The sequence below is a fragment of the Alnus glutinosa genome, chromosome 2, assembly GCF_958979055.1.
Source record: "Alnus glutinosa chromosome 2, dhAlnGlut1.1, whole genome shotgun sequence".
In the NCBI taxonomy this organism is placed as follows: domain Eukaryota; kingdom Viridiplantae; phylum Streptophyta; class Magnoliopsida; order Fagales; family Betulaceae; genus Alnus; species Alnus glutinosa.
In genome coordinates this window covers 31,113,974-31,257,792 of record NC_084887.1, presented here as the reverse complement: position 1 = coordinate 31,257,792, position 143,819 = coordinate 31,113,974, and the positions used below count along the sequence as shown (strand labels likewise).

At 37.0% G+C, this 143,819-nt stretch overlaps 8 protein-coding genes and 1 long non-coding RNA gene across 13 annotated transcripts in view; 5 read left to right on the top strand and 4 right to left on the bottom strand.

Annotated features, from left to right (window-relative positions):
- Nucleotides 1-44, top strand: part of LOC133861070 (probable methyltransferase At1g29790) — a 1,485-nt gene extending 1,441 nt beyond the window's left edge. The window contains exon 1 of the mRNA XM_062296771.1: nucleotides 1-44. This exon is cut by the window's left edge and continues 1,441 nt beyond it. The gene's annotated coding sequence lies outside the window, so the exon portion shown is untranslated.
- A 6,737-nt stretch (nucleotides 45-6,781) lies between these two features.
- LOC133860502 (PHD finger protein MALE MEIOCYTE DEATH 1) lies at nucleotides 6,782-9,472 on the bottom strand. Its single transcript, XM_062296091.1, has 3 exons — nucleotides 9,091-9,472; nucleotides 8,381-8,624; nucleotides 6,782-8,285 (listed from the first exon to the last, which is right to left on the bottom strand). Exons 1-3 carry the CDS (start codon nucleotides 9,383-9,385, stop codon nucleotides 6,782-6,784), a joined length of 2,043 nt encoding a protein of 680 aa, XP_062152075.1. The 5' UTR covers nucleotides 9,386-9,472.
- An 11,212-nt stretch (nucleotides 9,473-20,684) lies between these two features.
- On the top strand, nucleotides 20,685-22,736 carry LOC133861941 (uncharacterized). The gene is made up of 2 exons (XR_009899090.1): nucleotides 20,685-21,192; nucleotides 22,514-22,736. It is a non-coding gene; the product is annotated as an uncharacterized LOC133861941 (long non-coding RNA).
- Nucleotides 22,737-32,537: 9,801 nt separating this feature from the next.
- Nucleotides 32,538-50,444, bottom strand: LOC133859443 (potassium channel SKOR-like). The gene is made up of 14 exons (XM_062294851.1): nucleotides 50,150-50,444; nucleotides 49,665-49,958; nucleotides 45,576-45,800; nucleotides 45,229-45,292; nucleotides 41,834-42,173; nucleotides 40,924-41,219; nucleotides 39,839-39,919; nucleotides 38,886-38,984; nucleotides 38,226-38,447; nucleotides 37,229-37,414; nucleotides 35,820-35,895; nucleotides 35,418-35,712; nucleotides 34,352-34,473; nucleotides 32,538-32,962 (listed from the first exon to the last, which is right to left on the bottom strand). The coding sequence occupies exons 2-14, from the start codon at nucleotides 49,949-49,951 to the stop codon at nucleotides 32,721-32,723; spliced, it is 2,535 nt and encodes an 844-aa protein (XP_062150835.1). The 5' UTR covers nucleotides 49,952-49,958; nucleotides 50,150-50,444; the 3' UTR covers nucleotides 32,538-32,720.
- Nucleotides 50,445-57,134: 6,690 nt separating this feature from the next.
- LOC133859441 (protein ABA AND ROS SENSITIVE 1) lies at nucleotides 57,135-68,763 on the bottom strand. Its single transcript, XM_062294850.1, has 7 exons — nucleotides 68,079-68,763; nucleotides 67,161-67,260; nucleotides 60,489-60,705; nucleotides 58,884-59,175; nucleotides 58,088-58,163; nucleotides 57,931-57,977; nucleotides 57,135-57,830 (listed from the first exon to the last, which is right to left on the bottom strand). The coding sequence occupies exons 1-7, from the start codon at nucleotides 68,165-68,167 to the stop codon at nucleotides 57,650-57,652; spliced, it is 1,002 nt and encodes a 333-aa protein (XP_062150834.1). The 5' UTR covers nucleotides 68,168-68,763; the 3' UTR covers nucleotides 57,135-57,649.
- A 146-nt stretch (nucleotides 68,764-68,909) lies between these two features.
- Nucleotides 68,910-82,430, top strand: LOC133860943 (tRNA threonylcarbamoyladenosine dehydratase). Of its 2 annotated transcripts, none has more exons than XM_062296624.1 (11): nucleotides 68,910-69,062; nucleotides 69,677-69,720; nucleotides 70,452-70,566; nucleotides 71,859-72,006; nucleotides 73,405-73,617; nucleotides 78,080-78,214; nucleotides 78,474-78,608; nucleotides 78,788-79,003; nucleotides 79,696-79,820; nucleotides 80,577-80,634; nucleotides 80,911-81,088. In XM_062296624.1, exons 1-11 carry the CDS (start codon nucleotides 68,971-68,973, stop codon nucleotides 80,998-81,000), a joined length of 1,371 nt encoding a protein of 456 aa, XP_062152608.1. In that variant the 5' UTR covers nucleotides 68,910-68,970; the 3' UTR covers nucleotides 81,001-81,088. The 2 variants fall into 2 exon arrangements, with proteins under 2 accessions (XP_062152608.1, XP_062152607.1); XM_062296623.1 differs by lacking the exon at nucleotides 80,911-81,088 and adding an exon at nucleotides 82,132-82,430 and having other exon boundaries at nucleotides 68,911-69,062.
- Nucleotides 82,431-85,020: 2,590 nt separating this feature from the next.
- On the top strand, nucleotides 85,021-124,122 carry LOC133859440 (nicastrin). Of its 2 annotated transcripts, XM_062294849.1 has the most exons (16): nucleotides 85,022-85,205; nucleotides 87,170-87,283; nucleotides 87,372-87,486; nucleotides 89,612-89,694; nucleotides 89,785-89,861; nucleotides 90,345-90,422; nucleotides 100,404-100,475; nucleotides 100,594-100,667; nucleotides 102,564-102,696; nucleotides 102,804-102,875; nucleotides 114,429-114,548; nucleotides 117,062-117,133; nucleotides 119,296-119,436; nucleotides 121,418-121,502; nucleotides 121,617-122,076; nucleotides 123,518-124,122. In XM_062294849.1, the coding sequence occupies exons 1-16, from the start codon at nucleotides 85,142-85,144 to the stop codon at nucleotides 123,780-123,782; spliced, it is 2,025 nt and encodes a 674-aa protein (XP_062150833.1). In that variant the 5' UTR covers nucleotides 85,022-85,141; the 3' UTR covers nucleotides 123,783-124,122. The 2 variants fall into 2 exon arrangements, with proteins under 2 accessions (XP_062150831.1, XP_062150833.1); XM_062294847.1 differs by having other exon boundaries at nucleotides 85,021-85,205; nucleotides 121,418-122,076.
- Nucleotides 124,123-125,459: 1,337 nt separating this feature from the next.
- Nucleotides 125,460-134,850, top strand: LOC133859436 (NADH dehydrogenase [ubiquinone] iron-sulfur protein 1, mitochondrial). The gene is made up of 5 exons (XM_062294843.1): nucleotides 125,460-126,004; nucleotides 126,684-126,930; nucleotides 128,794-129,088; nucleotides 132,869-133,243; nucleotides 133,653-134,850. The coding sequence occupies exons 1-5, from the start codon at nucleotides 125,596-125,598 to the stop codon at nucleotides 134,550-134,552; spliced, it is 2,226 nt and encodes a 741-aa protein (XP_062150827.1). The 5' UTR covers nucleotides 125,460-125,595; the 3' UTR covers nucleotides 134,553-134,850.
- A 905-nt stretch (nucleotides 134,851-135,755) lies between these two features.
- Nucleotides 135,756-138,540, bottom strand: LOC133859565 (uncharacterized). 3 transcript variants are annotated; one of them, XM_062294999.1, is made up of 3 exons: nucleotides 138,392-138,490; nucleotides 137,748-137,960; nucleotides 135,756-136,533 (listed from the first exon to the last, which is right to left on the bottom strand). In XM_062294999.1, exon 3 carries the CDS (start codon nucleotides 136,478-136,480, stop codon nucleotides 136,058-136,060), a length of 423 nt encoding a protein of 140 aa, XP_062150983.1. In that variant the 5' UTR covers nucleotides 136,481-136,533; nucleotides 137,748-137,960; nucleotides 138,392-138,490; the 3' UTR covers nucleotides 135,756-136,057. The 3 variants fall into 3 exon arrangements, with proteins under 3 accessions (XP_062150983.1, XP_062150982.1, XP_062150981.1); XM_062294998.1 differs by lacking the exon at nucleotides 137,748-137,960 and having other exon boundaries at nucleotides 135,756-136,637; nucleotides 138,392-138,540; XM_062294997.1 differs by lacking the exon at nucleotides 137,748-137,960 and having other exon boundaries at nucleotides 138,392-138,537.
- Nucleotides 138,541-143,819: the final 5,279 nt, after the last annotated feature.

The window sequence follows — 143,819 nt, the reverse complement described above, 5'->3', positions numbered from 1 at the left end:
GTTTACATTGAAGAATTTATTAATATTCGTTACTCTTGGGCAAAGTGTAGTCCATCTTTGAGAATCTGAGATATATAGGGACTAGGGTGAGAATTAATACATTGAAATTGCGATGGATTCCCTGAATATTGGAAGTTAAAATAATGAAGATAATTTAAGATAATGATTTAATAAAATAATTCAAACACATGAACATAATATAAAGGAGAATTATTTAGTGAAGATAGAAATGAAGTAATAAACATTCTTACTTGATATTATTGATAGAAAGCTAAAATAATTATAAGTTTTAAAGCCTTAATGCAGAGGCTGGAAGATACAAGGAAAAGAAAGGAAATATAGGAAATTTTACAAGATTGAAAGGCTAAGGATGATAGGCACTCAAGTTTTCTCTGAGTTGCGTTTCAAATGACCTCTGCCTTTTAACATAACATACATGCCTTTTATAGGCTAAAAGAAAAGGAAAATTACAAATATGAACAGTAGTAAATATTCCGCATATTTTTTTAAACAGTAAAAATAGCAATAATTCAATATTCCGCATGTTTTCTGAACAGTAAAAGCAGCAATAATTCTTGAGTCTTCTGAGCAGCAATTAATTATTTTGTCTTTTGCGTCGGCGGATGCAAAACAGTAATAATTCTTGAACATTGATTATTTTGTCTTTTGTGTCGGCGGATGTGAAACTGATAAAGATTCCATAATTTTTGTATAAAGTCTTCATATCATAAATGCTTCTTTAAAAGTCTGTCATCACCTTTTTCATAAAGCCTTCATGTCATAATGCTTTTCATATAATGCCCCTTAGTGCATTTTCTCATATTCTTCCTGTTAATCGTCACTATAATAACCATCATATAGATTATAATCATGATCAGTGAAAGTAGGTCGCCATTCATCTTCTGGATAATTACATATAAATGTATCATGTCCTCGTTCATTATAGTATGTGCAATATTCTAACCGTTTTGTACCATTTGAGTCTAATGTAATGTTTTTATCTATAATATCTATAGGACTCATGTCTGTCTGATTCCCCACTTCTCATTCTGGTATATATATTTGCTTTTACGAAGAAGTTTTTCCCAGATTCCTAAATCAGAAATATCTTCTCCAAAAATGATAATTCTATCGTTTTTAGCTAAGACTTTTCTTACTGGAGATAATTCTTGCACATCATTTATCATAGCTTTTTTCTTAAAAATTCGCCATAAGTTCATAATTCCTAATGTATCATGCAATTTAAGAGGAATCCTTCCCATTCTTAGTTCAGCAATTTGATCACTACTAGAAGGGTTGATTAAGATGCAATGTTGAGTTGGTTTGACTTCCATATAATTCTCTGGATCAAATTCTGGAACTATACTCTAAATTCTCAGGACAGTAGTTTGGTTAACATTCATACCTAGATGTTGTTTCTGTAAATTCTATCGTATATTTTTTACAATATTACGGACTATGGGAGGAAAGTCACGTAATTCTTCATTATGCTTTACAGGATAATATGATAAAAATCCTTTTTCAAAAAGCTGTGCTCCTAATTCAGGACTTCCTATTTCATAATGTTCCCAATCTTCATTCATTCTTTGCTTGGATATACCATAATCTTTTTCAGGAACATAAATTAATCCAGGAAAGCTACAATGAGGTTCAAAGACCCTAAGAGTCTTTTTACCATAATTTTTTTTTATATTCTATACCTTCTCCATTGGCAATTATCATCATACTCTGAATCCATCTATCAAAATATTCAGTATATGAAGGATTATGGAAAATAAGATTTTGGATCTCGCCAGGAAGGTCAAGAACTTTTTGTCGGGCTTTCCCCATTTCTTTAGAACTGATTCTTTGGATCTGGTAGATCTCAGTGGGAGATCTGGCCCGATTAATAATCTTTGTCGCTGGCGGATTATTATGAGAAGCAATGGATTGTAACAAAATCTCATTGCAGATTAAATGATACTCGAGGGCTTTTATGAATTTTTCATGACGATTTATGTGTTTTTTAATGAAAGTTCGAGTTAGATTATCCAATAGTATCTAAATATGAAAAGGGTAATTATTGGAATTATCCCCTAAAAATTTGGCAGAAGTTTGAAGAACTTCTTCCATGATGATACTATTAGAGTTATCCGGATTAAGGAACTCAATCTATTGAGGAATTTTCTGTTGAATTTCCGCTGGAAATTCTTCATACTCATTCACCTTAGCCTTTCCTTTCTCCACTAGAGTAAGGCGCTTAGGATTTTGAATTCTTCTAGGTGCCATTATTTCTGATATAAAGAACATATAAATCTACAAGGTTAAATAATTGCCATTGAAAGTGTTAGTTATAGAATTCAGACTTTGTAAAAATTTGCAGAATAACTTTATTCCAATAAATGAGACTGTTATTTAAATAAATTTTGAGAGGAATAAAACATCATTTATAGATAAACTAGTATTTAATTCATGATTTTCTCTATTTCTTATTTGTTTGGAAATAATATTAATTTCTTGGAATATGGAAATATTTTTTAACATGTTAATATCTTTAGTTATAGGAGGTAGAATAAATTTGAATAAAATTTTCTTTCCCATAATATCAGTGCTAATTCCTTCTTCTGTTTTCATAAAAGGGTCAAGTAATGCTAAAAATGGATTCCTTAATATTATCTTAGATGTAATATTTTTTACTAAAATGAATGTAGTTTTAAAGCATATTCCATTATTACAAACATGGGCATTAGATATTTTATATTTTATATTTAATCTTGCTCCACTAGCTTGATGCAATTTTTCAGTTTTCTTTTCATAAAGTATAATTCCTTCTTGGATATAATTCATATCAGCGTCTGAATCTATCAAAGTTACAGTTGTAATTTGGAATTCAGCATTAATTATTAATGTTACTTCAACATACCACTTTTGAAAGATTATTCTATCTATAAGATTAATGAATAAATTATTATCTTCAGAATTTTGTTTAGCTTTATTATTACCTTGAATTTTTTCAATTTTAATTTCACTATCATTCTACAAGATTTTATTTGTTTGTTGTGTTTCTGTTTTTAGTGTTATAATTTCTTGTACTAATTGTTCATTAGAAATATTAAAATTAAGTTTTAATTTTTTTTATTTCTTGTTTTATATTATTTATTTCTAATTGTAATTCTTGAATTGTAGTAGGACGTTTTTCTTTTTTAAATCTATTAGAAACATCGGTAAAATTATAATTTATACTATTAGTAATAATTTTCTCATTTTGACTAATTTGTGATAAATATTTTATTTTTGTTTCTGGATCTTCAATTTGATCTATTAGTTCTAATATTATTCTTTCTTCTCTTGTTAAAGTATTTATTTCTTTTTTACAGGTACACATATTCTTATCTTTGTAGAAACAAAATCCTATTTCATTTTCTTCACTTGAATCAGAATATTTATCTTGGGATGTGGTATTTTTATCATCAATTTGTAATAATTCTTCAGATTCTGTATCAGATTCAGATAATATATTTAAGAGTTGAAATTTTAATTTATCATCAATATTAAGTTCTTTAATTTTATATTTTACTTTGCAATTATTTTTATAATGACCAGTTTGTCCAAATTTATAACAAACAGGTTGTTTTTTATTATTCTTAAATTTAGAGTTTTTTGATTCATAATATTTCTTATAAGGTTTATATGATTTCATTTTCTTGTTACTATATTTTTTGTCTTTATTTTGTCTTTTGCATCCGCCGACGCAAAAGACAAAATAATTAATTGCTGCTCAAAAGACTCAAGAATTATTGCTGTTTTTACTGTTCAGAAGATATGCGGAATATTGAATTAAAAAGATATGAACAGTAGTAAATATTCCGCATATCTTTTTAAACAGTAAAAGTAATAATTCAATATTTCGCATGTCTTTTGAACAGTAAAAGCAGCAATAATTCTTGAGTCTTCTGAGCAGCAATTAATTATTTTGTCTTTTGCGTCGGCAGATGTGAAACTGATAAAGATTCTATTCGTATAAAGTCTTCATGTCATAAATGCTTCTTCAAAAAGTCTTCATGTCATCAGGAACAGAGCCAAACATTTTAATGGGAGGGGGCCAAATAAATTTTTTTCTTAAGTAGGAGTTAAAGTATGAATATATATTAAGGCAAATTTTAAGTAAATTAAACATAACCCAGTTTTAATATTTTTATTATTCCCTTTAAATTAAAAATTAATAAGCAAAATTGAAAAGAGTTTTTTGAAAAAATAAAAAAAAATAAAAAAAAATCTTAGTTTCTGTACTAAAATTGAAAAATTTGAGTTAGATGAATTGTGTGTTTCTCAACGTTCTCGCAAGACTTTGCTTGAATGACATGTCTCTTAAAACTAACATTTTATTACTCATTTTGTTAGAACAACCCACTTTAACTAACACAATAGCCCACTAACTGTTATACAAAACACACTATATTCTACACAAAACAAATTATGCTAAACGCAACACAACAAATGAAATATATATATTCTAGACTTTTCTAATGCCATCTAGCTATATTGAAATGAATCTCCATTTCATGTTATCTTTGGCCACACATCCTTAAGAAATTGAACTTTGTCAAGCGTGCGACTCCTCAAATCCACATCTGTTTTCTTCCAATACACTGATTTACTAAACCATTTTTCATTTACTTTGAACAAAATCTCTACAACTTTGTAAAACTCCTTCCATTGTTAGTATTCTCAGACATGCATGTCCGTTGCTACCCGTGAAATATTAAAAGAAAATTTTTTGAGAATAAAGCTATCGTTCCAAATGAGATGAAACTAGTTAAAGAGATGATAAAAGGGAATAAACCAAGGATTGAGCCACAAATTTTTTTTACTATGGGCCAATAGGCCAAAAAAACCTTAATTTTTTTTATTTTTTTATTTTACCTTAATTTTTTTTTCTCAAGAGTTGGGGGTGGGGGGGGGGGGGGGGGGGGGGGGGGGGCATGTCATAATTCTTCTTCATAAAGTCTGTGATAATGCTTTTTCATAAAGTCTTCATGTCATAATGCTTCATAATTCTAAATATGCATAAGGATCCTGAAAATCTACATAAGGATTTTGAGAATATCTTGGTAGCTAGTACTGATTCATCTTCGTCTTTATCATCTGATAATTGAGATATAGTTTCTAGCAGATGTTTTTTGAACTCATGTTTTGAACTGGAGGAGGCTAATTTGTCCTGATTGATGCTTTTCTTTACAAGAAACTGATTTTGAGGCTAGAAATTGTTCCGTACATAATTTAGTAATTTTTGTAATGATATCATCATAGCTATATCTATCCCACCATTTGACTGCAGTAATGCGAACAATATATCTAATATTATCATTAAGAGACTGGGGATTATACACATTATCTTATGGGGAGAAGAAATTATAATCCCAAGACATTATCCAAAGAATATTAAAATGAAGGAAGAAATAAAGTTCTAAGGAAAATCTATTGAAAGGAGACGGAGAAGGATGAGTCTTTGAATAATCTAAGAATTTGTTGCAAAGAGGAGGTGGTAAAATACCAGTTTCTGCTCTAAAGAGCTTCCACCATTGTTCAAACCATAATGGTAATGATTGGACTGGATGAATTTTATCAAAGGTAAAAAACCAGGAATGTTGATAACGATTATTTTAGAGATAGAATGTATTATACCAAGCTTTTTGATAATCAAAATAATTATAAGTTTGGGGATCAAAAGGCTGAGAAAATTTTCTGCCTTGCCAAGGGCTATAATTCCACTGGGCTGGTGAAAGAACATTTTTAATTGTACATTTAGAAAAAATAATTCTTTTATGTTCTGGATCGAATTTGCAAGGGGTATGAGATAAAATAACTGATCCGGAATCCACAATGATGAATTCATAAAATTTTTGAGATTTATTTTACTCTTCCGGCATAAAATCCCTTGCTGGTGGGAACACTTTTGTTACTAATCCTCTGGCATTCTTCATATGCTGATACTCAAGTTCTATAAGGAACAATTTTGGTTGGACTGGTTTGTATTTATGCAATACTTGGGATGGTTGGGCAAAAGTGGGTATTATTGGTGCGGGACAAGGAGAGCTTATACTGTCTGATTTTGAGGAAGAATGATCATTTGAGGAAGATGATGTTGTTTGAGCAAAAGTAGCTAATTTAGATGGTAATGGAGGAAAATTTACTAGGACAGTGAATTTATTTTGGGTTGGAACAATATTCATGGAGAGAGAAGTAAAGGAAGGATTAGTCGAAGATGATTGTTTATTTATGGCATACTCACCAGGGTTTTGAATTTTTGATCTATCTGGTTTATTCATTTTCCTTGTAAAAATTCACGGGTTCTCCTTTTATATATTCAATTTTGAAATCAAAAGAACTTAAAATTGCTTTCCATCTGGCAAATATTTGCTTGGAAGCAATATTTTTAACATCTTTTTGTAAAATATCTTTTGCACTTTTACAATCAACACGAACAAGAAATTCTTGATTTAAAAGATCATCTTGAAATTTATGAATGCATAATACAATAGCTAAAATTTTTTTTTTTTTTTTTTTTTTCGATTTTCAATTAAATCATTCTTTGTTTTCTTTTTTTTTTTTGTCCAATTAAGTGACCCACGTTAAGCCCACGTCAACATTTTTGTTGCATCATATTAAAATAATAATTGTTTATTTTATTAAAAACATAAATTCTAAATATTAAGATTTATGAAAAGGATGAAAAGAAAGAGAGAGAGAAGAATTGTACAAAAAAAAAAAAAAATAGCCAAAAGTTGAAAGAATTTTCGATCTATTGACAAAAATTTTGTGGTAGAAAAGAATTGTACACGAGTGTTGGAGAACACTGGAAAGCACAACAAGAGTCATTTTTTGGTGGCACAAGCGAGACGCAGCATCCTGAGCACACAAAAAGCGGAGGAACAGTCTGAGTGTCGTCGATGCCACAGCAGCGAGTGTGCTGCCAGACCTCGCAAATGTCACACTCCACCATCCTCTCCCCGTCATCATCTTGTGCCCCACATTCGCATCTCACAACCCAACTCTCAGCCCCGCCCTGGTACCTCAACCGATTCTCCATGCCTATCCCGCTCCCTCTCACGCACAGCTCGACACCCGACTCGACTGCTCCGAAGAGCAATTCCTCATCCCCCAAGTCCTCCAGCTCTGAAATCTCCATCACCACAAATTCTTCGGTGATGAAGTAAGTGTCCCTCAGCGCGCTCTCCACCGACCGCTTTAACTCTCCAACTGTTGCATGAAGTGGAACTACAATAATTTCACCCGGCGGTAGCTCTCTTTTCGATTGATCACCTTCTACATCGCACAGCCTTGGCGTCAACCGGCAAATAAATCTCAGAAACTGATCCTCTTCATCTATAAACGGCCACTCCTTCACAAAATGCCTACTATCCAGAATTGCCCGAGTCGCCAATTCCACCAAATCCGATCCTTTGTAATCCAACAGAACATTTTTATACAGATCAACCAAATCACTGTAAACGTCAGCACCCGGCACTTGAGCTGATACCGGGAGGGGCCTTGGACGTATTATTTCTACATTGCCCTGCTCATGAATTGAGTATTCCAAAATCCGAGTTGTTGGGTTCACTGTTCGACGCACAATGTGATTTCCTACAATTATATTGTTCATTGATTTTAGCACATAATCCAGCAGACCTGTATCACCAATGTGAAGCCGAGCAGCATCTCGCAAATCTTGTCGGGTCATCCCACCATGGCAGAGATTGCCTGCTTTCTTCTCTTTCAATGCATTTACAACAACTTCTGCCGCATATTCTAGTCTTCTTGCGGGCCATCTACTATCCATATTGGCAACTACACTAGTGAACCTTCTATAGGTCAGTGATTTTTCCTTTGCCAAAGGCTTGTTCTGGAGTTGGATAGTAAATCTGGTAGCAGGTTTTGGGGTGGAAGATGAAGGAGCAGCATTAGCTTTGTCTATTTGCGTAGGAGCACGAGACTTGATAGTTAGCATAAACCTGAGAAGATCTTTGATTGTCGCCAACTGGGTTTCACTCATATCTCTGTAATGACGAATAATTTGCTTGATTTCTCTGCCTTTCTCAGTGTTGATAAGATCTTCAATGATATTTTCAAGTTCCAATGAGCTAAGAATTTCAATCGCTCTAGCATAATTGGGCTCTGCCACTCCAAAGCTTCCACGGCAGAATATGTAACCCCATCTGCCAAACCAAGAATGTCCATAAGCAACCCCATAGAGCAACCTGAGATCCATAGACCTCTTCTTCGACACATCATCAAGAGTGATTTTCCTGCAAAACAAAGAAAACCCCCATAAAATTTACACTCTTCAATTTTCATAAATCTAAAATAGAAACCAAGAACTTTGGTGCTTGCTTTTTGTTACCGGGTTCGAAGATTTGTGCAAATCCGGTCCCATAAGTCCATGATTTCTCTGCCACATAGGTACTTAGAACCACCTTCAATTCCATTGATGCAGAGCAAATGACCAAACCCGTTGCAGTGAATCAGACCATGCAACAGATGGGTCTGAATATCCATGACATCATCAACCAAAGGCTTATTCCACTCATCATCTGCCGGGATTATCAAATGATATTTTCTTTTTGATAGAAAATGATTACTCCAACCTAAAGAACAAAAAATCCAAGAAAGAAACTCAGAAACCTTAATTCCTACATCAATATGAAAAAGAACCTAATTCATATTTCAAGGTAATACCAAAAGAATCCTCCAAACTAAGGAGCAAAAGGTCCAAGATAGATACAGAGCAGTAACTCATTAACCAATCATTCGGATGAATATGCATAGTTAAAACCCCAGACCATTTTTTATGTGATACAATCTGATTAAGACAACCAAAATATAACAAAATCCCCAGAAAAGAGGCAAAGGAACTGCTAATGAGAAAACCCCCAATTACCAAAACATGCCCAATACCAAAACCCCGGGTGAAAATTACAGAAACCCGTTTCAGGAAATGAAGAAAAAATCCAAGAAATACATCAGTATTTAAAGAACATCAATCCATATTATAAAGTAATACCAAAGATAATTTCATGGATATGAAGAAAAGATCAAAACTGGGATCCTAACCGGTGCATCGGCAGTGATCGCAGTAGGGCCGCGGAGAGCACACGACTTCCTCTTCAATGGTGTACAGAGGTACAACGAAGTTTCTGGCCTCGTGCACAAGGAGGGTACACCAAGTGGGCATGCCATGGACATTGTCTTCATGAAGCTCTGCGCATTCTTGAAGAAAAACCCGGATGTTGTCGCGGAAGGCGCCCTTGGGGTCGTTGGGGCAGCCGCGGTCACCGAATGTCTGAAACCTGTAAAGCTTTGGCCTCCGCTTCCTCTTCTGGCAGGCCGCAAGAATTGGGATTGACATCGACTCAGATGTGTATCTCAAGCAAGCAAGACTTTCTTTCTTGTGAAGAAAAAGCTCAGAGAAAAGCACAGAGAGAGAGAGAGAGAGAGAGAGAGTTTAACAGAGGGTTTGAAGTTGTAACTGAGCGAGGTTAGTTGACAGGTACAGGCAGTTAATGTTTGTTACAGGGACTTTTGCCCGTTGAATTCTCATTCCAGGAATGCCTCTTAAAGGAGAGTTATTCACGAAGTTACCATGAGCCTCGCAAGCGCGCGTGAGGGTATGTTAGTCATTTGGAGTGGTCTACAGCTTTAGCAGCAAGAGGAAGTTAGAGAGAAGCGGCAAATCGAGGCTGAGAATTTTGTCCCGCACGTGAATGGGCAAGTTCAGGAACTGGCACGTGTGAGTCTCCCTTACGAGAGTTTTTTTTTTTTTTTTTTTTTTTTTTGGGAGAGATCCCTTACGAGTTACGAGAGTTGAGCAGTTAGATATGTTTCTTGTTTTTTTTTTGCTTAAGCAGTTATACAATCTTGTAGCTGTTGATAACGAGTCATTACTGAGTTAACACTTGGATCGGAATCGGACGAGTTGATCGAGAGACCATTTTCCAACTATTTTTACTTCCTTTGTTTCATAAATAATTTGGACGAGTTCATTTCTGGCTTTCTCTAGGTTATTATTCGTGCATGATTACATGTGATTCTGTGAAACAAAAACAAAAAAAATATATATATATATATTTAAAGCAAATGTAAATATTATTGTTCTATAAAATATTTAAAAAGAGGTTATACCGTTAAGTAAGGATGACAATTCGTATTTGCATTCACTCAGGGGCGGAGCCAACTTTTAGGTTTTGGAGGGGCCAAATTGAAAAAGAATAATTTGGGGAGACCAAAACTATAATTTTTTTTTAAAAAAAAAATAGGGGGTAAAATTTAAATTTTTTTAATTTTTTTTGGGAGGCCAGGCCCCCCAAGCCAAAGTGTGGCTCCGCCCCTGCATTCACTCCTTCTATGACCTTCTAGTTGCCGAATTTACCAAGCTACGTACCCTAGACAACTACGATGGAGATTTATCAAACTTAAGCTCTGATTGTTTGGCGAAAAAAAAATTCTGAAAAATATTTTTTTGATTTTTTTTTTTTTTTTTGTGTTTGGTCATATAGAAAATAGTAGTCACATCGAAAATATTTTTCGATTTGAATAAAAAAATGCCTTTAATTTTAGAAAAATAGCTTTTTTTTTTTTTTTTTAACCGTAAACCATTTTTCGAGTTTGAACTTTTCCTTCTCATATTGCCAGAGTTCGCCGTAAGCTGCCAAGTACTTAAGATTCCTTCTAGTCTTTACTTTTGCTTTCAGTCTCAGAGTTGAATTTCTTTTGAAAAAGTTTGGATGTGCGAAGGCTGGAGCACATATAAATTTGAAAAAATCTATTAGTGTTTGAACAAGTGACTCATATTCTATCGGACATAGAGAGTAGAATAGGGTTTTGTTATAAATATGTTATGTTGGAATATTAGTTCATTATTGAACAAGCTAGCGGCATTCCTGTGAACATAAAAACATTGTCAAATCAAGTAAATTTGTATTTTAATTTTCTCTTGGCTCTTTCTCTTTTTTAATTTTATATTATTCATTATTTATTGTAAACGGTAATAACATTCAAGAGTTTCAGGGTTCACTTATTGTTAAAACTCCCGTATTTCGCAGTTCTCTGTAGGATTTGAAAAGACAAGAATTACGTTGGTCTTCATTACAAGTCGACAAAAAATGCTTATCAAAAGGTGGGTACATTTGTAAAACCTAAGAAGTGTTTGGCTAAACATAAAACCACGACAACCATTTTTTTGATTTAACCCGGCCAAGTAATATTGTAATAAGCTTTGCTCTTCAAACCACTAAAGGTGGTAGTTGTGTTGGTAATACTGCAAGGAATAGAATTCAACTCCTCCTTCGTTTCTTCTTAGTGGTAACGGATTTAAACCCATTTGTGGTAGTTAGGGCCGGCCCGATATATTTGGGGGCCTTAGACGAAAAGTTTAAGTGAAACATTTTATTTAAAATTAAATATAAATGAAATATTATTTAATTTAAAATTATATTTTTATTTAAAATGCATTCTTTCTCATTTTTTGAGATGCAAAATTACTTATTAAGTTTTTATATTCAAATTTTTTTAACATTTCATTTTCAATTGATAATATGGCTTATCTATTTCCTTTTCAATAGATATATCATCAATATTTTTATTTTCTTCTAAATTTTTCTGAACTTCTTCATCAAGAGTTGTTATATTACATAATTGAACGTCACTATCATTATTTTTAATGTCACCTTTTTGTTGTATTATTTCATTATCTCCTAACTCTTTTTCATGAATTTCTTGTTCATTCATGTGCTTTTCAACTAAATTATCATTTATATTGGGGCCTTATTAAAGATTTTGGGGCATTAATTGGGCCATAGGCGAATTAGGCGGTTGCTTAAGGCCCAGCCGGCCCTGCTCCAGAGGCGAGGGTGAATTCACTTATAGATCCTGCCTCCTGTTGGTAGAACTATGGTCTTATCCATGAAGTTTTCTCCCCTGAGGAGGCAGCGAAGATTTGCAAGATGGTTCTCAGCCCGCTGAAACAGGCTGATAAACTGGTCTGGACAGGGACCAAAAATGGGTGTTTCTCTGTTTGAAGCGCATACCACCTAGAGATAAATCGTAGAGCTTCGGTTCATGGGGAGAGTTCTACTTCGGGGGAGCTCCAAACCTTCTGGAAATCAGTTTGGCAGCTCCAGTCCCCCCCAGCTAGCTCTGAAGAATTTTTTATGGAAGCTGAGTAACAACCTTTTGGCCACAAAGGAAAAGCTTTTCCATAAAGGTATTACACAAGACCCTTTCTGTCCTTTCTGTCTTGAGCATATTGAAACAGCCAGTCACCTGCTGTGGAGCTGTCCCTCGTCCGAGGCAGTGTGGCAAGAATGTTCTCGCAGGATCCAAAAGCTTGCTTTTGAGGACAGTGAAGGAATGGGCCTTATAAAGAACCTGCAGGAAAAGTTTGGTTGGAGAAGAGTTGTTGGAAGCTTTTATGGTGTTGAGGCTAATCTGGATGCGTAGAAATAGCTATGTGTTTCAAGGAGTTTTTACTCCCCCACATCAGATTATTTCCAAGGCAAAGGAGCAGCTAGCAGTTTTTTCAGAGACTACTTTTCGAGGGACAGAGGGAGTAGCAGCCACGGTTCCTTCTCTAGATATTTGGCATTCGCCTCCAGGGGGATGGGTAAAGCTGAACTGGGATGCAGCTCTCAACAAACACACAAAACTGATGGGCATATATAGGGGCAGTGGTGCGGAATGACAAAGGGGAGGTAGTTGCGGCTATGGCGAAATCAGTTCCTTTTATAGACGATCCAGCTACTGCTGAGGCCATGGCTGCATGGCGGGCGGTGTGTATGAGTGTGGATAACGGTTTCAACAGGGTGGCGCTAACGCGCAGTACCCTATAAAAAAAATTAAAATTAAAATTAAAAATTAAAATTAAAAAAAAAAAAAGAAAAAAAGAAAAAAAAAGAAAGATTGGCCACCCTATTTTGGCCGTGGGGCGAGGGTGGCTTGACAGAAGAAAAAAAAGAAGTCTTGATCGGTTTTGGCCTTTGGGAGTGACCGAACCACCCTCTTGGCCAAAATGGGGGTGGGAGCCACCTCTCCTTTTTTTTTTTTAACATTTTTTTTAATTAATTTTTTAAATTTTTAATTTTTAATTTTTTTATATAATGCCACGTTCCAACCTTTGAGGTTGACACGTGATGGACCGTTAGTTTTTGGAATAAAAACTTGACTGAGGTACCAATTCGATCTGTTCTCAAAATTCAAGTACCATCTATAGTGCGAATTGAAACTCAAATACCAAAAAATAAAATTTTCAAAACTTAAATACCAAAAAAGTATTTAACCATTTCTATTAAAATATTTGCATCCGGCTTCTGCGGTGGAATTTTTGGATGGCCCATATGCATCCAAAGGTTTTCTAACCACCAAAAAAAAAAAAAAAAAAAAAAACACACGTCGTTTTGTAAAAAGTCCATCCTAACCATCCAAAGACGCCAACTCTAACCTAAATTATATATGCTTAAGAGACCATGAATTTTCATACCTTTAGAAACTTCAATGTCTTTTCCTCTTTGAAGCCGGACAGAATAGTAATTATTTTATAGGTTAACCAACAAGTAATTTGTAAGGAAAAAAAAATTAGAAAAATTACCCTAAACACAGAGACAAACTCTGAATTCGATAAAATTATCAATAATCAACAACTGTGGAGAGACATTCACAAGCTGGAAAGACATTCACAAGCTGGGCTAATATAGTTGAAAATTTTGAATTTTACCAAAAATAGCAAAATCTCGAAAACCCTAATAAAATGAAATACAGAATAAAATAAATAGTTTGCCAAAAATCTGACCCAAATTGGACTTAGAATCACCTCCTAATTGATAAACGAAAAATTACCATAAAAGAAAAAAATATATATATAAAATTAAGGTTTTGGAAGGGAAAACAATAGATTTTGGGCTCGAAACGAGGCGCACCGAGTGTAGCTCGGTAGCCACGACGTGCGACTCAAATAGAGCTTTCTGAATTGGGGTCATATACGCGAATCGGATACTCGTAACCAAAGTTATGATTAAAATACTGTAGCACACTTAAAAATTGTCTAAATTATACTAGATCACGATTTCTTTTTAATCATATACTGATCTGCCTGTTCTAAGTAATTTAGTGCCATCAATGTATAATCTGACAACTCAGCATTATTTTATTCGGATCCCCTGCATCACCCGTCATTTCCAGAGTGGAATTGCTGTTCGAAGTCAGAATCCGGAGACGACGACGAAGAGAGATCAGAGAGAACGCATGATGATCACCTACCTGCTTGGGATCCCCGAGAATATCAAGCATAACCCCGTACCCATCTTCCATGACCGACGTTCTTCTTCCTTTCTTGCTTGCCAAAACGAATTTCTACCTGCAACCTCAAATTCCTTGTTCGCCATAAAGTTAAGTTGAAGTCACCTCCTCCTTATTGTTTAGGAAAAAGAAAAAGAAAAAGGAAAAAGTTAGTGAATTCACGTTGCAAAGACAAAAAAACAAAGAAAAAAAGTGGAGCTTGAAATGACCGTAGAAAAGTCCACAGCCACATATCGTTTTATCTTTATCTCTCACAACACAATAATGGTTTGAAATGACTATAGAAATTAGAAGGATCCAGAAAAAGAACTGCCATGGTGCCATCGTAGCACAAGGCACAAGCTCTCACCACAAAAGAAAAAGAAAAAAAAGCAGAACGGCGAGAGAGGCTAGAGCTCGCTTGTAGCTGGGTTCCTGCATCTCCTACTCTCTGGCTGCTAGAGGAAAATGTCAAAATGCGGTGCATTACCGGTAGTGATTTTAGTCGTAATTTGTTGGAAAGACACTGTTTTGTGAATTTTTTTTAATTTTTTAATTTTTTTATTTTTTATGGGGGGACTGAGGGACGAGTTATAGAGTCTCCAAAGGAATAGATAATGAATTTTAATTTTTTTTTTTGACAAAATCATTTTGTTTCTTGAAATCTAACGGATGGTTTTTCTATGGAAGTTTTAGAGTCCAAATAAAAGATAAATCAGTTTATTTCTTTTTCTTTCCCAGAGTTTTTTGGGCTTACATTGAATTTTTCATCAGATGTAGTGAGTCTCCACACGAAGAGGTAATACAATTTTTTTTTTTTTTTTTTTAACAAACCTGTCTTAATTTTTCTTTTATTTTTTTAAATCTATATTATTACGGATGTGTAATTGGGGGCCTTCTTTCTCCTGGGGCCTTAGGTGACCGCCTAAGTCGTCTAAGGGGAAGAGCCGGCCCCGGTGGTAGTGGTCCATGAATTAGATGTTACTAAGAAATGGCTTTACCAACTTATATTTTGGTGGGATCGTAGTGACGGACTTGCCTTTTAAGACAGTAATTATTAACTATGATTCAAACTAAATATTCTACGACGGGTGAAAACTTCAATGGTCACATTCAAATAAGGTAATTACACTGATCATTCATTTCACCTTTTTAATTAAAAAAAAAAAAAGAAAAAAGAAAAAGCTTTGCTGCTCAAGTACTGCTAATCAAGCCGCTAGATTAAAAAAAGAAAAAAAAATGGTGTTAATCAAGCCTTGCGTAGGGGTTACGATATAGGGAAAAAAACTGCGCATAAGTCACATGTTTGATGTTCACAAATGTTTACCCGTCAACATTTGCTGAGGCGCGTCTGTGCGCACTCGCATGTTCTCCGTGTCATGAGCTGCTTTCGCAATTAATATTTGCGTGTCGGATTTGAATTTTGTTTCAAAAGATTATTAATTTTAATTTGATCTATTTAATTAAATGGGTTAAATTTTTTAACGTTAACTCTTTAGTTTTATATTGAATTTGTGTCTGATTTACAAGTCCTGTCAAAAATTATTTGTCATTATGTTTCGTGTCGAGTTCAAATTATATCGAAATACGAATATAAGATTATTTAACTAAACATGCTAGACTCTTCAATCTTACCTTTTCAAATTCGTATTATATTTGCGTTAAAATTTGTAAATTGTATAAAAATTTGTCAACCAGCTAACATATCAGAATTTGCTCAAACACGAAATCAACACAAACAGGTAGAAAAAGGTTATTTAGCCAATAAGCTGAGAAAGGCACCTGAGCGTTTGTGGTAAGAATTTTGACACCTTTTTTTTTAGGGTTAAATACACTTTTGGTCTCTGAATTTTGAAATTTTTTTTTTTAATACTTGAGCTTCAATTCGCATCATAAATAGTTGACACATGTTGAATTGAAACCCAATAACTAAAAAATAAAATTTCTAAAACTTCATAAACTAGAAGTGTGTTTAAACTTTTTTTTTTTTTTTTTTATATATATATTTGTTTGGGATGACTAAGCATCCAAAGTAATGTATTGACGATTGCCACATCATCATCCATAGGAAGTTTCTAGGTACTCAGGGTACGTTCACAGCAGATTGTTCTCCCGGGGCATGGTGATCGATCATCTGAGCGGTAGAAGAAGTCCACTTGAGTAGGCTTGACTTGACCACCACGCAAATTGTCTGTATACATAGATTCCAATTCTCTACTATAAGTTCAACATCCTGTCATCACCATTTCACCACATTTCCAAACCTCACTGCTAACTGTTTATAATTAAGCTATGAATCTCAGATCTAAAGCCGCAATTATCTGCTCTTCTCTTCCCCTTCTGGGTTGTGTCATGGGTACCCTTTTTCACCTTCTTTCTTTGTCTCCGTCAGACTCCGGTGAAACTTCCGGGGAAAACATGTCAAAAGGGGAGGAAAATGATGTTGCTGCAAGTAATGCAGCGGCCCAGAAGCATTTTCGGCAACTCCAACACATACGCGCGGCTTAAATGGTCATGTTTCTCATCCAGCTAGACAATCTTGTAACTTGTTCTCTTACTTAAGAAGTTCATGTGTAATTTTGGGTAGCCAGCAACCTTTTTCTTCAAAAGTTCAAATCCATCTGGTGTGGCAACTTTTGAGTAAATTATCATTCTTATCAGTCAGGTGTAATGTTAATTTGTGTAAAGATCCGTTTTATTCAATATTTGAAGTTTATGATGAACTTGTGAGGTTTGGGTTGACGATTGACTGGCGACTTTGTTGAAGTTGTAGTTTTGGTAAGTATTGGCGACTCTTGTATTCTCTTCCTTGTTTGTGTGTAGTAATATAGTCCAAACATGATTTGGAACCTTGATGTAGAGTGTGTAGTTGGCGCTTCAACTGAGCGATTCTGGACTTGGATTGAGAGGCAAAACGATTTGCCAATGAATTTCAGACTTCTTGTGAAGTAGTCAATCCATAAATAGTGGAAAGAACGATCGTGGATAGTGTAGAATTAACCGAACTCAAGAGATGCTAGTCTTTCTAATTCCAGATAGAGAATTCTGAGTTAGACAGTGTTAAAGTGTTCTATATCACTCAAGACATCTTTTGAGAGTGTTAATAAATCTATAAGCTTTTCACATATAGTGGTTGTGACTTGTTCATCCTTATCAATAACAAATTTAGGAGGACAGAATTCACAGCCATCAACAAAACTCTTAAAATCATACGTACGAAAGATAGGTTTAAATTGGGAGATCGACCTACACTGTATAATTAGGCCCTTCTAATTTGTGAGGAGTAAGATGGGCAAGATTAGGAAAAGCAAATACAGAATTGTTTGATTCAGCCATGAAAGAGAAAACAGAAAAAAGGATCGAAAAGATGAGCGTGAGCTTTTTTTACAGCTCTGATACCATGAAAAGCTTAAAAACAAGAGTGCTTTTATTGGATACAATGCACTGATACATCAAGGAGACTTGTCATTTATACACTAATACAAGGAGAGGGAGAGAATTGTCATTTACACAAAATTAATTAGATCCTTTGAATGAAAGCAGACTTGCCGCTTTTTATGTAGGTAACTTTTGACTAGCCTGAGGATGTGTGGTCCTTTACGGTTCCCTAGAAATGCTTGAGATATTTACTGTTGCCATATCTTGCTTTTTATGTAGGGTGACTCTTTGACTAGCGTGAGTAGGCTTGACTTGATACCCATGCGAATAGCCTGCATACATAGATTCCACTTCTCTACTATAAAGTTCAACTTCCTGTCATCACCATTTCACCACATTTCCAAACCTTACTGTTAACTGTTAATAAGCTATGAATCTCAGATCTAAAGCCGCAATTATCTGCTCTTCTCTTCCCCTTCTGGGTTGTGTTATGGGTACCCTTTTTCACCTTCTTTCTTTGTCTCCGTCAGACTCCGGTGAAACTTCAGGGGAAAACATGTCACAAGGGGAGGAAAATGATGTTGCTGCTGCAAATAATGCGGCGGCCCAGAAGAATTTTCGGCAACTCCAACACATACGCGCGGCTTAAATGATCGAGTTTCTCATCTAGCTAGACAATCTTGTAACTTGTTCTCTTACTTGAAAAGTTCATGTGTAATTTTGTGTAGCCAGCAACCTTTTTCTTCAACAGTTTAAATCCATCTGCTTTGGCAAGTTTTGAGTAAATTATGATTCTTATCAGTCAGGTCTAATGTTAATTTGAGTAAAAGATGGTTTTATTCAATATTTGAAGTTTATGATGAACTTGTGAGGTTTGGGTTGACGATCGACTGGCGACTTTGTTGAAGTTGTAGTTTTGAAGAAGGCAATCTCTTGTATTCTCTCCCTGGTTTGTGTGAATCTGTGAATCAAAAACAAAAAAATATATTTAAAGCAAATGTAAATATTATTGTTCCATAAAATATTTAAAATGGGGAATAAGTTCAGTTCGGACTTGGCAGAAACCAAGCCTTTTATGCCCCTAATAGAAAACAGACACATCAGCATATTATACCAAATGAAATTATGCAGAACACACACGAGCAAAACCTCCAGGACAGTCCCTGCCTCGCCGAAAGTTGGTTCTAGCCACCGAAAATCGCACTTCCGGCCACTAGTCGACGACCCATAACCGGACGAGCCTCCTGCTCCTCCGGCGCTGGCCCACCGTCGATTAATGGATCCTCTCTCTCTCTCTCTCTCTCTCTCTCTCTCTCGGCATCTCTCTTTCTCTCTTCGACAGCATCTCTCTCTCTCTGTTTCACTCTCTCCCCCTCTTGAACCCATTCAGGGCATCTCCGACGTTTTCAGCTTCGATCGGCGCCAACCCCGCTCCACAGGAACTGCTGGACCATCCCTGCCTCGCCGGAAGTTGGTTCTAGCCACCGAAAATTGCACCTCCGGCCACTGGTCGATGACCCATAACCGGACGTCGCCTCCTGCTCCTCCGGCGCTGGCCCACCGTCGATAGAATCCTCTCTCTATTCATCTCTCTCTCTCTCTCGGCATCTCTCTTTCTCTCTCTTACAGCATCTCTCTCTCTGTTTCACTCTCTCCACCCGATCTCATTCTCCCGATCATCCCCTCTCGAACCCACTCTCTCTTTCTGCCTCACCGTGTCCCGGTGAAAGGAAAGAAAAAGAACAAAAGAAGAAAGAACAAAGAGAAGGGAAAAATGGGAAGATGTAAGAGGGATTCATTACATCAGCAGCATTTTAGTTTTTTTTTGTTTTTTTTGTTTTTAGCTGACGTGTCGACTGGTTATTGGTGGGCAAAAAACCCATGTTTTCTGCCATGATCGGACAGAAGGAGCTCTCTATAAAAAGAGATTATATACTGCTCAGTACGTAAAGGTGACAATTCGTGTTCGGACCCACCCCTTCGATGACCTATTGGCCAAATTTACCAAAGCTACTTACGCTAGACAACAATGATGGAGATTTATCAAACTTAAGCTCCGTTTGTTTTGGCGTAAAATAATTTTTAAAATTTGTTTTTCGAATTTTTTTGTGTTTGGTGCGATGGAAAATAATAGTCAAATCGAAAAACATTTTTTAATTTGACTAAAAAAACGCCTTTAATTTTAGTAAAATGGTTTTTTTTTTTTTAAAAAAAAAAACCTGTAAATAATTTTTCTAGTTTGAACTACCTTCTCAAACCGCCGGAGTTCGCCATAAGCTGCCAAGTACTTAAGATTTATTCTAGTCTCCACTTTTGCTTTTAGAGTTGATAAATTTTTGGAAAAGTTTGTATGTGCGGAGGCTGAAGCACATATAAATTTGAAAAAACCTATTACTTAGTGTTGAAACAAGTGACTCATATTCTTTTGGGCATAAAGAGTGTAGTAGGATTTTGTTATAAATATATTATCCTGTAATACTAAATTATTGTTGAACAAGCCGCATTCTTATAAACGTAAGCACATTATCCTACCACATAAATTTGTATTTTAATTTTTCATGCTCTCCTTTTTCAATTCTATATTATTGCACGGTAAGAACTAAGAACACTACTCAAGAGTTTCAAAGGTAAGAACACTCAGGAGTTTCAGAGTTCACTTACTGTTAAAACTCTTGTATTTCGCAGTTCTACAGGATTTGAAAAGACAAAAATTACGTTGGTCTTCATTAAAAGTAAACAAAAAATGCTTATCAAAAGGTAGGTACACTTCTAAAACCTAAGATGTGTTTGGATAAACATAAAACCACGACAACCATTTTTTGATTTAACCCAAGTAATTAAGCTTTGCTCCTCAAGTGCTGCTAATCAAGCCGCCTAGCTAGATTAAAGAAAAAAAAAAAAAAAAAAAAAAAAAAAAAAAAAAAAGAAAGAAAGAAAGAAAGAAAAGAAAAGGAAGAAATGTGTTAATCAAGCCCTGCGTAAGTGCGTAGGGGTTACGATTTAGGAAAAAAGTGCGCATAAGTCTCAACAAATGCTTCTCGGTCAACATTTGCTGAGGCGCGTCCGTGCTCAAGGAGTAATTCTACCCGGCGCTCTAGCGTCCCTCAAGCGTCCCTCTCCATCTGACGTGGCATAGTCCACGTCAGGCCCTTTTTTTTTTAAAAAAAAAAAAAAATTAAACCGTGTTTATACGAAACTACATTTCAGTTTCTTTCAAAATATTTTTGCCCCCAAAAAGCTTTCCTTCTTTCCCTCCTCCCTCCCTCCCTCCACCCCACCGACAGCCACCCACCCACCTGCTGAGCACCGTCGACCACCAGCGACCACCGCCACCGAACCCCAGTTCGTCCATTTCCGGCTTCCATCCACCGTCAAGCTCCGACGACCCAACGTATAGCTCTAATGACCCATCGACCATTCCGCCACGACGAGCCCAGCCGAGCGACCACCATCGCCGACGAGCCAAGCCGAATCACCACCACCGCAGAGGGCTTCGACGACCCATCCATCGTAAGGTCTTCTCTATTTTGTTTCGATTTTCCTTTCGATTTTTTTTTCTTCATACATATCTGGTTTTTTGAGTTGTTTTTTGATTTGGTTTTTTGAGTTGCTTGATCCGCCACCCACAAGCACCGTTTTCCACTGTAAGGTTTTCTCCATCTCTTTCCATTATTTCCCCCGTTTGGCTTTTGGATTTGTGGTTGTTTTACATGTGTGTTTGTGTAGCTGATCTGTTTGATGATTTGCTTGTATTTTTTACTTTTGGGTTTCTGGTTTTCTTCTACTGATGGTGGTTTCAAGTTGTTGGTTTTGTTTATTTTGGAGTACATATTTGTTGTTGGGAGATGTTATGGGAGTACATACTTGTTGTTGTTGTTGCCAAATAGTTTTCCTATTAGTCCCTCTCCTCTTCTTTGCTGATGTTGATTTTTCATGGGTTTTTTTTTTCTTTGTCTTTCTACAGCATCTGTGTCTCATTCTGCATGTATTGGGGTTTTTCAGTGAAATAGTTTTGTCAGCCCCTTTGTGTTTTTTTTTTTTTTTTTTTTTTGTTTCGATGATTTCACTTGAAGACCCGCAAGTCTTTAACTTACTGTTTTTTTTTTCTTCTTCTTATGAGGATTCAGAATCCATGATTCTTTGCTGATTGTTAGCAGCCACTTCTGGTAACGTACAAATTTTTTTTTTTCTTTTAACATAATCAAAGATTTGTTTTTGGTGAGTGAGTTTAAGAGAATCTGTATGGCTTTCGAATTGTGAATTTTCGAGCGTAGTTTGCTGGTTTTAGGCTTTTAGCTTATTTGGCTGTTTGATTTATTTGCCACATGTACAAAAATACAAAATTTTGTATATAGTACTTGACTATTGCAGGGCCATACATTTAAGTTATGCTTTTCTCTCGATCTTAGTCGTGAGGTGAAGCTCTGTGTCTCATCAATTTTTAAATACTCTTTGGTTATACCATTTGTGTCTGCTTGATTTGATTATAAGTTTATATGGTGAGGAAGTTTATAAGTTTATATGATAATTTTACTAGAAGCAATGTGAAAAGGAAGACTTGCTTGAAATTTATGAAAATTGTGCAATTGATTCTCGCATATATGAAAAAAAGTAGACATTCTATTAATAAAAAATAAATTCTTGCTTGTTTTGGTTGTTCCAATACTTGGTTTGGGCGAGGCAGATTTGGCTATTAGTAATCACTAATTGGGTTATTTATGCTTTCAGGTAAGCTAAAAGTTTTTGGAGCATTTACTTCACCCGTTAATAGAAACATCATCGTTGGTTAAGATACTCACCTGTTATTTATTTATTTATTTTTTTTGTACAGATTATCGTATTTGCTGCTACTAAATGAAGATGAGTGATCCATCCTACAACACATACTTAGGAGAAAGTACTGCCAGTGACGAAACTTCATTATGCTTTTACGAAATTCCATCTAGACTTTTTTGTTAAACTTTTTTGTACAGGATTTGATTATCTAAAATTGTCTATTGTATAAAAATGATCATTGTAATTTTTATATTTTTTGTACAAGATTTGACTTAGTCTTTTTTATTGTTATTTACCTTTTATGATTGGTAGTTAAACACAACCTACATCTCTATATTGGATTGAAGTTATGAGCTGCCCAAAAAAAATAAAATAAAATAAAATAAAAATTGAAAACATAATACCATTTTGGTCATGAAAAAAAAAAAGGAAACCAATCAGGTTGGTTTTGGTTGAAAATGGAGAAACAAGTTGTTTTGGTTTTGGCCACTTTCATTTTGGTCCTTAGGAGATGTATATTCTGTCATTGTGGGTTAAACTTAAGACCTAACTTTTATTAAAGGAAAAGATGTATCACTTAATCATAACGTGTCGAATGTATAGAAGAATGAGTTCTACCTGGTACCATGTGACATATATTGTTTTGGATAACCTTGAAAACAACCCCTTTCATCACAAAATCAAAGGAAAAACCTCTAATATAACTCATTCCCAAAAACCTCTAATATAAGTCAATGAAATAACAAAAACTCCTGGACATGTAGAAAAAATAAAAGTCCTTGCAATTGAATAATTGAATAGCCTCAAATAGAACTTTTAAAGAGATGTTACGTGAAAATTTACAAACTATTCTGCAAAACCTCAATACAGACTACTTTAGGAACAAAATTACATCAAAAAAAAATTCCACAGAACAGTAAAATCTGAATTAAACATACATTCGTTTATATCAATTTTCAACTTGTAATGATACAATTCTAAATCTATAGAATTCCACAGATGACAATATGTTACAATGCCATAACTTCAATTTCCACCGGTCTTCTCCTTAAAATTGCCATAACATCACAACCTTAAGCTCTCTTGGTTGCTGAAAAAATGTGGCAAACATAGACATCAAATCTCAAAAAAACATGAAGACCCCACAAAAATGAAACTCTTTCACATTCTTTTTGTTAAACTTTAAACACTGCTAGCAGTTTCATTCCATCCAAATATGTATTTAACTTAATCCAAGACATATTGTTGGCCACCAAATCAGGAGCACCTTACCTGTGTATATTTTCTCTTGCATGTGGGAATTCCTTAAATAAAAGTGCCATAGTACGTGCTGTCATTTATTTGTTTTATACAAAACCAGTCTTATTTATTTCATGCATGCATTTAAAAGCACATCCAACAATACCCACACAACAAATTATGTATATAAATCTTACATATACTCAAATTACAACAAATTCCTAAACGAATAGCGTCACCTACCATACCAAGGCTTAAAATTTTCAAAGTCTATTGAAACTATGATGAAACCCAAGACTACCAGGTACACAGAAAAAGCTTCAAAATTCCAATACAAGCCAAATCAAAACCATCCCCCAAATAACTGCATTTAGAAACACACTAGTACACACCATAAATTCAAATGCAAAGAGCAGGAGAATCAACAACACCTCATCCTTACTTTAGTCTAGTTGACTTATCAACAAATAAAGAGAAATAGATCCCACAAGAGAAATATCCACGTAGGCTGATCATCATATAGCAATAAGTAGCAAGTAGGCTGAACAAAAACTGTAACATAAAGATTAGTTTAGTTTAAAGGAGAGAAATGAAACATAAATTCCCATTCAAGAAGTTCAGGGAATAAATATTACAAAAAATACAACTCTTCCAAATGTTGGCCCCTTATAATTAGAAAAATATATTTAGAGACAGATCGAGTAACATAGATTCAAACAAGTTAGATCCCATGAAAAATCAACATCAGCAAAGAAGAGGAGAGGGACTAATAGGAAAACTATTTGGCAACAACAACAACAAGTATGTACTCCCATAACATCTCCCAACAACAAATATGTACTCCAAAATAAACAAAACCAACAACTTGAAACCACCATCAGTAGAAGAAAACCAGAAACCCAAAAGTAAAAAATACAAGCAAATCATCAAACAGATCAGCTACACAAACACACATGTAAAACAACCACAAATCCAAAAGCCAAACGGGGGAAATAATGGAAAGAGATGGAGAAAACCTTACAGTGGAAAACGGTGCTTGTGGGTGGCGGATCAAGCAACTCAAAAAACCAAATCAAAAAACAACTCAAAAAACCAGATATGTATGAAGAAAAAAAAATCGAAAGGAAAATCGAAACAAAATAGAGAAGACCTTACGGTGGATGGGTCGTCGAAGCCCTCTGCGGTGGTGGTGATTCGGCTTGGCTCGTCTGCGATGGTGGTCGCTCGGCTGGGCTCGTCATGGCGGAATGGTCGATGGGTCATTAGAGCTATACGTTGGGTCGTCGGAGCTTGACGGTGGATGGAAGCCGGAAATGGACGAACTGGGGTTCGGTGGCGGTGGTCGCTGGTGGTCGACGGTGCTCAGCAGGTGGGTGGGTGGCTGTCGGTGGGGTGGAGGGAGGGAGGGAGGAGGGAAAGAAGGAAAGCTTTTTGGGGGCAAAAATATTTTGAAAGAAACTGAAATGTAGTTTCGTATAAACACGGTTTAATTTTTTTTTTTTTTAAAAAAAAAAGGGCCTGACGTGGACTATGCCACGTCAGATGGAGAGGGACGCTTGAGGGACGCTAGAGCGCCGGGTAGAATTACTCGTGCTCAAGTGTCATAAGCTGCTTCCATATGTCGTATATTTCGTGTTGGATTTGAGTGGTGTCTCGTAAAATTATATAAGTTGATTTTAATATGATTTATTTAATTAAATAAGTTAAATTTTTCAACTCTAATTTTTTAATTTTGTATTGAATTCGTGAGTCATGTCGAAATTTTTTCGTTATTATGTATCGTGTCGGGTTCGGGTTGTGTCGAAATATGGGTATAAGACTATATAGGTCAACCCTAATTCAACTCATTTAACTATACCTCAATTTCAACCTTTTAATTTTGTATTAAATTCGTGTCAAATTGATAAATTATATAAAAAATTGTCGCCCAAGCCTATTAGCAATTGCTCAAACACGAAATCAACGCAAAAAGGTAGAAAAATGTTATTTAGCCAATAAGCTGAGAAAGGCACTCAAGCATTTGTAGAAATTTTGACTTTTTTTTATTTATTATTTTTTATGAGGAATGCTAGAGCTCTTTCTAGTATCTTTCTAGAGTATTTCTAAGTTGATATGACACATTGTATTTTTTTAATAAAAACATAAGAAATAAATTAAGCTGTAGTTTTTCTTTATTAAAAACAGGGCGTCACGTCAGCATAAAAGGACAATAAAAAGAACTTTAGCATTTCTCTATTTTTATATGTATATTTAGCTCATAACCCGCGTTATGCACGAGATTCTTCATTATAATTTAGTTTCATAATTTAAATACATTTCCATCATACTTTTTATTATATGTTAAAAAATGCTTGTAAAAAAAATAAAATTATCACACATCTTTAAATAAAAAAAAAATAAAGGTTAAGACCCTTAATTTTATTTTAATCCAAAAAAAATAAAACTTTTTAAAATATTTGTTCACGTACATGTAGTTTATAACGAAAAGAAGTATAAAAGAAAAATAACAAAAAGAAAATCTAAATTCAAAATATTACAACATAGGTGCTGTACTTTTTTCGATGGTCAAGATAGTGCTGTAATTTTTTTTAAGCACCTGAGCCAAATCCTACAAAATAAAACAAAAAAATTTCACTCAACATTTAATGTAATCAAACAAATCCTCTCGCATTACGTTCAATGCTTAATCAAATAATTTTTTGCCTTATTTTGCTTTTAAAAGCAGAAAAAACACTTCAAAAAAAATTGAGTGAATCATACCAAAACAAAAAACAAAAAAAAACCAATTCGACATTGAAATATATTAAAAAATAAAACCCTTAATTTTATTTTAATACATATAAATTAAAACATGTTAAAATCTTTGTTCTCATATCTGTAGTTTAAAATGAAAAGAAGTATAAAGAAAATAGAGAGAGAAGAAAAAAAAAAAAAAAAAAAAAAAAAGGAGAAGAAAAAAGCAAGAAGAAAACCTGTAGATGATTATGATTATCAAAGCATTAATTAATTTAAAAAAAAAAAAAAAAAAAAAAAAAAAAAAAGAAAAAAGGCAGGAGTCTCTAATATTTTTTTTTTTTTTTTAAGGAAAGATAAAATCTTTCATAGATCAAAGAAGGGTACAGAACAAACCCACCATAAAGGTGTATACAACACACCCCCAACCAAGTGAATACCCAACCTAAGCCAAACACTCAGACCATTACAAACAGAAATGCTACAAATAAGAAAACCTAGCTAACCAGAATGATGCCTCTACAGTGACATAATCCTTATCTTTAGAGGGAGTCGATCACATATCCTGTGCAAAAAGCAAAGACTAGGTTGATCAGCACAGAGCACACTGCCAAAAAGAACCAAACACTAGCAAATCAACCCCTTCGGATCAACACAAAGGGGACAACAACTCCACCACTAGCTCAAAAGACTAAGGGGAAAAACAACAAGATACAAACAAAAAATAAAAACAACTACAAATGCAATTGCAATTGCAATTGCCGGACCATTTCCCCCACTACCCACAACTATAAAACAGTTTGATACACGTTCTGGGACTCCAAGAAAATCGCCCTCAATGATTTCTGAGTCGTTCCAAGAAGATCGCCCCTAATCCGCACCCAAAAAAATTGCCCACAATCAATCAAAGTCGGTCCGAAATTAGTGCCGCATGTCGCCCCTATTGCGAAAAAACCGATGAAAACAAAAAACGTTGAAATCGCAGATCCCCGTTCCCCTAAACTGCCCTTCCAGTGCAAAATCCCTAAGCCGTCACTGCTACAAAATAACCATGAATAGCATCTGAATGATGTCGTCTCTGGCGTGGACAACCGAACCAACATCGGCGGATCAAAAAGGCCAGAAAATCCCTGGAAGAAAAGCCAAACTAGGACCTGTGCGATTTCATACGCGATTTCGTCTCCAACGTAACCAACCAAACCAGCAGCTAATCGCAAAATCCTGGTAGAAATCAGACACCGGGCGCCGTAACTCGAGAGAAATCGTCCGCCGATTACACCCTACCAAGCGAAAGAAAAACCGTCTCTAGCCCGTAACCGCATCAGATGCCGACGACACCCAAAGAGAGAATGAGACTTATTCACAAAACAAAACCTACCACATCCTACTTGGGAGGAGGGAAGCCAAAGGATCCCCTCCTCCCTTATCACGCTCAAAAAAGACCTTTGCTCACAGAGGAAAAATGAGAGCTCTGTGAATTGTAAGTCTCTAATATTATTGGTGTGATACATATGACATTTCGATACAAATAAAACGCATATAATTTTGAACATTCTAAAAAAAAATACATAGCAAACTAAACAAAATGGCTGAAAATCGAGTAAATCATACAAACGAAAACAAAAATATTCCATAAAACATTCAAATGAACTAAAAAATAAGACACTTAATTTTAGTTTAATCCATATAAATTAAAACATGTTAAAATCTCTGTGCCCATATGAATAGTTTATAATGAAAAAGAAGTATAAAGAAGAAAAAAAATGCAAGAAGAAAACATGATTTAATCTAATTATCAAAGCATTAATAAAAAATTAGCAGGAATCTATGATATTGTTAGTGTGATACTTATTATATTTAAATACAAATAAAATCCAGATAATTATAAACATTTTAAAAAAATACTGAACAAACTAAACAAAATCTTTCATTAAACATTTAACGCAATCAAATAAATCATCACATCATGGTCAATGCGTAATATCTCTTTGGTGTTTTAAAAGTATTTATATTCCTTTTATGCACAACAATCAAATAAATTTTTGCATTGTTTTGCTTTCACAAGTATAAAAACACTTTCAAAAAATGGCTAAAAATGGAGTAAATCACATAAACGAAAAAAAAAAAAAAAAATTCCGAAAAACATAAGTCTTTATCTTAGTTTAATCCATATACATTAAAACATGTTTACATCTTTGTTCCCATAGGTATACATGATTTAAAATGAAAAGTATAAAGAAAAAAAAATTCAAGAAGAATACATAGTTTAATCTAAATATCAAAGCATTAATACAAAATTAGTAGGAATGTTTGTGTGATACCTATTATATTTTAATACAAATAAAACGCAAATAATTATGAACGTTAGGGAAAAAAAAATACAGAGAAAAATAAACATTTTTTTATGAAAATTTATTCCCATAAGTAGATATGGTTGAAAACGAAAAGTATATAGAAAAAAAAAATAGCAGAAAAATATATAGATTCTAATTATAAAAATGTATAAAACACAAAGTCCTTCAACCTTCACAAAACCAAAAAGAAAAAAGAAAAGAAAGAAGAAAGAAAGCAAAGTCCTTAAAAAAAATAAAATAAAATGATGTACGTATTTCAACACTCTGTTCTTCTCTTGAATGTAGCTGCTGAATGCTCTTGATTTCACAATTCAAGATGTTTCAAATTCTAAAGAGAGAGATGTATAAATAACCAATCTAAGAGAGTAATATGACTTTTCAGCTTACTTGTACAGTTTCTTTAAAATTAATGCATGCAATACTTATATGGTCAATTATGGGTAGTTAATGTAGTACGTTCTTAGTTTTAAATTTTGTATCTCTATAATTTTGGAGAGTCGTAAATTCCAAAACCATAATATTGTACATTAAAATTTTGAACTTAATGAAATCTCATATAATGAAAAATTTTGAAATAAAATTTTGGAAAAAAAAAAAAAAAAAAACTGACCACTTAGAATTAATGCATGTTTTTAATTTTAATTTTTCAAAAAAATCTCACAACTTAATGCGGCTATAGTGACACTTAATGATATAATGTAAAAAAAAATCCTTATTTTGGTCTCATGAAGATTAGCACCCATAATCTTTTTCATTAAAGCACGACAAATTTATTAAAATCATGACAAAACCGATTCAACCTTTAAAATTCACCGGTTTTTTTTTTTACTTAAAAAACCGGTCTAGTGTTTAAAAATTATGGGTTCACGCCACGTGTCATAATTCTTGATTGCACAAAGAACATTGCATGAATATATAAATCACATAAAATTTTACTATCAAAAGAACCATAATTTTAGTTTTAATTCATAAAAATTAAAACATTTAAAATATTGTCATATGTGTAGTTTAAAATGGAAAGAAGTGTAAAGAAAAAAAAAATAGCAAGAGAAAAACCTGGATTTTGATTATCAAAGCATTAATAGTGGGATTAATAGTAGGAATCTATGATATTGTTAGTGTGGTACATAGCTATTATGTTTCAATAAAAATAAAATCCATATAATTTTGAACATTAAAAAAAAAAAAAAAAAGCATTTCAAATTTAATGCTTAATTAACTTTTGAGTGTTTTAAAAGCATTTCTATTTCCTTTTGTGCACAATAATCAAATAAAATTTTGCCCTTTTTGGCTTTCAAAAGCAAAATAACACTTTCAAAAAATAAGTGAAAATCGTGTAAATCACATAAAAGAAAAAAAAATATCCCATAAAACATTCAAATGAATTAAAACATAAGACCCTTATTTTTAGTTTAATTCATATAAATTAAAACATGTTAAAATTTTTGTTCCCATATGTGTAGTTTAGAATGAAAATAAGTATGAAGAAGAAAAATAGCAAGAAGAAAACCATGATTTCAATTATCAAAGCATAAAATAGAAAATTAGCAAGAATTTTTATTTTTTTTATTGTCGATGTGATACCTATTATATTTTAATTTTATATAATTCTGAACATTTGAAAAAACAAATGAAACAATTTTATTGTCGATGTGGCACTCAGGGTACCGTTCACCGAATCACTTCAGAGTATTTTCCCGGGGCATGATGATTGATCATCTGATGAGTGGTAGAATTAGTCCATTTGAGTGGGCTTGACTTGATCACCACGCAAATAGTCTGCATATATACATAAGATTCCACTTCTCTATATACTATAAAGTTCAACATCCTGCCATCACCATTTCACCACATTTCCAAACCTCACTGTTAACTGTCAATAAGCTATGAATCTCAGATCTAAAGCCGCAATTATCTGCTCTTCTCTTCCCCTTCTGGGTTGTGTTATGGGTACCCTTTTACACCTTCTTTCTTTGTCTCCGCCAGACTCCGGTGAAACTTCCGGGGAAAACATGTCAAAAGCGGAGGAAAATGATGTTGCTGCTGCAAGTAATGCAGCGGCCCAGAAGCATTTTCGGCAACTCCAACACATACGCGCAGCTTAAATGGTCATGTTTCTCATCTAGCTAGACAATCTTGTAACTTGTTCTCTTACTTAAGAAGTTCATGTGTAATTTTGGGTAGCCAGCAACCTTTTTCTTCAACAGTTCAAATCCATCTGGTGTGGCAACTTTTGAGTTAATTATGATTATTATCAGTCAGGTCTAATGTTAATTTGTGTAAAGACCGTTTTATTCAATATTTGAAGTTTATGATGAACTTGTGAGGTTTGGGTTGACGATCGACTGACGACTTTGTCGTTGAAGTTGTAGTTTTGGTAAGAAAATTGCGTTGTAATTGCTAAGAAGGCAGTCTAGCTCTTGTATTCTCTCCCTTGTTTGTGTGAATCTCAATTCTAACCTAATTAACTTTGACTAAAATTGTATTTGGGACTGTGTTTTCAAACATGACGACTGAAATAATTGATTTTTGTGTGTGGTTGATTTGTTTTGTTATTTGGATCGTGTTTTCAAAAAATTGGGAACTTTGACTAAAATAATATTTGGGATTGGTTGAAATTTCTTTGGGAATTTTCTTCATTCATGTGATTACGAATATCGTTGATTTACAATAGCCAACTACTTGCTTGTTTGGCTGGTTAGACGGATCTTTTAATCTTTTAAACATTGTCTGAGGTTTTATTAGTTCGAGGTTGTATTGTCTTATATTTCAAGATTGAAATTCGGTGCAATACTTTAGTTTTTCTTTTAAATGAATGGCCCAGATTTCGGTAGTACACATGCAAATGAGATGATGTATAATTGATTTTTGTGTGTGGTTGATTTGTTTTGTTATTTGGTTAGTGTGTTCAAATTGAGAACTTTGACTAAAATAATATTTGGGATTGGAAGGAATTTCTTTGAGGATTTTCTTCATTCATGTGATTAGGAATATTGTTGATCGACAATAGCCAGCTGCAAGCTCGCTGGGTAGACGGATCTTTTAATCTTTTAAACATTGTATGAGGTTTTATTAGTTTGAAGTTGCATTGTCTTATATTTCAAGATTAAAATTCGGTGGAATACTTTAGTTTAAGTTATTCTTTTAAATGAATGGCCCAGGTTTCAGTAGTACACATATGCAAGAGAGTTGATGTGACTTGCACGCACAGGTGTGGCTTGCCTATTCCCAACTCGGCCATTGGCAGTAGTTGAAGACTCGAAGGGGTGGTTGGGCACCTTAACCCAACCATTGGGGGCGGTTGAACAACCATTTTTGGCTATAGGAATGGTTTAACCATCCCAACTAGGTCATTGAAGTGGTTTAGCCACCCTAATGACCAAGGGGATGGTTCGGCCACCCAGAAGTAGGTCTTTGTGGGTGGCCAAACGACCCCCAATGATTGGGTTATGACCACTAGGGTGGTTCGGCCACTACTGTGACTTGTACATAGCGCAAACCATATAAGTTGATACGAACCTATGTCGGCTCAATTAGGATAGACCAGATAAGCAAAAAGCAACAGCATGGTTCTCAGTTCATCACAGTAATGAAGCTTTTAAATTCCTCTCTTTGCTAGTCAGCAAAATAAACTCAATAAAGGCTATTTAACAGCTTAAGCTTCAGCCGATTTGGCAACATCCAAATTCATATATAATGAAATATACTAAGTACAGGAGACTATATATATCGAAAGGTGACGTAAAGGAAACAAATTTGAACTTATTTGTATCATAAATTACTCTTAAAAGTACATAATTGTAAAGCAAATATATATTATACTGATATGCATATTGTATGCATATAATGCAGATATGCTACAATGCTGACTACATATACGATAAGGTTGCACACAAGATGATACAAAGACTAGTACTAAATTATATTGCTTGAATGCTAATGTGTTTCGGTGACTAAATACAGCTTCTGGCCATCATTAATCATGTCCACATCAAGAATTTTACCTCCATCTTCTGATAATATACAGGAACAACTTGAAATTTCTAGATGCTCGGCTGCTGTTTTGATAAGCTCTTCAATTGTATGTGGCACCCACAACACAATTCCGCGTCTTCTATTTTCTTTAGGATCCCACGGGTGGAAGGGGAACACCGTACACTTTTTTGAGAGCATTTTATCTGTAAATGGAAACAGAATTTCAGTTATTTACTCCCCATAGTTTCTCTACCAAAGCAGCCCACAGAAAGGACTAGTTAAAAAAGCTCCTGGAAGGTAAAACAGAAGAATAAAACGAGCAGATCACACCAAGTTAGATTTTTATCCTGAAATTATCATACAGATTCATTCTTTAGATACCTCTTCAACTATCAACAGCCCAAGTAAAAAAAATAAATACATAAAAAAAGGAGGAGGAAAAAAAAGAAGTGTAGCATCACATCACATCAAGAAACTAAGAGGTTATTCTGTAATTCACCCAAACAATTCTAACAGAGGTGAACCACAATGATATCCTTATTCTTTTTGGAAGACAGCATCACCCATCTTCTACCCCGCCCCCCCCCTCCCTCTTAAGTACAGAGTGGTGGGTGAGAGGTCGAAGGTTCTAATCGCACAGGTAATACAAGTTAAATACCAAATAAAGAAAGAGAAGCATAAAAATGGTATCACTCATCTATTTTCTTTATTTGCTAACTTTCTGCAATGTCAAACCTGGTATAAACCTGGTTTAAACAAAATATTCTGCTCCGTCTTAGCAAAAAGAAGATCATTTCCCTCGTACGTTCAAGTCTTGGGATGGGCCAAAATGTAGGGGAAAAAAAAAAAATCAACATAGGCTTTGACAGATCATTTTTTTTTTTTTTGTTCAGAGTCCAAGTCTAGGTCCTCTACAGGTGTTCTAAATTGGCATAATGCCTCCTTTTGTCTACCCAAACCTGAAACTTTCCAACCCAACACACTAGTTCCATTACCCAGCTGTAATTTAGTAAAGCAACATCTATCAGACTTCGGAGCGTTTTCCAAGCTTTATTCTTCTTTCTATTTCTCCGAAGAAAGCAAGCCATTTACTGTAACAGGTGGATTCACTGTTACTGATGTCTAAGGCTTGGATTACGAATTTGTACATGGAAATGGAAAAGAAATAGAAAGAAAGTGATGAATTGATGTAAGAATGGAAGAAATATTCAGATCGGATTGATGAACGTAGAACACTTCTATTGAAAATAGAAAAATACAGATATGGCAACTTCAAGGGTGCCAGACCTCCGTGAACATTCGAGGTGCTCAGCCTCCATTTTCAGTCTAAGACTGGATACCAATTTTCGTACCTAATACCTATTACAACTCTTGTTTATATAGACTACTAACCTATTCATAACCCATTAAGCTATTAAGGCCATAAGCCCATTAACCTAATGTACCTATTACATTCAAAGCCCATTAAACTATTAAGGCCAAAGGCCCATTAACTAACATACCCATTACATTTACCTACTTTCTGGTGATTAGATTTAGTTGATTCCCACATGTTTGCATAATAAGAGCTAATCATAGAGCTGTTCCAATACCTGTGGTTTCTTGGGCAGAATAGGGGAATTCTGATAACTGAGCCAACTTTGCATCTTCCAGTAGCTTGATCAAATTTTTGTTTCCACACTTTCGGCCTTCATCAATTGGGCTGTTTCCCCATCTGTAGAGGTAAAATGGCAAAAAAGTGATATAGTTTTCAGAACAATGAAATAGACTAATCAACTGTGAATAAAAGGAATTCTTAATCCTCTTTTCCTACTGCAGGAGGAAAGAAAACAAGGGCACAAAAACTGAGAAAGGAGGAAAACTACAACATGAGCCATGTATAACACTGCTTTATAATCAAAGGTTAAAACTATATAGAGCTACCAGTAGGTTAGGTTGGATCAATGATAAGGATGAGTTTCAAGATGCCTTTTTCTTGATAAGTAGTTTCAAGATGCCACATCATACGATACTGAGAAAGCAACCTAAACAAGTAAAGATCTAGCAGCTCCACGTCCTTGAGAGAAAACCCCATCTCTCATTTAGTGAAGTCCAATATTTTCATTGGTCCACTTTCTATTAATGAAGTTCACTTTTACTATGAACACTATGGTTAAAAGGTGCACAAGGTATAGGTACACAGATTTGAGGCAAAATGAAAACATGGCATTTGCAGTCTTGATCTCAGAGATCATGTTTGTATACATTTGAATACTAGAGCATTTCATAGGATACTTCATTGTTTAATCATGTCATGTTGCACGGCATAAAATGATTGATTTGCTATGTAAACAAAAATTTTACAGTAATATGATTGAGGAAAACAAAAATCTGGTCATACTCTTGAGGAGGGGAGAGAGAGAGAGAGAGAGAGAGAGAGAGAGAGAGGATCAATGGAACTTCTCCCCAGATATCATTAAAACAACAGTATCAAATAACCGGCTCTATTAGGGTTTTGGATGGCATGCAAAAACTACAGATCATAAAGTAATTCACTGAAAGGGTTCATCCATATCTAGTTAGGCTTCTATAATAACTGCAAGTCGGCTCATATATTGAACTCATAGGATTAAGCCTTACTGAAAAACCCAAAAAGCAAAATGAATATTTGAATTGTACCTGTCCTTTGAGAAAACGTTAGCCCCGGCTTCTACTAGCAACTGCGCAATCAAATATAATCCTTCGGAGGCAGCTACATGAAGTGGGGTTCGATGATCATAGTCTCTGGAGTTTGGATCAATACCATTGGATAAAATCCTTTTAAGAAAGTCTGAATCCCCCTTTGCAACAGCGGTACAGAGAACGCTACCAGGACAGTCAATGTTCAAGGAGGCCCCTTCTTTAAAAAGTAAAGCAGCAATTCGATCATGCCCATTCTTGATGGCTTCAAGTAAAGGTGTATTCCCAAAATTATCTATGCAAAACAATAAACCACATGTGATACTATGGAACAGGTAACAGAATGAAATTTACATAAAGCAGAGCAAAGAAGTATGCTGATTTATCACATAAGAAAGATACCTCTAATATTGATGTCTACTCCTTCCTGAACAAGGAAAAGTGCGACATCTTCATGTCCTCTTGATGCTGCAAGATGCTGTTGAAAATAAAGGCTCCACTCAAACATAAGCAATGCTTTCTTTCTTTCAATATTTTTATAATATATGTTGTGTTAATGGAGGGAGTAAACTACAAACAACAAATTATATTGGAAAGTTTTCTAACATAAGTTGCACCTGCCACCAACATGATTCCATGTATCTATCCTAGACATAAACCTGCTACTTTATGCTGCAGTTATAAAAGTGCAGTGCAGTTCTCCAATTGCATACATATATACATATGCACCCAACCAAACCTATCCACCCACGCCTCCACACACATATATTTACCACTATGGGTATGTATTCCATATTTCAATACTCCCTAATAGAAAAAGAGAAGGGACACTCACCATTTCTTTGAACTTATGTGGCAAGATGACTATGCAAATTAATTGGTGGGTGCCTAAATATTTGATCCTAATACCGTTCCAATTACAAGATTTTTTTCAAAAGCGAAGTTCAGAGAACACACCATTGAAGTTCGATGAGATTACTTATGAGGCTTCAACCTGAAATATTGCAATGAAGTTGCAGCTGGTGCAAAGTATCTGAATTAAAAGAAAATCAAACATTTTGAAACTGCCAAAGGGTTTGGTTGTTACGCAAGGAGATGGTGGACACTGAGAAGAATAGAGCTAATTGAAGATGTTTTTTCCTTCCTGATATGTTGAAGAAGGGAGAATCTAAGAAACTGGAGAATCGAGGCTGGCTTCATCATGGTAAAAGAGGTGGCTCTGGAAGGTTGGTAAGAGATAGCAAGGGGCAAGTGCCTTACGCTTTTACTGTTGCATATAAAGCAGAATTACTTACAAACTAAATTCTACTGCTTTTGGGACTACAAATTGCTAGGGTAGTGGAAAACTTCATCATAGCAACTGAATTTAGTAAAAAACCAATGACATAATGGTAAGACTTGCATATAAGACTTGGTATTTAAAACATTTTCTTAAGAAAATCTTGCACCTTTCTCAGAAATTAAGATCATTAGTCTAGAAACATCCAGAGAAAATACAGTTTTTTCTCTGTTAACAGTGGAAGTACAGTTGAAAATACAGTTTGATGCTCCATGAGGAACCTCGTGATGCATCATCTGATTGTTAGAGATGCCATTTGTTATATGTCTTGTATTCCGCAAAATGTTAATACATAATTAAAGAAAAGAGGACAAAGTTCGTTTAATCATTATATATAAACTAAGAAACAATTTCCATCAAGTATGCCAATATAACTTGGTATAAGACGAATCTTAAGAGAATAAGATAAAAATAGAAAGAGTGAAAAACTAATCATAAGACAAATCTAAAACATTAGTTAGAATTTCCATACCAAGGGTGACCTTCCATCATAATCTGTCTTGTTGGGATCAGCTCCGGTTCGTATCAGACCTTTTAGCTGATACAGATCTCCATGATAAGCAGCACTATTCACCTTCAAAGCAAGCTCAGCTTCTTGTTTTCCAATATGAAAGGTGATATCTGACTCCAGTTGCTTAATTCGATTCGACTCTTTTCCCTGTAAGTTATTGTATAAATTCTAGTCATCTTATTTACACACAATAGAAAACTAATATCAAATTTAACTAAAGAAACAAAAATAAAAAATAAAACAAAAAAGAAAAAGGAAGATTGCTCGAGATTTTGATGACTAGGTGTGACGTGCTACATCGCCTAGGTATGGGAATGAGGATGCGCTTATATGTACATCCATTCCCTTATTGACACACAACAGGTATTAAAGCCATGATGGCCATGAACCCATCAAAACTCTATAGTTAAGTATGCTTATGCAAGAGTAGTACCAAGATAGGTGACCTCCTGGGAAGTCCAGTTCAGGGGAGCCAAAAGCAGACAATATTGTGTCGTTTGGAGCGGGTCGTTATAAATGGTATCAGAGTCATTGACCAGCATAAGATGGGTAGAGCGTGCACAAGCCCATGAGGGTCACTAGTGAGCACTCCCTGGGACGTCAAGAATTGGATGATCCTATGAGGGTCGCCAGCGGGGACGCTACGTCCCAAAAAATGGTGATTGTGACTTCCCACATCGTCTGGGTATGGGAATGGGGATGTGCTAATATGTATAAGCACACCACTCTTGAGACAATATGTTTTAAAGTCGTGATGGTCATAAACCTATTAGAAGCTTATGCGAGAGTAGTACTAGGATTGGTGATCTTCTGGGAAGTCTGGTTTAGAGGAGCTAAAAGCAGACAATATTGTGTCGTTGGGAGTGAGAAGTTACACTGGCTTCAAAAATATTTCTATATTCAATTATATACTCTACTTCTACTAACAGAAGTTAATAGAAATTACAAAGTTAATTACCTCTAGAAGGTTGTTCAAGATTTTTCGACCATCGTAAAAATATATATCTAATACATTTGTAAAAGATTGTTTATCAAGCCGCAGAAGCCTGCATAGTTCACAAACACGAACTGTATAGGGCTGAGGAATGTTGCAAAGAATAGAAATTTCTCCACATGAGCTGTTAGGTTGTAGAAGTGAAACAGTATCTTCTGATCCATCTTCCCCTATACCTACCTCCTCCTGCACAGGACTAGTTTTGTTAGTCTTGTAAACATACACATGTTGAAAATGTCAGAATCCTTAACCTGCCCTTCTCAGGAAACAACATAATTGAACATCGCAATACATTGGGATATAGCCCAATACAGTTCAAAACAAAATCAAATGAAGGATATTGACTTGGTGACTATATTAAAGGATATATAACGCAGACCTAGCATACACTGAAAGCTTCATGCACCATGGTGAAACTACATAGACAAATAAAATGCAAGGTGATTTAATGACTGAACTACGTGTTAACATGCTCAAAGACAAACTCATACTTGAGGATACAGAAACCAAAGAAAAGATGATTTATCCAAGAAAAATATATAGGAAGAAAAGAAGAAGAAACAAAGCATAATGTTCAGCAAACAGAATGATCGACAGCAGTGACTATGGAATCTAGAATCATACCAGCACGCCATGACAGACAAAATACAGTTGATCTACCACATTTCCCTGTTCCATTATCACTTCTCCTGGGAGAAAAAACTCCTCATGGAGTCTAATAACCTGCAAGAACAAACAAGAACTTCATTAATTCATGCGAAGCCAAGGATTTCAATGCAACAAAGGAAATCCTCTCTGCAAATTTATGCACAACAACACTTCTGATTCTTACTCACACTTTTACCCCCATTACTATTTCAAGTCTACGTATTTTGAAGTGGCCTTTCTAAACATTGACATCAGTGTCCTTGCAATACAAAATGTTGCTGCCTAGGTTAAAATCTCTGACTTGATCACATCAAGAGATGAAACACACATACACACATACACACAAACTTTTTTTTTTTGATAAGAGAGATATCAATAAAAAGCGCAAAGCGCAATCAAGTACACAGGAAGTATACAAGAAAAGCAACTAGGAAGAAGAAGAAAACAGATCAAGGAAATCATTAAAACTAAGAGGTAAAGGTGCGAGGAACGCCGCCACCCAAGGATACAAGGAATGAAAGAAAAAGGAAATGAGTTCCTCAATAGATCTTTCTTTGTCCTCAAACTGCCTGTCATTGTGTTCCCTCCACAAGCACCACAGAATGCAACAAGGGACCATCTTCCACGCAACACACACACACAAACTTCAAGTGCACACTCTGTCCATGTCCTGTTTTTCAGGAAGTTGCCGTTTCATGTCACATCCATGTTCCATGTCCATGTCCATGTAAAATATTTGCAACAGACATTGGCTGTTCCAAAAGAAGTACAAAGACCCTGAAGCAACATTACTTTTTCAATGCTATCCTAGAGTCTAAAGCTGATTGAGATGTCAATCACAAATGAAGTCCATTATCAATGGCAAATGGAGTCCACAAAATGACTTATAAATATTTATTATCAATTAAGCAATGGCAACAAATACTTACAATCTGATTGATGAATTCTGAAGAGCATCCCCTAAAGAGAGAAACCTTTTCAATGTACGGCAAGTATAAAGTTTGGGAAATCTGCAAAGAACAGTCAACTAATTATGATTAGTTCAAACTTGTTGACAAAACATTTAATTTAATTAACCAACCGATATGGGATACATGAGGCTCAAGAAAAATAAAAAATAACGATGAAAGAAAGTTTGAAAATAGGTTTGATACCTACGTGGGCTGTTCTAGATACTATCAAATCTTACGATTGTGTTTCTTTGCATTAGGGAGCTAGCAGTTTCTCTTTTTTTTTTAGTTTTGCTTGGATATAGAAATCATGATTTTCTACTAATGTCTAGATTAGCTGGACATGGGCTGTAGTAGTACCCTATTGAAGGGCCTTTTTATTGATTTGGTTTATTTGCTTGTGGTCCTTTACATAGTTTTTAGTTTGGTTTTAGTACTTTTAATATTACGAGTCCAAGTCTAACTAGGATTAGAAGTGTTAGAACTGTATGTGTGTTTGATGAGAGAGAACTTTGATTACAAAGTTTTAACCATAGTGGTTTTTTTTTTTTTTTTTTGGATTTAGCTCAAGGCATGTACTAGATGTGCAAATGAAAGACTAAGTAGGATCTGATGTTTTCCAAAATTAGAAAACTTATTTCTCAGTTTTTTTGGATACACATAAGAGGCATCAGGATCAGAATATTGACAAGTATAGTAATATGGCTCCCTTGAAAGTGCCTCTGACACTTAGCGAGCAATTACTGAGAACATGCTGGGTACATAAAAGATGCAGTTGCGGACCGATTCAAACTACTCAGTTAACTAATACATCACATGAACAAATGCCACCAAAATAGTATATGTTCTTGGGTTAATATAGAAAACTGAAACTAAACCAAAGAAAGAACAATAAACAATAAGAATTCTGAAAAAACTCAGATAGGAAAGCGTGAAATTGCCAGAAAGCTTAGCAATCAGCAGATCAATTTTTTTATTTTTTTATTTTGTTTCTGAGCAGATGAAAAAAAGAAAGTAGATACTAGTAATACTTGAGGTTCAAAAATGCCCCTCTTTCTACTTACCCTAGCCCGTATAGATATGGGGATGTCCTGAAGAACAGCAGCCTCAGTGTAGCTACTCTCATACTGTAAGCGCACGTGGCCTTTAATTTGATTACGGATTTCCCTCCCAAGTCTATTTCTGTTCATATATTTGATGAGATCTGTCATTTTGTCCCTGAATTTTTCTGTCTTTGATCCTTTTACAATCAATGCTGTCATGTTACCAATCAAATAAGCACCAAGAACCATGTCAAAAGAGACATATATCATGATGAATATCATTTCCCTAATATTGACTGCATGAATATCTCCATAACCTGCAACAGAAAGAGGCATTACTTTAAGTATACAATGAGAAAGTTTGTGCAGTTTCAATTTGTCTCACAATTGTAAATGGGAGGCAAGTATTCACTATAATTAAATTCATCGCAGAATATAGATCTGCGCATTATTAAATGTGGGTAAATCATCAAAAAGCACAAATTATTACCTGTAAGAAGTTACTTGACAACATCTTGTACCCAAGAAAGTTAGGAAAAAGAATATGGTGTAAAGAAAATTAGGAAAAAATTTCAGTAAGTTTGTGTAACATACATTTAATTAAGCACATGTATTGAAGAGCTTTAAGGGAGGAAAAAAAAAAAAATCTTATCCTTAAAGTAAAGCACGCCAAAATTTCAACAGACTACATACTTTGTCCCCTCCCACTTCCCCTAGAACAAAACTTATTTTAATTTTCTTCTAGACAATTTATGGACAACTTTTATCATGACTCATTAAAGCGTTAATCACATATGTGTTTTACCCCAAAAGGATTGGTTGAAATTACAACTCATGAGATGACGATTCACGAACCAAATGCCCATCACAAAAACCATAACAATTTTTGGTTGTATTTAGTGATATAGAAGGTAAAAGATAAATAACTTACCAACAGTGGCCATGGTAACAATTGCAAAATATAAAGACGTTGTGTACCGCTTCCAAAAGTCAATCTCTCTGAAATGTGAATAACTATAGTCACCCAGCTTTAAACTTCCAATCCATGTATAACCCTCTTCAGCAGGAGGCAGAGTGGTAGCCAAATAGTAAAATATGCAGGCTGCAGTATGTGTGCAATAGAGTTCAACAGCAAGAAGCTTTATAATCCTAGTAAACATGTAATTTATACGTATATCCTTCTCCATCTTTTGAACAAATTCCGTGACTTTGCGAACCCGACATAACCTGATCCATAAAAGGTACTTCACTTCCTCTCTTTTTCCACTAGCCTGTTCAGAACAGATTTCTAAAAATGATTACAGAAAGAGCAACAACTTAAAAAATAAATAATTGGGAAAATTTTACAATTTCAAGTTATCTTAAAAATATGCTGTAAATTTTCTCAAATCACAGATCCTATTCTACATTACTTGGAACTTCTTGGAATACCTCTGTGCTTTGCCTTATCATGGATACTTAGTCGACAGCAGTATAACAAGATGTCATGGTAAAGAGTGTTGGTGGGGGCAGTCACAAAAACCTCAATGCATAGAAAAACATGGTTCCTAGAACCAAAGCCCACCCCTTTCTTCAAGAAAAATTACATCTAACTAAATCTATTATTGGGGAAAATATACTTAACCCCCTCAAATTGACACCCATGTTACAAAGACGCCACCAAACTACTATTTGTAACACTTGACCCTCCTCAAACTACCATTTTGTTGCAAAAAGCCCCTCCATTAGTTGTTAGCATTAAAATGGATGGAGAATGGTGCACGTGACCTACACGTGCATATTTTGGACTTGAAATGCCCAAATTTTCCTAAATTACCTATTATAAAGACACCTTTAACCTACCAATTTGTGACACTTGAGCCCCTCAAACTACTATTTTATTGCGATTTGGCCCATTCGTTAAATGTTGGCCTTAAAATGGACGAAAAATGCAGTTTATGACTTGCACATGCATATATTAGACTTGAAATATCCAAATTACCCCGATTTTGGAGGAAAACAAATACAACAGAATTTTTAAAAGAGAGATGAGAGGTTGAGGGGTGATTGACTACTTCTGGAGATAGTCAAATACCCGTTCAAGACAGAAGGGGTGGTCGAGCATCCCCTAAAGGCTTTTATGGGTGGACGACCACCTCTTGAAGGTTGAGGGGGTGGGTGACCACTCCATGAAGGCTTTTGAGGGTGGCCAAGTCAAGGTTGAGGGGTGGTTTGGCCACCCCCAAAAGCCTTAGAGCGGTCACCCCTTGTTTTGAGGGTGATCGAACCACCCCTTAGCCTTAAAAGGTTGTTGGACTACACCCAAAAGTCTTAAGGGGGTGGTTGGTGTACTTTAAAAGCCTTCATGGAGTGGTCGACCACCCCTCCTCTCTCTCTCTCTCTCTCTCTCTCTCTCCCTCTTTTAATTTTTGTTGTCTTTTTTTCCTTTAAGATCATTTGAACATTTCAAGTCTAAATCATGCACGTGTAAGTTACATACGTCATTTTTCATCCATTTTATTATCAATATCCAACAAAAGGACCAAATTGCAACGACATGGTAGCTTGAAGGGATTAACTATTAAGTGTCATAGATTTGTAGTTTGGGGTATCCTTGCAATTTGCAAATAGCAGTTTAGGGCAATTTGGGTATTTCTAGTCCAAAATATGCATGTGTAGGTCATGTGTGCCATTTTCATCCGTATTAACGCAAACAATTAATCAAAGGGTTTTGCCAAAAAAAGGGCACTTTGAAGGGGTGTTAGTTTGACAAGTATATATTTCCTTTTATTATGATTTCTTTTTTGGGTTAAATACACTTTTGGTCCCTAAGTTTTGAAAACTTTATTTTTTAGTACCTGAGTTTCGATTCGCATCACAGATGGTACCTCCGTTTTGGGAAAAGACGAAATTAGTACCTCAATTAGGTTTTCTATCCAAAAACTAACGGCCCGTCAGGTATCAACCCCTTGACACATGTCTTAATATAAAAACTAAAAAATTAAAAAAATTAAAAATCTTTAAAAAATAATTAAAAAATATTAAAAAATTGAAAAAGTAAAAAAAGAAAAAGAAGAGGAGCCACCCTCTTGACTGGTCTGGGGTGGCCGAACCACCCCATGGGGGATGATTCGGCCACCCCATGACAGGAAAAAAAAAAAAATCAAGGGTTTTGGCCCTTGGGAGTGCCGGGGTGGCCAAACCACCCCCAAGGGCCACGGAGGTGGTTTAGCCACCCGGCCCTTGGGGGTGGTTTGGCCACCCCTAATGGCCAAAACCCTTGAATTTTTTATTTTTTTTATTTTTTGTGGTGGTTCGGCCACCCCAGACTGATCAAGTGGGTGGCTGAGCCACCCCTCTTCTTTTTCTTTTTCTTTTTTCAATTTTTTTCAAGTTTTTTATTTTTTATTTTTAAAATTTTTTAATTAATTTTTTAATATTTTTTATTTTTTATATTAAAACACATGTCAACCCTTAGGGGTTGACACCTGGCAGACCGTTAGTTTTTGGACGGAAAACTTGATTGAGTTACTAATTTGGTCTTTTTTCAAAACGGAGGTACCATCTGCGATTGATAAACTCAGGTATTAAAAAATAAAGTTTCCAAAACTCAGAACCAGAAGTGTATTTAACCCTTTTTTTTTTTACTAGACAGCTAATATAATACACATTCTAGTGAATAAGTTTTGTAATCTAGCAGGGTTTTTCTCAATGAAAATTATTTATCCGTTATCATTTACATACCATTTGAATAGGCGGAATGGTAACAAAATAAGGAGCATCGTCAAATTCACAAAAATAGCATTGATATGAGAATATGAGATCATTGATTAAAACCAAACATATGTAAGATATAAATGACATTAATCATCTAATTGCCATCGCCAGCAACAGATTGGACACATTTAATATGCCCGCAACTATCAATAATTTTATGCTCAGAAGGTTATGAGAATACTCTATCGATTTTTCCATATTCCATCTACCAAATCTTAAATACAAACTAAACTAGAAACTTTGAAAGGGAAAAAGGGATAAAAAGCAAGGATTATGGAAGAAGAAAAAAAGAAAAAGAAAGAACAACGGTGAAGTTCTTAAGTGTTGTGAAGTAATGAAGACTTTCTGACAAAATTGTATTTTATATTGTGTCAGATAGCCCTCCACGCACATATGCTTATAAAAACAAAAAATAGAAAAATAAAATACAAACTTTACATAGGATTGATGGCAGAAACATGCAATTACTTGAGGAAAAAGAAAATATAACAAGACATTCCTTCAACATATTAAAAGCAAAAAAGAAAAGTGTTAAGAGACACCAGTAATGCTTAGAAAGAGTGATGATACCTTGAAGATAATATCCCAAGGCATACAAGCAAGAAGATCAATGACGAAACCAGATTTCAGGTACCTGCATTCAGGAATTAAAAAAAAAAAAAAAAAAAATCAGCAGTTAATTGAAGCAAAATGTATTAGTAATTCTAAAACATGACTATCATATAGTACTTCCATCTATGACATTGTTGGATTCCCCCTATAGCCCGTGTTTAGCTAGAAGACAGAAGACAAGGACTTGGACCCATTTTCCAATCTAAAACTCTTTCATTCCTATAGATGGTAAAAAGTTTTTCAATTGTTTAAATAGATTGGAAGTATGAGAACCCAGGAAATCGTGGAGGGAAGAGAAAACTGACCTGAGCGCAATAGGGTTGCGCTTATAGACCATTCGGTAGGTTTGGCTGTCTCTGAAGGCCACAAAGAACTGCAAGACAATGTCGACAAGGAAAGCTATCTGCCCAACAATGTCCAGTATGAAGAGGTTCTCGGGCAATCCCCGGAAGAAACCAAACTCCATGGGCGTGAAGAAGGACGAGTACACTGCCCATAACAGTATGAAGTTCACCCATGCCCGATACCACCTGCACTTTAACTTTCAAAGTCTTTTCTTCAACTGAAACAAATATGTAGCCTACCCAACACACAAACCCAGAGGGAAGTAACCCTTTTTTTTTTTTTTTTTCTTAGCATTAACCATTAAAATAAAATAATCTACAAAAGGAGGGGATGGACGAACAATCACCCAAAAACAGCAAATACAATGCATCAAATTAAAATTACAAATTAAACAAAAAATGATCCAAACAAATCTGGTCTCATAGTTCATTGATCAAAAGACCAAGGAAAGGGCCGCCTTGACGGCAGTATGTTATGTAGTCCAATGATTGGACCGCTAAAAAAAGGTGAACTGATAATGACTACGATCAGGTTTTCTCTATGAATTGGATATTTCATTTAGTAATGCCAAGGTTGATTCACTGAACGGAAGGAAAAGGGTGTTAAAAGCCAACTGTCTTCTTCCTAAGGGTGGAAATGCGATTACGGTTAGCGGTTATCACCGCTAATCGTAATGTAGGCAGTTAACAGTTATAAAATGTGGTATGTAGCCTAGGATTTCCCCCACTAGATAAAGCATGTTTTCTTTGACTAGCTTGAATGAAAAAATTTAGTTAATATTGGCCAAAAATATGAGAATTTTAAGCAAAAAAAAAAATGTTGCAATTTGAGATTTTGATCGAAGCAGACAGGATTTGGGGATAAGAACGGTATATGTTTTAACCCTTTCTCTACCCCGCTGTACTGCCTTAGTCTAATTATCTTTGTTTCTTTTCTTTCTTTTTTCTTTTTGAAGGGAAAATGTAATCATTTCATTAAAACACTAAAGGGTAACAAAGTTACATCCAGAGACAAACTCAGACCATAAAGGGACTCAGAACCATACAAATATCCCATTACAGTTACCCCAAATCTCAGATCATACCGATAGTTGCTACAAATAAACTTAGTCAACAGAAAGGTGCCTCTGCGTTGACATATGAACCTCTACTTGCCCTATGGAGTCAGTCACAAACAATCTGTGCTAAAAAGCAAAGACCAAGCTAAATCTAACACAGAGCAAACTATCAAATACAATCTGAAAACAAGAACAAGAAAACATCCAAAATTTCATGAAAAATATCAGATAACTTTCCACAACAGATGCCTTATATTTAAATAAGGGTGTTGGGAATGAATAGAAATTCCCTATGTATACATGTCTACTATTCATTCCTTATGTATTATTTTAATATAAAAAAATATATATTTAATTGATATAGGGAAGAGAGAAAAAGAATAAAATAAGAATAAAAAATTAATATTTAATTGATACAGGAAAATGTAAGAGAATCTATTGTGGAGTGTTTTCTTATACGGAAGCAAAAGTAATTTTGTTCTCTAAATATAAAAAAAAATGGTTGAAAATCTGCTGTTAGTGCTTTTACTTTCTAGGCGGCAAACAAGCAAACATTTAAGGAGGTTGTTTTTTTCTTTTCATTCCGTTTGCATGCATTGGCCAAAATCTTTATAAAATAAGATATAATCAATACGATGCCTTTACCAATGACCGTTAATGCAGCAAGAAGAAAAAAATTAATGAAAATGAGAATTCCAAAAAATTGGAGTTGGAGGAACAGATAAGTAGCCGGTAGTGACAGTAGCCACCGTAATTGTCTTCATAGGGTACTCTCTGAGTCTCTGGCCTTAACATGGCCAACCTGGCTACTGGCTACTGGCTACTGGTCAAAACCCGACAATCAGACCAGAAATATTAATTAAAATAACATAATAGGAAAATACCTCTAAAAAAAAGTCTGACAAATATCTAAAATTAATGGAAGAAATAAAGAAATATCAAAGATTGATCCATTGTTTCGTCACTACATTCTATTTATTTTCTCGTTTAGTTATTACCTAATTTTTATTGTCTTAAATCTGAACATCACCAGAGAAGGTCGAGTAGAGGTGCACATGCAAAATAAAGGACAGAGTTGGATGGCTTGGCCAAAACATAGTGGAATGTGAACTGTACCAGGATCGCACTGTTTCCATTAAGATTATTCTTACAGTTTTTGCCTCTATGTCTTGCTAAATGTTGGCTTTCAAAAGATTTGGATACTCTCTTTTTATTGAAAAAATCTATTAAACTCCATATTCTTGTTAAGTTAATACCAAATAAACATCATAAATAACTATGGAATATAGAACAAGTTTTGGGGAAGACTTAACATCAACCAGTTGAGTTTATGATTCTCCCTTGTAAGAGCATTTTCTTTTTAATTTAAAGTCATAATATAAACCACTCTTTTATCTCACTATTATCTCATTTTATTCACGTAATATTGACAATTAATTCTTAGATCAGTCTGTTTTTTTTTAAAAAAAAAAATTGGAAAAAGTTTAAATATCCCTATCAAACTACCGCTTAATTATCAATATCTCTCCCAAATTACCAATTATGTCAATGTTTCCTTCAAACTACTAAAAAATGTCAATGTCTCCCTAAAGACCAATAAGAAGACAAAATGACTATAAATTTTTTTCAATAAGACAAAAATGTCTTTATAAATTTGAAAAAAAAAAAAACTAAAACTAAAACTAAAAAAATAATAATTTAAAAAAAAAAAACTAATTTTGAGGGGAAAAAACTAAAAATTATAAAAACAAAGAACAAAAACCAGTTTTTTTTTTGTTATTCGTTTTTTTTATTACTTTTTGTTATTTTAGATTTTTTTTAGTTTTTTTTTTAAAAAAATAATAATAATTTTATGAATGGTATTTTTGTCATTAAAAAAGACATTGACATATTTTAATATTTTATGGGAGGACGTTGACACAATTGATAGTTTAAAAAAAAATTAACAATGAATTATGTGTAAAGACTAATTGTTTTTATCATGTTAGCATAATAAAATAGCACTAGAATAAAAGTATAGTTTTTACCGTTACTCTAAACTTTATACTAATAAATCCTATATGGACTCTACATCTATCAATGGTGTCGCTTGTGTTCCATTATATTCGCATGCCCGCAATTCAAGGATCAATCAACAAATTATTTGCGTCACGTTTTGAGATAGGCCAGCAAACCTTATGGTTCACATACAGCAGAGACACACAAAATCATGGTCCTAGTGTCGCAGTCAAACCGCGATCATCACGGTCACAGTCCCTGTCAATTGTCATCGTCCTCCGATTAAAAAAAGAAAAATGCTTGTTACACAACAGGTTGTGCACTTGTTGTGCACAACCTGTTGTGTAAGTAACAAAGCTCTTAAAAAAACGCGCGGACCACCAGTGACACCAAAACCTTTTCCAGCTAAATCCCCACTCACCCAGCTGTAAAATCTACAACCGTCGATTTCATCGGTTTCAAAAAGTCAAAACAATGACTACGACGTGGTCACTGGTCCAGCCCTACAAAATCTTCGGGAGACCCATCCATTATTTCACCGCCACGTATTCACCGGTGGCGGGAACGGCGGCTTCTTAACCACCCATACAAAAACTTCTCTCTTCTCATTCGTATCTATCCTCATCTCCCCGAGAGCATATTTAGACTCAAAATCTACAACCGTCGATTTCATCAGTTTCAGAAAGTCAAAACAATGACTACGACGTGGTCACCGGTCGAGCCCTACCAAATCTTCGGGAGACCCATCCATTATTTCACCGCCACGTATATACCGGTGGCGGGAACGGCGGTTTCTTAACCAACCATACAAAAACTTCTCTCTTCTCATTCGTATCTATCCTCGTCTGAGTCATCTCCCCAAAAGCATATCGAGTCGGAGTCCAAACTCGAAACTATTACTACTACTTCGATGTTAAACTATCATATATAATAGCTTGATTTAAATTAATAAATAAATAAATAAAACAAATACGAGAAAGACTGGTGGTGGTACCGGTTATCGGGATGGATGACGAGGCCTTGAGAGAGGTCTCGGATGCCAAAGAGGAGGCTCTCGCGACTAAACTTCCGGCGAGTGGAGTCGAGCCCCAACTCGTTGGTGATCAGATTGAAGCGGCTTCCGCGCGACGATTTGATCCGGTCCCTCACGTCCTCCAGTTCGTACTCTTCCCCATTCTCCCCCACCCGCTCCTCCTCTTCCTCTTCTACCTTCCACACCACTCTCCCGGACATCTCCGTCGATTTCCGATTCTGAACAGGACTCGGTCCGGTTCCTCTCATATTGCACCTGCGCAACACGAGGATTCGCGCAATGATTGATGATCTACTACTACTTTACATCTTCGAGCATTAATTACGACTTCGATTATAGCCACAAAGTTCTCAATAAATCCCTCACATTATCACAATCACAATAGAAAGAAGAAAAAAAATCCGGAAAAATTGTACGTGTATGGAAGAGTCTAACCGTTGATATACCTTTTGGAGGAAAAAGGACGAGGATTTGACGTTGGGAATCACGAGGAAAACGGGATTTGCCAGTGACGTCGTCCCGAACGGCTGATCACCGTACCGTTTGGAACAAATATAGCCGCCCAGTTTTCCACGGAGATCGTAAGGTCCACAAATAATCAGGGGCGTTTACGAATATATTCAACAAATTTAGAAAGGAAGAACGAAAGAGATAGCTAGAGGGCTACTAGGAGCCGTCAAATTTATACGTGAGAATGAGATCAAGGACTACCAGCTGATACTGACAATTCTGACATATCCGCTGAGTTTTTAGTGCACATTTTAAGGCGTACAGCAATGGTTTTATAGATTAATTATTAATTGTATTTGTATTAATTAATGTTTCTAGTTTGGCGTGGGTTTAATTTTTTTTTTATAAAATAGATTATACCATGAAAATTATGAAATAAATAATATAAACGGAGCGTTTCACAAGCATGCTCTAACAAGTTCAATCAGGACGTACGTGTTGCTGGAAAAATACGGGACGTAAATCGATTCCGCAACTTGCGTATTTGATTTTTTATTTTTTTAGCATATTTGATGTTTGAATCAGCAACTAATATTTAGCCCAGAATATATTTCTGATCCAAATTCAACGCAACCTTCTATATTTTCTGAAACAGCATGCCCTTCCCTCGTAGGACCAGAACATAACAACTGTCAACTGGTCTGTCTTGGCCTCTATATTATTGGAAAAAAATTAACAAAAAGGCACCTTATCGATTATTTTTATAATATTAATTTAAATTATTATCTCTGCCAAATGCCTTTTTTTTTTTTTTTTTCTGCGATAACTTACAATGTTTACAATAAAAATAAAAAAGGTAGAATAATATTTTTACCAAAAGTTTACAGAAATTTAGTACCAAATGATGACGCATTTGCTTTTTGTTTGGAGATCACTCGATATCCACTCAAACTAGTTGTTTTTAAAACTTAATTTTAAAGCAAAACTCCATGGAAAATATAGAAAATTAATTAAACCAGCCGCAATATGAATACTTTTTTTTTTTTGGTTTCCTAGGCCAACAGCAACATGCAAGAAAACAAGAGAGACCGACAATTAATGTAGTTGTTAATTAAAATATTGAAATGCTATCCAGTTCATTTGCTTATTTAGGTAAACCCACTGATCGATCATGCGTCATGGCATATTCATATTTCCAGGGTGCTTGCTGATCGATTAATTGAGGGGGCCGGGGCTCCTTAATTCTGTTTGTGAGGGCTACCAATTAGTTCGATCAGTGCCCTTTCCACTAAGATTACTAGCAAATTAAAGGTTTAATTGTACATATATAAAAGATAATTAAAGGTTTATAATTGGTGCCTTCAACTTTGTTTTGGCTGCTTCTTCCCCTAAGATAATGCTTTTATAAATTAGAGGGATTATATTATATGTTACTTCTAATGACATGACAGGAAGATATAATGGACTTTAGGTGGACAATATTCAGTGAGTGGTCAGTTAATTATCTAAAAGAATCGACTATTAATTTCATTGAGATAGAAGGGAAAAATGAAAGCTCATTCTTTTTTTCTTTTTTAATAATGTTCTAACGCGCTTCATCACCATCTTCACCGACCTACCCACTCTCTATCACAGCCTCACGCACCCGTGCGTGAGGCGCTACCATCTTTGTCGTTGGAGCTGCTAATGTTTTGGGCTTGATGGTTTATTTATGTTATTTTCTCTATTTTTTATGTTGTGTGATGTTGCTTTCATTGGATTTTAGGCTATTAGCATCCCTGCTGATGTTTGTTTATGTTTCTTTGTTGGCCGGGGTTCAGGAGGGGTTGAGAGACCTTTCGAAATTAATGTTTCTTTCAATGCCTCTTGGTTGTACTGTCTTTGATACACCTTGTTTAACCACCTTAATTGGCAGTCAATTTTTTCTTTGTGTTCATGCTAAATATCTATATGGCCGCTTCCTTAATTCATTTGGTGCATTTTCTTTTAATTTATGTTTATCCGCATCGGCCTGGTTGCTTTGAGGCTTATTGTTGGGTTGCCCGTCCCTTTATTGTTGTTGTTTGTAAGTTCATTCTTTTTGTACTTATAAATTATATATATATATATAAGGTAATGTATTACTTGACACAATGACATCATATATACGAGTATTGGGTCAATTTGGGGGAGCACTACCATTTCAAAGGGACGAGGGAAATGGGGGAAAACATGCATGCACCGCAGTCGGCATACTTCAAATATAATGGAAATCCGCCGTGCCATAAATTAACCAGAGTCTGTTCTTACCTCCATAGTTGCCAATGGGATTTGTCTTAAATGCTTTATATATATAACGAAAACCAGTGGCCAACTCAATTATATATACTCGTGTTTCATCACATGCTTTATTGGAGAATCTTCACGCTAATGACTCTGGCTTCTATCTGCATCAAGAGAATCAAAACTGAGGTGGATCACTACGTTTACCGATATTTGTAGGCGTAGCCATTAAAGTAATGACGCTATCTGCAACATTTTCTAAACGCGACAATTAACCTTTCTGCCAAATCTATTTTCAAACTAAATAAATCCATAGGGTTGTTTGGCAAACTACTTTTAATTTTTCTTTATTTTCACTTCTAGCTCTTAAAAAAAAAAATTCTAACTTTTTTACATTTTTTATATCACATTAATCATTTTTTTATTGTACTCTTTATACTGCTCGATAATAAGAAGTAAGAGACACTTCTACTCTTTATACTGCTCGAGCGATACATGCTTGATCGCCGGGCTAAGTAAAGAGAGCCCGTAACCTGAGTAGGGGCAATAATGTGATCGATGAATTTGACCCAGTGTGGTCGATCGGATTAATCTTGGTGGCCACTTGCTGGCCCGCCCGTTTCAAACCCAAGAGTAGAGACCTGCGGGTTATTCTCTAAAGAAGGAGGACTTCCCCGCTTCTGAAGGGTGTTTCTAAATTCAATGTAAAAATCGAAATCCTTTTTGGTTCTTGGGAAATCCTTGTAGCTAGCTAGCCTGCCGGAAAGCTCGCAGCCTCATTCGGGAAAATGATTCCCAAAATGTTATCCAATCGATCCCCTCAAGACCGATCTTGTGTTCCTGAAGTGGGTCATGAAATCAGTCATTGATAAATTAAGCTCGTGAAAACCTTGATCGCTATCCGGGCTAATCAGTTCAGTTTTTCCCTCAGATAGCCAACCATCAAGCCCACCTTCAGGCGTTTAGCTAAGTGGGCACCTTTCCTCCCCTTTTTTTTAAGTCGTTTTTCTTAGACTCGAGTGGTATAAATTTGGCTTTGATTCGTACAACTTTATTTTTATTATTTTTAACTTTTAATGGGAATGTCTTAATTAAGTAATTAAAAGGATACAAATGAATTTTCTTTTGTAATCTAATAGATATAGTTTGAATTGTTATAATTGTGAGTCTTGATATAGATATATTTGTATGTGTAATATATATGAGGAGAGCCCCTTCTATCAGGCAAGGGCAGAAAACCCTTGTTTTCTGCCCACCAATTACATTTTGACACATCACAAAATTAAAAGACCCTTTTATTAATTTTGCAAGCCACCCTTTTATTAAGAGACTGCCTTGCCCAAGCAGCATTCCGCCACAGCCAGGCCGGGCGCCGCCGGCACCGCCCAGGCCAAACCACGCCGGAACCGCCCAGGCCAGACCACGGACCCGCTGCCACCGACCGGGTCGGAACACCAGCCAGGCCAAAACCAACGCCCGTAATGGACCCACTGCCAGCAGCGCCCACGCCGGAAGACGCCGCCAACTCCCGAGTCGGAACACGCCACCGACCGCCCAGGCCGGAACACGCCGCCAACTCCTGAGTCGGAACACGCCACCGAACGCTGCTCCTCCTACGGATCGACGTCCACCCGGCCGACGAAATGGTTGGCCTGAAAGCCACCCCCAGGTTCGGGCCAACCCCATACCTCGGGGGTGGCCGCGCGACCTCCCCATGGACCGGGGGTAGCCGCGCGGCCACCCCCCAGTGGTCAGGGGTGGCCGCGTAGGGCCAAGGGTGGCCATCGGGCCAGCCCTAAATGGATCTAGGGTTGGCCCGAAGGCCACCCCCAGACCCCGGGGATGGCCGCGCGGCTGCCCCATGGACCGGGGGTAGCCGCGCGGCCACCCCCCAGTGGCCGGGAGTGGCCGCGCGGCCATCCCCGGCCAACTTTGGGTCCAAGCAGTTCGTCTTCTCCTTCCCGTTCGTCTTCTCCTTCCCGTACAGGGACTACCCACCACGTTCGTCTTCTCCTTCGAGTTCCGACGCCGTGGAGTCGCCGATCCAGCCGTGGAGCTGCCGCCGAGCTCGAGGTCCGGCGTGGCCGCGTGGGGCAGTGGCTGGGAGGAGGATTTTTGGTTTTTGTTTTTTTTCTTTCTAAAGACTAAAACTCTAAAGAGAATAATCCAGTGTTTTTGCCTACACTTTCATTTTTGTGTTTTTTTTGTTTCTTGCTGATATGTCAACTTGCTATTGGTGGGCAAAAAGGTGGTGGTTTTTGCCACCACCGAATAGAAGTTATTCCCATATATGAGTGGATTTGTGTGTATGTGTGTGTAATGAATGCTTATACATACTATATATAAAACAAACATATACACTCGAGATATTAGATTGTTTAAGATTCAAGTTAATTTATATAATTAACTTACATAATTTTTTTAATAATAATTAATTAACTAATAATTAGTGTAGATTTACAAAAAATAAACAATCATAACGTTTACTTTATATATGCAATGAATATTTTAATTGAATAACTTATGAACAAGGCTACAAGCTCGAGTTTGTTCGAAAATAAATAAACGGAATATCTAGCTCACTCATGTTCAAAAAATATTAATAGAATCAAGTTTGAAAATTAAATACTCGTCTCAATTACAATCATAGTCTCAAACTTTTGTTTTGATGACTGAAAAAAAAATTTGACACAGGTTAGGCACAGTTTTCTCTCTATATCCACTTTATTTGTCTAAATTTCCTCTCTTCTCTTTTTTTTTTTTTTTTTTTTTTTTTTTTTTTTCTTCCTATTTCTAGATTGTTGCAATTTGTCTTCTAATCTGAATTTTAATAATGTTATACATTTTTAATTTTGTTTGTCTTCTGTGTTGGTTCTTTAGAGTTTTGTAAGTTTGATTCACATGGAGAAGATGGCCTTTGTTCCTTTGACAAAGGATGATTTGTTGCAAAATTTTGCAATAAAAAATATAATGAGGATAAGAGGTACTTGGTATACCTTCTCATGTGGATTCTAATATTGTCAATGGCTGTGATGGTGTTCCTCCTATATACAACCTAATGACAACTTTGTTCTAGAGTATGAAGTTAAGCATTGCAGAAAGCTCTTTGAGGGACCGGAGAGTTGGGTTGATATCTTGAGAGAGGCCTATTTTCTCTGTTTTGATGTTGGGTGATGTTGCTTTCTTTGGGTTTAAACATCCTTATCGGTGTTTGTTTTTGTGTTCTTGTTAGGGTTTGAGAAGGGTTGATGGATCTTTTGAGATTCGTGTCCCTTTCAGTGCCGGTTGGTTGTGCCGTTTCTGATACACCTTGTCTAACCGTCTTAATTGATAGTCAATTTTTTTGGTATTCGTGCCAAGAATCTATAAGGCTACGTTATTTATTTAATGTATTTCTTTTGATTTCTATTTATCCACACTAGCCTTACTTTATTGTTAGGTTGTCCAGCCTTTTATTGTTATTGTTGTTGCTTGTAGGTCGTTCTTGTTGAACTTAACTACTTACTTAAAAAAAAGGGTGATGTATTACTTGACACAATTACATCATATATACGAGTATTGGGTCAATTTGGTGGAGCACTACCATTTCAAACGCACGAGGGGAATGGGGGAAAATATATGCACCACATACTTCAAATTGAATAGAAATCCACCGTGTAATAAACCAGAGTCTATTAATATTTTAAGCCAATATTTGACTTCGTAGTTGCCAATGGGATTTCTTAGATGCTTTATACTTGTGTTGCACAAAACATTTGCAGAACCCAGTATTGGCAGTACATAACGAAAATCAGTGGCCAACTCAATTATATATACTTGTGTTTCGTCACATGCTTTAGTGGAGAATCTTGACGCTAATGACTCTGGTTTCTGCATCAATGGAATCAAAACTGAGGTGGATCACTAGGTTTACCGATACTTGTAGCTATTTAAGTAATGACGCTATCTGCAACATTTTCCGAACACCACAACTCTTCTGCCAAATTTTCAGAACAAATACAAACGAACAAAAATCCCACATCGATAAGAAGCAAGACACTTCTACTCTTTATAATGCTCGAGTGATACATGCCACGTCGCCGGGCTAAGTAACGCTAGCTTGTAACCCAAGTGGGGGTAATATTGTGATGGGACTCTGGACCCGGCATAAGTGGATCCTCACTGGCCCACCCGTTCAAGCATACGACCTGGTTGAGGGGCCCTGGGTCACGTAGCCTCTGAGATCCCGCTCCTGGCAAGCGGAAGGGGATATAACACGGGTCGGTGCCAATACGTACGGATCCAATACTCGGCTGTTGGGTTCATCCCGAACCATCACTTTTGGGGGGAGTACTTTCTGCCCAAAAAGCTTGGCCAGTGTTATCTTGTGGATCGGCGGGCTGCGAGCACTTCTTGATCTTGGCTATATTCATCCCTTGATTCCATTGCCAGGTCAAACAAATTTGCAGGTCTGTTTGAAGAATGGTATGGGAATGCACCAACTTTCATTGCCACGAAAACTGCTTTTTCTTTAACTTTGGTTTCTTTTCTTTTTTTTGGAAGTCTTTAACTTTGGTTACCTGATTTGCTGTAGAAAGGGATTAATTCTTATTATTGGTATGACCAAACGGTCAAGGTTTTTTCGCTGCCGAGCAGCATCAATCAGGCTATTGAATAACCTCAAGTCTCAAAATAGCTAAAACCTAAAGAAGCCATTTTTAATGGAATTAATCGAGTTCATGTCCCCAAAAAAAGACAAAGCTGATTAATAAGATTACATTTCACTATGCATGTCTTGTCGGGCTAAATTTTGCAGAAAAATTCACACACCAACACTGTTTCCAAGGAATATGTACAAAACGTTGATAGTTTGACACAACTCCAGAACATTTCTATAAATTCATAGCTGTAAGGTCCTAAAGTATGTTTAGAAAGTGATTTTATTTTCTGAAATGCATGTGCAAGCTCCAGGGACACCCACCACAAATTTGGAAGTAGTTAGGCAAGGTTTTCTTCCAACCATTGACTGCCTTTTTCCTTTACCTTTGGGCTAACCAAAGAAAGTTGGATCAGAAAAGGTTTCTCTAGATGTGCCCAGAATCACTAAGCTGCCATCTTTTAGCGCTCGGCTAAAATCCTAATAAAAAATTGATACGGTGGATTCCTGTTTGGTTTAGACTGACACATCACATTTTCTGGTTTTGAACATTTGAAGATAATTCCCTCGGGGATACCAAAAGTTTTGGAAAGGATGTTCACAAGTGTTGAGCTCTCCAATCAACTGCAAAATTCTCATTGCTGTCATCATCACTGGATGATTCTTCATGGCTGGACTCCTTGCTAACAACCTCAGAAGTTCTACCATGTTTGGAAGACCTAGAAGCCTGCAGTTCCAATTTCTTCTTCCTCAACATTTCCACTTTCTCCTCATAGCTTCTGCGGGAAAAAAATGAGGAGGAAATGGAATGAAGATTATCAGTAAAGAAGATCGGATTTAACAGTGAAATTTAACTGAGTATTACACAGCTGAACTCACTTCTGCTCGACGGATTCAGCCTCTTCAATCGTTTCAGCAGCATCAATCTGCAGTCACAATTGAAACAACAGGATGAGGCGTAAGTTTGTAGTGTGGGTGGATCTCATGGCAAACTAGAATGCTTAAGTGAATGGGGTGATTATATTATAACCCTCACCTCCTCTTCTTCGAAACGTTCATCCACCTCCACCAAGTCCTCTTGGATCAACTTTTCAAATTCCTTGTACTCATCTCTAACCACAATCAAGCAAAAATTCAAAGGTTATGGTGTGTTCCGTGTCGTTTAAGATATGAAGTAATAGGAAAGATATTGATTGCAGTCGAAACTTTGTGGAAGAAAAATAGATTCCAGCATATCCTGACATAAAAGTTGTTGACAAATCAGACAAACCTCAATGGAGGTTTGCAATATAGCATCAACTACAAACACCACAATAACTCAGACATCCTCCAACCATCTAACTTAAGTACCCCCTAAGCTTTTTCATTACTAGAAGGGGAATGGCATGGCAGAGGACACAGAGAGTAATGTCAAGAATCAATGAAGCCATTGAGAGACGTGGTTATGGTAGAAGGTTAAGACATGGGATTTATTGTCTGTGCATATAGAAGGTTAACGTGCAGTGAGAGCTTTATATATACATAACAAAAGAGAGATTTTAGGAAGAGGAACCCCTCTCCTTATAAACGATTATAGTTTGAATCCTAATGGGCCTTCACATAAAGATTGTAAAATCTTCTTAACTTTGTTGCAATTTGATAAAGAACCAAAGTTTAAAACAGATGAAACGAAAAAAAGGACCAACTTTCAAGACAATAATGTCTTCACAACGTAGGACAGAGAACAAAAAAGGTTTCCCAACAAAGGGAGAAAAAAATATAATTATCTTAACAGTTGACCTCAAATATGTGGAAGCATGAAGATGCAGATATAACACAGATGTAGAACTTACTTGATATCTGGCTTAACTAACTTTATGCCACGTGCACGTAAGTCAGCTTCCTTGTTATCAAAGAAGCCTTCAGGTAGAGCTCCTTTCACTTGCTTGTTCTCTGAACCAGCAATCTCCACTGATGTCGGAGTAAGCTCCCCAGCAGATTGCATATTTATTACCTGTGGAACATTACCACCAGGCAATCTATCTATTCCACTCACCAAATTTAAAGAACCCCTCTCCTCTGGTTGAGCAGAAGCCTCAGTCCTTTTGGATAAAGCAGGCTCCACCGACTTGACAGAGTCCTTTCCTGATAGTACATTAGTAAGTCAAAATAAGCAGAATCACTTCCTAACAGCAAACATTCATAGCAGTAGTAGTCGTTGTAGTCACATACTAGTTAAACTAAGGTAGTAACACAAGAAGGTATGCTTTTTGTGTACCCTATGCACAGTTGATGACTGACTATTACTCAAACGTCTTACACAAAAAGCATACCTTTTTTTTTTTTTTTTTTGAAAATAACTATAAAAAAAAATTCTCCAACTTATCCCCAAATGCCCCCTTGTTAACCCCAAGAATCGGCTCCTTGTCAATTCGAACTAATTATCAATTTGAAGAAAAAAGGTTTCAAATGGAGGTACGTGCTAGAGAGCTCACGAAAATGGCATCATTAGAGGTTTTGATAAAGCAAGAGATGTCCTCTTCCAGCTCGCTTGTGTTTGCACTCTGGTGACTGTCCCTTGCGAAGTTGAGCACCAGATCTATATTTACATCAAGGCCATATCAAGCGGCAGATGCCCTCAAGGGCCCAACCAGTATATTGCTCAGATTGATTACTTTCAAAAGCTTAATTTATATCATTTGAACCACTCTGTCTAATCATCATCCTCCAGTAATAACCCACTATAATTCAACCCACTTGCAAAGTAACACCAAAAGAATCCCAAGATCAAAACTTTTTTTTAAAAAAAAAAACTTAAACAGCAAAACTCCATCAAAGTTTTTTTTAAAAAAACCCAGAGACACCTCACTTGGACTGTCTCAACCATCTCATGCATATGATGAGGCAAGAGACAGGCTTCACAGCAGACTTTCATGGTGGCTAAAACAAAGGGGAATTGAGAGAGAGAGAGATGCTTTGCCCAAATTTTAATCGAACTTCATATCGAGTTTGATAGGAAAGAGATGAATGGTGTGATGGAGGGGCAGAAATCTGGTGCGGTGAAAGTGCAGCACCAAGTTGAAGTTGAATTTTTGGGGGAAGACGGAGGGAGGAGAGAAAGAGAGAGAGATTAGATTATTCACTATTTTAAACTAAAAAGAAAAAAAAGAAAAAAGAATTTCTTTAATTACTGAAATGGCACATGCCACGTGGACATATGTAGTGAAACACAAGTATACAGCGCTGAAAAATAGCAAAGTCAGCCATTTCAATCACACATTTAAGCAGATATGAGTGGAATTACTTAATTAGAACGTCCTTTAGAGACTTGATTGAAACATTCTAAATGTCAAGGACCAAATTTGAATTTTATACATATTTCAGGTTGAATTCTATGCACTCTAAATAACATATGATGGTTACTATAATCAAAAGTAAAAACAGATACAAGTTATTACCTATTTTTAGCTTTTTTGTCTCCTTGTCATCAAAAAAATCTGGAGGAAGCACAGCTGATGACTGACGTTTGAGTGATTCTTTTGAGTGCTCAGGTTTAACACTATGCAAGTCTGCAGAATGTTCAGATTTAGGTTGAGACAACTTCTTATGGGGCTCAGGTTTCACATTTTTAGCCTGGGTTAGTCCAGCAGCACCAGCTTTGATACTATTTATTGCCTGTCCCAGCATAAGCATCCCATTAGTAGGTACTCATTCAGAGCAGGAAAAATATAGGATACCAAAAAAATATACCACATATAATCAATATAACAACCTAAACAGTTTTCAAAAAGAAAATTACAAAACCAAAAAAACAATAGAAGCATGGAATATTTGGCAATTAATGATAAGCAGTTTAAGATATCCCTCCCAAAAAAAAAAAAAAAAAAAAGAAAACAAAAAAGAAGGATCGTAAATGGAAGTCACAAGAAAGCTTCAATGAGAAGTATAATCACATTCTAGAGCTAAAGCATCAGCTAGAACTTTTGACTCTTGCAACTAAGCTAAGTGATATGCTATTTGAGATATATGTAAATTATAGAGATTCTCATTGGCCCAAAATAATCACCAGTAGAACATATAAACAAAAGCCAAACAGGTAAAGCACAATGTCCTCTACAAACTCCTCCTGCCTTTCAAAATCAGATAGCTACAAATCCAACCTCGAAGCATGCAAATTTTGGAATTTAAAACTTCATACAATTACAAATCCGACCTCGTAGCATGCAAAAAAAAAAAATTTGGTAAGTCCCAAGCATGCAAATTACGTGATCAGCACTTCTACTATTGGTCCAAGCAACAAAAAGCCGCATGAAGAAATGAGCCAACAAAAGGGAAGAAAATTAACAATGCACTTGTAACTTGCAAGTGGTCCAACTCTTGTCAAATGCAGAAATGCAACCATTTATAAACATTGAGAGGTGGCAGTTTTTATCAGACCCGTCCTTTTTCAACCCAGGGGGAAAGACCAGTTCCAGACATATCCAGACAAACTTTTTTGTTTTTGGTCCTCCATTTTGACCTGAAAGGGTGCCCGGTTGACTCTTATTAATATTACGCTCTCCAACATCCCCACATATTACTTATCATTGTTTCCTATTCCAGTGAGGGTGGCTAATCGGCTTGATAAAATTCAAAAGGATTTTCTTTGGGGTGGCATTGGTGACGAGACCAAATTTCATCTAGTAAATTAGAACAAGATTTGTACACCTTTGCATGCAGGTGGGTTGGGAGTTCACAATTTCATCCAGTTCAATCGAGCTCTCTTGGGTAAGTGGTTGTGGAGATATGGTAGGGAGAGAGAGGCTTTATGGCGTTTGGTGATTGATGCCAAATTTGAGAGTTTAAAGGGGGGGTGGTGTTTGAAAGAGGCTTCGGGTTCGTTTGGAGTAGGTGTATGGAAACATATAAGGAGGGGGTGGGAAGAATTTCGTAATTTTGTTCGTTTTGAACTAGGGAATGGATCAAATATTAGTTTTTGGCAAGATTGGTGGTGTGGGGATAGATCCTTGAAGCAATGCTTTCCAGCTCTTTTTAGTATAGCAAGGAATAAAGACGCGACGGTGGAAGATAATTTGGTGGTGCATAATGGTGTTATTCAGTGGAATGTTCTCTTCACGCGACAAATCCAGGATTGGGAGGTGGATATGATCATTTCTTTCTTCGATCGTCTATACTCCATTTCGGCTTTGACATGGGGAGGGTGACAGGTTAGTGTGGACTCCCTCTAAAAAAGGTTTTTTTGAGGTGAGATCCTTCTACAAAGAGCTTATTAGGAAAGATGGCCCATTTGATCCGTATATCCCTTGGAAGAACATTTGGCGTGTTAAGGCTCCAACCAGGGTGGCCTTCTTCGTTTGGTCAGCTGCTTTGGGCAAAATATTGACGCATGATAACTTGCGTAAGAGGAAGGTGATAGTTATTGAGTGGTGTTGTTTATGTAAGAAGAGTGGGGAGTCTATTGATCACTTGTTGCTTCACTTCGAGGTCGCCCAGGCTCTTTGGAGCTACGTTCTTATTTTATTTGGGGTTGAGTGGGTTATGTCACGTACGGTGTTGGAGTTGCTGAATAGTTGGGGGGCGGCGATTGGGGGTGGTCACGCTATAGAGGCTTGGCGGTTAGCTCCTTTGTGCTTGTTGTGGTGTATTTGGAGGGAGCGGAATGCTCGACTGTTTGAAGATGTAGAGACATCCATGGTAGAGCTACGGAAGCGGTTGCTCAATACTTTATTTTCTTGGATAGTGCTCCATCATAGTTTGAGTGCTTTTACTTATGTAGACTTTTTAAATTTATTCTCTGTTCGTCCCTTTTAGGGGTTCTCTTGTATACTTCCCGTGTATAAGGGTTGCGCCCCTTTGCGTTTTTTATAATATAATTGCAATTACTTATAAAAAAAAAAATTTGACTTGAAAGGGTTCCTGGTTTGAATAAGCTGGAAAACTTAGATGCCATATCGAGACAGATACTGAGAAATTTCCTCAAAATATTTTATTAGCTGAGAAATATATTTGTAGATCTGAATATCAACATTACAAGTTTTAACCCCAATATGGGTTGGCTCAAGTGGTAAGGGTATTGGACTTTGTGATAGTCCCATGAGGTCTAAGATTTGAATCCGTGTGCAAACAATTCATTGGGGCCAGCTTGCCGGCAAAGCAGGAGTATTACCCAATCCGTGTGGAGGGAACGCTTTACACAGGTCTGAGATTTACCTGTGGGTACACGAAGTAGCCTTGCCTTGTAAGGGTTCCTCGTCATTAAAAAAAATAAAAAATTACAAGTTTTTAAAATTTAATAATTTGGGTCTCTTAAATATGTAGTATGTGTGTTTTCTACCTTAGGCCATGTTAGATAATGAGAATTATAATTTTACTTGTTTGAGAGCCAATATTGAAGGTCGGAAATTTGACAAACCAGATGGATTATCTTAACTAATTAGTTTAAGTTCTGGACATTTGGCATCGTCGAAAATCCAGGTCTGGCTCAATTATGGGTTAAACTATTTTATACTTTATTTTTTATAAGAGAAATATCATTAAAAAACGGAAAGCGCATGCAAGTACATAGGGAGAATACAAGAGAAGCGACTAGGGCGGAGAAGAAAAAAGAACAAGAAACTCATGAAAGCTAATCACTAAGGGAGTTAGGAACGCAGTAGTCCAGGAGAACAAAGAATAAAAAATAAAAAATAAAACTACTGAGCTCCTCAATCGTCCTTTCTTTGTCCTTGAAGTTTCTATCATTTTGTTCCCTTCACAGGCACCAAAAAAGGCAAGAAGGAACCATCTTCCACACTACAGCACTCTGAGAGCGACCACCCGTCCACCAGCAAGAGAATAAATCAATCACCCGAAGAGGCATAATCCAAGACAAACTAAAGCTACTGAAAATGGCATTCCATAAGGCACGAGCGACCTCACAATGGAGAAGAAGGTGGTCCACAGACTCCCCATTCATTTTGCACATACAACACCTATCAATTACAATGACATGCATCTTTCTGTGTACTAGGGTTGCGCTCCTTAGCCCTTTTTAATGATATGACATTATTTATCATTTATTCAAGGTAAGGATCTTCCCTAGCGCCGCCGACCAAGCAAAAAAAGCCACTTTCAAGGGAACCTTGGTTCACCAAATACTTTTCCAAAGGAAAGAAGCTTCCTCGTTGCAAGCAAGGACCTTATAGAAAGAACTAACATCAAACTTCCCTTTGTGAGAAGGAGTCCACCAAAGCTTGTCATCCACTTCACTCCTCACTCTAATGGAATACAACAAGGTGAAGAAGGAAGCCAAGACTTCCACCTCCCAGTCGTGGGCTGCTCGAATAAAGCTGACGTCCCACTGAAGGAAACCACCCTTTGAAACCAAGTGAGCTGTAACAAGTGCATCCTTGTCATGAGCAATGCCATAGAAAATCGGGAAAGCTTCCTTGAGGGTCATCTCTCCACACCACACATCATGCCAAAATCTGATCCTAGACCCATGTCCTAAGATAAATCTGGTACGACTACAAAACAAACTCAACCCCTTCCTAATATTCTTCCAAAGCCCCACTCCATGAGACCTAGGGGGATCTAAGGAGCACCACTCATCCCACACACCACCATACTTAGCGTCCACAATAAGTTTCCACCAAGCCTCTCTCTCATGCACATTACGCCACAACCACTTCCCTAACAGAGCCCTGTTAAAGATCCTCAAATTTCGAATGCCCAAGCCTCCTTCAAAAATAGGGGGACAAACATTGGACCAGCTAACCAGGTGATATTTGAACTCTTCACCTGTACCTCCCCATAAGAAATCACAATGGAGCTTCTCAATACGATTTGCCGCACTAGCAGGAATAGGGAAAAAGACAAGAAATACGTAGGGAGATTGGAAAGAGTGCTCTTTATAAGGGTAACCCTACCACCCTTAGACAGGTACATCCGCTTCCAACTAGCAAACCGCCTCTCAATCTTTCCAAGAACACCATCCCAAATAGACTTGGCCTTAAAAGAGACCCCCAGCGAAAAACCAAGATACTTTAAAGGTAACGAGGAAACCCCATAACCCAAAATGCTAGACAAACCATCCACATTATCCACACAATCCACTGGAACCAAAACAGACTAAGCCAAGTTAATCTTCAAACTTGAGACAGCTTCGAAGCACAAGAACAACACACGAAGAAAGTGAAGCTGGTCAGGATTAGCCCCACAAAAAACCAAAGTATCATCCGCGAACAGTAGAAGTGAAATGTTTAACCACCTCAGAGTGACTAGAACCCACAGAGAAGCCTAAAAGAAGACCTCTCTGGGCAGTAGCAATGAGCAACTTACTTAGAGCCTCCATAACAATGACAAACAAAAGAGGTGATCCTTTGTCTAAGCCAGTAAGAGCTACTAAAGAAAACAGACGGAGTGCCGTTCACCAAGACAGAATAGCGCACCAAAGTGATGCAATGCGCTATCCAAAAACACCATTTCTCCCCAAAAACACATCTTCTCAGCATACAACAAGAAATCCCAGTTCACATGATCATAAGCCTTCTCAATATCCAGCTTGCAAAGCAACCTTGGATCACCGGATTTGAGACAACTATCCAAGGGGTATCTGAATAGAACATACCCTAACTAGGAATTTTCTTATGCCATTTTGAAGATAGGATAATCAACAATGATTTTTCATTTTTTATTTTTTCAGAGGTAGGATAATCAACAATAAACAAGTTTATTAAAGAATCACCACAAAACCAAAGAATAAAGAGATGTAAAAAAGGGTCCTTTTTCCAATAAATAAGTCTTATGCATACATGCTGATCAAGGCTTTGGTGATGTTAATCTACACTTCCTATACCTCTAAACTCACCAATCCAGCCCATCAAGAGTCCTTAAGGGACTAACAATAGAGTTACTGAGACATGGCAAAGCTTTTTTTTTATTTTTTTTTAATTTTTTATTTTTATTTATTTTTTTTATGAATAATTCAGATCTTAAGGAAAAAAAAAAGGGCTAAACCCACGTACACGAAGAGTATACAATATGGACTCAACCCTATAAGCTGCTACAATGTAAAAAGCTAATCAAATCAACCAAATTTGTAGAGACAAAGTTACGAACATTAACAAGAACCCAACCCAAGAGAGATCTCAAAAAGAAAGATTTTAGAAAGAGCACGTTAGTCTCACTATCCTCGAAATACGACGATTCCTTTCTCTCCAAATGATCCACATTAAGAGGGCAAGAATAACTTTTCAGATAGCCTCTTTGGGATGTCCCATCCCTTGTACTTTCCAGCAATGAAGAAGTTTTTGGATGTTGTTAGGCATAACCCATGAGACTTCAAAAAGATTAAGGATCAATTGCCAAAGAGCTGAAGTATACTCGCAGTGGATGAAAAGATGATTAGTTGTTTCCTCATTCTTTTTACAGAGACAACACCAATTAGCTAAAGAGAAGCCCCTCCCACTGTGAGACACGACATAACCTAACCTCCTACCACCTTTATTAGACCTCGGTACACTGTAGTAGCCGACAAAAGAGTACAAGACTCAAGCAAAAGGAAAACAAAGTGTCCTTGTCCCCCCCCCCCCCCCCCCCCCCCCCGGCGCCGTTTTGATGTCTACTTTTGGGTAAAACCTTAAGTTATTTGAAAACTAAAGAAAATCTTTACTTACAAACTTAAACTATAAGGTGATTGCTTAACCACTTTGGAATACCATTACAAGCACATTACGAGCCATTGCACCATCCAACATCTATAAAGACAGTGCACGGTTTCCTCTTCATCCCTTGCTAAGGGGAAGAAGAGGAAACCAAAATCACATGGTGCCTTCTCTTACTGGAAAATTCACTGAATACTCTGAAGACTGTTTTGGGAAATTGAAAGCAAAAAAACAGAGGAATTGGCATAAACATCATTACAGACATTACTGCAATTTCTACATGAAAAAAGGCAGAATAAATCCTTACAGCAGAACACATGGCAATCACGTAACGCCATAATAAAGCTATATTTAAGCATGTCAACATGTGTATGTCTTTTGTTTGTAACTTGATGTTATTACGAGTCATACATAAGCTAGAGCCAGTCATATATATATGCATGTCATAGATTCATCTGTGATTCAGTGGGGATACTAAAATATAACCTCATGATGTTTACGAGAAGCTTGGTGTGCATCCCAATTGGATTCAGATTTCAAAACAACGTCACAAACCCTACAGACAGGCTGGTCAAGTTCATTGTACCTGTATATATTAAAAGAAGACAAGAAGATGCAGTCAGAAACTTCATCATGAACAATGCAATCTTCCTTATGGTCTTCAGCTTCCTAAACAGATAAAGTAATTTAACAAGAATAGGCACACTATGTATATCAACCCCCCCCCCCCCCCCCCCCCCAACAACACACACAAAATAGTCTGGATTTCTTTAAGCAAATAAAAACGACGATAAGCACAAGTTGTACTAAAGGGTAACATATAGAATGTAACTGCCTTTGCGCTTTTATTTTTGATAAGTAATCGAAACATCATTAAAAGTAACACCTGCCTAGGAGCAAAATAACAAGAAAATTATGATAACCTCTGCGCTTTTAAAAGAATTGGCGATTATATATATATAAATATGTAACCGTCTCAAGCATCCAAAAAGATCAATGTAATCTTCCATAATCATCATTTATTTACGGGATTTCCATATTTAGCTATAATTTTCTATGTGAAATTCAATCAAGTCTTAATTGAATGAAAAATATTACTTGAAACAGTTTTGAAAGAAACCTTTTTTCAGCTTGAGATAATGTCTAAGAATAGAATAAAATATACTACACACCTAGTCGTTTCAGCTGTATATTATGCCTACATTGGCAGCAACACAGTCTAAGCTCAACAACTACATCTTCAAAACTTCAAATCTCAAATATAATCAAAACAAAAAAATCAACAAACTGTGATTATGCTAATTCTAATTTTTGAACAGCTAGATTAATAATACAATATTTAGAAACTTTCTTCCATATGAAAAAAAAGGTAAAGAAAAGAAAATGTGTGAGGCAATAGCTTACCTTACAAGAGGAGAATCTATGCGTTTGTCCTTCTTCTGTGCGTTCAATTTAGCACGAAACAGTGCCTTTTTCCTCGCTTGCGCATCCATTGTCGACTACGGCAAAATCTTAGGAGCTTTTCTGGAAGTGAAATTTCTTCTACCTTTGAATAGTGAATTCTGGGAGCCCCAAAGCTAGGGTTTCTCTCTCTCTCTCTCTCTCTCTCTCTCTCTGTGATCTAGTTGTAGGCGGAATCGGGTGGAAGTCGGAATTAGCCTTTCTAACAAACAACGTCTGTCGGACACTGGGACGAAGACGAACTAGTAATTAAATTGACGGGAAACAAGATTAACCAGAAAAGTTTATGTTCCCTTATTCATTGACGACTATGCTACAAAACAAGGCAGGCCAATCAGCACCCACTTGACCACCACAAACTCAGACACAATCACACAATATCACGAAAGAGAAAGGAAAATCAATTAGACGTAGCCACCGCGGAAGCGGAGGAAAAGGTGATTGTGCGAGAGTACGCCCATCCTCCACTTGCTTCCTAGCAAAGATGAGCCTCTACTGGTCCGGAGGAATCCCTTCCTTATCTGAATCTTGGCCTACACAGGGAAGGTGTGAAAACGTGAATCTTGGCCTACGCTGGTCCGTTGGAGGTGGTAGAGCTCGAACACCATACACAACGTGAAGGAGGTGTGAAAACGGCGTATTAGATGTATTTGCAGGGTGTCAAAACGACGTCGTTTTGGTGTTTTTTTTTTTTTTTCACATTTCAAAACGACGTCGTCTTGGTGTCCTCCCACGGCCCAATGCCGCGTGCACAATACCGAACACAAAACCCCTACTTTCAAAACCTTCGTCTCTGTTTGGGACCGGAGAAAAGGAAAGGAAAAGAAAGGGAAAAATGGAGGAGAGAGCGAAATGCTTGGCCTTGGTGGGAGCTGGAATTCTTTTGGGCTCTGTTTCTACAGTCTTACTTCTTAAGCTTCTTCCAAGGCGAGTCGTTTCTGTTTCCGCTTCCCTGCCATTTTCAATTCTGACTCTTTTCATTTCCCTGGTATTCACCATACAATCACGCTCTATTTGGTTACCGAGAAAACGTAGGAAAAGAAAATAAAACTTGTTTTTCTTTTTTCTTTCCTTCAGTTTCCTCGACAACGAAACGTATGGTTACTCTTACAGCTTTTCAATTTTAAATTTTGTTGTCGAGAAATATAGTTTCGCAGAGGTACTTATCTGCTTTGTTTGATCACTCAGAAAATGTAGGAAGAAGTAAAGAAATGAGATTCTTTTTAAAAAAAAATAAAAAATTATTTCTCTTAGAGCAAAACCTTCAGGCCTAATAAAACTTTTTGGTTCCCTTGAGTTTTACTGTTAATCTTTGAAAGAAAGCAAAATTACAGGAAGAAAAAAAAACTATCCACAGTCTTTGCTTTTTGTAGTCTATCTTTCCCTGTTTCTAAAACCATTGCTATTCAGAACATTGAACTTCGAAAAACCAAACAGGCCACCAAAATTAGAGAAAAATTAAGATATTTAAATATGTTGATTGTTATTACTTTGGCTTAAAATGGTTGTACTGTAGTGGTATTAATTATGTATCTTTGCAGACAAGGCGCAAGGCAATGCATGGAAAAGTCGATTAAAATTAATGGTAAGTGATCATCTGAGAAAAAAATATTTTGTATATGATTGATAAAATTTGGAGAAAAAAATATTGCTCAAGACTTTTGCACTATGATGGGTTGCCTAAGGGTACTATCTCTGAATGTTTTAATAAGATCTGCAATCTCTGTTATGATCCCTGCTATGTTAGATTCTAAGACTATTGCGTAGTGTCTTATTTGATGGGAAAATTACTGAGTAGAAATAGAATATGAAGATGTAAAATTCTAGATCTTATAATTACATCATTAATGGTTGCCAAAATTTGGTGAGTATAATAATGTCTTGTTCACTTATGAAATTTTTAGAGTTCCAATGTTCTCTGTATTTCTTGGTGCTGCTTCAGGCAGCAATGATAGTAACTTGCGGTGGAATGCTAAAATACACGTAATATAGTTGAAACTTTTCAACTTGTTCGCTGACTTATACTGTCTCGCGCTTTTAGTTTTGCTGGGTAGACTGCAGTTACCAAATGATGACTTGAAGATGCTCTCGTTCAAATTTACTTGGTGAATGTACCCTTACTCAGGAGCTAGGTGGGGTGGCATACTGGCATGTCTTAAACCATCCCCCCAACCTTCACAGATAGTGCCAAGGCCTAAATATGCTGGCTTTTTATGTCAATAATAACTAGTTGGTTTTATTTTCGTTATACGGGCTTGATTTGTGATTTCAGTGGCTAATAAACTGTATTCTATATTTCTTTTTATTTTATGGAAGGTCAAGGACTTATATCTGAAAATGATAAAAGCTACACGGTTGCTGAGAACCAGAACCATGGGATGGCTGATTTAGACCTTCTAAAAGACGAGATAGTTTCTGAACAATTGACCAGGTACTAGTGGTATCACTAAGTTAATTGACATTTTTTTTCCCTATAATGTGGTCAACCTGATTTATGAGAGCAAGCTTTCAATACATCCATTATAGTTTCATTGCTTTTATTCATCAAAAAAAAAAGAAAAAGGTTCCATTGCTTTTCTTAAATAGAGTAGGTTATCTTTTAGTTCCATTCTTCGTATAATGCTGCCCTTCATGCATGAAGCTTGTTATAACCGAGAGCATTGGCCTCTTTCTGCTTCTAGATTTGGTTTACCTGGCTGTCATGTTAGAGATGTCTTACATATGTTACGTGCCAAGCATGTCTGCATTATTTTAACCAATTTTACTTGGGCACAGAAGATAGGTATGTTGATCAAATTGTAAATAGTCTGCTATTAAAAATCATTGCTGGCAATTTTAGAACCTTTTGCTATATATCTTAAGTAAATGCACCCCCTTTTAGTGCATTTATTTTGTAGCCCTTACCTGGAAGTTTTCATTATGTGTTCTTTGCATTGCCTAGGGTGGTTAGGAGTGAGATAAGCCAATGCGTACAAATGGACAGACCAGTTTATTCCTTTACAACTTGTCAATGGTGGTTGTTTGCAAAGCAGATCATTGCCCTTTATCTTGAACTACTTTATTTACTCATAAAAAATATCTTACTCTTTATGCTCATATGTGTGTATATTATGTCGGGGTGTATTCTGTTGAAGAATATATCAATACTTATATGCAGCTGAGGCCTAAGAGTCTATTTATGGTGTGCGGGACCTGGAGTGCAGGGGTTAGGGGTGTTATGAAATCTATTTGGTTACTTTTGGTACGCAGGAATGGACCCAGGGATTGAATAGCCATTCTGTTATTTTGTTGCGTATCATTACTGGGAATAGCTATTCTCCAAAAAAGGGATGGAATAGACATTCTGTTATTTCGTTGTGTATCATTACTGGGAATAGCTATTCCCCCAAGGATGGAATAGCATTTTCCCAAAAAACCTTTTTTTTTTTTTGGGAACCAAAAAAAAAAAATATTCCCCATGGGTGGCCGCCCACCCCCAAGGGAAATAATTTTTAGAGTTTGGTATTTTAGGAAATTTGATTCAATTCCAGTGAAGAAATTTGGTCATTCCTGTGTTATCACCAAACAAATGAATAGGAATGGTCATTCCATTTATTTCTAGTAATATCTATTCATATTCCTAAGTAATCATCATTCCAGTGTACCAAACATACCCTCTGATTTTTTTAGTGTATTTTGATGTAGTTGGTATAATTAAAGTTGTTATTTTTCTTCTATCATTAGGAACATTCAATTCTTTGGCCTTGAGTCTCAACAGAAAGTGACTGCATCCTATGTTCTGGTCATTGGTCTTGGAGGGGTTGGCAGTCATGCTGCATCTATGCTTTTAAGATCAGGGGTTGGTAGGCTTCTCCTTGTGGACTTTGACCAGGTATATTCTGTGATGACTTTTTCCGTGTCTCTCTTGGTTTTTGGTTTGTTTTCTCTTATCGTGTTTTATACCTCTACAATATGTCACCTAGTTTCTTTGGCTTATACAGCTTTTGGAACCATACCCTTTGTGTTGGATTGCCTAGCATGTGGTCAATCCACATATCTTTTGCTTTCCTTTAGTTTATTTTTACATTAATTTATACACATTTGAAATGATATCCCACTACTGAAATCTTAATGTAATTGATGAGATTTAAAGTCACTGGTTTTTGTTCTTAATAAATGCATATGGTGTCAGATGGTGGTTTGCTGTGTATCCATCATCCAGCTTGGCAATAGGACATGGATCTTTCTTTCTTTCTTTTTCTTTTCTTTCCTCTTTCTTTTTTTTTTTTTTTTTTTTTTTTTTATTTATAAGTAATCAAAATATCATTAAAAGCGAAAGTGCAACGCAAATACACAAAAAGTTTACAAGAAAAACACATAGCAATAGGACATGGATCTTTGATACCTACACTAGAAAGTAATAGAGTATTACAGAAATGTATTGAACTGTTTGATAATTTACTTATGATGGTAAAGAAAATGTGGTACTCTATGAGATCCATGATCTTTCACCTTATTAGTGGTCATAGTTTAACATGAAGTGGACTTTAAATTACTTCGATTGACCTCTTTGTTTGGGATTCATGTTCTTTGTATTTTAAGCTACTCAGCTGAAGAGAAGAGCTAAGAGTTTACTCCACCTTGTCTAAATTCTTTCTTGGGAACACTTTCACATTTCTTCTCCCCTCCTCTCCCCCGCTCCCTTGGGACCACTCACTTATCAAAGAAGAAAAGAAGCACTTTCATGTTCCTTTGTTTCTGTTACCTTCTGAACAGAAGAACAGAGGGAAGAATTTCACAGAACCTTATTTTTAAGCACAAATACCTTAATATCCTCAGTTGAAATATTGTAGAAATTTTATGGAATGGGTTATTTCCATATCATACCTTTATTGCACTTTCTACACTGTTTGGATTTTGGAAGATGAAACTTGACCAAAAATTTGATATATGGCCGAAGTTGTTCAAGCCTACCAACCAAATATAACTTTTTGATGATGATTGCTTTCATTAACCGAATGATCAGTTTCTTTTTGACTTATGACCCACTGTGGTTCAATTAAGCTCTTTACTTTTAATGACTTTTCAGTAATTATATTGATTTTTTATTTTTTTTGCTGTGGACACGATAGTCTCTCTTAATTCTTAAGCATGTTAGTAATAGTATGAGGCTGTTTGTGATAGCAAAGATAGAAAGATTACTGAATTTTGCTTCCAAATTTACATTGATTAGAATTTCCTTAATTATCTTCTTAAGATACATGTACTCATTCATAAATTACATGAGAAGGTATCACTTTCATCACTTAACCGACACGCTGTTGCAACAAGAGCAGATGTTGGCATTCCAAAAGCCCAGTGCCTCAAAGAGCATTTCCTGTCTATCTTCCCAGAGTGCCATATAGATGCAAGAGTGCTATTATATGATTCATCTTCTGAAGAAGAAATTCTTTCAGGCAACCCTGACTTTGTTTTGGACTGCATTGACAACATTGATACCAAGGTAACTTTCTTGCATATGCTTTGGCTGACTTGTCATGAATTACCTTTTTACCTGCACCAGAATTACAACTGTTGAATACTAAAATAATTTGATGATTGTTTCTGGTCCTTTTCCCAAATAACAAGAAAAAAAAGGTAGAAAATAAGACCATCTGATTTGTAGTTTTATATGAAAGAAGGTCCTTTGAGCTGTGGATATGTTGTCATAGTCGTGGCTACATGAGGTCTTAAAGTCATTTGAATCAATACCTTAATAGGTTAACATTAAGAACATTGCCCTTGCTTTTGGAGGCAGTGGGTCGAATTGTGTCTTTGGGAATGTACAGCAGAATGTAATGGATTTTAGTATGACCTATTTTTCCTCATACCTATTAGTTGCCACAAGATATTTTGTGGATATTTATGGCATTTACACTATAAACGTGAAGGTCAAGTTTAGTCAACTCTATTGTATTCAAAACTTTTTTTTTATAAGCAATGAAAAACTTTATAGAAAATGCGTAAGACTCCCTTAAGTACATAGTCTGTATACACAAGGAGCTCCCACAAGCCCAAAACCCAAGAAACAGCAAAAGCACCCACAACCCAACCAACCCAAAAGGCCCACAAGACAACAAAGCCCAAAACCCTTAAACGCTATCAAGAGTGAGCCTTGCCTTTCCCACGCCTAGATGCTCCCTTTGCATCATAGTTAATGGAACATTCCAAATTTAGAAGCTCCCTTCTACCCTTAAACTTCCGAGGGGTATCCTCTATTAAGTCTTTGATCCTTTCATCCCCAACAAAGCCCAATTTAAAAGGGTGGCAGGGGGAAAATCACCCAAAGGGTACGGAAACTCTCCATCCTCCTCATCTCAAAAATCTCCATCCTCCCCATCACTAATCACCATCTTAATAAAATTATAAAGCCTGATAGGACTTTCTTTTGGTTGTTGAGTCTTATTCCTAGTTAAATCTAATGTGGCTTAAACAATAAAAATTTTATCTAAACCTGAATTTAGATGGTTGGTAAAGGAGATAGAGTTTCAACATTTACGTAAAACAAATATAAAAATTTTAGTTGCCCACCATGCCAGGCTAAAAACAAAAAGTATAAATTAGAAGGAAATAAATATAAAATCTAGAGCCTTGTGGTTGAAGGAGGGGGACAAGAACACAAAATTTTTTCACAGGATGGCCAACTCGCGTCGCAAATTTAATCAAGTGGACTCTATAAGTATAGATGGTGAAATCTCCAATAATCCAAGGGAGATTCAGGAGCATATAGTTCAATTTTACAAAAACTTGTATGTTGAGAATTGTTCTTGGCGGCCAAGGGTAGAGGGCCTTTCCTTTCTTTCAATTGATGAAGATGAGAGTAGCTGGCTAGAGAGAGGGTTTGAGGAGAAGGAGGTGTGGGATGTCATCAGAGATTTCAATGGAGACAAGGCTCCGGGCCCCGACGGTTTCACTATGGCTTTTTTTCAGAAGTGTTGGGATATCTTAAAGCATGACATTATGGCTGTTTTTGCAGATTTTCACTCTCGAGGCAAGTTTGAAAAGAGTTTCAATGCTACTTTTGTCTCTCTGATTCCAAAGAAGAATGATGCTGTGGATGTGAGTGACTTTCGACCTATCAGTCTTATTGGGGGAATTTACAAGATTATTTCCTAAGTCCTTGCGAACAGGTTTAAATCAGTTTTGGGTAAGATTATTTCAAACACCCAAAATGCGTTCATTGGTGGTCGACAAATCTTGGATTCAGTGCTTATTGCTAATGAATGTGTGGATAGTCAAATCCGTTCAGGGGATTCTGGGTTGTTGTGTAAGTTGGATTTGGAAAAGGCCTATGATCATGTGAATTGGGACTTCTTACTTTACTTATTACAACGTTGTGGCTTTGGGGAGAAATGGAGAGCTTGGATTCGTTTTTGTATCTCTACGGTGAGATTCTCCATCCTTGTCAATGGAACTCCGGCGGGTTTCTTTACTAGCTCTCACGGGTTGCGACAAGGTGATCCTCTGTCGCCTTTATTATTTGTGGTGGTTATGGAGGCTTTGAGCCAGATGCTGGCTGCTGCGGTGGAGCAGGGTTCGATGACAGGTTTTACTGTGGGACATAGAGAGTCAGAGGCAATAGTAGTGAATCATTTATTGTTTGCTGATGATACGTTGATTTTTTGTGGAGCGCAAGAAGAACAAATTCGACATCTGAGGTGCATTTTTCTTTGTTTTGAGGCAGTTTCGGGATTAAGGATCAATTTAAGAAAATCAGAAATTGTTCCTATTGGTGAGGTGGAGGATGTTGAAGGGTTGGCCCATCTTATCGGTTGTTGGGTTGGATCTTTGCCTATGACGTATTTGGGTATGCCTTTGGGTGCCTCTTACAAGTCCGTTCTTACTTGGAAAGGGGTGGTTGAGAAAATGGAAAGGAAGCGTATGTATTTGTCAAAGGGCGGACGGTTGACTCTTATTAAGAGCACGCTGTCCAATCTCCCCACGTATCTCTTGTCACTGTTCCCTATTCCTTTGAGGGTGGCTAACCGTTTTGAAAAAATCCAGAGGGATTTCCTATGGGGTGGCATAGGGGATGAGGCCAAATTTCATTTAGTGAAATGGAACAGGATTTGTACTCCGTTGCATTCAGGTGGGTTGGGAGTTCACAACCTCAGCCAGTTTAACCAAGCTCTTTTGGGTAAATGGTTGTGGAGATATGGTAGGGAGAGAGAGGCTTTATGGCGTTTGGTGATTGACGCCAAATTTGGGAGCCTAAAGGGTGGGTGGTGCTCTATTGAGGTGTTGGGTTCCTATGGAGTAGGGGTTTGGAAATATATCAGGAAAGGGTGGGAGAAGTTTTGCAATTATGTTCGGTTTGTGGTAGGGGATGGGTCATATATCAGTTTCTGGCATGATCGGTGGTGTGGGGAGAGACCTTTGAAGCTTTGTTTTCCAGTTCTGTATAGTCTTGTGAGGAACAAAGCGGCAATGGTGGTAGATAATATGGCGGTTCATAATGGCAATATTCATTGGAATGTTCTCTTTACGCGGCAACTCCAGGACTGGGAGATGGAGATGGTGCTCTCTTTCTTCGAGCGGTTGTACTCCACTTCGATTCGACAAGGAGAGGGTGACAAGTTAGTTTGGAACCTCTCTACAAGGAGCTATTTTGAAGTAAGGTCATATTATAAAGCACTTAGTAGGAAAGAAGGTCTATCTTTCCCGTGGAAGAATATATGGTGTGCTAAGGCTCCGACAAGGGTGGCGTTCTTTGTATGGTCTGCAGCTTTAGGTAAAATTTTAACTCATGACAATCTGCGAAAGAGGAATATTGTGGTTATTGAGTGGTGTTGTATGTGTAAAAAGAAGGGGGAGTCTATTGATCATCTGTTACTTCATTGAGACACCGCCCGTGAGCTTTGGAGTTTTATGTTTTCTTTATTTGGAATTGAATGGGTCATGCCACAATCGGTGCTGGGTTTGTTGACTACGTGGGGTGCTTCTCGAGGGCATGGCCTAGCAAAAAATGTTTGGCGTTTAGTTCCTCACTGTGTGTTGTGGAGCATTTGGAGGGAGCGGAATACGAGGCTTTTTTAAGATGTCGAGACTGCAATGGTAGTATTAAGGAAGCGTCTTCTTAACATGCTATATCTATGGATAGCACCCCATCTTTGCCACCTAGGTGTTTCTACTTTTGTAGACTTTCTTAATTTATTAGTTGTTCCTCCCGTTTAGGGGCTCTCTTGTATACTTCCCGTGTATTAGGGTTGCGCCCCTCTGCGCTTTTTATTGAATTTTAAATTACTTATAAAAAAAAAATAAAGTAAAGTTTCGTACTTTTTAATTGGTGGATTGATGAATAAAATGGTTACACATATATTAAGGTGTTTTCATTTGAATAATATGATTTTGTAATTACACATATATCATGTCTGCATACCCATATACAATTTTGAATCCTTGTCCTAGTGTCCCAAGTTTCGAGTATTACGAGAGTTAGACTCTTAGACACACCCCCACATCTGACACCCATACTCTTGTAGAATAGGTATTTGTATATTTATGCATGTGCTTTGTATGATAATTTGATCCAATATCATATGATGCTATTTGCAACATGAGTGTGAGAAAATGTACAAATTTGATGACTAAATGAACTTATGGTACACACAAAAATTATCTATTGCATCCTTAGATGTTGATATCACTTCTTTTCTGTGGTTCTTCCTTCATTTCTTTTTTTTGGTGAATTGATCTGTTGGGGAGGTCATACTTGCAAGAATGGCTGAGATGCATATGAGTATGATGTGAGCAGGATGTTAGACGTTATCTACAAAATTTGGTTTGCAGCTGAAACTAATGAGTCTCTAGACAAGCCAGAAGATTTTGCTCCAGCCACCCCTGTCATTATTATTTACTTCTGTATTCCGACTAAAAACTGTGATGTTAATGAAGTTTAAATCCCTTTGATTTGTTATATGTAATAGGTGGCACTTCTTGCTGCATGTGTACGTAGGGGTCTGAAGGTGCTATCTGCTACAGGAGCTGGTGCACGAGCTGATCCAACAAGAATACGCATTGCGGATTTGAAAGAGTCAACAAATGACCCACTATCTCGAGCTGTAATGATTTTTGCTTCTTCTTATTAACAAATTTTGAACTGCTCAACAGTTTTGATTATGCTTCTCTTTCTAATTGTGCTTTTGCAAAACATATGCCCATTTCTAAATTGTACAAAATTTATGTCAATGTATTTCCATATTGACATGAAACTTACTTTTGCCTTCATTTGTTTGCTATGTGAGGTAGACATACTTTTTGGTTGGTCTTATTTCAGGCATTGAACATACAAGTCCTTTTTCCAAACATTCTTCTTTTCAGGTGAGACACCGACTAAGGAAAGATTATGGCATTGACGGTGGCATTCCTGTTGTGTTTTCACTAGAGAAACCTAAGGCAAAACTGCTTCCATTTAAGGGACCTGGTGGAGAAGAAGAAAATCCCTCAGACTATCAAGTGCGGATCTTTACTCGTTGGTTTTAAGTATTTGTTGCTTTTTCTAATAAGTACTCTCAAAAATTCTGATAATTAGGCTTATTTGTCCAAATAATATAAAACAGACCCAATGTAAATATTGTAAAAGAAAATTTATATTCCCTACTTATAGAAATTCTAACTTCTTATCTTGACATCAGATAGTACCAGGGTTTAGGGTTCGCATAATACCTGTTCTGGGTACCATCCCTGCAATTTTCGGACAGGTTATGGCCTCCTATGTTGTGACACAACTAGCAGGGGTGCAAGTTCAAACAGAGCCTGTGGTAAATTTGGACATGGATCATTACAGGATGCTTCATCAACGCCTTATTGAGCATGAGGAGTCATTGTATGGCACAGCCATGGAAGTCCAGGTATGAAGTTTCCCTTGATTAGTTTTTTATTAAAAGATGGCTCTTTTACCATTACTTTTCTGTAGGTTCTCTGGAGCAGATGTGACCTCTATTGAGTTTCTTTCCTTAGTTCTATTGAAAATGATGAGAGGGTGATTAAGGTTTTATTCTTCTATACATCATCTGCACTTGGGTTAGGGAGCCTCCCCCCCCCCCCCCCCCCCCCCCCTCTCTCTCTCTCTCTCTCTCCCCTTATTCTAACATATAAAATATGTTTGTTCTGTTTATCTTTTATCACTGGTAGATACATTTCATCCACTTGTACGAATCCATGACCTCACCTTCCCCCTTTTATTTAAGGTGGGAGGAGATACCATTTAATCAAAAGACTATTAGCAGAAAGTTAAGTGCTAATAAGAAGTCAATTAGTAAACATGGATTCTATCAATTTTTTATTTTTTATTTTTGGATACCTCTTGTAGGAATTTCCTAAGGACTTGATAGCAAGAAGAAAAGGTTACAAGTATTAGGTTGAATGAATTTAGCTTCCTATACATTCATAAAATAAAAAATAAAAATAAAAAGAGTTTAGCTTCCTATACAAATGAGAACAATGATGCCACCATATGCTAGATAACAAAATTTTAGTTTATGGGAAAGTCTTTTAACCTTGTCAGTTGTCAATTTTATGTAATCTATTGCCATTTGTATAGGTAGATGTTGAAGAAGTGATGTACATTGCAAAAGAGTTGTGGCATGGACGAAGTGCGAGGGAGCAGTCTGCAAAAGATGTCGGACGTGGAATGTGGCGGTCTGTTAATGAGTTAATGCTTGTGAGGTAGAGGTTGCATTCTTAGATATGATTGACCATTTGGCATTCATGCTTTCCAAACAGTTGGTTGCTTTAGTGATACTTCTGGGCCTTGGCTTAGGTGTTAAAATGGTGGGGTTGGTTCAGTCCTAGGGGTGGCAGAAAAAGTCAAAAAATACTGTACTGAAGTTATAAAATTGGTCTTTTGATGTCTGAAATACATAGCAAGTCAGCAACCAGAGCCTAATATCTCAATTAGGATTAGCTTGACCACTTCTTTCCTGCTATTCACTCTTATCGGGGCCATTTCTTCTGTTCATTCATTGTTTGTCATGTCTTCTGTCACTGCCTTAGCTCTGTTCCTTTTTGTCTTTCCCTTGGTCCTGTTTTTCTAAGATTCTCCTAGTCCTTGTGGCACCTTGATTTTGAATCCTATTGCATCTCTTGAACAGTTTGGTACAGTTTATTTCTTTATGTACATCCTCTAACAATCTTAGGTAGTTTTTCCTAAATTGCAGCGTACTTAAAGCAATCTTTCTCAAATTATTTGATCTAGAGTATTAATGCAGCAAGTACATATATTTTCAAGAGCAATAGCTATATTAATCTATAAAATTATTTGAAATGGTTTTCTGAACTATGATTGTCTAAACCCAGTTACTTTCGCCATGTGTACCATGTATGTCATGTTGTCTTATCTCTCTTATCAAAATTGATGTTGCCTTGATCATGAACATGGATTTTTGTCACTGACATTTGTGCTTGGTTCCATCATTTCTTCAGGTGGGATCGGGCAAAGCCATCATCTGTGTCAAACTTAATACTGTTAAAGTTTAGAGAGGTATCTACCATTTAATTGACTTTCTATCAATTGAGTGAATGCTCATAATATGGGAGAGTATGTAACTTTGGCTTTGATTCAAAGGAACATAATGCTAGTCGCTACAGATCCAAAAAAAGGAGAAATGCTTGTTCTAGTTGCATTTTTCTTGCAATTGTTTCTCTTGTCACTTCATATATCAAGATTTATCTTTTTGGAAAGATAAAAGTTGAAAGCCCCAATGAACTGTTGAAATTCACAGGTGCTTACGCGCTAATACATGGTCTTTATTTTTAGGGTGCTCCAAAAGCAGATGGCTTATGCCAAGATAAGCATGATCAATGGACCCATTCCTTTTACTATTGTATGGCATTTGGATTTAAATGAGTATCATTTGCCTGCTACCCATTTTCTAACAAAAATGTCATAATTTTATTTTGGGGTTTCTCAAGGTAGTGTTTTATCTTTGAGAAATTGTACGGTCAACTTTTTTCTTGTTCTTCACTAATTTTCCTATTTGTTAGCTTGACCTCCGAGACACTGAGTTCTCTTTTTTTTTTTCTTTTTTTTTTTTTGGCGAAAATGCCTTTACCTAAAAAATTTCTCAATTAAACCTTCTCCTTCGACAATCCATTTAATATTTGATGGTTGATTGTATAGCGAGGAATAATTATCATGAATGTTCCACTAGCTTCATATGATCACTTAATCAATACTTTAACACTCTTCAACTAATCTGAATTACTCTTACTGAATAACAACTTTAATCAAGATAACTGGAAAACATTTTATTTATATGCTTCCTTTGTGGCTGACTGCAAGTATTTTGCTTGCTCATATCTTAGATTGATAAAGATCACTATGATATTACTACGGTGAGAATTCTGTGCAAATACCAAGTAATGGGAATGTTCTTACCTTTCTACCTAAGAAAGTTGAAGTTTAGTTTTTAGATAAAAGTATTTCTCTCCTTTAGCTACCTGCTTTAAATATAGAGTTATTTGAACTTCTTAGACCTTCAATGTCTTTATCCAGTTTTTCACTATGTTACAATTATCTTAGTTTTTTGTACTTATCTTACTATACTGTTCTATAACTTTTAATAATTTTTTATTACATTTTTATTCTGCTCAAAATGTTTTCCATGTAGAGATAGATACCTATCATTATTGTTTGAAAAATGCTAGATATTATAATTAAATGTGATGATTATTGTTTGAAAAATGCTAGGTATTATAATTTTTGGCACTCCAAACTAATTTTTGGATTAATCCTTATTAAATAAAAATAAATTCAATGATTGATTTTGAGTGCCACGTCAGCCTTATTGGATGAGTATCATTCATCTATACGTGAACCGTGGTGATCAACTAAATTTAATTGCCAATGTTGGAAATATTACATTGTTATGCTCATTATAGTGTGAATCTTTTATGCCAGCCGGCTTTTGGCAGTTTCTATCACATTATGTACATATTTTTTCCTCCCTAATCTTTTGTGCATTTTTTTTTTAATTAGGCAGATGAGCACGAGCTGAGGACACTTGATGATATCAAAGAAAATGAACCAGAATTTTTCTGGAGAGTAACATCTGTACTGACGCGAGCTGAACTGGACTTTGGTCTGTTGTAACCATGCTGGAACTTTTATTTTTTGCCCTTTTAGTGTTTTTGGTGTGGAGGGCTCAATCCTTCACCAATTCACCCCACTTCACAGCAATATGTTATAGCTTTAGGAACATGTTGAATATGAAGTGATTTTAGCGTATATTTTAAAGAGTGATTCAAATCCAAATTTTTAGGAGGTCAAAATAGAAATTTATTTTCATTTTTCTTTTCTTATTTTTTGGATCTTCCATCTAGTGCCTGGAAATTGTCTTCGTGACGGTGTTCTGATGCTTATTTCGTGGGAAAACTACACTTTACCCCTTCAAATTACAACTCAATTTGTATTGTCTCAGTTTCCCAAACCTTTAGGCCTCGTTTGGTTTGCGGATTAGACCCATGGAAAGGAAAAGCTATTCCTACGGAATAGCTATTCTTTTGTTTGGTTGTATATTATTTAAGGGAATAGTTATTCCCACGGAATAGCTATTCCCTTACAAAGAGGAATAGGTATTCCACTCAAAAAGGAGTGGAATGTCTATTCCTTTCCTATGGGAATAAATTAAATTCGTCTTTTGCCCAAAATCCCCAACCTTCTCAACACCCAAGTCTCTTATCGCCCTCTCTCTCTCTGTTTCTCAACTCATGGTGTGTTTTGATACGAAATTTTGACAATAAAATATAATTCTGATTCTACTTTTTTCAGAAATAAATCATATTTTATTCAACTTTTTAAAAAACAAATTATATTTTATTCAACTTTTTATAAACAATTATATTTTATTCAATATTTTCTAGAAAGTCAAATTTCAAAATTCGCAAACAAAATAAGAATTTAATTTTGATTTCAAAAATTCATCACTCAAGTGCACCATCAATATCTTTCTCCATCTCTGCAATTATATTCTCATCCCCCTCTCTCTGTTTCTCAACCCAACTTAATTTGTTGTGGGGTAGTCTTTCTTCTTCTTCTTTTTTTTTTTTTTTTTCCTCCTCCTATGATTTAGCCTACAGAATGCACTTAGACGTAGCAAAACGAGTACTTCTTAATATCGGGGGGACTCCAATTGCCTTGCGGAGGTTTGAGAAAAACTTTGTAAGCAAAGAACGAATGTTTGTTACTGAAAAACAAATAAAAAATAATAAAATAAAAAGGGATTTGTAGATGATTTATTTTTTTATGATGATTATGTTTTTTTTTTTTTTTGTTTTTTGTTTTTTTTTTTTTTTTTCTCTTATAAATCATTTTACTTTGTAAGCAAAGAATGAATGTTTGTTGCTGGAAAACAAATAAAAAAGAATAAAATAAAAGGGCTTTGCAGATGATCTATTTTTTTATTTTTTTTATGATGGTGATATGATGATTATGTGTGTGTGTGTGTGTGTGTGTTTTTTTTTTTTTTTTTTTTTTTTTTTTTTTCCTTATAAATCATTTTGTAGCGTAATTGTATATGAAAAAAAAAAAAAAAAAAAGAAGCCATGAACTCTATGAAATTAAAAAAAAAAAAGAAAAAAAAAAAGAAAAAAAAAAGAAAAAGAAGGTCATAGTATGATTGTTTATGTTTCTTGAATAAAGAAAAAAAAATGTCCTCAAGAATATAAATTATATTTGTATTATAAGGGTATTTTAGAAAATTTGATTATAATATGATTCCATTTATCAATGTATTGCACTGTACCAAACAAAAGAATACATATGCAATGTTCTATTCCACCGTTACAACGAAACATAAGAATAGGAATAGTTATTCCATTCCACCTTCATCTATTCCCATGAATAGTTATTCCTTTTCCTAATGGAATAGACATTCCGCAAACCAAACGAGGCCTTAATGTTTGTAATGTACTCTGCTTAACTACGAAAGAAGTTGCAATGTCTTCATGTTCCAAATGACAAAAAAAACTTGTGTTATTCGTTTCTTTTATTCTTTTTTTTGATATTTTTTCCTTTTTATTGTTTTTGTTTTTTCTACATTTTTATTTTTTATTTTTTATTTTTTTTAATCTTGTACATGATATTTTTGTCCTTTTAGATTGCGGTGAAGGACACTGTAAGCAAAATACACTACAAAAATTGAAAGTTTAAAAAGACCTTACAAATTGAGTTATAATTTGGTGAGTGTTAGCGTAGTTGTCTATTTAAAGAACCAGAGATTGATTTGATCACTTGGATCCAAAAATATGGTTAGGCAAGGCAAAAAGTTTTACTTTTTGTTTCATCAAATAAGCCGATTAAGAAATAAACTGTAATTGGTTGTCAACATACAATAGTTTGGCAGGCGAGGTTCAAATTTTGAAGTTGAGTAATAGACATATCAGCATTGTCGTGTAATTGTTGTATTAGAGTTATGTAAATAACATGTCTCTTAAAATCATATAGCTCATTGACAATTTTTTAAACTGTACTTAATATTAGAAGATTCATTTCATACTTGAATGAAGAGGATTAACTGATTTAATATATATATATATATATATCTAAATTTGCATAATCTACATAAGGATGTTGGGAATATCATGCTAGTATTGGTTCATCTTCATTTTCTTTCTATTTTAATTATAAATAATATTATTATTTATACTCATTTATTACATCAAGGCCGACAGACTAACTAACTTTGTTTTAATTTATTTTGTTTTAATTAAAATGACCGCTTGAAACTTGAAAGGATCTTTTTCCCAAAACATTTGGTATAGCCAAATCGTGTCGTACCCTGTAGCTAACTAACGAACGACCAACCCGACCCGTTTCCACATTGGGTCAGCCAAAAAGTCTTTCAAATTGCAGAAAGATCGAAGGGGCAAACGCCAGAGACACAGAGAGAAAGAGAGCTGAACCTGCAAAGTGCAAAGGGAGAGCCATGGTATAGGGCTTCACGAGGCCTTTCACTAACCTAAATTCTAATCGAAAGGAGTAGCAGGCCATGGCCACCATGTTTCTTTGTCTTCTTTTTCTCTTCAACTTTCATCTTCGCCTCTCTTTCTCCGGTTAGTTCTCTTCTCAGTTTCTGTGATTCTCTACGTCTTTTGTGATTACTACAATCTCTTTGCTTCGATGCTTTTGATTGATTAGGAAGAACCAATTTTTTACTTAACCCTCCGTTTGGTGGCTGGGAAAATGGAGGAAGAAAAGAAAAGAGTCTGGATTGAACGGGAAAAAGGATAAAGTAGGAAATAGAATTGAAAAACCAGTTCAATAAGTGGCGGCTTTTTATTTCTCAGCTCCTAAAACGACGAAAGATCCTAAGAGTTAAATTTCTCATTAGCAGCCAAATGGAGTTGATGAGCATGTTATTACAACTTAATTTGATCAGTTTCTTATTCTCATGCTGGATTACAAATGTTGCACAAAGACACGCACATGTATGTATGTACGTGTCTATATGTATTTGCTTTGCGGATCTGTGTGTTGTAGGGTTGCAGGTACAGTTTTAATCTTGATCTGGTTCACTCTTTTACCTATGAGTTTGGGTTATAGCATTAGCATGGGTATCATCTGGTGCATTTTGGAGCATATGATTGTTAAGGATTTGAAGTTATTTTGGATTACAAATTTTAAAAAAAGAAAAAAAAAAATCTAAGGCCCCGTTTGGTTTTTCGGAATAGGCCCCTGGAATGAAATGACTATTTTATAGGAATAACTATTCTTTAGTTTGGTAGGGGTCTATTCAATAGAATAGCTATTCCCTTACGGAGAGGAATAGATTCCTCTAAAAAATGAGAGGAATAGCTATTCTTTGGGGTAAATACTACATTTTTCAAAACAAAAAAAAAACTCATTTTTTATTTTCTTTCAAATCTTTTTTTTTTTATTAAAAAAGAAAAACTATATCCCAAATTGGTTGGCCAACCACCCATTGGGGTGGTCGGCCAGCCACTGTGGAGGGCCAGGGGTGGTCGCACCACCCCCGAAGTAGTTGGGGGTGACCTGTAGTTCTCGTCGGGGGTTGCTGGCTACCCCCAGAGTACATCAAGCCACCCCTGAAGGCCACTCGGTGATGGCTGCGGCCACCTCCGGTTCAACGGTGGCCGGCCACCCACCAGTTTATTTCAATTTTATTTTTTTTTGGTTTTTTTTTTTTAAAAAATAATAATAATAATATAATGTAGGGTTTTCTTAGTATTTTTTTTTTTGAATTACAATTAAAATGTGTGAGTTATTATCAAACAAAAGAATAGGAATAACCATTCCATTCCAGCACCTTCTATTCCCAGGAATAGCTATTCCTTTTCCTAATGGAAAGGCCATTCCGCTTCCGCGAACTAAACGAGGCCAAGGACTATTTGTTCTTAAAAAAAAAAAATAAGTCTTTTCCTACCAATTAATAATTACAAAGGGTAATTTTGGTTTTTCAATGGTCAAAATAAGGGTATTTTCGAAAGATTTTGGTCAAATTTGATTTTCTCTCCAACATAACGGTAAAGATTAACGGATGGGTTTAAGTTGCAACAAAGTGGCAGTTTGATATATCTAAGTGTCACACATGTCAGTTCATAGGGCTAAATAAAAAATGGTTGTTAGTTTAGGGGGCTAAAGTATATTTATCCCTCAAATTTATTATTACTTACAAAAAAAAATTACTTTGGGTAGATATTTGGGATTAAGACTTAGTTGAGTTTGAGTTGAATATTGGTTTGGATTTATTTGTTTTATTTTGGTCAATGGCACGCTAGTTTAAAGTAGTGTTTGAATTGTTTTTCTTTTAGATAAAAATAATGTATGTAGGCTTTAATTAACTAGTACTGCCATGCATTTGAAAAATGAAGGAAGTCCATCACAATCTACAAGATTAACTTTTTATGTGTATATTTATACCTATGCTTATTGTGTTTCTTTCACCCTTTCTTGTAACTAAACTGTTTACACCTTTCTCTTCTCTCTCTCATCCAATTTTGTATAGCTGATTCACATGTTCTTGAATTTATATTGTTCTTAATTTTTGGAACTTCAGGACAGTTGGACTCTATGGAGTCAGTTCCTGATCTTCAAAAGGCAATGTACAAGGTCATTGATGGATATCCTTGTGTACGACTGCTCAATCTTTCTGGGGTGATTGGATGTTCAAGTAAGTTTCTGGATAGGCTTTCTCAGTGGTGTATTTCATGAAACATAATATTCATATATTGAGATTTTGTGCATTCTTCTTCTTCTAGACCCCGGACGAGAAATGGTTGTGGCTCCGATTGTAAGGTTCAAAATTGAAAATGCGCTGTCTCAGTCCTCTGCAGTTTTGGTCTCAATGGATGAAGTTCAAAGTTTCTTCACCAGGCACGTTTTGTATTTCCTTATTTCCTTCTTTGTTTTGTATGTATTAGTAATTTATTATTCTTTTTCTTCCATCTGTCTCTTCTACCAGAGACATGCTTTCTCTAAGTTTGTCTCTCCAATAACTCATAAGTACAATGGAATATATATGTTACCATGAGTTAGGGATTATCTTTTGTTAATAACAATTATTTAATATATCAAAATGTATAATTCCTTCGTAGTTGTGTGTGTGATATGCATTGCTTGATGGATAGCATTGAGTATTCTTTACAGATAACATTTGTTGGCAAAAAGATGGGGAAAAATTCCTGTACTGAATTTTAGAAACATCCCCAACACTCTTCAATTCTCTTAAAAGGAAATCTATCCTGGTAGGTAGATGCACAAGTTTGCTTTACTTGTCGAATGAAAAAAGGTAGATGCACGAGCAAAAATGTTTCTAGAATGTAGTCTCTCTAAAAATTAAGAAGCCTTTAGAGAACTTTACATCTGCCATCTATACTATTGCAGAAAGGGGGGAGTCTCACTTTGGTGTCCATTATCCATAAAGACAAAAAGAACCCTTACTGTATAGGACAAGGAATAAAAATTATAGGCAGAATAGTTTTTTTTCCCCAATGTAAACTTTCCTTAATAGTCTTCCACTTACAAGTAACAACCTTTCTTCTCAATTCCTGTTTATGTTTTCAGGTCCCTTAACTCCAATCACCCCAATATTCTTCTCTTTCACCTTCTCTTTCTCTTTTCCCCTTCTTTCTAACTTATAACTACTGCAACTTTTTTCAACAAAAAAGAGTTTTGAACTTCCAGTGGCAGCTGACATAATTTTATCTATGTGAACTCTTAAATTCATTTAAATTTGAAAAGTATTTATGATGCACATATATTGTGAGTGCGTACATCTAGTATGAAACCTGATCTTATTCATATTGTAATATGTAAAATGTGCCACTTTTATGCAGAGAGCTTTTTAATACAATATCTGTTTGGAATCTGTGCTTTGATAATCCCTGACCAGTTTTCAGGTGTCAAATTGCAAAATTAAGGGTTTGGATTAAAAATTAAAAGTACAATGTTAAAAATCTTTGCCTTGGCTCCTTTGGTCGAAGGAAGGATTCTTTTGAATAAAGAAATTGTTGTGACTGTTAATAGGAGAGAAAAGGAGAAAAACATTGTGTATTAATATGGAGTCATATTAAATTGTAAATATAAAATGTTTTGATGTGAAACATATTTATGGAAAAAATATTTTCAATATTTTTGAGGAAAATAATTTTTATTTATTTATTTTTATTGTTTGGTTGAGACCCATGAAATTGGTGTATGGCTGCATGGACAAGTTTTATGTTTAAACCAACTAAAACCACAAAAAGTTGTTAATCAGTGGTACTTATCAAAAAAAAAGAAAAAGTTGTTAATCAGTGGTGATTGTGGTAGTGGTGATGGTTGGAGGAAGGGGAGAGAGGGTGGGGGATGGAGGGGTGGCCGTGAATGCTGAATGGAGAAGTTAAGGGGGAAGGGGGAGGGAGATGGTGGTTATGGTGGTGGTGCGGAGGAGGTGGGGAGGGAGGTTGTAGTGGCATGGAGGAGTTGGGGGTAGGGAGGGAGATGGTAGTGGTGGTGTTGTGGGGAGGAGGAAGAGGGAGATGGTGCCCGTGGTGGTGTGGAGAAGTGGGGAGAGAGGGAGGTGGTGGTGACAGCATGGAGTAATGGGGGGGGGGAGCTGGGAATGGAGCTCATGCTTGGTCTGGAAAATAGCCTACTCTTGAGCAAAATGTGGCTCATTTCTTGTCACTTTGATTTAATTTTTCATTAAGCATTAAGACCTTTTCCTTCGATTGTTAATTTTCAGCTGCACCAAACATTCTGAAATCTTGTTACACGTCTAATGTAGTACATCATGTCCTTTGGAATGTGGTTCTTAATTGTTGCTTGGGTTGTTTTGGTTGTTCTGGTTGTTCCTGTATATATTCCCTGTGTACTTAAGAGTGCCTTATGCTTTTTAATAAAACATATCTTACTTATCAAAAAAAATTGTTGCTTGGGTTTTGAGGATAATGTTTGTGGTTTTCAATGTTATTCATTGGAGATATGATTATATTTCAGATATCTTTTTATGTTTCAGAATATGGAACGATTCAAGTTTTGCTAGTAATATTGCTGGTGTTATAGTTGAATCAGGAACTGAAATCCGAAATGAGTCAAAAGGTAAAATGCTCTTATTTTTTCTCAAAACAAAGGTGGATGAAGGGATATTTTTTGTTGCTGCTGAGACTGGAATTGTTCTTTAACTTGTAGGATTCTCTCCCGATCGAAAGTTTCCACAAGCTGAATTCTCTCCTTACCAAAGTGCCAACTATGAGTGGAACCCAATTGTATGCTATGAATTTGTAGTCTGAAGAAGTTTCTTACATGTTCACAGTATCAGTCAAAGTTCAGTCTTTTGTTCTTGTTTTTGTTTGTTTTTTTTTTTTTGGCCTTTTCTTGTTCTTTTTGTATTCCAACCTGTTCTTATGCTTTCATTAATACTGCTATTTAACGAGCCACGTCTTGTTGGAAAATATCTTAATAAAATTAGTAATAGATAAGTGACGATGATTACTGATTATTACCAAATTAAGTTAATTTGTCACTACATAATAGGAATGTGTAGAATAGTTCTATGGTGGAGAATCAAGATGGATGGTTAATTCCCAAACTAGTCAAGATGCGTGGAAGAAAAAAAGAAAATTTTCCATTTTTACTGTTAAATCTTTGAATTTCTTGATGTAACTGAAAATTGGTAAAACTTAGGCTATAGGACATCCTTCTTCACTTTCAGTTTGACTAGCTGAAGCTTTATGATTTTGCGTTTGCAGGGATCTGGTGTCATGTGGAATGCTTATAATTTTCCTGTATTCTTACTTTCTGAGAATAGCACGTTAACGCTGCAGGAGGTAATGTATTGTTTGAAATTCGTACACTTGGCTAGATGTCCCTGTTATGGTTTATCGGTAATTGACACTCTTGATAGCCTCTGGTGATTATTCTGTTATGAGATGTGAGAAAAAGCTTCTCAGGTAGGTGCAGTTCTGTTGACACCAATGCATGCAGATTTGGAATATTCGTAAATTGTTGAGTCAGTTATGGTTGTTCAATCATGAAAACATTAAGTACTGCTTGTTTTCACTAAGATGCCCGAGTTTGGAGTTTGTTGTCAGAGTACATGGCTGCTCTTTGGTTTATTTTCTGTTATCGAAGTGAGAGTCCTCTAATGGAAGGAATATATTAAGAGCATGATGCACTATGTATCAACTCGCTCCAAGTGGTATGATATTGTCTTCTTTGGGCCAAGCCCGCATGGTTTTGTTCTTGGATTTTACCCTAAAAGGCCTCATACCATTTAGAGAGAGCATGCTGTATAAAACCACATCCCCTTTCCCACACCCCGGCGATGTGGGACGTTACAATCACCCCCTCTTGGACTCAGCGTCCTCGTTGGCGACCTTCATGGGCTTGTGCACGCTTCCCCCATCTTAGCCTGGGCTCTAGCTTTGATACCATATGTAACAGCCCACTCCAAGTGGTATGATATTGTCTGCTTTGGGCCAAGTCCGCACGGTTTTGTTCTTGAATTTTACCCTAAAAGGCCTCATACCATTTAGATGAAGCATGCTCTATATAAGCATATCCCCTTTCCTACACCTAGGTCATGTGGGACGTTACATGTATAAGGAGGTTGAAGTATCGCATGTTCGTTTAGTTATGCATTGTTTGGAAGCTTAGAAATTTTTTTTTGATAAGTAATAATTTCATTGAACAGCGCAAAAAGGGTGCAACCCTAGTACACAGGAAGTATACAAAAGAGCCTCTACTCAGAGGAGATAAACGAACATGAAAGTAAAAAATCAGCAAACAACAAACAACCTGGGCTATGTGCTGACACCCACAAATATAACATATTAAGCACATTCCTACAAAGAGTCCCAACTGTAACCTCCACATCCTCAAAAAGCCTAGTATTTCTTTCACGCCACAAACCCAAGAGAATACATAAAGGAACCTGCTTCCAAATGCGGATAGCAGAACCACGACCTAGCAAGGTGCCCCAAGCACTCAATAAATCCAAAACACTACTAGGCATAACCCACTCTACCTCAAATAAGCTATAAAAATAACTCCAAACAGCCTGTGCCACGTCACAATGTAGAAGAAGGTGATCTACAAATTCCCCATGCTTCTTGCACATAACACACCACTTTACCACCACAATACCACGCTTGAATAAATTATCATGAGTTAAAATCTTTCCTAAAGCAGCTGTCCAAACAAAGAACGCCACCCGCTTCGGAGCTGTAACACGCCATACACTCTTCCAAGGAAAATTAGCTACCTCATGACAAACTAAAGCTTTATAAAAAGTCTTCACTTCAAAATTCCTCTTCTTAGAAAGATTCCACACCACCTTATCAACCTCTCCATGCCAAATCCGAATAGAGTATAACTGTTTATAGAAGGCAATCATCATCTCCACCTCCCAATCCTGAGCATAGCGCGTAAAGAGTACATTCCAATGAGCCACACCTCCTACTACAGACAAATTATCCGCCACCCAAGCATCCGGAAAACGAGCAATGGAGTACAAATCTGGATAGCATAGCTTGAAAGGCCTGTTCCCGCACTATAAATCATGCCAAAAGCGAATATGAGACCACTCGCCCACCTCAAAACGCAAGTACTTGGCTACAGTATCCCACCCCCTTCGGATAAACTTCCAAACACTCACACCATAAGACCCCGTCACCAGTAATGAACTCCAACCTCCCCTCACACTCCCATACTTCACCTCAATCACCGATCTCCATAACGCTTCACGTTCCTGCGGAAACCTCCATATCCACTTCCCCAATAGGGCTTGGTTAAATTTGATTATACTACGAACTCCCAACCCACCAACCTTGATTGGAGAACAAACCTGACACCAATTGACTAAATGAAATTTAGTCTCATCCCCCATACCATGCCATAGAAACTCCCTTTGAAGCCGCTCCAATTTCTTGGCTACACTCACAGGAATGGGAAACAGAGATAAATAATAAGTAGGAATGCTGGACAGTGTACTATGAATCAACGTCACCCTACCACCTTTGGATAAATAAAGCTTTTTCCAACTAGTCAACCTTCGCTCAACCTTCTCAATAACCCCATTCCAAATAGAACGAGATTTAAATGACGCCCTTAACGGCAAACCCAAATATGTCATCGACGGAGACCCAATTCTACAACCCAAAATATGCGCCAAAGTCTCCACATCGCCCACCTCACCAATAGGGACCAATTCGGATTTTCCTAAATTAATCCTCAACTCTGACACCGCTTCAAAACATAAAAAAGTACACCTCAAATTTCGAATATGTTCAGCCTGTGCCCCACAGAAAATTAATGTATCATCAGCAAAAAGCAAATGATTCACCACTAGAGCTTCATTATCCCTGATACCCACCGAAAACCAAACAACAAGCCTTGGAGCATAGACGCATTCAACATCCTACTAAGCGCTTCCATAACCACCACAAACAGCAAAGGAGAAAGAGGATCGCCTTGTCTAATCCCCTTCGAACTCTGAAAAAAACCTGTTGGTGCACCATTAATCAAAATGGAGAATTTTACAGTAGAGATGCAAAATTTAATCTATTTTCTCCACCTCTCCCCAAACCCACACCTCTGAAGCATATAGAGTAAGAAATCCCAATTCACGTGGTCATATGCTTTCTCCAAATCCAACTTGCATAGTAACCCTGCCTCCCCCGACCACAACTGACTATCCAAGCATTCATTAGCACTAAGAACTGAATCCAAAATTTGCCGACCACCAATGAAGGCATTCTGATAGCTCGAAATTATTTTCCCCAACACCGATTTGAGCCTATTAGCAAGGACCTTAGAAATCATTTTGTAGGCCCCTCCCACCAAATTGATAGGCCTGAAATCCTTAATCTCCTCTGCATCGGCCTTCTTAGGGATAAAGGAAACGAAAGTTGCATTCAAGCTCCTCTCGAACTAACTGCTATTATGAAATTCTGAGAAGACTGCCATAAAATCTTGTTTGAGAACCGCCCAACATTTCTGAAAGAAGGCCATAGAGACCATCTGGGCCCGGAGCCTTATCCCCGTTCATCTCCCTCACCATCTCCCATACCTCCTGCTCTTCAAAGACACGTTCCAACCAAATACACTCATCCGCATCAATGGAAGAGAAAGAAATCCCATCCACCCTAGGCCTCCACGAACTCTGCTCGGTGTACAAAGTGTTGTAATAATTGACAATGTGCTCCTTAATCTCCACCGGATCAGTAGACATAGCCCCATTAATCCTCAGAGCTCCCACATGATTGTATCTTCGATGCGAATTTGCCACCCTATGAAAGAATTGTGTTATTATCCCATTCCTTCAACCACAAAGCCTGAGATTTTTGCCTCCAATTAACCTCCTCAAACAGGAGTGTTTTTTCCATCTCCCTTATCATATCGGACTTCCGTACCTGCTCCTCCTCCACTAGCCCTCGAGACTCCTCTAATCCCTCCAACTCTTTAATTCCTTCCAATAACTCCCTCTTCTTCTTCCCCACATCACCGAAAACCTCTTGATTCCACTTCTTCAAATCCGCCTTTAAAGCTTTCAATTTTTTCGTCAGCACATAACTTGGCAGGCTTTGAAAATCATAAGACTCCCACCACCGTTGCACTTGTTCCACAAAGCCATCGGATTTGAGCCACATGTTTTCAAATTTAAAATGTCTTTTTGCTTCTCTATGTGTATCACAATCCAACAGCAAAAGGAAGTGGTCCGATAAAAGTCGAGGCAGATGTCGTTGAGACACATCTGGGTAATGTTCTTCCCACTCCGGAGAAAGCAAGAACCTATCAATTTTAGACCATACCCGATTATTAGACCAAGTAAACTGCCCCCCATGCATAGGAATATCTACCAAACTTTTTTTTTTATAAGTAAAAAATTCATTAAAAAGCCCAAAGGGGCGCAACCCTAGTACACAGGAAGTATACAAAAAGAGCCCCTAATTAGAGGAAATGAACGAATAAGAAAGTAAAAAATCAGCAAAAGACATACTACCCGGGCTATGCACCGACACCCAAAGATATAACATATGAAGCACATTTCTACAAAGAGCCCCCACCGGAACCTCCACATCCTCAAAAAGCCTAAAATTTCTCTCACGCCACAGGCCCCACAAAACACATAAAGGAACCTGCTTCCAAATCCGGTTAACAATACCACGACCCAACAAAGTACCCCACCCACTCAATAAATCCAAGACACTACTAGGCATAACCCACTCCACCCCAAACAAGCTATAAAAAGAACTCCAAACAACCCGAGCCACGTCACAATGAAGAAGAAGGTGATCAACGGATTCCCCATGCTTCTTACACATAACACACCACTCTACCACCACAATACCACGCCTACGTAAATTGTCATGAGTTAAAATATTTACTAAAGCCGCAGTCCAAACAAAGAACGCCACCCGCTTCGGAGCTTTAACACGCCATATACCCTTCCACGGAAAAGAAGCCGCCTCGTGACAAACTAAAGCTCTATAGAAAGTCTTCACTTCAAAATTCCTCCTCTTAGAAAGATTCCACACCACCCTATCAACTTCCCCATGCCAAACCCGAGTAGAGTATAAATGTTCATAGAAGGACATCACCATCTCCACCTCCCAATCCTGAGCATAGCGCGTAAAGAGAACATTCCAATGAGTCACACCTCCTACCACCGACAAGTTATCCACCACCCAAGCATCAGGAGAACGCGCGATAGTATACAAAGCTGGATAATAGAGCTTGAGAGGCCTATCCCCACACCATACATCATGCCAAAAACGAATATGAGACCCATCACCCACCTCAAAACGCAAATACTTGGCAAAATTATCCCACCCCCTTCGAATAAACTTTCAAACATTGACACCATAGGGTCCCGTCACCGGTAGTGAACACCAACCTCCCCTCACACTCCCATACTTCACCTCAATCACCGATCTCCACAACGCATCGCGTTCCTGAGAAAACCTCCAAACCCATTTCCCCAATAAGGCATGATTGAACTTAATAACATTACGAATGCCCAATCCACCAGCCTTGATTGGAGCACAGACACGATGCCAATTTACTAAATGAAATTTAGACTCATCCCCCATACCACTCCACAGAAACTCCATTTGGAGCCGTTCAAATTTCTTAGCTACACTCACAGGAATAAGGAATAGAGATAAATAATATGTAGGAATGCTAGAGAGAGTACTGTGGATCAACGTCACCCTACCACCCTTGGCTAAAGTTTCTTCCAGCCGGCCAACCTTCGTTCCACCTTCTCAATAACCTCATTCCAAATAGAAATAGATTTGAACGGCGCCCCCAATGGCATACCCAAATAGGTCATCGGCAGAGACCCAATTCTACAGCCCAAAATATGTGCCAAAGACTCCACATCTTCCACCTCGCCAATAGGGACCATTTCAGATTTGCCTAAATTGATCCTCAACCCTGACACCGCTTCGAAACAAAGGAAGGTACATCCAAATTTCGAACATGTTCGGCCTATGCTCCACAAAAGATTAAGGTATCATCCGCAAACAGCAAATGATTCACCACTAAAGCTTCACTATCCCTGATGCCCACCGAGAAACCCGACAGCAAACCTTGGATCATAGACGCATTCAACATCCTGTTAAGTGCTTCCATAACCACCACAAACAGCAAAGGAGAAAGAGGATCACCTTGCCTAATCCCCCGCGAGCTCTTAAAGAACCCTGTAGGGGAGCCATTAACCAAAATGGAAAATTTTACAGTAGAAACGCAAAAATAAATCCATTCCCTCCACTTCTCCCCAAACCCACACCTCTGAAGCATGTAAAGTAAGAAATCCCAATTCACATGATCATATGCTTTTTCCAAATCCAGTTTGCACAATAACCCAGCCTCCCCTGACCTCATTTGGCTATCCAGGCATTCATTAGCAATAAGAACAGAATCCAAAATTTGCCGTCCACCAATGAAAGCATTCTGAGAGCTCGAAATAATTTTCTCCAACACTGATTTGAGCCTGTTAGCAAGAACCTTAGAAATAATTTTGTAGACCCTTCCCACCAAACTGATAGGCCTAAAGTCCTTAACCTCCACCGCATCCGTCTTCTTAGGAATAAGGGAAACAAAAGTTGCATTCAAACTCCTCTCAAACTGGCTACTATTATGAAATTCTGAAAAAACCGCCATAATATCTTTTTTGAGAATCCCCCAACATTTCTGAAAGAAGGCCATAGAAAAACCATCTGGACCCGATGCCTTATCCCCGTTCATGTCCCTCACCACCTCCCACACCTCCTGCTCCTCAAAGGCTCGTTCTAACCAGAGACACTCATCTGCGTCAATGGAAGAGAAAGAAATCCCATCCACCCTAGGCCGCCACGAACTCTGCTCAGTGTATAATGTGTCATAATAATTCACAATATGATCCTTAATTTCCACCGGATCGGTAGACAAAGCCCCATTGATCCTCAAAGCTCCCACATAATTGTACCTCCGATGCGAATTAGCCACCCTATGAAAGAATTTTGTGTTATTATCCCCTTCCTTCAGCCACAGAGCCCGAGATTTTTTCCTCCAATTAACCTCCTCAAACAGTTGCCCACGAATAAACTCCGAGAAGTCTTCCATGGCTGCAAAAAAACCACCTACTCCCAACTGCTCGCTCGGAAACCGCACCACATTGAAGTCACCCCCAAAGCACCATGGCCTATCCCACCAACTCATCAATCCAGCCATCTCATCCCACAACACCCTCCTCTTCCCATCATCATTAGGCCCATACACACCCCCAAATGCCCACGTAAAATTATCCTCCGCATTCTGTAATGGGAGAGCTAAGGTATACCAACCCACATTATTCCTCCACCTTCTCCACCACCCTTCTATTCCACATAATCAAGATTTCACTTGATGCTCCATTAGCCCCCATATAACACCAATCCACATGTTGGCACCCACAAACTGCGAACCACCTCCCTAGTAATGAATTCCATTTTTATCTCCATCAAACATACCAAATCAACCTTCCAGTCTCTAATGAGCCCTTTAATACGCAATCTTTTGTCCAGCTCATTTATCCCCCTTACATTCCAAGATAGTATTTTAAGCTTCATTAACACACGTCACGCCCCTACCCTTCTCTCTCTGTCTATTAGATTTCTCCCCTTTCTTGTCATAATTAATGGAACAGTCCAGCCACTTAATCTCCCTCTGACCCTTCACCCCTAAAACTGTGGTAACCAAAGCCAAAGATTGGACCCTCCTGACCTCAATTTGTTCAAACAATGCCAACAACTTGTCTTCATATTGATCACATGACACTCCTACTAATTTGTAGTAGCCCTTAACCCTCTCCAACACTCATCTAGGAGTCACATTCGAACTGGAGTCCTTGTCCATTTCCACTGCGAAAGGCAAAAATGAAATTGTGCCACTACCTTCCAATTCATCGCCTATACCACCCTCCACAATTTCAGAACTGAGACCGGATTGGATAATAGCAGATGACAACTCCTTTAAACCCTTCGGCTCTCTATAATTACATACATGAGAAACTTCCTCCCCTCCAAAACATCCAACTCCCTTACTTCCTCCCAACTTAAATTCAAATCTCTGACTAGGCTCAATCTAGAACATTAGGTCTGGAATATTCAGATAGAAGCTGCCCTTTTCACCCTCAGGTTCTTCGGCAGTACCTTCTCTGTTCCCCAATGCTAAAAATATTTTTTCCACATCCACCCGACTCATGCCTTCCCCTGTACTTTGGCTGAGTAAACCCGATCCCCCATTCTCTGTCACAGGACCAGTAAACGTATCACCCTCACAGCTAGGTTCCTCCACTTCAAGTTCCTCCACCATACAATCTGTCTCTTTCCCCTCCGCTGCCAGCTTAGACCCTATAACAGTGTGTGTTTCCTTGCCTGCCGGTGAACTCGACCCTGACACTAGCTCTCCATCAAGCCCGACCTTCCCAGGAGCCAGCACCTCCAACTCTATCCGCGCTACCCTGTCCGGCTGGAGCTTTAGCGCCAGAGATTGCCGGGACGCGTGTTCTGTTTCAGTACACATCTCTAGCAAACCCGTGGAACATGACCCAGCCAGGAGCACCCTTCCAGCAAGCTTGTCCTTCTCAACACCAGGTGAACAACCGGCCTTCTCTGTCAACACCACCCTGTCCGGTTGAGGAGTCAACGGTAGCGGTTGTCTGGACACTTGCTGCCACTAGGTTGTCACCTTACGTGGCGAACGTCTAGAATAAACGCACGTGAACTCTCCATCGCGTTTGTCTGTGATAACAGGATCCTTGGGTTTAAAATGGTCACCATGGGCTTGATTCCACTGCCCCCCAACTTCTAGCCCACTTAAACCCAATTTGTCATTGCCGCAGCCCAACTCCAATAGGCCCAACCATCTCTCAGCTTCTTCCTTAAAGTGCCGAAGGAAAGCCTTCAATTCTTCCAGATTCTTCGCCTCGTTTAGAGTCTGCTTCAAGCCATTTCCCATAATAGAACTAGCTGGCCGATTTGAAATTGTAACTCCCCTTCCTTCTGCGTGATCGCCGGCCCCAAGTAAAGATTCTTCCTTTTCTGGCTCCATTCGAATGACCTTACTGCCCCTGCCTTCAGCTGGAACTCCTTCTTCCGGCAACTGTCCTCCTAACACCGCCACATATGTCTGGCCTTCCCGACGTAAACTAGCGACTTTCGGTATTGCTTTCGGTGCTGTCCCGGTTTTCCTTCCACCAATTGTCCCACCGGCCTGTTGCTTTGCATGGTAGTTTGTCAACTTTTGGAGTTGCACCCAGACATCCAGCGACCCCTTCCCATCGCTACCTTCCGAAATCACCACGTAACTTCGCCATCCTCCTCCACCATATTCTGATAATTCAATGAACTGGCATGCTTGTTTTTTCTGCGCAGCACCACGTAGACAGTGTTACCCATCCTGAACGTTCTCCACATGTCATTGTCTTCTTCTCCCTTGGATAATCGTTCCACTGCTTGCATCAACCAAACCAGGCTAGACCAGCCTAAAATAACCGCCCGGAACAAGCGTCTACTCCTCTCTGCTAGTCTAACCCTGCCGCTAACCTCTGACCGGAATTCAAAGGACTTCGAGTCCACGTAGCAATAGCCAAGATAGCCCATTCCGTCCCCTAGAAAGTACCCATCACAACTCACTCCTAGATGTTACAAAATTCTGAATGTACTCCTCCGCAGAGACCCTCATGCGCTACCCCTCATAGAGAGAGAGAGAGAGAGAGAGAGAGAGAGAGGAACAATTTCTCTAAACAGAGGAACCACAATTTTCTAATGTCTTAAAGAACAGAAGTATCGGAAGCTTAGAAATTATGGTGCTGGAGTTACTAATTCTTGGAAAGCTATGGTTGGGGAATGGAAAAGTAGTGTATCTTGGAGGATGGTGTTGTTATGCTTGATGGTGCGATTGGATTATATGCAATGCCTGCGCTTTAAATGGAATCAAGCTTTGATTTCATATGCTTAAGATGGTCTTCCTTGGATCAGTATATTTATGGTTCCTGGTCCACCCTTTATTTTATTCTTCTTTTTTCTTTTGCACTCTATGTCTCTCTAAAGAGCTAATTTGCCCAATCTTTTTTGAATGTGATGGGCACTTTGTGCATCTTAACAAATGTTGAGGTTTTCTAAATGATTTACCTTACAAAATATGCATTTGTTTGCATTGATATGAAGCCACTGCAAATTTTGAGGATTATAGTTGGGTATTTCTTTTTCCCTCTCGTGGGCTGGATCGGATTGCAGCATTGATCTGAATTTTATGTTATATGCTGTCATATATTCATGCAGGCAGCTACCAAGAACGAGGAAAGCAAGAAAGCTTATACTGTTGATGTGGCTGAATTTGATCTGGTGATGCAGGTATCTGACTCTTTAATATGATTGTAATTATCCACATTTAATAACGGGACTAAGTAACAGTTTACAAGTTTGTTTGATTGACTTATTATTGACCTGTAATATACTTGGCTTGGATTAGACTACAAAAGCTGGGACTGGTGATTCAGAATCTTGTTTGAAAGGACGGACTTGTCTTCCATTAGGTGGATACAGGTGAGGTTCCCTGGGATTTTCAGTTTTTGATAATGTTGTTTTAACAACTGAATTAGTGAGCAAGTTGTTCTGCAATTTTTAGAGTTGTTTCATGGTGTGATCATCGTCGTGGTAATACATGGTTTCTATCAAGCATGTCAGCGTAACCTCCCACAAAAGAACACCTGGATGTTTTCATATTATGGTATAAATAGTGTTATTTAATATTATAAGGGTGCTTAGCAACAAGAAAATGGTATTGGTAAATTGTGGAGATTCTGCAGTAAAAACCAACATTCTCTGACTTTTGTTTTTTTTCTTTTCTTGTGGAGTAGAGACTTGTTTACAAAGTACATGTTTAGACAATTAAGAGTAACTGATTTTAAGACCTTACTGGCGACTTCTTTTTAATAGGATAATAGGTGCCAAACCTGTCAGATTGGTATTTTTTTTATTTTTTTATTTTATGGGTAATCAACTAATATTAAAAAAAGCATAAGCTGCCCCTAAGTACACATAAAGTATATAGAAGGAACACCAACAAAGAAAAAACAAAAAGAACAAAGAAAACCCAGTGAAGGACACATGAAAAAATCTGCAAAAACCCAAAAGAAAGGACTACAAGATGACCCTTAAGTCCCACCGGAACTACAACAAGACACCCACAACTAGAAAGAAAACCCAAAAAAGTTTTGGTACGAAAGAAAAGAAACTTAAAAAGAAAGGAGGAGTGCTACACATACTACTAAAGAGTTCAAAGTTGTAACAGTTGTGCTGCGTTGCATCTCTCGTTTTAGTATTCTAATTAAAATTTTACTCTAGAGTTGGACTATTTTTCAGGATTCTAATTAAAATTAGATAGAAATTGGGGATAAAGAGAGTTAGACTAAAAAGTTGCTGTCTTTTGGCTTGGTCAATTGTTCCTTTGAAAGCTATCATAATGTCTATCTATAAGAGGATAAAACCCAAATTACATTTAATGTTAAGAGTCCCACATTGCCAAGGTATACTTGGGTTGTGGGCTTTATAAGCTCTGAGCAAACCTCTTCCCTTAAGGTGCCTTTTGTGGAAGAGTAAGGTTCAATGGACTTTATCATGGTATCAGAGCTTCAGGGCCTTGGACAATATTGGGTCTTCCCTCCCGTTGTACACGTGTTTGGACAATAGTGCCATACGTGAGGGGGCGTGTTAAGAGTCCCACATTGCCAAGGTATACTTGGGTTGTGGGCTTTATAAGCTTTGAGCAAACCTCTTCCCTTAAGGTGCCTTTTGTGGAAGAGTAAGGTTCAATGGACTTTATCATTTAAGTCATAGCCCTCAATTAACTATAATACTTTCTTTCTTTCTTTTTTGTGATATGTAATTCAATCTTATTAGAAAGCTCAAAGGGGCGCAATTCAAGTATACGTGGAGTATACAAGAGAGACAGCCAATTAGGGAGAAGAAGAACACAATCAACTATAATACTAACCGTGCGTATTATGAAAATTATATGTAACTAAAAGATCCTTTTGTTCTTTTTGGTAATTCTCTTGTATAATACCCCTGTATAACGAACTATACACCTTTGTTTTTATTGAATTATCACTTATCAAAAAAAGTAAATAAATAGAAAGACTAGAAACTCCTAATTATTATTGATCCTGCATCAGGAGGTCAAAGACGGGAATTTAGAGAAGTGAATTATTTCATTGAAAGTCTCAGAAGGGTGGTCTGGTCCAATTTTAGGCACTATTCATGAGCTAAACTGTGTTTCTGTTGCATACTTCCCTTGGTAGGGAGGGAGGGAGAATTGAATGTATAGATCTAACATTTTGGTGAATTTAGATGTTTTCCTCTTCATTTTTTTCCCTTTGTTTCTAATCATTTTATGTTACCATAAATTGTAAGTTTTTGTTTCTCTATTGTGAAGGGCAGTGTTTGGTCATCCCTTCCTCCAATTAACGTTTCTTCATCTGACCAATCCAAGCCTGTAATACTGACGGTGGCATCTATGGATTCTGCTTCATTTTTCCGGGACAAAAGCCTTGGTGCAGACTCCCCCATATCTGTGAGTTCAATTCTTTTGATGCATATATCAACATTTGAGATTAATCTAGAATGTTACATGTTTATTCTTACCTAATTAAGCGCATTTAACTGTTTGGATTATTTTAGGGACTGATTTCATTGCTAGCAGCAGTTGATGCACTTTCACATGTAGATGGTCTGGATGACCTTACTAAACAGGTGCAGTTGAGATGAGTGTGGCTTCTTAATACAATGTTGCTATTTGCTTATTGTGCTGAACTTGTTATGATAAGGTCCTTTAATTGAAGAATAGACCATCTTTTCTTTTAGGTCTTAGATTTTGGTTTTAGTGATTTTCAATGTTTTCTCTAAGCATTAAATTTACAGTTTTGGTAACCTACTCTAGTTTAATTATGTCCTTGGTTTTGTATTTGTACGCTACTTACATCACCCTTATTTTGACGAAAGTGGGAGCTGTTGAGATCAAAGACTTTCTTCCTATTAGTCTGGTGAGTGGCATGTACAAAATTATTACGAAGGTGACGCATCACAAATGAAAGCAACAAAAAATAAATGAAGGCCAACAGAAAATAAAGATAGATACCATGTTGAATAGGGCCTCACTCTCACTCAAGCACATAATTTCAAAATAATAACTCTTCATTCAGTCTATTCATTCTTGATCCCTAATAACATCGTTACATCACCTTATATAACCCACAAACTTATTAGATAAAACATACTTGACGTAAACCACTAAAATATAGTAGTTGTGAACAAGACAAAGACTAAAAAATAAACATAAGATAAAACACACTACACGTGGACTACTAAAACATAGTAACTATGAACAAAATAAAGACTAACGAATAGAGATAAAACTTAGAACTCTTGTTGACATAAAACTTCTTGCTGGTGATTTGGCTGAAACACTATTGTTGATAGAGGACATGACTGCATCAGAAGGTCTTGGCGAATATATTGAAAATTGTATTGGAGAATATCATTTCAAATACTCATAATGCTTTTATCAGAGGTTGTCAAATCCTAGACACGGTTTTCATCACTAATGAATTCCTAGATAGCCTTCTCAAATCAAGCAAGCTGGGGGCTTTTGTGTAAACATGACTTCGAGCAAGCTTCTGATCATGTTAGTTGGGACTTTTTGCTTTACTTTTTTTTTTTTGATAAATAATTACAATGATATAAAAAAGCGCAAAGGGGCGCAACCCTTATACACGGGAAGTATACAAGAGAACCCCTAACAGGGACGAACAGAGAATAAATTTAAAAATTCAACATAAGTAAAAGAGCTCAAACAATGATGGGGCGCTATCCAAAAATATAAAGTATTGAGCAACCGCTTCCGTAGCTCCACCATGGATGTCTCTACATCTTCAAACAGCCTAGCATTCCACTCCCTCCAAATACACCACAACAAGCATAAAGGAGCTAACCGCCAAGCCTCTATAGCATGACCACCCCCAAGCGCCGCCCCCCAACTATTCAGCAACTCCAACACCGTACGTGGCATAACCCACTCAACCCCAAATAAAGTAAGGACATAGCTCCAAAGAGCCTGGGCGACCTCGCAGTGAAGCAACAAGTGATCAATAGACTCCCCACTCTTCTTACATAAACAACACCACTCAATTACTATCACTTTCCTCTTACGTAAGTTATCATCCGTCAATATTTTGCCCAAAGCAGCTAACCAAACGAAGAAGGCCACCCTAGTTGGAGCCTTAACACGCCAAATATTCTTCCAAGGGAAACACGGGACAAAAGGGCCAACTTTCCTAATAAGCTCTTTATAGAAGGATCTCACCTCAAATAAACCTTTTTTAGAGGGATTCCACACTAACCTATCACCCTCCCCATGTCGAGCCGAACTGGAGTATAGACGATCGAAGAAAGAAAGGACCATATCCAACTCCCAATCCTGGATTTGTCGCGTGAATAGAACATTCCACTGAATAGCACCATTATGAACCACCAAATTATCTTCTACCGTCGCGTCTTTATACCTTGCTATACTAAAAAGAGCTGGAAAGCATTGCTTCAAGGATCTATCCCCACACCACCAATCTTGCCAAAAACTAATATTTGATCCATTCCCCAGTTCAAAATGAACAAAATTACGAAATTCCTCCCACCCCCTCCTAATATGCTTCCATACACCTACTCCAAATGAACCCGAAGCCTCTTTCGAACACCACCCCCCCTTTAAACTCTCAAACTTGGCATCAATCACCAAACGCCATGAAGTCTCTCTCTCCCTACCATATCTCCACAACCACTTACCCAAGAGAGCTCGATTGAACTGGATAAAATTGTGAACTCCCAACCCACCTGTATGCAAAGGTGTGCAAATCTTGTTCCAATTAACTAGATGAAATTTGGTCTCGTCACCAATGCCACCCCAAAGAAAATCCTTTCGAATTTTATCAAGACGATTAGCCACCCTCACAGGAATAGGAAACAATGATAGATAATATATGGGGATGTTGGAGAGCGTACTATTAATAAGAGTCAACTGAGCACCCTTCGACAAGTACATCCGCTTCCAACCCGCCAACCTCCTTTCCATTTTTTCAATAACACCATTCCAAATAGAGGTGGACTTGTAAGAAGCACCCAACGGCAAACCCAAATAAGTCATAGGCAGAGAAGCAACCCAACATCCAAGAAGATTAGCCATCCTTTTGACATCCTCTACTCCACCAATAGGAACAATTTCTGATTTTCCTAAATTAATTCTCAAGCCAGAAACTGCCTCAAAGCATAAGAAAATACATCTCAGATGTCGAATCTGTTCTTCTTGAGCGCCACAAAAGATCAAAGTGTCATCCGCAAATAGCAGATGATTCACAACTACGGCCTCGGAGTCCCTGGAGCCCACTGAGAACCCAGTCAAATTACCCTGATCCAAAGCGGCAGTCAACATCCGACTCAAAGCCTCCATAACCACCACAAACAACAAAAGAGAAAGAGGATCTCCTTGTCGCAACCCACGAGAGCTACTAAAAAAACCGGCTGGGGTTCCATTTACAAGAATAGAAAATCTCACCGTAGAAATACAAAAACGCATCCAATTCCTCCATTTTTCCCCCAAACCACATCTCTGCAACAAATAAAGCAAGAAGTCCCAGTTCACATGATCATAAGCCTTCTCCAAATCCAGCTTACACAGAAGTCCAGGTTCCCCCGATCGAATATGACTATCCACACATTCATTTGCAATAAGCACAGAGTTTAATATTTGTCGACCACCAATAAACGCATTCTGAGTGTTGGAGATAATCTTGCCCACAACGGACTTAAATCTGTTTTGCAAGAACCTTTGAAACAATCTTGTAAATCCCCCCAACCAAGCTAATAGGGCGAAAATCTCTCACATCCATGGCACCAGTCTTCTTGGGAATCAAAGTGACAAAAGTAGCATTCAGACTCTTTTCAAGCTTGCCTCGAGCATGAAATTCTGCAAAAACATCCATAATGTCAGTTTTTAAAAAACCCCAACACTTTTGGAAGAAAGCCGCAGTGAATCCGTCAGGGCCCGGCGCCTTATCTCCATTCAATTCCTTGATAATATCCGACACCTCCTTCTCCTCAAAAGCTCTTTCTAGCCAGGTGCTCTCCTCCTCGTCAATGGATAAAAAAGATAGGCCCTCCACCCTAGGCCGCCAGGAACAGTTCTCTGAATACAGCTTGTTGTAAAAGTTAACTAAATGCTCCTTAATCTCCGCAGGATTTCTTGAAATTATACCGTTAATATTCAAAGAATCCACTTGATTGAATTTGCGATGTGAGTTGGCCACTCTGTGAAAAAATTTTGTATTCTTATCCCCCTCCTTTAACCACAAAGCTCTAGACTTTTGCCTCCAGCTCATTTCCTCAAAAAGAAGGGTCTTCTCCATCTCTCTCGCCATATCCACCCTACGAATTTTTTCATCCTCCTCAAGACATCGACATTCTTCGATTAAATCCAGCTCTCGAATACCCTCCAATAATTCTTTCTTCTTCTTCCCTAAATCACCAAACACTTCTTCATTCCATTTCCTCAAATCAGCTTTCAAAGCCTTCAATTTATTGGCCAAAACGAAGCTTGGCAAACCAGAAAAATCATAAGACATCCACCACTTTTGAACCTGCTCAACAAAACCCTCGTATTTCAGCCACATGTTTTCAAACTTAAAATACTTGTTTCCTCCTCTATTAGTCCCACAATCCAATAACAAGGGAAAATGATCGGAGAAAAGCCTTGTCAATCTCCTCTGAGACACATCAGGAAAGCGTTCCTCCCACTCCGAAGAAATTAAGAATCTATCTATTCAAGACCAAATAAGATCTTCTTGACCATTAGACCAAGTAAACTGGCCATCATCAAGGGGTACGTCCACCAGATTATGCAAGAAAATGAAGCCTGAGAACTCTTCCATAGCTGCAGAGAAGCCAGCACCACTAGATCTCTCACTAGGAAAGCGAACCACATTAAAATCCCCCCCAATACACCAAGGCATCTCCCACCAACTCATCAATCCAGCTAACTCATCCCACAACACCCTCCTCTCCCTGTCATCATTCGGACCATAAACACCCCCAAACGCCCAAATAACGTTATCACCAGTGTTGCGCAAATGTGGCTTTGGGGAGAAATTAGTGCAGTTAGGTTCTCTAATTTTATCAATGGCACGCCCATTGGTTTCTTTAATAGTTCTCGGGGTCTGAGATAGAGCAACTCTCTCTCCCCCCCTCCTTTTTGTGATTGTTATGGAAGCTTTGAGTCATATGATGTCAGCTACTATGAATGGGGGCTTTATCTCTTGTTTTTTGGTGGGGGGCTAGGGGGTGATGATTTTGTATCTGTGTCCCATTTCCCTTTTGTTGATGATACCTTCATTTTCTATGGGACTACTCCAGATTATTTTCGATACCTGAGATGTTTTCTCCTGTGTTTTGAAGTTGCTTCAATGTGAAGATTAACCTGCCTAAACCCGAATTGGTTCCTGTGGGTAATGTGCCAAATATGAGTGGGTTGACTCGTATTCTGGGTTGTAGGGTTTCATCTTTGCCTATGAAGTATTTAGGCCTCCCATTGGGTGCTTAGTTCAATGCTAAATATATTTGGGATACTATTATTGAGAAAATGGAGAGAATATTAGCTAAATGGAAAAAGACCTTACTTGTTGTCTAAGGGGGGTCGAGTAACGTTGATTAAGAGCACAATTTTCATCATTCCTAACTATTTCCTTTCCATCTTCCCTATCCGGTTGGTGTTGCTAATCGGTTAGAAAAATTGTAGCAGAATTCTTTGTCAGGGTGGTTTGGATAATGAGTCTAAATTCCATCTTGTTAATTGGAAGAAGGTTTGTACTCCTATTCAGTTTGTAGGGTTGGGGATTAGGATTTTGATTACTTTCAATTAGGGTCATTACGTACCTTAGATTTACAAATGTCCTAGGGAGACTCTCTTGTCCCGCTCTTTTCAAAAAACCCTTAGCCTACTCTTCTTCGCTTGTGAGGGAGGGAAGATAGATCTCATCCTCCCTCCCTCCTCCTCCTCTTCTGGTTCCTCTCCGGTCTAGGTTCTCTTAGCTTTTCTTCTTCGCTTGGGTCTTTTAGTTTTGGGGTTTTCTTTTGTTGGGGGTAGTTCTCAGTGGTTGGGTTTTCCGGAGCGCTCGCGCCCCGCTCGTGACCTCGCCGGCTTGTTTCGGTCCTTGCCGATGTCGCCGTCTCTATGGTTTGCCGCCGCGCTGTTGTGGGTGGCTGTTTTTGTTCATGCGCTTCTTGGGTTGTAGATCTACGGGTTTTGGGGCCTCCTCGCCGTCCACGTGCCTCTCCGGAGGACTCTCCGTCGTGGTCCGACTCCTCTGCCGTCGGCACTGCCGCGGGTGGCCGCCACGCACCGTTCCGGTGTGCCGTGGGTGTTTCTGTTTTATGGGTGCTAGATCTGCAGCGTATGGGACCTTGCCTGCACACGCGCCTCTCCGATGGCTTCTCTGGCAATTTCCGCTTCTTCCAATGGTCCTTCTACCTGGTTTCGCGCCGCTCCGGTTGCACGTGTCTACACGCACCGGTGGCGCACCGGTGCGCGTGGCTCCACGCGCCACTGTTTTTTTTTTTTTTTTTCCCTCCTGTAGCTCTGGCTTTTCTTTGTATTTTGGGTTTGCTTTCTTGTATTCGGGGTATTGTTGTGTGGGTTTTGGGGGTATTGTTTGGGGGTTTTCTTGGGTTTGGGGGGTTTTTTTGTATGAGGGGGGGTTACTTTGTATCTTGGGTTTTATTGTATAATGGGGGGGTTCTTTTGTATCTTGGGTGTTTGATGGGGGGTTTCTTTTGAATCTTGGGTTTTATTGTTTTATGGGGGATTACTTTGTATCTTGGGTGTTGGATGGGGGGTTCTATTGGGTTTTATTTTATTATGGGGGTTACTTTGTATTTTGGGTGTTTGTTGGAGGGTTTCTATTATATCTTGGGTTTCATGTGGCTTTTGGGTGTTGTGGGTATGTAGTTTCTTATGGGTTTTTCATGTGGGCTAGCTGGGTTGCTTCTGTGTATACTTCATGCGTACTTAGGGGCGCCTTACGCTTTTTTAATGAAATTTTCTTACTTATAAAAAAAAAAAAGTGGTTGTGAAGGTTTGTTGTGGAGAGAGAGGCCTTTTATTATCAGACAGTGGATAAGAAGTATGGGAATTTGGTGGGTGGATTGTGCACAACGGTATGACCGGATCTTACGGGGTGACTCTTCATAAACACATTAGGAGGGGGGTGGGATTCCTTCTCTAGTTTTGCTAGGATTGAGGTGGGTGATGGCTCTCATACCAGGTTCTGACATAACGTGTGATGTGGAGATCGTCCTTTGCAGGAATCTTTTCTGGAGTTATTTTGCACTGTAAGGAATAAGGATGCTATGGTGGCTAACCTGAGGATTGTTAGCAAAATTATTTCTAAAGTTTTGGCAAATAGGTTGAAGTCAGTATTGGGGAAAATTGTCTTAAGTTCTCAAAATGCGTTTATCAAGGGTAGACAAATTTTGGATTTTGTCTTGGTGGCGTATGAATATTTGGATAGTCATACCAGACTTATTTTAGGTCATGGCTCCAAGATCAGATTTTGGCATGATGTGTGGTGTGGAGAGATGACCCTCAAGGAAGCTTTCCCGTTTTTATATGGCATTGCTCGTGATAAGGATGAGCCTGTTGTAGCTCACATGGTTTCGGAGAGTGGTTCCCTTTAGTGGGACGTCCACGACTAGGAGGTGGATGTCTTGGCTTCGTTCTTCACCTTGTTGTATTCCTTTAGAGTGAGAAGTGAAGGGGATGACAAGCTTTGGTGGACTCTTTCTCACAAAGGGAATTTTGTGGTTAGTTCTTTCTATAAGGTCCTTACTTGCAAAGAGGAAGATCCTTTTTCCCTGGAGAAGTATTTGGCGGACCAATGTTCCCTTGAAAGTGGCTTTTATTGCTTGGTCAGCAGCGCTAAGGAAGATCCTTACCTTGGATAATCTAAGAAAGAGGCATGTCATTATGATTAATAGGTGTTGTATGTGCAAGATGAATGGGAAAACTGTGGACCACCTTCTTCTCCATTGTGAGGTTGCTCGTGTCTTATGGAATGTCATCTTTAGCCGCTTCAGCTTGTCTTGGGTTATGCCTCTTCGGGTGGTAGATTTTTTTTTTGATAAGTAATAATTTCATTAAAAAGCGCAAAGGGGCACAATCCTAGTACACAAGAAGTATACAAAAGAGTCCCTAATTAGAAGAGATAAACGAACATGAAAGTAAAAAATCAGAAAATGACATACGACCCGGGCTATGCGCCGATACCCACAGATATAACATATTGAGCACATTTCTACAAGAGCCCCAACCGTAATCTCCACATTCTCAAAAAGCCTAGAATTTCTCTCTCGCCACAAGCCCCACAAAACACATAAAGGAACCTGCTTCCAAATACGGATAACAGAACCACGATCTAGCAAAGTGCCCTAACCACTCAATAAATCCAAAACACTAGTAGGCATAACTCACTCCATTCCGAATAAGCTATAAAAATAACTCCAAATAACCCATGCCACATCACAATGTTGAAGAAGGTGATCAACGGATTCCCCATGCTTCTTGCACATGACACACCACTCTACCATCACAATACCACGCCTACGTAAATTATCATGAGTTAAAATCTTTCCTAAAGCAGCTGTCCAAACAAAGAATGCCGCCAGCTTCGGAGCTTTAACACGCCATATACCCTTCCACGGAAAATAGGCCGCTTCGTGGCAAACTAATGCTTTATAAAAAATCTTCACTTCAAAATTCCTCTTCTTAGAAATATTCCACACCACCCTATTGACCTCTCCAAGCCGAATCCGACTAGAGTATTACTATTCATAGAAGGATATCACCATCTCCACCTCCCAATCTTGAGCATATCGCGTAAAGAGTACATTCCAATGAGACGCACCTCCTACCACAGACAAATTATCCACCACCCAAGCATCCGGAAAACGAGCAATAGAGTACAAAGCCAGATAACATAACTTGAGAGGCCTGTCCCCATACCATAAATCATGCCAAAAGCGAATATGAGACCCCTCACCCACCTCAAAACGCAAGTACTTGGTCACAGTATCCCACTCCCTTCGGATAAATTTCCAAATACTCACACCATAAGGCCTCGTCACCGATAAAAAACTCCAACCTCCCCTCACACTCTCATACTTCACCTCAATCACCGATCTCCATAACGCATCACGTTCTTGCGAAAACCTCCATATCCACTTCCCCAATAAGGCTTGGTTAAATTTAATAACATTACGAACTCCCAAACCACCAACCTTGATTGGAGAACAAACCCGATGCCAATTGACTAAATGAAATTTAGTCTCATCCCCCATACCATTCCACAAGAACTCCCTTTGAAGCCGCTCCAATTTCTTGGCTACACTCACAGGAATGGAAAACAAAGATAAATTTATTCACTTGCTGGTGGACGGGTGGCCACTCTCGGAGTGTTGTTGTGTGGAAGATGATTCCTTCTTGCCTTATGTGGTGCTTGTGGTGGGAACAAAATGATAGAAACTTCGAGGACAAAGAAATGACGTTTGAGGAGCTCAAAACTTTTATTTTTTATTTTTTATTCTTTGTTCACTTGGACTACTGCGTTCCTAGCTCTCTTAGTGATTAGCTTTCATAATTTTCTTGTTTTTTTTTCTTCTCCGTCTTAGACGCTCCTTTTGTGTACTCCTTGTGTACTTGACTGTACTTTGCATTTTTTTAATGATATTTCGCTTACTTCTCAAAAAAAAAAATAAATAAATAAATAAAATTGGATAGTCATATTTGCTCTGGGGAGCCTATGCAAATTGGATTTAGAGAAGGCCTATGACCACATAAACTAGGAGTTTCTGTTGTATTTGTTGAAGAGATGTGGCTTTAGGGGGAGATAGCAAGTTTGGATAGATCATTGCATATCTACGATGTGGTTTTCCATTCTCGTTAATGGGTCGTCTTTGGGCTTTTTTAGTAGTTCGCATGGATTAAGACAGGGGGATCCACTGTCTCGATGATGGTTTGTGGTTATTATGGAGGCATTAAGCAGGATGATATCTGCTACGGTGGATAGTGGGCTTTTATCTGAATTTTTGGTGGGATCGAGGAATCATGAGGAGATGGTAGTGTCGCGTTTGTTGTTTGCAAATGATACGTTAATCTTTTGTGAGCCTAGTTGTGAACAACTTCATAATTTGAGATGCCTTTTCTTATGTTTTGAAGCGGTGTCAGGGTTGAAGATAAACTTGTCTAAGTCAAAGATTGTTCCCATAGGCAATGTGGGGGATGTGGAGGGTTTGGCTAGTATTCTTAGGTGTAGAGTGGCTTCATTGCCGTTGAAGTATTTGGGTCTTCCTTTGGGTGCTCATTACAAGACTTCTACCATTTGGAGTGGAATTATTGAGAAGATGGAACATAGGTTGGTGGGCTGGAAGAGGCTTTATTTATCAAAGGAAGGTAGGTTAACTTTGATTAAAAAGAAAAAAAGAAGAAAAAAAGGGTACTCTTTCTAATTTACCAACGTATTATTTGTCTATTTTCCCTATTCTGGTAGGAGTGACTAATCAATTGGAAAAACTTCAGAGGGACTTTCTTTTTCTTTTCTTTTCTTTTCTTTTCTTTTCTTTTTTTTTGGGGGGGTATTAGTGATGATTTTAAGTTTCATCTAGTGAAGTGATCGAATATATGTACTCCGTTAATTTCAGGGAGATTAAGGGTGAAAAATTTGATTCAGTTTTAAAACTGAGCCCTTTTGGGTAAATAGTTGTGGAGGTATGCTACGGAGAGAGAGGCTATGTGGAAAACAGTGGTAGACATTAAATATGATAGTATAAGGGGAGGTTGGTGTTCTAAGGAAGTTAGGGGCCCTATGGTGTGGGAGTGCGGAAATGTATTAGGAGGGAGTAGGAAGTTTTTTCTAAACATGTGAGGTATTATGTAGGAGATGGATTTAAAGTGTGGTTTTGGCATGATGTTTGGTGTGGGGAGCAACCTTTGAAGTTCTCATTTCCGAAATTATTCACTGTTGCTTGTTGTAAGAATGGGTGGGTGGTGGATCGTATGCAGTTCCTTTATGGATACAATCATTAGAATTTATGTTTACAAGACCTGTGCATGATCAACAGGTGGAAGTGGTTTCTGGGTTCTTTGAGTTGTATTCTCAAATAGTAAGCCATGGAGGTGAGGATAAAATTTGTTGGATACCTTCTAAAAGGAAATCATTTGAAGTTAAGTCTTACTATCAGGTGTTATCTACTCCAATAAGGTCCCCTTTTCCCTGGAAAAGTATTTGGAAAGTTAAGGCTCCCTCTAGAGTGCCCTTCCTTGTGTGGATGACAGCTTTAGGGAAAATCTGAACTTTGGATAATTTACAAAAGAGGAATGCTATTGTGGTGTGGTGCTGTATGTGTAAGAAATGTGGGGAGTCTATTTATCATCTTTTCCTTCATTGTGAGGTTGCAACAAAATTGTGGAGTGCGCTTTTTCAATTGTTTGGTGTTGCTTGGGTTATGCCTCGAAGGGTGAGTGAGTTGTTGGTAAGTTGGTGGGGACAATTGGGAAACCGTATTGCTTTGAGAATAGGTTGGATGGCTCCTTTGTGTTTACTGTGGTGTCTTTGAAGAGAGCGGAACACAAGGAGCTTTGAAGATCATGAGAATGGATTGTTAGTTTTGGAAATTTTGTTCTTCTTTTTCTATAGTTTAGGGTTCTCTTGTATACTTCCTATGTGCTAGAGTTGCGTCCCTCTTCGCTTTGAATGAATTTGCATTACTTAAGAAGGAATGAGTTGGTAAGCTTCCTAAGGGTATGGATTATTAGGGGCTACCAAGGACACACCCAACCAAACAATTGGTAAAACAGGTCTCCTATGGTACAATCTCCTCCTCAGGGTCTTTGACATAAGGAACCTAACTTCAGTTCTGTCATCAAGTTTTTTACCCTATATTTACTTTAAATTGTTCATTGAAATTGACAATCTGCCTGTAATCAAGTGCTCTAGACATGAACACATTTTGAATGGTCTTGTGATTAAAACTTGATTGATTAATGTTAAGCATGTGTGTGCTCTAATTTTCTTTCTGCTGAATTATATTAGTGGTGCCATTCTTTTTTATTTGGATCTATTTATCTTCAGAATACTTTCCTGTGACTTGTTTTATTGCTGGCATGCACTAAAAAGTGCTCTGATTGCTGACAGTGGCTTAATTCTGTTGCAGCTTGTTTTTATAGTTTTCACTGGAGAGGCCTGGGGTTACCTTGGTAGCAGGAGATTTTTATATGAACTTGATCTACAATCAGATGCTGTTAGTGGCCTAAATAACTCATTAATTGACATGGTAGTCTTCTTCTCTTGGTAAAGTCGAACTCTTATAATGTAATCTAGGAGTTTTGTTATCTATAACATAGTAGTTTTACTCCAACCTTTGTATGGAAAGCATAATTTTATTCATGTACACGTATGAGACACAATTATGAATGGTATCGTGGTGTTTTTATACACTGTAAGGGTCTTATTTTTCGTGTATATTACTTTAATAATTTAATTAACCATTTTGAGCTGAGGAAAAATGTTATAGCTAAATTGGCTATTCTCTATATGTTGGGAAGAATAAGATAAATAAACTTTTTATGATAATTTCAGGAAACTTATGATTTATTGGGTAATTATTTTGACTGCTTTGGTTTAGAGAGCGTTAGAACTTTGGTAGATTGGAGTGCCAATCCTTACTGTTTGGTGGGCTTGAATGTTGATTTTTTTTTTTCAAATTTTAGCAATATTTTGGTTTCTAGAGTTGGAATTAGTGATTTCTGTTTAGTTTATGCATACTATTATGGATGACTGGGGGGTTAAATTAGACTAAGGGCTAGGATTAAATGTTAGTAGGGTTCTAAGGTTTTGCCTTATTAGATGCAAGATTATAATATCATTCTAATAGACCTTTTAAAAATTGCCTGTCAATTCTTTTGATTACTCTAGTTTTTGGTTGATTCTGCATCTAAAAAGATGTTTTCTTTATGTTTCCCTTGAAGAAACTTAATAGTGTATTTGCTTGGTAAAATATTTTCTAGTTCTCATTTTCTCAATACTGTTTCCACTTTCAGATTTTTTTCGTTTTCTAAAACATGTTAGGATCATGAGAACCATTTGTTTTATCAGAAAAAAAAATAAAATAAAAAAAATACTTATTAAAGTTCTTCTATTTCATTTACCAGGAAAAAAAAAAAATCATTTTCTAATATTTGCAGGCAAATTTTCCGCTTTTACTTTTTCAGTGAATATGAAAACATAAAACTGGATGAGTCTCACAGTGCAAATACTTTGGCTTCAAAGAAGACCAAGGGAAAGAAATCCTCGTCATTAAGCTGTCCATACCTTGCAACATTGTATGGAAAGCAAACTGTAACCTCGCATGTTTTGAAGTCATTGGAGTACAGTAGGGTGATAGCTGTACTGTTTTATCTCATAATGTCCCAGCGAATGTGTTACACGTAATAGAGTGGAGGTCCCCTTTTGTAATATTAAACTTGTTTTCCTTGTGATGGCTTTGTATGGTTTAGGATAATTTGTTACCTCATCTTCCTTTGCTATTTCATATCTTTTAAATGGTTTAGTTTATTAACTAGTGTCTGTTTCAAATGTTTTCTCTTGTATATTTTTTGTGTATTTGGGGCGCCTTACGCTTTTTATATACATCTTGATTACTTATCAAAACTAGTGTCTGTTTCTCTTTTGTATAATTCCCTTGCACATAGCCGGCCCCTTTTCTCTTGAAGGTATTAATTAATGAATTTTCACTTGTCAAAGCATGAAAATTTAAATTGAAGATGATTCTAAAGTGACCATTAAGGAGTTGGAGTAGAATATGACATTGAAGGATGACATAAATGCACAGTTGTTTCTGCTTTGGAAAAAGTGGAAGGAATAGTCTAGCTGCGTACTGCCTAGCACGTCATCTTCCTTCCCCAACCCCCAACTCTAGCTGCATCCTGTTGTGTTCTCCTTTGGTCATGTGTCTTTGAACTAATCAGACTTCCAAGTTGCTCCCTCTCTCCCTCTCCCTCCCCCCCAAAAGAAAAAAAAAAAAAAAAAAAAAAAAACCTTAACACAAAAACCAAAGATTTTGGTCCATAAAGAACAAAATAGAAGAGTTAAAAAGTGTTGATTGCAATAAGAAGACTTAAACAGAACACAATCAACTCATATATCTGGTTTTGGAAAAACCAAAAATACAAACACTGCTTAACTGTTTCTTTATTTTACTTTTTCTCTTACAGGAGATCTCTTTTTGTTCCATCAAGTCTTCTTTGAATACAATCATCAATTATGAAAACTTCAAAGCACCAGACCCCACACCCCAAAAAACAAAAACCCTGGAAAAGAAAAGAGTTCTTTGGTCTATAAAGAATGAAATCATAAACATAACCAAAGATGTTCCATTTGCTCAATAAGACTGGAATCAAAAATGGAACAACTCTTCAGATTTTTACGAAAAAATTATATATTACAAAAAGATAAACCCCAATTATATTTTTTTAGTTTTATTTTATTTGTTTCCCTCCTTTAGGAAGAAAATATCCTCTTTTAATTGCATTCATTGTCTATAAATATTACGATTAATCATGAAAACAACCTGAAATTTGTATTTGTTTAAAGTGTCATGCTCAAGATACCCCTCCCACAAAAAAAAAAAAAAGTACAAAAGAAAAAGAAGAGTCATGTTATGTGTATTTTAGTTTCGTGTTAAAATAGATGGTGGGTTGACTTGTACCATCTGGAGTTTGCTTATTCTAATCTATGGATAAATTTATCAAGAAGCTAACTTTTGGATCATTGGATTATATTGTGTAGGTCATGGAAATTGGATCTGTTGGGAAGGGCTTCAATCAAGGGGTTAACAAGTTTTATGCTCATACAGCAGGGGTGAGAACTCTTTTTTATTTATTTTTTGAGCTGAATGTAATTGTTGTCTACACGATTCATGCATCTTCACAAAAGCATCTTGCATTTGGATTCTCAAAGTTGTTGCTTCACTATAAGTTGGGGTGATAATGTTGCAAGCAAATTTTAATGGGGAAGGGGTGATGTTGGAGCAGTGGTGTAGTTCAGTTGGAATGCCAAGGACTAAGGTGAAGGCGGTATTTCACTAATGTTTTTCAGTAGCTTGAATTTGATAACCAGGTTTGTTTGATGTCCACCAAAACTATATCTGGCAATTGACTGACACTGCAGAAGGATGGGAAAGTCATGATTTAAGTAAAATTTGTTGGAGGATCTTTTCTAATACATGCTCTATTCCCAATGCTGCCCAATATGGTCTCATATATATATGATGCAAATAATAGCATTCCTATTTGGTATTTTTAATATCATATATCGTAGATTCGTAGAATGACATTGGTAAAAACTTAAAAACTAGTGATTGGAGTGACGATTAAGTTGAGATATGAAGGTGAAGATCAAATTTTGGATGCTATTCTACTTTTTTTTGTGAATGCATTTAGTTATAGTGGATATATGCAAAATAGAAATAGAAAAATAGAACAAACAATGACAAGGGAGACAAACATGTTTTACATGGTTCAGCCTTAGCCCTATGTGTACAATAGAGAGATTACAATAGTGGCACAAAACTCTCAAAAAAAGACCCAAACCTCAAGCACAGAGATTGCTTTCACTTTTCAAATACTATTGCAAGAGAAAGAAATAAAGAGTCGTCCGAATAAAGGGATATAATTGCATGTGGTGCACATTGAGGTACACTTGGCACGCCTTCGTAATTTGAGCCACATCTCCATAATATGACGTTTCTTTGTGTGAACGGCGACTTTAGGAAAAATTCTGACTTTGGACAATCTTTGTAAGAGGAACATTATTGTGATGGAGTGGTGTTATATGTGTAAGGCTTTTGGAGAGTCCATTGATCATTTGTTCATACATTGTATGGTTACTACAGAGTTGTGGAGTATGATCTTGCAGCTGTTTGGTGTGGTGTGAGTAATGCCGCGATCAGTGAAAGATATGTTGGGGAGTTGGAGGGGGCAAAAGGACAACCGGACGTTGATACCGATTTGGCGAATGGCTCCTTTGTGTGATGTGGTGTGTTTAGAGGGAACGGAATGCACGCTGTTTTGAAGACTATGAGACTAGTTTGATTAACTTGAAAAAATTAGTGATACATACTTTGTTTTTGTGGAGAGTAAGACTACAGTCTATGTCTAAGTGTTCTTATTCTAATTTTCTAGATAAGTGCTATATCTTCTCTTTAAATTAGGGATTTCATGTATACATCCTGTGTACTATGGGTTGCGCCTTTCTGCACTTTTGAAATATACTTTACTTATCAAAAAAAAAAAATGACGTTTCCTGACCAATAAAATCATATTTGTACTCTTTAAAAGGCCACAACTCATTATTGGTTCCATGAGAGTGGGGTTCTGGAAGGAGAGATCTGGATATTTCCGTGTCTTTCAGCATGTTTGCATGAAGTGGCTGCTTGAACCTGTGCACTAACACTTGATTGGGGGAAAGAAAGGGAAAGAGAAAAGTTGTACATAATTTTTGGTCACTAAAAGTTTTCATTGGATACTCTTGCTATCTTGACTTGTTCCTTCACTCATTTCAATCAAGAGGAAATCTTCGAGAAGTTATTGGATTTCCACTTATATTCTAGTCCTTGTATCCAAAGATTGACTCAAAGTGAATCATATAAATGGCATTATAAGAGATATTCTTGACTTCATGAGCTGATATTTTATTATAATTGAGATTGGAAATAGCTTGGTTGGTAAGTTCACTTAAGTCCTAACAACTATAATATTTGTGATTATTTTTTATCTTCACCAAGGTTACATGTCAATTTAATGCCCTAGTTTGCTTGGGAAATGTTGGAGCTTGATTATAATTCCTGTTACTATTACCTCTCTTGCTGAATATTGTACGTTATTTATAAATATATGTACAAGTTCCATGGTTTCTTTGATTCCAAGATCAGCCTTGGTAGTCAGCATGTTTGTATTGCATACACCCTATAACTTAGGTGGTGTTGTTAGCTGAGCTAAACCTAAACGTATGCATGGTTGTAGGTTTCATCTGCCACAAATGAGACATTGAATGCCCTAAAGCGTGCTCAAGATTCAATGAAATCTGAAGACATAATCATCTCGCAGGCAAATGTTTCAAATCCTGGAATACCTCCATCGTCCTTGATGACATTCCTGAGCAAGGTTTTGGACAGTACACTTGAAGTCCTTTTTTTAAATTATTTTTTTCCATCCACAGCTTTACTGTTTTTCTTTTTTTCATTTTCCTTTCTTTTTTTTTTGGGTGGGGGGGCACATTACGGGCACCTAATATGATACAAAGTTTCTTCCAGTTTTTAACAGAAACTAAACCACAACCACCCTTGCATCAGATCAAACAAAAGAGTGGGTCTTTTATCTCTCCCCTTGCCAACTGGTTCCATTGTTTTTGTTTTAATAGTTTCTTGGAATAATTCATGTGTTGATGCATCAGGTACTGCCAATTTACCCTGTATTGGCCATGTAGATGTTCTCCTGTTTCAGAACCTTGTCATCCATTGGTTGGATGTAACTAAATACTAACCAGTATGACTGTTCATGTCCTACTTACTATGCTTATTTTGGCCTTCTTCTTTTTTCGATGCCATAGTCCCATCCTGTTTTGTGTTCAACTACAGAGACAAGTTAATACCAGAGGTGACCCTTGAGTGCTTTCTAAAAAATATTTGTTTGAAGATCATTTGCATTCTTTTACTCTTTTTGAATAGAGTATGAGTGTACTTGGGAAAGGCATTTGGTATAAAATTGCTTCCACACTTTATTGACATTGGCAAATCAATATGGAATGCCCTTTAGTCATGTAGTTTGTTAAACTACAACATTATGAAACTCAAGTTCTACTGGACCAAGGCAACCACTTTTATAATAGTGTATACGAAAACTAGATTTATGCAGCCTATGCAGAAGCAGCCTGGACAATGGATGGAAAACATTGATGATAATGGTGATGGTGACAGGGAAAGAAATGACAATGATACTTGATTGTGGTCTGACCATTGCGCCATTATGATGGAAAGATAAAGAGGCAAATGAATTGTTTAGAATGATGCAGTTAGACTGTTCTTCCAATATAATTCATATAATAACTAACACAAGGTTTCTTTAAGGGCGGCCATTTTTGCTTGCCCGGCAACCTTAGAGAAGATCCTTATCATAGATAATTTCAGGAAGCAGCACGTCATTGTAGTTGATAGGTGCTGCATGTGTAAAAGGAATGAGGAGTCCATAGACCACCTTCTTCTCCATTGTGAGGTTGCTTGTGTCATGTGGAATGTTTTCTTCAGTTGAATTGGGTTGTCTCGGGATTTGTCTAGATGAGCAGTCGACTTGTATGCTTGTTGGTGGACTGTAGGCAGCACTTGAAGTGTTGCTGCGTGGAAGATGGTGCCTTTGTACTTTTTGTGGTGCATTTCGAGGGAAAGGAACAACAGAAGTTTTGAAGACCGTGAGAGGACATTAGAGGAAATTAAGTCGTTATTTCAATACTCTGTATCTTTGGGCAGTTAATGTTGTTTCTCCTTTGATGATTAGTTATCATGATTTCCTCGTTCTTTTGGCTCCTACTGGCTAGGTGTTTTCTCTTGTATACTTGGTGTATACCTAGGGCACCTTACGCTTTTAATAACATTTCGAATACTTATCAAATAAATAAATAACACAATTTTTGTTTTTTTCAAATCTCTATGAAAAAGAATTTTTAAAAAGTGCCAAAGTGGCAGCAGCTTGTTTACATGGAGTATACAAACTAAATGCGACTGTGGATCATCAATTTATTCTAAACACCCACTCTGCCATTAATAATTGGATTGGGTTTTGAACTAAGATTCATACTCCTAGACACTTTGTTCTTTGATAATAGGATATGTTGAATGCCACATCTCTAAGGGAAGCCTCATTCTTTGGATACAAAGAACTCTTAATTAGAAGAATTAAAAATTGAAGGAAATGAATTTGCAGCATTGTCTAGACCAGTTCTTTTTTAGGTTAGCCCTATATTGGTTCTGTCTGGAGATCTTCACCAAGTCTCTCTCTCTCTCTCTCTCTCCTAACAAATTGTTTTTTTTTTCTCTTCTAACTCTAATGGTTACTGGCTGCTTCCTCCCCCCCAAAACCCTCCCTCTTACAGAATTCGCTCACTTCCGGTGTTGTATTAGAAGATTTTGATAGTGTCTTCAGCAACAAGTTTTACCATAGCCACCTTGATAATATATGTGAGTTGGTTTTTATTCTTGGATGCTTCTCTTCTTCCTTGATTAAAGCATCCTGTGTTATACAGCTATACCTGATCTCTATTCTTTTCTTGTTTCTTTTTCTTTTTGGTGCAGCAAATATAAACTCTTCAGCTGTAGTGGCTGCAGCTTCCCTTGTTGCCCGCACCCTTTACATACTTGCAAGCGGCAATAAAAATTTGAGCAGTTCAGCTCTAACTGCTATCAACGCGAATGTCTCACTAGTTGAAGAACTTATGGGTTGCCTATTGGACTGCAATCCAGGTCTTTCATGTGAGCTGGTGAAGAACTATATATCACCCAGAAACTATATATCACCCAGCAGTAGCTGCCCTAACCATTATGTCGGTGTTATCCTTGATGAACCTTCCTCCACACCTTATCCTGATTATGTAGATGATGTCTCTAGATTCTTGTGGAATTTTCTGGCTGACAGAACATCTATTCCCAGCGAGAATGCTAGTTCTGTTTGTTCACAAGGTTGCAGCAACAGAGGTGGAGTTTGTGTTAGGGCAGAAACAGATGGAAAGGGAGTTTGCGTTATTTCCACAACCAGGTATTTCACTTGCATATAAATATTAATTTATAATGGGCAGTGCAAAGCCTGCATAAACAAGCTTGATTAAACTTTAGGATATTAGTGGCACTTTTTTTACTCTTCTTTTTTTTTTTTGGAAGAATGCTTACCCTAGCCCCTATGGGGTATTAACTTGTCTTGACTTTGATTCATTTTATTTGAGAATTTTCCCTTACCACTCTCTGCTACAATTATTTATACATGAACCTCATCCCTGTAGGGTCATGGACCTTAGCTGGTTACTAGATTTTAGGCCTGTAAATGAGCCAAGCTGTTCATGAGCATTCGAATCTCAACTCAGTCTGTTTTGTGTTGGTTTACAAAAAGATGCTAGACACTTGCCCAAAAAGAAAAATAAAATAGATGCTCAAATTTTTCCCATATCAGCCATTCAATTTCAAGTAAAGTAGTAAATCATTTGACTCCAGTAATTCAAATAAAATTCAAAAAATGAATTCTTGTACAGTTTACAGATCTATTTGTATGGTTTTTATCTATGAATAATACTCATATATATGTGAAAATGGGTCAGACATCGACATATCATAGTTTGTCTTTTTAACTTATATAAGCCTTCCCATTTTCGCTATTATTGTCTTGTAATTTATTTTGCTTTGGTTTTTGGATTAAACTTTGGCTATAAATAGGCCTTCTATCTCCTTGCAAGGTTCAGTGTTTTAGTGATGATCATTTTCAAATGTTAAAAAGTTTGTGGGCTCATCAAGCGGCTTGTGAGCTCGAGAAGATTATTTCAAACCAAGCTCAAGCTCAGATTTTAGAGCTAAAAGATCTTAATTTGGAGTTCAAGCTTGCATAATTTTTAACAAGCCAAGCTTGAACAGGGCAAAGCTTGGTTCGGCTTGGCTCATTTGCAGCCCTATTAGATTCATCTCTTGTGTTGATGGGTTCATTGTGAAATAAAAAATAAATAAATAAATAAAATTAATGGAATCCTAAGCAAAGCCTGTGCTGGACCCAACTTTGGTTGAATATGTCAATTTGACAGTCTCTACCCCTCTTATTCTTGTACCGGCCCTATCCAACGAACTTTGGCAAAAAATGGTAGCCAGTACTCAACTTACCTTCGGATGCAAATCATATGTAGGTTTTTCTAATAGGGTTACCCAAATCATACTGAACTTTTGACATCTCTAGATGACGTCATAAACTTAGCTGTTGGTTGGTTTTCAGATATGTAAAGTTTCTCATTTTTGCACAGCTACCTTGCACTTTGTGCTTTACTGCCCTCATTGCCTGTGTAAAGGGCAGCATGGCCTGATTGAAGCTTTTCATTTTGTAATTGGATCGACATGATGAATTTACAAGTGACTTCCAATACTTCCGTCTTATGATTATATGTTATTGAAGACTGAACAGTAATTTTCTCCAAGTTATTAAGGCTTGTGGTTGATCATTACAGGTATGTTCCAGCATATTCAACACGGCTAAAGTATGAATCTGGAACTTGGATTGTCTTGCCGCCTAATTCCTCTGACCCAATGGGGAAGTCGGACCCTGTTTGGACGGAGAGCAATTGGAATGTAATTGGGCTCCGGGTCTACACGGTCCAGGAAGCTGCTTATGACCGGCTTGTGTTGCTTGGCGGAATCACCGTCACAGTTTTAGCTTATCTTGCAATAGTAATTACAAGATCAATCATCACAAGGACCTTGAAGCGAGATTGACAAGGTTTAATTAGGGTGAAGTTTTGAAACGTACATGCGTGGACATGGTAGAAATGTGATGGTAAATGCCCACTGAATAATTTATTGCAGTTTGTAGATATTTGAGGGGATGTTGCATTTTTGAGCTTCATCCTTGTGTTATGCCATTTGAATTTTGCTGGAAGTTAGTAACATTGAATCATTGAAGCTTGTATTGCTATCTTACACATTTTAGAATAGTGAATGGAGTTACCTAAAGAGAGAAACTGGAGCACTTTTTATCCTCTCAAGCAGGTTTTGGACTCTAATTTTTTGAACGTACCAAATATCTAGACAGCAACTTCATATTTTCCTCATGCAATTAGTCTGAATATATTATTGGTTTATTTGTGTGCATATTACTTGGTTTACTTGTGCACATATAGATAATGAAGGCCAAGTTTTGAATTAGCGGGGGTTGGGTTAAGGAGATATGTTTCCATCTAAGTGACATTGCTCAAGTGCAATTTTAATCTATATGTATATAAGCTCTTGGACATCATTTTCTTGCAAGTCAGTTTTCAAGTGCGACTTTTACCTAAAATTTATATAATTTGGTATCGGAGCGATTCGCCATGTCTCAGGTTCGAGCCATGAAAGGGACGGCCTATAAAATATAGTGAGCTATCAAGCAAGGTACTTCAATATTTAGAAATCCTTTATCAAATTAATTCTAGTTAAGATGCGTCTCTGGATCTTTATCCCAAAAAAAAAATTAAAAAAGGTGCGTTTTGGATCGTTTACTGAGACATCAGTCTTGTAGTTTAGTCGGCATGACAAGGAGCAACTCGTTACAGTATCAAAAAATCGGAGTTGAGTTCTGATCAAACTGAAATTTGTTACATCACTAAGGATCGATAAATTTAACCAAAGCTTCTGCATTGAGCACAAGCGACATAAAAAGATCAGCAAAGGAAACAACAAACTGACACTAGTAGCAAGAATTTGGGCAATTTAAGTGACACACATTGCTCAAGTGTAATTTTAATCTACGTGTATATAAGTTATTGGGCATCATTTCTTTGCAAATCAGTTTTCAAGTGTGACACATAGCCTCCTCACTCTGTGAGCCTTTAGAGCATAACACAAGCTCATCAACACCAACACAAACATTTTTTTATTTTTTCGTATCAAAAATCTTAGTCGAATAAAAAAAAATATTCCCGGTTGACTAGAAAAATATCTTTTTAGGCTTTAGGAAAGTAAAATGGTTTTCCTTTTTATTTTTGCAAATCATTTTTTAAGTTTAAATTTTTCATTTTCGCACGCACTCCCCAACAGTTCATTCTATTTCTTCACCGGAAGTCACGAGAATTCAACACTGAAGTTCATCGGAAGTCGCCGGTTGTTTCTAGTCGCCGCCGCCAGATGTCGTTAGCCGTAGCTCAACATCGTAAATTTTTTATACAAATCAAATGTCAAAAAATATTTTCAATTGATAAAAATGGTTTCGCTTAAAATATTTTTTACAAATAAAAGATTTTCGGTTAAAACAAACAGAACGTTAATTACGGGTCAAATTTTTTGGTTCAGTTGATGGCAAAAAGAACGTGGGTGTGAATGGGCTTATACTTCGTAATTTTGACGAGGCCCACAATACCAAAGCCCAGTTTAGAAACACCTGATCAAAATCATTCCTATGCGATACGAAGAAGCGCTGGTGCCACGCTTAAGCATTTCTTGAACCAACCATATTGGCAGCACCAGGTCAAGCTCAAGCTCAAGCTCAAACACTCTGTCATAGACCTCAGAGAGAGAGAGAGAGAGAGAGAGAGGGAGATCTCAGTAGAAAGATATGGGGTTGGGCATGCTAGCTTCAAGGGTCATGAGACCCACCGCCTCGAAGCTCCCTCGGAATCTCCTCTCCCACTTCCAAATCCGACCCATAGTCTCCACCCCGGAGTCCTCGGCGGCCCAGGCCCAGCCTGAGCCCGAGCCGACCCCGCCGCCAAGGACCCCGGTGGCCGGGGCCCGAGTCCACTTCCCGAAACCGGACGACGCGATCGAAGTCTTCGTGGACGGGTACCCGGTGAAGATTCCCAAGGGCATGACGGTGCTCCAGGCCTGCGAGGTGGCCGGCGTGGACATCCCTCGCTTCTGCTACCACAGCCGCCTCTCCATCGCCGGCAACTGCCGCATGTGCCTCGTCGAGGTCGAGAAGTCCCCCAAACCCGTCGCCTCCTGCGCCATGCCCGCTCTTCCCGGTTGGTTCGCCTTCCCCTTCTTCAATTTCTTTGTTTTCGGTGCTTCATTTGGGTCTGGTGAATGAGTTATTGATTTAATTATTCTTTTTCTCCAAAAGTAGTATTGTGACTTGCATTGTGTGATTCATTTCGTTTTGATTTCCTTTTGTGTACATTTCTTTGCTGTTTGAGGATTATACTGTATGATTCATTTTGTTTTCTGTCCTTATAAGCTGCCATAATTAAATCAATAAGGTAGCATTTGTAATGGTATATTTCATTTTCGCTTTCACGGTGTTCGGTTTTATGATAGAACCTAGTCATTTCGTTTTTGATATCTGTAGTCTGTAATAAGGTAGCATTTTTACTTTCTGTTCTTCTCATAATCCTTTTTTCCCCTGATTTCTGGTATTAGTTCTTAATTGGGTTGAGTTGAGTATCTCCATTTTCGTGTTTTGTAAATTCTTTTTTCCTCTGTTTGCCATGCTCATCCTGTAATCTATATATTAGGAATCAAATTTTCATTTTCATTATCATCTTGACTTTAATCATACCCTTCATGAATTATGATCCGTAATAATGTCTTTTGAATTTGAATGGTTTTAAACCAGTTAATGGTATAATTGGGTTTTGTTGTAAGTGCTGAATAATTCATTTTCTTTGGATGATTTGCTGATTCATCTGGGAGTTTGGTTTTTAGGGATGAAAATTAAGACCAATACACCTTTGGCAAAGAAGGCTCGAGAAGGAGTGATGGAATTTTTGCTGATGAACCATCCGTTGGATTGTCCAATCTGTGATCAGGGTGGAGAATGTGATCTCCAGGATCAGTCTATGGCATTTGGATCTGATCGCGGTCGGTTCACTGAAATGAAGAGATCTGTGGTGGATAAGAATCTTGGTCCTCTAGTGAAGACTGTGATGACTCGGTGCATTCAATGTACAAGGTCAGAATCAGGGGTGTTTTCTCATATTTTTAGTATTGATCTGATTGGTTCAGAATATAAAACTTTCCTTCAATTCCTGAATGCTAATGGCCTTTGGCCAAATGGCACTTCCATCCCCGGGATAATAAGTGAGGTATGGTTCAACTTGTATTGGGTGTGTCAGTTGCTTACCAATCCAATTTTATTTTATTTTTTTTGTTGGGGGGGGGGGGATGTATCTAGATACTTGTTTTTCTTGGAGCAATAATATTAATGAGTTGGATTCCCAAGGTACCACTGGATTGGACTGTGTTAGAGTGAGATGAAGAAGAGGTCATGTCCTTTCGAATTACTTTCATGATAATATTTCAAAACCTTTTTTCTCCTTTTTTGCCTCTGTGAGGGATGTTTGTAGCTATAGAATTTCTTATTGTTGGGGATTTGAAGAGAAGACACCTTATCAAAAAAAAAGAAAAAAAAAGAAGAAGAAGATTTGAAGAGAAGACACTAGTTTTGTGTTAGGGATCATTAATTGCAAGGCAAATTGTGGATATGTTGTCAGTGTTGTTCTTTTATTTTATTTTATTTTTATAATGTGGATTCAACCAATTTACAATTTTAAACTTCATGTGTACTTAGTTCTCCCTTTGAATGGCCATTAGGCCTTAATGTGGACTTAGAATTTTACAGTATATTGCAGTGGTAATTTTATGGAAATTTAATTAATTTCACTCCCAGTTTTCCAATTTTTTAACTTATCTGTGGCAAGATTATGCTGCCCTATTCTTAAAAGAAGCGATAGCTTGTTTGGGCCTTTTGTTAATCTTTGACATATCCGGTATTCGGTTATTTGGCTTGCTTAGAGCACTCCCAATGGATTATCTATTTGTAACTTTAAGCTAGAATAGATAATAAAAGTGTTAAAAAGAGACTCCATCAGCTTATGTATTCCAACTCTATAATAGATTTTCCTTAATTCCATAAATAGTGGAACTCTACATGTAGAGTTATACTATTCACTTATCTATTTTTTTTATTCTTTATCTCCACTTTTTTAGCTTTGCTTTTTTCTTTTTTCCCTCCACCACTCCACGTTCTTTTTTTTTTTTCTTCCTTTATAGTGGAGATTTAAGAGAAAGTGTGCAAAGTAGTGGAGTTATAAAGCGGGACCCACGTGAAAAAAAATACTATAATGAAATAAATAAATTAAAAATAATAAAAAAATAATATAGAGTTAAGAATAGATAATCGGATGTATAATGCATTTAAAATTCATTAGCTAAACTAGATAAAATAGATTTTGATTAGCTATTCTAGATTGAAAAATACATAAACCATTGGGCCTTTTGTTAATCTTTGACATATCCGGTATTCGGTTATTTGGCTTGCTTAGAGCATCTTCCTAGGGTGTCCTGGTAGAAATCTTTTCAGTTCCTGTTTGCTTCTTTCCCGAGGTGCGTTTGTTTTACAGGAATTACCTTTGGTTCTTATGCTTTAATGTATTGAAAGAGTCCTAGAGAAATGCATATCAATGTAACATCATACATGGTAAATTGTGAGTCCTCTAATTTGATGTATAGAAGCTCCATTTTGATCTATCTAATTTGTGAGTCCTCTAGATGGCAGTACGATTTGATTGCTTTGACAGCTTTGTTGTGTGATCGCTGCATTAGCTATGGCTTCTCTGAGAATATATGTTGGGTTCTGACACTGGGCAATGGAACATATCGAAGTATAATATATTTGAATCCGGCAAAAAAAAAAGAAAAAAATCTTTTGATGCTTTAACTTTTATTTTAGGAAAAAAAAAATGTGTACGCATTTTAGTTGTAGATCCGTGATCTTTAACAAGCTTTCGATGTAAACAATCTTTTGCTCCAACAGGTGTGTCAGGTTTGCAACAGAGGTTGCTGGGGTTCAGGATCTAGGCATGTTGGGTCGTGGCAGTGGAGAGGAAATTGGGACCTATGTTGAAAAACTTATGACCAGTGAACTTTCTGGAAATGTGATAGATATCTGTCCTGTGGGAGCTCTTACTTCAAAACCTTTTGCATTTAAAGCCCGAAATTGGGAGTTGAAGGGAACAGAGAGCATTGATGTTACTGATGCGGTTGGATCTAACATCCGAATTGATAGCAGAGGTCCAGAGGTCATGCGCATCCTTCCACGGTTAAATGAGGTAAATTCTACGCTAGATTGTACTGCCATATTTCTGTTGGAGTGTTACATGGTTGTGTTTGTCAAAGCATATTGTCCCTCTTTTATTCTGCAAATTTTGCTACACAGCCTAAGATCTTAGCTTTTCTTAACAGATATAAGGCTATTTCTCATTGATGAAATAAGAGAACTAGACAAGTATATTTGCTGGGTGCTAATCAGCTATTATTATTTTGCAAGGAGTTTGAAGAGTCTTGACTGAACAATCCACAATTTATCATGTATAGGAACCACTATTTTGCTAAGCATCTAAAGTAAACAGTATTAGTTAGAAGTTTTGTCCTTTTACTTTAGCACTTAAAAAAGTGAATTTTTGATGATGATGGTACATCAATTTTAGGAAAAGATCGAATTGGTACCTCAGTTAAGTTTTCTGTCCAACCACCCCCATTTTGGCCAAAGGGGTGACTGAGCCACCCCCTTGGCTGGTCTGGGGTGGCTGAACCATCCCATGGTGGGTGATTCGGCCACCCCTTGACAAAAAAAAAAAAAAAAAAAAAAAAAAAAAAAAAAGAAGATCGGTTTTGGCCCCCATCGGTCACCACTAGGCCAGCCAGTCTGGGGGTGGTCGAACCACTCCGGCCCTTGGGGGTGGTTCGGCCACCCCCAAGGGGCCAAACCCTCCAAATTTTATTTTTCCCGTTTTGCTCTTGGGGTGGCCGAACCACCCCAATAGGCCACGGGGGTGGTTCGGGCACCCTCAGACCGACTGATCTGAGGGTGGCCGAACCACCCCCGTGGCCCTCGGCCACCCCCAAGGGCAAAACCGATCTTGCCATTTTTTATTTTATTTTTTTCTGTCTAGGTTTTCTAAAAAAAAAAAAAAATCTATTTTTTTTTAATATTTTTTTTTAATTAATTTTTAATTTTTTTATATAGTGCCACTCTGAGGTTGACATATAGTGGACCGTTAGTTTTTGGACGAAAAACTTAACCGAGGTACCAATTCGGTCTTTTCCTAAAATTGATGTACCATCTATGATGTAATTTGAAACTCAGAGACTAAAAAATAAAGTTGTGAAAACTCAGGGACTAAAAAGGTGTTTAACCCTTTATTTTAAATAAATCTGGAGTGAAAATTGTAGTTTTATCTTTCAAGTATAAGATACTTCTTGCATATCAAATTATTGTAGGGGTAATCTGGCAGGACAAGAGTAGAGGGTGCTAATACTAGTTCTTATTGAGGATCTTTAGAAATTCAAAAGTAGATTAGGTTTCTTGATAAGTTCTTGAAGGCATCTTGGATGGGGTTGTTGTTTAAGGAATTAGGGATGGCTAGATTATAAACAAGATTGAATGTTGAAGGAATTTAGTAGTTTGGTATTAAATCAGTGAATTGAAGGGGATAAAGAAAAAGAAAAGAAATGGCTTAGCCAATTACACCTAGGCTTCCTAAGCGATTTAGAAGGTAGAAGACAATTACACCCTTAAAGTTTGGAGGTTAGCTCCGTTGTGTTTAATGTGTTGTATTTGGAGAGAGCAGAATGCAAGGAGCTTTGAAGATGAAGACTTCGGTGGTAAAGCTAAAAAATATAGTGTTCAAAAGGGTATAATAGTCCACAGTTTTCTACTTTTTCTGATTTTTTGGTCTTTTTTTCTTTTTCTCCCTTATAAGGCTCTTGTATACTTTCTGTGTACTATAGTTGCACCCCTCTATGCTTTACTAATGATATTAAATTACTTATATAAAAAATTTCTTTAAAAAAAAAAAGCTTTAGCAAAGCTGCTGGAATTTTATTAAACATAATCTCTATTAGTTTTGACGGAATACATAAAAGCCCATATGTAAGCTATTGTCAATCCTTTAGCAACAAAGACTAGGATTCGTAAGTAAAACATAAAAGTAATCTTAAATAACTCCTAAACCAAGTCAAAAGTTACTAAAACAAAATGGAAAAATGACCCAAACCATAAAATATAACTCATGGTCCTCTGGGCCATGTGTTATATGTCACTTACCAGCCAAAGAAAAAAAGTGTTTAACGTTGCATGAGCTGTATATGACCTTGAGACTAAACAGCAGGTTTTACTTTTTCACGTTTCTTATTCTTTTTTGTCATAATAACTTTTTTTTTTATTCATATTTTTTACGCTGCTGAACTATCACATCTCCATATATTATGTGCAAAATTGCGTTTCCAATCTAGTACTGGAATGATACCGAATCATATAATCTCTAATAAGCCTTGTAGCTCATTAATGTTCTGATAAAATTAGGGATAATGCCGGATATGTGTAGTAGGACTAGTTTGTGATATGCTGCAACTCCTACGGCTTTTAATTCGGAGTCAAGGAGTCAAATAGTAAAATAATCCAAGTATGTGAGGGTATTGAAGTAAGCACTGCTTGAAGTGGGAGATGGAACTAACCTTAGGCTCTGGCATGATTTATGGTGTGGGGATCACCCACCGAAAGAGTCTTTTCCCGAGTTGTTTAGTATAGCTTGCTGTAAGGAGGCATGGGTTTTGAATAATATGCATGTTTCTAATGGTAATCTTCACTGGAACTTATCTTTTATTAGATCTGTACAGGATTGGGAGGTGGATTTGGTGATTGCATTTTATGATTTGTTGTATTCTCTCATATTGAGACAAGGTGGTGAGGATCGTATATGGTGGATCCCTTCAAAGAAGAGGAAGTTTAAAGTAAGGTCGTTTTATCAAGAATTATCTAGATCGGGGGTTCATCTTTTCCTTGGAAGAGTATTTGCAGAGTACATGTTCCTTTGAGAGTTTCTTTGTGTGGACGATGGCTCTTGGAAAGATTCTGACATTGGATAACCTAAGAAAGAAAAATTTATTAGTGTTGGACTGGTGTTATATGTGTAAAAGTAGGGAATCTATAGATCATCTGCTTCATTGTAAGTGGCAAGAGAATTATGGAATACAATTTTTTTCCTTTTCGGAGTAGAATGAGTTATGCCTAGAAGGGTAATAGAGTTTTTAGATTGTTGGCGAGATCAGTTGAGAAGTCGTTTAGTTCTATCTGTTTGGAGGATGTTCCATTTGTGCTTAATGTGGAGCATATGGAGAGAGCGAAATTCAAAATGTTTTGAAGATCGTGAGATAGTGGTGGAAGAGCTCAAGAACATCTTGGTCAAAATGCTTATTATATATGGACATGGGCATATGATTTCTTACATTTTTCTAACTTTTCTGAATTTGTGGGTTTTTATTCTTCTTTCCATCATTAGTGGGGGTTATAGATCTTGTATGCTAGGATTTGCACCCCTTTGCGCTTATTAACGAATTGCATTACTTATCAAAAAAGAAAACGCTGCTTGGATATGTTTTCTTCAATAGCTGGGTTGGGTTATAGCCATTTCACAGGTGCTTTAAGTCCATGATCATTTATGCTCTTTCAGTTTGTACAGTACTTTGAACTTATTGGATACTTATGGATTTGGCTCAACCGGTAATTGCTTTGTTTCCTATGTCAACTTTAGAACTTGAAGAGTTAATGAAGCTGACTTTGTTTTTGACCTCAATCTTATGTTTTTGGTGTTTGAGTTGAACATGCATAATATATCTAGAATGTTGTTGATCGTTGATTATCTTTTGCATAGAATTTAAATAGTGAAGAGAAGTTGGTATTCCTGTGCTTTTAGAACAATCTTAGAAATATAGGGGTGGGAGTTGAAACTTTTTGTAAAATTTTGAACTTCTGATTGGATATTCATGTATTTTACCATCTTTCAATGTGTTAGTTTTCCTATTCAACCAGCTGCGCTTTCTTGTTGCAGGACATAAATGAAGAATGGATATCAGACAAGACTCGTTTCTTCTATGATGGTTTGAAGAGGCAGAGGCTAAATGACCCTATGATCCGTGCTGCTGATGGGCGTTTTAAGGCTGTTAGCTGGCGTGATGCTCTTGCTGTGGTTGCCGAGGTAGCACATCAAGCTAAACCAGAGGAAATTGTTGGGATTGCTGGTCAGCTGTCTGATGCAGAATCCATGATGGCACTGAAAGATTTCTTAAATAAAATGGGGTCAAATAATGTGTGGTGCGAAGGAAATGGTGTGAACACTGATGCTGATCTGCGATCAGGATATCTAATGAATAGTGGCATTGCTGGTCTTGAGAAAGCAGATGTCTTCCTCTTGGTTGGTACCCAGGTAAATTTTTCTGACCTCTTTAATTCTGCTAGTGGGATGCACATATTCCAACCAATGCTCCATTAACTAAACTTCCTTTTGTATCCATCCTACTACATTGTGCAAAGTCAGTTCCCATTTGTTCACGCTATTCATGCGAGGTTCGAACTATCTTCTTTATTCTGGAATTACATCTGTGGACCACCCCCCTCCCTTTTTTTCCCTCTTACTCTTTATTCCATGCTTGAAAATCCCCGTTGCAAAGCTCTAATTTCTAATTACTTCAATAGGTAAGTAAGATGTAACCTCTATCATTGTTTGGTATGTAGGGATTGTGGATGGGTGGGTGTGTAGTGAGTTTTTGTTACAGTCGTTGGTACTATTTATATTTTAGATTTGTTATCTAATTTTTTCATAACAAAATTGCCAGCCAAGGGTGGAAGCTGCCATGGTAAATGCCCGAATCCAAAAGACAGTCCGTGCAACCCGAGCTAAGGTCGGTTACATTGGCCCTGCAGCTGATTTCAACTATGATCACCAGCATCTTGGCACAGGCCCTCAAACACTCATTGAAATTGCTGAAGGTCGTCACCCCTTTTGCTCAGCTCTTTTGAATGCCAAAAATCCTGCCATCATTGTTGGTGCAGGACTTTTTGAGAGGAAGGACAAGGATGCAATTTTTTCTGCTGTTGAAACAATTTCAAAATTTGCTAAAGTCATCCGACCTGATTGGAATGGTTTCAACGTATTGCTTCTTAATGCTGCCCAAGCTGCAGCACTTGACCTTGGACTTGTGCCTGAATCTGGAAAAAGCATAGAATCCGCCAAATTTGTGTATCTGATGGGCGCTGATGATGTGAACATGGAAAAGGTTCCAGCTGATGCCTTTGTGGTATATCAAGGGCATCATGGGGACCGCGGTGTGTATCGTGCCAATGTCATTCTCCCTGCAGCAGCATTCAGTGAGAAGGAAGGGACATATGAAAATACGGAAGGGTTCATTCAACAAACGTTGCCTGCAGTTCCAACAGTTGGTGATGCCAGGGATGATTGGAAGATTATTCGAGCTCTGTCTGAGGTGGCAGGGTTGAGGTTGCCCTATGATTCACTTGGGGCGATTCGCTCCCGGATTAGGACAGTAGCACCAAACCTCGTGCACATGGATGAGAGAGAGCCAGCAACCTTTTCAGCCTCACTGAAGCCCGACTTCAGTCACAAGATGAGCTTGACTGCGTTCGGGTCTGCCATTGAAAATTTCTATATGACTGACTCCATTACCAGGGCATCAAAGATTATGGCTCAATGCAGTGCGTTGCTGTTGAAGAAGTGAGCAGTAGATTCTTACTATTCTAATTAATAAAGATGCGGATTCACTTTTTTTTTCTTCCCCTTCTGTTATCATCATCGCCTGGGCCGTGTGAGGCCCTATTTGGCCCAAGCTTGTGGAACATTGGAAGTACTTCCAATAAAAGTTTTTGGCGCTGTTTATTTCACTGTAATATGTTACTTCAATGTAAAAACATTTTTCCTGTAAAACTGTTTGGGTGTAAAATTTGGGATTCTCCAATGCTTATTCTGTTGCATTGGCTAAACTCCTTAAAATGTGCGTATTGCATAAGTTTCCTTCACGATGTTCTCATCCTTCTGCACGCAGCAGTCTCTTTGAAACACTAGACCCTCTATTTGACCCTTAATTTATTTTCATTATTATCCAATTTACGGACCTGATAACCGGATTTTTTTATTTTTTTTTCTTTTGTTCGAGAATGACTCGATGCAAAAGGTTAGCTGGTAGTAACAAATACTTTGCCCGAGTTAAGACAGAGTTGAGAACCTTTCGATATTATCACATGCAAAGGTAGGCTGGTTTTGGAATATACATCTCATCTTTAGGGTACATGTGGAGGTATGGTGGGTCATTTCTTAAGCCGTTACACCTGCAGCGCACTCAAACATGCGCCTCCAGACAATCAAATATGATTACAACGGAGCTAAGTGCTTTACTTAGCTGAGGGATAAAATTGCTAATCCAGACAAAGCACAACAAAACAATTTACTTGCATGCAAGTTGCTCAGGCTTCGGGCTTTAATTGAGCCAAGCTTGGCCCGTTCGAGCTCAGCTCGGCAAATAATTATACGAGCTTGAGCTCCTCAGCTCAGACATGACAGAAAAATACGAAACAAATGAGCTCAAGGGTAGGCAACATATGTCAACTGAGGGGAAACCGCTGGTGAATTTCAACAAGTATTTCCCTTAATGCTTTGTTATTATGTCAGTAGTTCTCCGTTACTGTCCTACTCTTAATCCAGCTGTATTCCCTGTCATGAATTTCATCTCTTCTTGTGGAAGTGGAACACAACAAATTGGTCTTATTGTTCAAGATTCAAGATCAAATTTCTAAGGCAAAATGTACATTTTAGATGAGTTTGATAATTGAAAGGATACACCACGCAGAAACAGCACAAGAAACTAGCAGCTTAGACTGCATACAAAAAAACAAATAGAAACGAACAGCTATATGGACAAGCTATGTAGTTACAAAAACAGATTTAGGATTATGCCAAATATCATTTTCTGAGGACGAAACAACATTCAGTTTATATTGAAAGTAAGAAATCACACAAAATTCCATTGCAAGTAACAGATTCCATGAGTTCAGAAGAAGTTCATGAAGTAGATTCCAAAACCACAAAACCACAAACCCACAACCATCCCTTTTAACACCGAAATTTAAAATGGTGTCAACTTCAAAGCATACTCATTGTTGCCATTGGCAGCTTCTTGTCAGAATATAAACTGATTTGAGTACATATTGGTGGAGATCACTTTGGCCCTTAAGTTGGCTGATTTTTCACCTTTGAGAGTGAAGCTATGTCTGTTTGATTGTATGAGCTCTCCCAATTTCTCCCATCAAAATGCTTAATCTCAACATGAGTTAGTGTTCCAGGATCTACACACCTAAACGTAACTGCAACTCCATCTGGGTTTGAACGTGGAAAATAAAATGAAGTTATGCCACAAACTTTACAAAATGTGTGCTTTGCTGTATGAGTGCCAAAGGTGTAGGTTGTAAGAAACTGTCTGGAATCTCCCAGAAGCTCGAACATTTCAGCAGGGACAATGAAGTGGGTGTTAGCCCTCATGAAGCAGTTAGAACAGTCGCAATTCCAGGCTACAACGCTAGCAGGAGCTCGGACCCGCCATCTTACATTCTTGCAGTGGCACCCCCCATTATGCACTACTGTCTCAGAATCCATTCCACAGGATTCTAGTTCTTCAGAGTTGTTACAAAAAGATGACTGTATAATATCTGTTAGTAAGATATGCAGGTCAGCGATTTGTTGTAAATGGAATTAGTTTATGTTCAGAAACATTCCATGGTTGCAGAACTTCTGATGAACTTGATTCTGATACCTTTATGACAAATCATAATTTCAGTATCAAAATAATAATCATAGCTTCTCAATATGCATGTGATGGTCCACAGAGTCGAGAATGGTTCCAAAGTTTGAAACAATACAATATGAAAAAATTAGGAGAAAAATGAAATAGATTAGACAGTCTATACTAAGTAGTTCAAAATTTCTAGACTTCAGTATCTTTCTTTATATTCTTAAGTTAAACAAGCACGCGCCGTGGATCTGGAACCTACAATCTTATCCTCCATCCCCATTTTTATGATTGAGGAAGTGTTGTTTTAGCTAGAGTTTATTGGTGGACTTCAGTATTATTTATTATAGATAATTGATTTAAGGGGGAATAACAATGTGCTATGCAGATTAATTGCTCCATTGCATTTCACCCAATGTGGAAGCCAGAAGTCCATAAAACGAGGCCATTAGTAACAATTAAGAATCAATCGTCATAAGTGGTGGTATGATGCAAATTTGGATTTCCCCAACTAAAGTCTAAAGTTTTGCCAACATTTTGAAAGGGCTGTCTTTTTCTATGAGGCCAACATGTGAATATGGACTTTTCAACATTTAAGGGCTTGGTAAAACAAAATGGAGGTACATGGTATATTTGAACTGGAAAATGTATGTCCATATATGCTTTCTCCAATCCCTCGCCCCAACAACCAAGGGCGGAACGATAACAAACGTTGGGAGGGGCAGTAGTCCCCCCAAAAATTTAAAAATGCCCCAAAAATTACCCAAAGGTTTTTCTTTTTTCGCCTGTCCCCACTTACCTAAAATCTTAGTTCTGCCCATGCCACCAACTAATTAGAGAGACAGCAATAGCAGAAAAGAAAAAGTTTCCTATTTCCTGACAAAAACAAAATCTAACATCCATATTAAGGCCCACCTTTGAAATAGAACACTGGCAGATATCTCAATCCAGCCATTAACAAAAGCGGTTATGATGAATGTGAATCCTAGTAACTAGTTAAGAGTTCAATTTCCGTGTACCTAATTTTGTGTGACAGCTCATAAAAAGGAGTCATGAATGAATGTTTTCGCTTGAATGCATGCATAGAAGAGAAATATGTATACATTCTTCATATAACCTAGGTTAAATACGAACCTTGTTTGTGGACTGAGGTCCCATCATTAGATGCCCACTAAAACATGGATTTTCTATCAACCATATTGCTTCCTTTACCACTATGAACTTTGCCTAATGTGATGACAATGGAAACATTCACAGCGCCACTAGCAAGAGTGCCGATATAGCTCTAGCCCTTCAAACACTTCTTTGACCCGGACCCCACAAATATGATTTGGATCCAAGACTAAACTGGTGTCAACGTCACATATCAAACCAAAAACCTTAAATACTACCCTCAACAACTGGAGGGTGCACCTTATTCTTTGCCAATATGCCATTAATCTAACCTAACAATTTGGCCGAGATGCCACAACAACAAATTAATGTTCCTCGTTGCAATCTTTAGGAACTGGGAAATTGTTGTCATTCACTTGAAGTGATTGATCAATATCGCTATATTAGTCACAACTATGAATCATCGAAAAGCTCATTCACGAATCATCAGTTAAGCTCCTATTTCATTTTCTCCTTCTTAACTGATGGAAATTTCCAGACCATTGGAGCCCAATTACAGGATGATGAACATGAATTAAGTAGCTATATATATATGCTATTAGACATCGCAAATTCAGAGAAAAGAAGAAGAATATATACAAAGTTAGAGAAGAATAAAGGCTTACCTGAAAGGAAGGCTGGCGGAACCGGAACCGAAACCCCTGATCAATCCCAGTAGGCAGTGACAGTGCAGGGCTGAGACTGAGCTTATGGATTAAACCCCCACCGGGTAGTAACCCGGCTACAGGTCAATTAAGACTGCAAATGGGTTGGTCATTTCCCCTGACGACTTTATTTGTAGGGTAATTACCTTTTCTCTCGTTAACTATCGGCATGTGTTATTTTGCCCCACGAACTACCACTTTGACAAAAAAAAAATTATTAAACTACCATTTTTATATACTTTGTCATCTTCTGTTAATCTAATTCATGTAAAGACTTAAATGCTCTAACTCAATTTTAAAAATTACCTAAATATCCTCAACTTAAAAAAATAAAAAATAAAATAAAATAAAAAAAACAACTGAAGGAAAAGGAGGTGGCGCCTTCAGTTTTTTTTAATATATTAATTTAATTTTTTTATTAATTACTATAAAAGGTATTTTGGTCTTTAAATCAAACTTAACGGTAAAAAATGGCATATTCCATCCAAGTTAACGGGATTTCCTGACGGAAAAGGGCAAAGTATGTAAAGATGGTAGTTTGATGCTCTTTTTTGGTCGAAGTGGTAGTTCGTGGGGGCAAAATGACACAGGCCGGTAGTTCATGGGGGAAAAAGGTAATTACTCCTTATTTGTAATATTCTTTTGAACTCCCAACTAACTCTTAAATTTTTTATTTATTATTTTTTTTTTATAACAATAATGGATTTTAATTAAAGATAATTGAGATTGTCACGCTAGCATTACAGAATAATTATAAAATAAAAATGTAAAAAACAAATACTAACCCTCAAGAGTTGATTGAAATTGTCACACGTAGCATTTGGTTCTTATACATAGGTCATGTACACAAGTCACACACGTGAAGCATTTTCTCAACTAATTTAACATTTGTTTATTCGTGAAGGAGTAGGACCTACAGATTCAATGATTAATTTTCAAAAAATAAGAATAAAAATAGAACACGAGCATACAAAATGACATTTCTCTTATTTCTTTCGGAAGGGACTTCGAATTAGGAGGTCGATTGCCAAAATTTAAAGTTTGGAAGAAGGATTATAAATAGGTGATGGTGTAGATCGAGCATGGTTATTTTAGCTACTCAAAGTATACATATTTTTTTTTTTTCTATTTTAACTAGCAGTTATTCAATACAAACTCTAATAGATTATTTATCTCTCTCTACTTTCTTTAAATATTTTTTTTATTATGAAAGTTGTGTGTGTGTGTGTGTGTGTGAGAGAGAGAGAGAGAGAGAGAGAGAAGGGACAGAGGGGACAGAAAAGAATAAAGAAAGATTAAAAGGTGCTACGCTGAAAAAAATGGATGAAAATACTATATTTTAAAAAAAGAGTAAATTGACTCATAATAACTAAATATAATTATTATGAAGAATATGAATGGTCTGTTAGAAATGCTTTAGGGGTTAAATTAAAATATAATTTACCCCAATCTTTTGCTAGTGTGTTTTTTTAGGAGGATAGGGATGGTTTGATTTGTATTGAGGACCAAATCAAAGACCCAAGCACACGTGAAATGTATTATGGGTGCAACCATTTGACTTGGAGTCGTATTTTTTTGACTTGGAGTCGTATTAATTGATTTGAGGGGTACAATTATTTGCGTTTGGGTTGGAATTTATATGCCAAGTCTAAGTTAGGTCGGACCACTTTGTGACCTCTCACTTTCCCTGATCAAGTCATGATCAATCTTGGTAATTCCCTTTCCGGAGAATTTCAACCAATCAGAATCCTCCTATATCTCACATTATCATACAAACTTAATTCATATATTTATGTCTACCCTCTTAAATTATCTCCTCAAAGTTTATAAACGACCAATATTTTAATGAAACAATCAATCTTCTAAACTACTTTTGTATGAACAAACAATGTTCTTTGGTTTTCTGGCAAGGTAGCGACTGCGCTTGGAATGTTTGACTACTATCTTGGTGGGATAATCGTTCAGCAAACGAGGTACATTACAGTTTATAGAGAGCCGAGAGATACCCTAATAAAAGACTTCGATTTTGAAAGCTTTTGTTCGATGCCCATGTCCCAACTACAATGGGATGAGCTAATAAGCATGGGTGAAATTTTGCTCTTTTTTCTCGGCATGGCATGTTATAGTTAAACATTTTAAATGCTATTGGGATAAGAGTAGTGTGCTGGATGGCTTGCCAATGTGGTCCAAAGGAGGATGGGCACCTTACCTATGTATATGTAGTTGTTGTTTTTGTTGGCTGACGTTGATTTTCTTTTTATAGTGGCCGGACACAGGCTAGGATCAATGATATGATCATCTCGATCTCAATAAAATGTTTCTTTTTTTTTTTCAATTTTAAAAAAGAGAAGGTTCTTTTGAGTTTTAAAAGATAAGTGAGCTGTTCAAATTTATTATTTTTCAATATTCAATGGTTTTGTGGTATGGTGATATTTCTTTTCTATATGGGTTAATTAGGTGACTGGCCTAGTATTTGAGTGAGGGACAGCTCAAGTGCTCGGAGTTTATCTTATATTAAACCTGTTGTTAATTAAGTGTACCTATGAAATTTCTCCTTTGAGTCCAAAGAAAAAAAAAATGGATTAGGATTGAAATTCAACCGCATAAAATGTGAAATTTGTGGATATTTATGGATATTGGGATTAATTAAGCTGGGTACCTCTCTCTCTCTATATATATATGGTTGCTAAAAAAAAGTATATGAATTTGGCTTAGGTGCTGTAAAAAAAAAAAAATACAGCACACTGCTTTTTTCAATAGTCTATATTTTATTTCAAATTTTCCATAAAAATGAGAGATGGAAAAATTAAATTAGTGAAAGTTAACTAATGTTTATCGGGTTAGGTCTTTTATTCTAGATAAGCACAGGAAAACCGTTATTTGCTTATTTGGTTTTGTTTGTTAATGTTTTTTCGAATGTGTTTTTTCTTATAAAAGTGTTCTGACGTGACATAAAATTAAAAACAATTTGAAATATTTTGTGTTTTAAGTTGTTTCTTATTTGAAAAAAATAAATAAATAAAAAAAGAAAAAAAAAACGATTTAACAAACAAAGTGAAAATCCTTGGATGTAATGTGCCTGCGATTTAATGGAGAATATTTCCAACTAAGGGCGCCAGTGGTTTCCATGATGGAGGGTTTGACAGGCGCAACATTAGTATAAGGAAAATGCTAAAGGGTCTTATATTTTAGCAATTAGAAAGAGGCGCCGATGAATGCCCCATATTTTTATTAATAGTTTTTTTTTTTTTTTTTTAAGTGGAATATTTTTATTACTCATGATTAATTAGAATCTTTTTTGTACACATAAATAAATTATATATGCTCACATCATCTGAGAATCTTAGATCAATCTAAGACATTGATTTGGTGCTATTGTATTAGTTAATGGAGAACCTAATTTTTTAAATATATATATATTCTGAAACATCATTAGTTAATTGAAGGGAGAGCATTTTGGTCTAATAATATACTGTCAACGTACAGTAGTGTTGAGAATACACTGTACGTTGCATATATCCAGGAAACATGTTTCTTGAGATGCTAGACCAATGGCGTGTCGTCTTGGGCAAGTTCAGTGTCTTTGATAAAATAAAGCTAGTTTTTCGTCACCAAGTCCATGTGTCCACGACAAAGACGTACATCTAATTTAATTAAATCTTGTTTTTTAATATTGTTTAGCTTCAATATTTATCAGCTTTCTTTGCCCTGAAAATATCATATATGTTTTTTATTGTGTCGAAAAATATTACAGATATCTGTTACAACAATTTTGATGACATGCAATTGCTTCGATCTACTACTACGTACGGATTAAATGATGGTCTTGATCAGCATATATGATCTATATATATATATATATATAGCGTCAAAACGAAAATATCATAATTAATTATGATTAATTAATTTATAGCATGGAGCAGTATATACTTGTAACGGAAAGAAGAATTGAAATACCAGCATGATCTAAGAAAGATGCTCTAATCTATATCAAATATTCATTTTGATCAAAATTTTCTTTTAAATAATTGGGTTTGATGAAATAATTCCAACCCATCAATTAATAAATTGATATATGTTCAAAAATGCATTTAAAAATAAAACATATGTGTCTTGGAAAATTTTGTTCATTCATTCATTTTCATCGGTCTGGTGGGCTAGCTTGTAAAAAGTTTTATTGTGAAAGAGTTAGTAGTCACCATCGACAGATATATATGATTGTTGAGCAACCTAATATTGATTAATATTGATTACACAATTAATGGATCTCACAATAAATAATCACGTGAGTTTTTAACAGAATGTTGGTAAAATTAATAATACCCCTATTATAATTATCACTCTTTTGTATTAGGAATCCTTAATTACGTGATCATTAATTGATTACATAACTTCTACTTGAAGAATATATAATATGTTACAACAACCAAAATGACTACAAGATCAGCTACTCATTGAGTCCGACCAAGAATGTACGGCGTAGTAGTTTAGATCGATGTCTGATTGTCTGTCGTCAAATCATGCATGCACATGCCTGTGTCAAGTGCATGCATGTCATGCCTCGTGAAGGAGGGAGGCTAGGGTTGTTAATTTGTACGTCTTAATTCAAATGGTCGGTTCGAAAAAGATGATCATCGATATCTTTTGTTCCGATCAATCCTCTCAAATATATTTTTAGTCGAATGTCGGTGAAATATTGCTGTGATTAATTGATCACATTCATTAAGATCATACAGTACGACGTAACATATATAGCCCGTGATCGATCACTTTCTTACTACGATCATAATCCCCCGTGAACATTTCCCAGTTTGATAAACCTTGCTTTTTATCTTTTGATTCTTTTCAGTTTTGTCGATCTCCTGATCTCTACTACTAGCTAGCTACTCGATCAATGATCACTGACAATTAATATTCAATCAGTTTGTTGTTCCTGTTCATCGATCTATGTATTAATTTGCTACGTACACATGGAACAACCACACACCACATACTAATTCTTTATGGATGACTCAACGCTAACTTAATTTACTTGATATGACAGCCCATGATTCATTTATTGTCAGTTGATTACTATCAGTCACAAAAAGCTTCAAGTTGTTAAAAAAAAAAAAAAAAAAAGTGCTAAAAGCCTAAAATTAATATATATATATATATATATATATATATATATGGCGCGAGCTTCAAGCAAATTAGTTATCTTTGTTAATGTGTTTTGAAAAAATATTTTTTGTTTTTGGCTTAAAATCATATTCCTGACATAACGTGGATGTGAAAATAATTTTCAGTGTAAAATATATATTTTGTATTTAGGGTTGTTTATTAGATAGATATAGACTCTTTCAATGGAACCTTTTGCTATAAAGAAGACTCTATATATAGGTATATA

Bases quoted from the DNA above. Each gene is read 5' to 3' on its own strand.
- LOC133859443 (XM_062294851.1), bottom strand. From the start codon at position 49,951: ATGAGAGGAACCGGACCGAGTCCTGTTCAGAATCGGAAATCGACGGAG. The intron at 38,448-38,885 runs GTATGATTCTAG...AGTCCTGTGCAG, and splicing joins TTGTCTGTCATGGCGTGCTG to GAGGAGGTAGGTATAGGGGA. The intron at 37,415-38,225 runs GTAATTAACTTT...AATAACTTACAG, and splicing joins TCTTGAACAACCTTCTAGAG to GGAAAAGAGTCGAATCGAAT.
- LOC133860943 (XM_062296623.1), top strand. From the start codon at position 68,971: ATGGAGGAGAGAGCGAAATGCTTGGCCTTGGTGGGAGCTGGAATTCTT. The intron at 78,215-78,473 runs GTAATGATTTTT...TCTTCTTTTCAG, and splicing joins ATGACCCACTATCTCGAGCT to GTGAGACACCGACTAAGGAA. The intron at 80,635-82,131 runs GTATCTACCATT...TTTTTTAATTAG, and splicing joins TACTGTTAAAGTTTAGAGAG to GCAGATGAGCACGAGCTGAG.
- LOC133860502 (XM_062296091.1), bottom strand. From the start codon at position 9,385: ATGTCAATCCCAATTCTTGCGGCCTGCCAGAAGAGGAAGCGGAGGCCA. The intron at 8,625-9,090 runs GTTAGGATCCCA...TTTGTTCTTTAG, and splicing joins CGATCACTGCCGATGCACCG to GTTGGAGTAATCATTTTCTA. The intron at 8,286-8,380 runs GTAACAAAAAGC...TTTGTTTTGCAG, and splicing joins TGCACAAATCTTCGAACCCG to GAAAATCACTCTTGATGATG.
- LOC133859436 (XM_062294843.1), top strand. From the start codon at position 125,596: ATGGGGTTGGGCATGCTAGCTTCAAGGGTCATGAGACCCACCGCCTCG. The intron at 129,089-132,868 runs GTAAATTCTACG...TTCTTGTTGCAG, and splicing joins TCCTTCCACGGTTAAATGAG to GACATAAATGAAGAATGGAT. The intron at 133,244-133,652 runs GTAAATTTTTCT...CAAAATTGCCAG, and splicing joins TCCTCTTGGTTGGTACCCAG to CCAAGGGTGGAAGCTGCCAT.
- LOC133859441 (XM_062294850.1), bottom strand. From the start codon at position 68,167: ATGGATGCGCAAGCGAGGAAAAAGGCACTGTTTCGTGCTAAATTGAAC. The intron at 60,706-67,160 runs GTTATATTTTAG...ATGCTGGGACAG, and splicing joins CTTCTCGTAAACATCATGAG to GCAATAAATAGTATCAAAGC. The intron at 57,978-58,087 runs GTGAGGGTTATA...TTGTGACTGCAG, and splicing joins AACGTTTCGAAGAAGAGGAG to ATTGATGCTGCTGAAACGAT.
- LOC133859565 (XM_062294998.1), bottom strand. From the start codon at position 136,480: ATGGATTCTGAGACAGTAGTGCATAATGGGGGGTGCCACTGCAAGAAT.
- LOC133859440 (XM_062294847.1), top strand. From the start codon at position 85,142: ATGGCCACCATGTTTCTTTGTCTTCTTTTTCTCTTCAACTTTCATCTT. The intron at 100,476-100,593 runs GTATCTGACTCT...GGCTTGGATTAG, and splicing joins AATTTGATCTGGTGATGCAG to ACTACAAAAGCTGGGACTGG. The intron at 122,077-123,517 runs GTATTTCACTTG...TGATCATTACAG, and splicing joins TGCGTTATTTCCACAACCAG to GTATGTTCCAGCATATTCAA.